The sequence below is a fragment of the Carassius auratus genome, chromosome 2 (genome assembly GCF_003368295.1).
Source record: "Carassius auratus strain Wakin chromosome 2, ASM336829v1, whole genome shotgun sequence".
Taxonomy (NCBI): domain Eukaryota; kingdom Metazoa; phylum Chordata; class Actinopteri; order Cypriniformes; family Cyprinidae; genus Carassius; species Carassius auratus.
The window spans coordinates 10,029,489-10,170,906 of NC_039244.1; the positions used below are offsets into that span (position 1 = coordinate 10,029,489).

Below are 141,418 nucleotides of genomic sequence, written 5' to 3' on the forward strand. Positions count from 1 at the left end.
CTTTTGTTAGTCTACTAAACCTTTTGTTAGTCTACTCTTCTACCAAGACACTTGCAAGTTCTTGAACACATCTGGGGGACCAGGTCCTTCCTGTCTCAAGTAGTACTATCTTGGGTTTCTTACATTAACAACAATGTAATTTATTGCTCTTGATTACTATTGTGTGATACATTATTATTATTAATCTCTGCAGTCTTTGGAATTTATAGAATTTGGAATTTATATATATTATTACAGTTACATATATTGTTACAGTTACTTTAAATGGCAATTTTAATAATTATTTATGATTTTTATTGTTAAAACCTTTTTAAAATATTGTGGAGATTAATCAAAGACTAATCAAATATCATAAAGTATATTAATCATAAATATTATCATCATCAGGCAAACACTTGACAAGCAATTTTTTGATGTTTTCATTTTCTGGGCAAATAGCCCGCCTTGTTGGCTGAAACTAACACTAACTCCACCCACCAACATGTGATTAGGCTAGTCAACACTACAAAAGACAGGAAACAATTGTCAGTTTCAGTGGCACAAATGGTAAAACTTGTGACATGCTCATTTTGACGCAATCAACCTGGGTACAAAACCGCCTATCTATCTATCTATCTATCTGTTGTTTGTCTGTCTATCTGTCTATCTATATATCTATCTATCTATCTTTTTATTTTTTAACAATCCACCTGCTGAGCTATCAAATTCAGGGACCTCTTTTGTAGTAATGAAATTACATCCAGCCTTTAAAGCAGAGAGTACTTTCATTTTCCAGTCAAAGTTTCCATGTATCTGCGGTGATTGTGAAATGAGATTATTAGTCAGTCATGGCTCATCCAAATGTCAATCAGTCAAGTCTTTTTTTTATGTAACTGATATATAATGACTAGAAAGAGGCCAGTGTAGAAAGAGAAATCTGGATGAAGAGACGGATACTGTATTTGTCTGGTTTTGTGTGGAGGAGCTGGATGAGTAGACAGCCCAGGCTTTGTGGCTTTATGAGAGGTCAGGTTCCTTCATGGGCTCACGTCATCACTATTAAAGGGCTATCTGAACAACGAGTTTAACCGAGTGTGATAAAAAGACCAGGATACTTCATAGGCACACATGCACACAATGAAACTGCCAACAAAAATATGGTGAGCCCAGTAGAGCTGCGGAGAACAGTTTAAAATAACTGATTGAGTTAAATTTTCTACCATAATTCTTGCTGAACAAGAGATTTGTGCTTTTCTGATTATCACAAAATACAGCAGCTGAAACGATTAAAGAACAATATTAATGAAACTACATAAAACAAAGCACACTTAATCCCTAATATCAAAATTCTCCTAAAATATTAGCCAGGCATTGGCCATCACTAAATTCAAGCCTGTCTCTCAGAAACAGAACAGCAATTTGTGGTCAGCAGTGAAATCAAGACAACTATACTCCATGTTTACAAAATCTAATCATGCATAAAGCTGTTTGATTTTGTTTCAAACATATTTTTTATGCACACAAAATCACAATGAGTGCTGAAATACAGAAGGCTAAAGAAGTGCACTCTAAACAGTCCCCAGAGGGCCATACCTTTCTCTGGACATGCAGCACAGACGTTGTACACCTTACTGCCAAACCTCAGATACTTAAAGGCTCTTCAACCGAAAACCTGTTTTATGAAGACTGTTTCATGTAAATCTTAGGATCTCACACTGAACAGAAAAAAAAGGTAGAAAAGCTGTCACTGGGGCGGGACAGTTTCAATCTATGTTGGCTCAATCCACGAATGGTTTCAGATGGATCAGTTCGATTTGAAAAAGAGCCAGTTCAAAGGAACAATTAGTTTGCAAAACAGACATCATTCCATTTGCCTATTAGGCTATCAAAGGTAATAATATTGTAATTAATGTTCGGTTTTTTGTAAAGACTTATTTCTCTTCAAAGACCTCACTATATGTTAGGAGACATGAGTATTAATTTTGTGTTGACTCTTTATGGTTTATTTTACTCACTAACTGAAAAAAGGCCTTTACTAGAATATATATATATATATATATATATATATATATATATATATATATATATATATATATATATATATATATATATATATATATATATATACAGTACAGACCAAAAGTTTGGACACACTTTCTCATTCAAAGAGTTTTCTTTATTTTTCATGACTATGAAAATTGTAGATTTACACTGAAGACATCAAAACTATCAATTAACACATGTGGAATTATATATGGAATTATATACATAACAAAAAAGTGTGAAACAACTGAAAATATGTCATATTCTAGGTTCTTAAAAGTAGCCACCTTTTGCTTTGATTACTGCTTTGCACACTCTTGGCATTCTCTTGATGAGCTTCAAGAGGTAGTCTTCCAAAATGGTCTTCCAACAGTCTTGAAGGAGTTCCCCGAGAGATGCTTAGCAATTGTTGGCCCTTTTGCCTTCTGTCTGTGGTCCAGCTCACCCCTAAACCATCTGGATTGGGTTCAGGTCCGGTGACTGTGGAGGCCAGGTCATCTTGCGCAGCACCCCATCGCTCTCCTTCTTGGTCAAATAGCCCTTGATGCCTTCAGTGTGAATCTACAATTTTCATAGTCATGAAAATAAAGAAAACTCTTTGAATGAGAAGGTGTGTCCAAACTTTTGTTCTGTACTGTATATATATATATATTTTAGGTCTACAAATCACACTTTTTGAATTAGGCTTCATTATCAAGATTGATTGATTGTTTGATTGTTTTGTTATTTTTTGTTAGTTTTTTGCGTCTCTAGCATGCCACATTATTCTCTGGACACGCATCACATACACCTTCCTGCCGAACCTCAAATACTTAGAGGCACAGTTGCTGAAACACTGTTTTATGAAGTCTGTTTCATGTAAATCTTGATCTGTCTTAATCTTATTAATTTCATCTTTTTTTAAATCCTGTTTTTTTTTTTGTCGTTTAGTTTCTCAAGAAAATTCTAAATTTAAATTGCTTCAGGTTTGGGGGGAAAAAAGATAAATATTTTCAGTTCAGCGAGTGCTTGTGTTCTGTGATATAACACACACAATTGGAATGTTTTTACCGTATGTTATTAAAACGATTACAGTAGTTTTTAAATGTTTTTATAGTACCAATAAATCTATAAAATAATAGAAAGCAAAAACCAAAAGGCTCCAGAAACAGGTCACTTTTTTACCAGCAAAATATTTTATTGAGTTTTTCATAAAGTTGTCCCACTGTGCCGCATCTGTGTTGGCTCAATGCAAAAATGGCTTTGCGATTTTGCATGCTAGTGCTAGCAGTCTTTTAGCAGCCTGTTCTCTCTTTCCAAGTATGGATTAGTAAAAAAACACCACTCTCTCCTATCTCAGAAATGTTTCAATATTTGTTTATCGAGGCAGGTAAAAGCGTCACTCTAGTGCACTACACAGGTGTACATCTATAGGTTTTCAGTAAGCTGGTCACCCTTTTTTTCCAGTGGCATGATTATGTTGGCTAGGAAAGGGAAGAATTCCCCACAAACCTGTACTGTTTAACCAAGCACGCATAGACTTCGGTCTCTTGCTGCCAAATGGCGAACTAAAGCGTGTAATCATTCTGACAGCTGGACAGTTTCAATTAAGTGTTATTTATGGAGACTTGGGAAACACAAGACACACTGGAGAGGCAAAGGGATTCTAAACATATTGAAAGCCAATCATAACAGATTCAGGCAAAACGGGTCATTCTTACAGCTGACTGGAGCACAGGAAATGGATTAGTTAATGAACCACCATACACTGGGTGAATCTGACTTCACCATCATGGTAAGCAAATCTATGATCAATATGGATCAAGATGGATAAAACAGGCCACCTCTTAGAACTAAATATCCTTGGGATGGTAATATGCCACAAATGTTTAAATTTTATGAGAACTTCACTTAAACTTGAATCACCAAATTCTGACAAACTGTGCTTGGGTCGGGACCATAACCGTCAAACCACCGTCCTGTGTGATTCATTGTGTGGATTCATTTAAAAACACAAATGCTCATTTTGGTATTTTGCCCCCTGCTAGTAAATGAAAGAGCTTGCGGTTGCTTTGTTGGGCTCCACCGTCATGAGCATGCGACCCTGAAACCAGCAAGAGTACATGTTCCTAGGGATGGGTACCGAAACCCGGTATTAAACTGGCCCCGGGGCTAAATTATGAAAGACTGTAGTATCAGTAAGATCTGACGGTATCGGTTCTGCTTTCGGTACTGGAGGGAAAAAAATAATGGACTATGTATTTATGCTTAATAATGTTGTCGTGCACATTTAATCTTGCAAAACATTTCTAATGTGCGATCATATTAAGACGTTTGTCTGTGAGATCTGCGTGAACTCTCATGCACGCCGCGAAGGCTGTCTGTCAGTCACACACACACACACACGCACGCACACCACAACGAGCGCACGCACATGCATTAAAGGGGGGGTGAGATGCTCGTTTTCACTCAATATCCTGTTAATCTTGAGTACCTATAGAGTAGTACTGCATCCTTCATAACTCCAAAAAGTATTTAGTTTTATTATATTCATAAGAGAAAGATAGTCTGTACCGATTTTTCCCGGAAAAACACGACCAGCTGGAGGCGTGACGTGTGGGCGGAGCTAAAGAATCACGAGCACCAGTATGCTTTTGCGTTGAGAGCATGTGGAAACTGTGACATTACCGTGAGGGAAAAACCATCATCCAAAACAAACCATGGCTTACAGATTCAATGCAGATTCAGCCATTTATTTACGAGGCTGAAACTGAACAGAAACTAAACGTTGCAGCAGCAGCAACGACTCGATGCTCAAACCTGGGTCTCCGGCATGGGAGGGGACGCACTAACAAGGAGGCAGAGATATTTGAAGCAGTTTTACTTACTGCATGCGGTTTCAACACACGATCGTGACCCTTTTTCGTTGGGATTGCATCATCCTTAAGAAATAAACGATACGCAAATCCGTCGTCAAACTGGGCCTTGTTTGTAAAACAAGCATCTTCGAAATGCAGGGAACAAACACTTGCACAACTCCATTGATGCTCTGTAAAAATAAACTCCATCCACTGGTTTTTTTTTTTTTTGGTAATCTGTGCAGGGTTGTCTTGTCCTGGCAACCAAAAACACACTTCTTTTGTGACTTTTCGCGACGCTCTCGCTCTGATCAGTGAATCGCTCTGATCAGTGAAATGTCTGTGCTCAGCCTCCCTATACGTGAGCACGCGCTCTTCCGGCAGAAGTGCGTCAGGACCCATATAAGGAAATTCCGCTCCATCTAACGTCACACAGAGCCATACTTGAAAAAAACTTTGCGAAACTTGTGACAAACCGGAAGGAGTATTTTTGTTCCTAAAATACTCCTTCCGGTTTGTCACAAGTTTCAGAAAGTTTTTTTCGGCTTCAAAAGTTTTTTTCGGCTTCAAACGTACAACTTAATTTTTGAAACTTTGTCCATGTTTAGCATGGGAATCCAACTCTTTAACAGTGTAAAAAACTCAGTATGCATGAAATAGCATTTCACCCCCCCCCCCCCCCCCCTTAACTGTATGTAAACTCCTGCTTAATAATAAAGAGTGACGATGGCGAAGAGAATTGCTTAATGTTATCGTGCACATTTTATCTTACCAAACATTTCTAATTTGCGATATTATTAAGACGTTTGTCTGTGAGATCTGCAAGAACTCGCATGCGCTCCACGGAGGCTGTCTGTCAGTCACACACACACACACAACAAGAACGAGCGCGGTACACACATAACAGTACGAAAACTCCCGCTTAATACAAAGAGTGACGATGGCGGAAAGAGCAAAATGTTCCAAAGTGTGGTTATACTTCACTAGAGTTAATGCTGACAACCATCGTTGTCAGAAGTGCAAAACCATATTTGCATGTAAGGGCGGAAACACAAGCAATCTGTCAAAGCATCTTTCCAACGTGCATTATGTGTATGGACTGCCTAGCTAGCTCGTCTCTAGTTGTTGCCCCATCTACGTCAGGTATGTAAGCTAAAATCATGTTGAATCAATGTTGTTCACGTCATTTAAAATAAATGTAAAATCTCCCTGGTTTGCTTACCTTACGTAGAAATTCTGTTGATTTCTTTTGGGAAAAATGAGAATGAAATCAACATATTTTCTACTTGTTTTTAAAATTCCAAATTAGGAAAATTCAGTAGGCTATGTAAACATTTATTTGGCTAACTTAAATGCACAGCACCTCAAGTTAGTTTACAAAATAGCCAATTGCCACATTTTGCAACCTTTTTATTATATATATATATAATTTTTTTTTTTAAGCTGCAGCTACTATGAACCAACCAACTCCTCCTAACACCTCTGGTCCAAGACAAGCCCATTATTAATTTTACATAAAAAAAAATAAAGAAATGTTCATTCTGTTCTCAACTTGTTCTTAAAACACACACACACACAACACAAAGTACCGATAAGAATACCGTTAAAGTACCGGACCGTTAAACAGTATCGGTAAGAATAGTAATACCGTTAAAACCTTAATGATACCCATCCCTACATGTTCCCACTGTGAAAGCTGTCTGTCTAACTGACAGCTCTCATGCATTCAAAGTAGAATCTTCCAGAGACAAAGGGTTTCCTTTAACAAAACTCCAGACTGATGCAAAACATTGAAATCCACCATGGATCTTTACTTTATGTAATAACTCACCTTTCCAGACAGTTGAGAAGACAGTGGAGGCTGGATCTGCTTCAAAACACCAAAGCAGTGTCCAAATCCTTGCATAATGTAGGTGCTGTAGAACTTACACTGACCAAAAGGCCACAACACAAAGTATAATTTGTAGGTAGTCACAAGGAGCAACTTCATACCTAGCAGAAGCTCAAGGTTGTCCACGTTTTTTCTCATTTTTAAAATTGGAAGTCTATTCAGCCTCTGTGCACTCATAGAATAGCAGAGTGTCCACTGGATTTACACTTTCCATCAGATGCAGTAGGTCATCTGGATATTGTTCCCCCACTCTACAGACATCGCTTTCATCATACATAACACTTCTTGCATACTGTATGGCAGGGAATAGGTACACATATTCAGATGAAGGGCTAGACTTACCTCTCGACCCTCCTGTTATTTCATAATACAATACTGAAACTCCTTTTACTCCAATATATGAAAACCAAAGCTCTTGTTTTTCCACAAATGTGATTTTCAGCAATGTCCGATTACTTCTTCTTAGTGTAGAACCTTTGGATAGCATTTGAGCAGAACTGAGAGCCTGTGGGTTTAATAGACTATGACCAGAGAGCACATAAAGAGCCAAAGAAACGTAGTGTTTAGCTCTAACCAAATCATTCACTTGGCCATTCAGGTTGGTTCTGGGATTACAAAAACGGTATTTCCTCAAAACATGCAAAAAAAACGTCTTTATTCTTTTTCATATATGAATTTCTGGGGCAAAATTCTATATGAGCAAGTTTAATGTCTTGAAAATGAAATCAATGAGAAAAGCATTAATCTTATTCCAATGCATGAACCAAAACACTCCCATGAGTCACTTCTCCATATTTGACATGGCAGAGACATGAAGGTAATGAATGTTTTTGTAAAATATCCACAAAGAGCTCTATTTACTGCAATTGTAACAAGCCTCTACATAAGGCCATCAATTCATATGGATTCATTTTTGAATAAAAAGCTTTGGGGTGCACCTATTTTCCAATAAAAACACTCCTTTATGTGGCTGTTGTAATACAGTGGCCAAGTGAGACAATACTCCAAACGCAGGAGGCTTCCTTTCTGCAGTGTTAGAACATGACTGAAGTAGTTTCTAAAGATACAAATAGACATTGTAAGCAGATATTCGAGCAGAGGTGTTGCTACCTTGTGGCCTTGGCAGAATCAAAGATTTCTGCCAAAAACATCAGTTCAGAAATGAATGTGAAACCACATCCGTCTCAAACAGCTACGTTATGTTGTGTCAGGCGATTACTTTTTACAGCATAGAGTATTCCGCAAAAAATCAGCAGGTCCTCTGAGAAGGTGTGATTCGGACCATGACTTCAGTGCTGTTGACTGTAGGAACTCCCATCGTGGTGATTTACGGATGTTTATTTTCTTCCACAATGAGAGGCTTTGAAAGAGGCAGCAGACATCTGGAGTGGTCCTCGAATGGGCATTAATTCAATCTGCCCTGTTAACAAAATGTTATGGCTTTAACTCATGCATCAGAGGCTCAGTCGTGCATGTTCCAGTGTTCTGACTGAGAGGCAAAATCATCTGTCCAATAAAGACTTACACAGAGGTATCTGCATCTTTCTTTTATACACCTTGTACATCTTCTTATGAATGCTTTCAGAAATTCACTATGTGTCTCAAGTCAAATGGCACAACATATTGAAGATTTTTTCACCATCTGTCTTATACTATTAATTGGTGTAGCTTTGGTTAAGAATTGGTTATATCAGGGAATATCAGTCTGAGCAAAAAGTCAAACAATTTCTCCATTTAATCATGTTATTGGCTCTGTTAAAAGTCTGTTAAATGCAGTTTATGAAAGCTGATCAGATTTGGCCTTTAAATACCCAAAGCCGGAAGAGTGGCATTTTGGAAGAATATGTGGGATTGCAAGTCGTTTTAACTAGAAAAATAACTTACAAGATTCCTATACATGCAGCCAAATTTTATGTTATTCCACAGTGATGGGAGATTCATTTTCCATTGCAAAATATCCTAATTTGTGTGTCTGGTCTTTCTTTTTGGATGGCGTTTTTGGCAGATTATGTGTTGGGTTGTTTGTCTTGGTTCATTTTAGAATATCGGGAGTTTTCTTAAGTCTTTCTAAACCTGAAAAATGCAGATGATATTTAACCCATTTAGACCAATGGGCAATTCAAGTTGCTAAAGGCTCTACTAGGCTGTTATTGGAAGTTAATACATAAAGCTTAATGTTGTTTGAAAACTATGCAGCATTCTAAAAAGCATTTTGGGGAAAATTGATAATAATGGATTAAATGTTTTGTAGGTTTATTAATATAATTGAACAAGCTCTAATATCTCACTTCTATGTCAATTTAACCAACAGAAAAAAAAGATTGTTAATACACCCTTCAATTACCGTATTTTAGATGATATGCACCACATGGCCCTCTACCATGCAATGAAGTGCCAGCTGCCCCACACATGAGCCAAAAGCAGTTCAACACCACAAGTCACTATAGCATTGGAGTATTAAGCCATCATCATCCTCAACATCTTCACAACGAACTTATCATCATCATCCCAACACCTCATTATGCTCCATTTGGTCTCAACCATACTCTCAACGGGGAGTCATAAATAAAGATGATTACAATAATGAGAGCCGTAATTGAGGGTGCAGTTTCCTCCATTTCATTAGCAAAGCTCCATGTTCAACACTGACCCATGATGAGTCTAATGAGAAACGTGCAATAACAAAAAATTTTGCAGGCTCATTCTCCCCTGGATCATATAGTCAATTGGCTGTGAAAGACATAAAATTGCCCATTGCTTGTCAACGGAAACCAGCATGATGCTAAGTAAGAAGAGGTTAATGTGCTACAAGGGGATTTCATCTCGAAGTTGAGAAAAGGAGTTACGAGTGAGCAAAAAAAACATAAAATTGTCAAAGAAAAAAGTTGGAATGGGGTAGCGAGTCAGTGGCTGTCAGGGTAGATTGCAGACCCTCGTAACAGAGACATATGAGGCTTTGCTTACAAAAACAAAGCGGTACCTTTGAAAAGCCCAGAAACGGAGGAAAGTCTTGACACATCCGCATGGCTCTCGAAAGAACACTTTCAAACTGAATTATCAATGACTGCTTAACTAGCAAACATGACCCAACTCATTAGGGATGTGAAAAAAGATGTAGCCTATGAGATGAAGAAACCATGTGGCGCATGGTACACTCACAACTCTGTGGAAAATCATGTGGCAGACACACAGTATTTGGACCAGAAGACTGGGGTTGGATGAACATATGGGAGTTATTTGTTGGGTTAATGATGCATTAGTATGAAAATGTGATTGATGGCAAAGTCCTAATTATATGATAGAATAACTACAGTGTCCAAACACCCAGGGACTTTATGTGGCATAGACCAACACATTCACAAAAGCAATTAATCAAGGGAAAGGCATGCTGGGCACTGGCTCTTCAACCGGGCTTATATTTACTAAAGACGGCTGAAGAATTGGATGTTTAATAAATTCATGGAAGCAGACTGAATAGGTGTGCATTTATGTTATGCAATATTTGTACTACAATAAATGCAATCAAAACAAGTATTCTCATCTCCTCCCTTGTTTCAGAAATCAAGTCCGAAAATGACAATTAGAAAATATAGCTTTTTACATCATTTTTTTCTTTTTTACATAACTTTTTACAACAGTTGTCCCTTAAGTAACTTAACCTTAGATAAATACACATCTTAAATATTAATTTTAAGAACATTTTAAATACATCCTTCAATGGACATCATTAATTATTGTATTCATTGTATCATTACATTGTTTGAGGAGTTACACTGTATGAAATTTTTCAACCTGAACAGATCGTGACTTTTCACAAAAAGGTCTGATACAGTAATTTAAGAAACACAAGTCATGAGGGTTTGTGAAAGTAATCGCTATGATATATTTTTTCTTTCTCCCTCTTGCATGTTTCAGCATGTTGGTTGCACCACATGACACATGACAAAGGTTTTTCATATATTTATAATACTTTAACAAAACTGCTGAATTTATACACCTGAAAAAAGAGCAAAGCAGACAATAAAATGGAAAAGCATCAGCAGGGGTTGAGTAGTCAGATTACTGTGTGTATACATAGCATCTCTAATAGATTTTCGATTAAATAAATAAGATTTGGACAAAATAGGAGCTGTGTTCCTTCTGTTTATACAGTATTATGTTTTAATAAGAGCATTTTTATTTATGTTTTAATAAGATCTAATGCTCTGTAGCTCTTGTGTGCTGTGTTTTTTTTTTTTTTTTTTTTTTGCGCAATGACCAAAACCTTAGTGGTCATGTAAGGTGCTAAAATAGGGTGAGCTCTTTAAGAGAGGCACCTGCAGAAAAGCAAGACACAATTATACCTGTCCTAGTTATTGCCCTTGCCCTCAATACATTTTAGGTGCTCTCAAATGAGTAAAAAGAACAACTTTGAACATAACTTCTGTGCAAGAGGATGCACCCCGTGGAGCTTCACATACAACTAGTTCCCTACATTTATCACCTCCAAGCCTTTTGAAGATCCACAGTTATACACTATTTAGCAGCACTTTGGGTGCATTAAATGAAAACTGTAAAAAATAAATAAATTAAAATTATACTATCTTCCTATTACCAAAAAAGAGCTTTCGTCGACTTGTAGAATATTAAACTACCTGGTGCGTCCATTCCCCAGCTAGCTAATGGGCAAAACAGCAAGTGAGAAGACGCTAACACTGGTATGTCATCATACTCAATTTACTGTACTCTGTGGATATAATTCCACCTAGGTAGATTTATTAGCAAATAAAAATGTATGATGCAAATAGACTGTACTGGGATTTAACATTTTGTTAGACACAGAGACATGTTGATTAGAGAATGTGTAAAGAATTATGAGAAGACAGTGTTAAGGTGACTGCATGCATATGGAAATGAAATTGCATCAAGTGCCCCGCAAAAAAAACAATGCATTTTTTAGTCTGGTTTAAATAAAGTGGTATTACAGCTTTTAGTTGCATGCAGCACACTATGAATATATATTTTAGCCGGCCAACAAAATATGTATTCAGCTTAAGGAGCTAAGGAGCTGATTCCATTCTACTTCTGGAAGGGTAGGATTGATTTTATTGATTGAATCTCGGAAGTGAACATTCCAAACCAGAATGAACATCTCAAACCATTATTTTCTATTTATTACAAACCTTTTTTGTCAGCTGAATCCCATTTTAAATATTTACATGAATTACTCCTTGAGAGGTTAATAATTCAATAATTTAATGACACATTTGCATGTTTATGGTTCTCTGATGTCAGTAAATAGCCACATGACATGCACATTTTAGATACAATATTTAATATGTGTGTGGTGGGGGGGGGGGCATCTTTTTGTGACATATCAGGACACAACTCTGTATAATGACATGGCTATTACAAGGAGAGGGTGACTAATGAGGACATAACCCATGTCCCCATTTTTCAGAACACTTATAAATCATTCAGAATGAGTTTTTTTGAGAAAGTAAAAATGCACAAAGTGTGAGGGTTAGGGTTAGGTGTAGGGTTGGTGTAGGGCCATAGAATATACAGTTTGTACAGTATAAAAACCATTACGCCTATGGGATGTCCCCACTTTTCACAAAAACAAACGTGTATGTTTGTGTGTGTGTTTACTTGGACTTTAAAGTGGATTTAAACCTCTTTTTTAGTTGTGATAGTGTCTCTGACCCAATCAACCCATGTTTTAACTTTAAATGTACAAATGAAGACTTTGAAAATAATAAAAAATACAAGTTACAATACTAATATCTGTCTTAAATTCATCACTTTCAAACATGCAAAATCTTCAGATTTTATCTTGGCAAAACAACTGGAGAAATGCTGATAAAAATGTTGGGAATAAGGAAACCACAGCCTTTGACTGATAATGACAAGCATCATTATCACATGATTCACATTTTTTTAATCTTTCCATTCAATATATTTAGTTATTGGCTTTTCATCAACCGATGAACTCCCAGGGTTTTGCGTTTGGGAAACATGCCTTACCAGGTCTACATTCATTGCAAGGCTGTATAACTGCAACTGTCATTTTTACAGAGATTGTGTGACAACAATACAGACATTTTTTTACGTAAACATATTTAAAATTAAAAAGTACATCTATAAAGCCCAAACTTACCTTTCTTAGGCTTTAATGTGGTGTCTAAATTTAGCATTGGATCATTTATATCACTGTTAACAAGAATGAATAATTCTTGTGGTAGGTGACTTCACCTGAAAGTCATTTTAGAGGCAAAGCAAGTTTTTACATTTTGCTGAAAGATTATGAAAAAAAGTAAATGTTCTCTTTTAGAATAAAGTTTTGGGTTAAGGGTCAGTTATGATATCATATTGACTCTATAAACCCAGTGCTTCATGCTTAATAGTGTCCAGTGTCTACAGTCTCTTCACCCACCAAAAATGATCCTGTTATTAATATGATCTTAAAATATGTTCCATATTCTGCCTTCTGTTCAGTTGTTCCAGCCTCTGCCATGACTGCACCTTGGCATTCGGGCTGCTTTTTGTCTGACTAACTGTGCTCACCCTGTGATTGTGGTATGAATTAAGATTTCATTTGACAGAAGTCATAGGGGGATTTCTTCAAAGGATTTATATGAGTGGAATGGCAAAGTTCTAATATTGTAGGGATTTCAATTACTTAACAGTTTATTCTGCATTAAATGTACCCAGGTGAGACAAAAAGTAATGTACAATAAGTACATGGTAAAAGGGGTGAAGAATCGCTTAATACACAGAAGTACAGTATATCTTTAACATGACTGGTACCTCAGCTTTATGTGCCAGTACCAATTTAATTCCCATTTTTATGTCGAACCCAGTGACAAGGTAATCTGTACGTCTGGCTAGCAGCAAAAGGAAATGTGATCTGTCTTGGCTTAGTGCTTATTTAGATAAGACATGTGGAGTTGGTTATAGAGTCTGAGACAGAGTAACATTGCAGTCATGCTCTTCTCTACAGACTGTCAGTGATAGCCGGCTCCGGCCGAGAGCTGCTGCACGGGATACTGGGAACTTACAGGTCCACAGTTGCCCCTTAGAACAACAGCTGCCCAATCAAAGAAATAAATGTGATTGCTAAAGCAACATTTAGCCAATTAAATCGAGCAGCTATAAAAGAGCCAAACACAAATCACATGGGAACATCAGCCAAATGTTTCAGTTATACCTGAGTTATACCTATAATAGCGAGCCCATTAAACAGCATTAGTTGCAATTAATAAAAGAACTGCTAGATATAACAGACCAAACTGAAAGAGTAGCGTCACTTTCAACGTTATTTTCTTTCTAGGTTTATAATCTAAAGCCTGTAACAGCAACTATGCACACATTTCATGGGACAGCATCTTGTACTGCAGTTGTCATATTTTTTTTTCAGCATATGCAGCGCTGTATCTGTGATCAAAGTCTAAGAGTCACAACAACAGATCAAGAGTGTGCTGAGACTATTAACTGAATGACTCAAAAGGCTCGTGGTACATGTGATACATTCACTGACACTGTTTCTATTTAGATCATTCCATGGGAACATAAAACCGATTTTGTCATTTACAGACGTACATCCCTCTGGGCCATGCTCATTTTATTGTGTGTTGCAGAGCATTTGTGGCTGTGCTGTTTATGGTTTCTGATTTTCTCTAATTGGTGCTATGTTGCAGTAATCTGAAGTTGCCCAGTACTTTTCATTGGGGCCTGTGAAGAAACTGCAGCTGTTTTTGCAATGAATTTTACAACTTCATAACTACATATCCTCATTACATTACATAATATTACTTATAGTATTAAGTGAACAAACACAGTTATTAGAGCAAAATGAAATGCACATATAATAGTACATATTAGTGCACAAAGTAAAGTACATTTTCTTGGAAAATTTTGTGTGAAACATATTTAAAGAAAAAAATAAGATGAGTGTAAGCATACTTCCATCATGTGAAAAAGAGCAGAACAACAAGTGGGAATCTTTTATCTGAAAAGTTTTGCACATTTGCAGCATTGTGCATGTTAAGTCAACAACTCGACCTTAACGTGTCCTTTCTTTTTGTTTTCCTAGGTGGAAAAAGTAGTTGCGTGTAACTAGTATTAACAAATGTGATAGCGAGGCTATCTCTGAGGGAAAGGAATTTATAATGTATGTTGCTGTGTTATATGGGCTACTGAAGAGGAAAGTGCTGTCTGCTTTAAAGTGTCATTATGAGGACGCTCTTTGTGATTACATCAGAGATTTCTGCATAACCACAATTATATGTAATTTTAAAACATATGTTTTGCCATAAGAATATTTTCACTTTCAATTTCAATTTGAGGTGTCACTAAAGGCTAATGTGTTAAATGTATCAAATCTAGCTGCAAATCATCATTACTATTTACTACAGTTGTCAGCAAGTTTTATATAGAACAATAAAGAATAGTGTTTGAGTACACACACCAACACATATTTAATCAATTTATTTGTTTGTTTGTAAAACTATAGATTGCATTTTTATATTTTTGTAAGACTGAACTCCCTGGAATAGGCTATATTTCACGCCCTATTTGATTATTTGGTAACCTCGGAAAAAAAAAAATTATAATCAGCTGATCATTAAATAAACCTGTAAAGATATCCTGATTTATTTTGCGACTGTGACCGACTAGCTGCACATTATGCCACATTTATTTTTTCAACAATTTTTACACCATGGGATCTGTTAAGATAGGTTTCATGACTTTATGTTTTCTTGAAGCTGTTGTTTTTATTTTAGTAAAGGTCACTGCATAAAGTCTTCATAAAGTCTTTTCGCCGTATTTTCTAACAAACAACATTAAGCAATACATTAAAAGCGCATGTTTTTGTTTGTATACTTTAAACCAGACAGTCCTAGTTAATTCCCGGTACTGAGCTAAGCCTCAATGCACCTATAAAATGTTATCCGTGAAATAGGCAGGTTACATTCGAGGACTCCACTGGAGATGATCCAGTCCCGCCTGCAGTCAGACGCACAGTAGCTGAATGGACACGAGCTCGCCAGACTCACTGGGAAAGACGAGATTCGCGCTGTATTCATGTTCCGGGGTGCGCGCGAAAGCCTTTAGTTTTGGGCTGATACAGTGGAGAGATGCAGCTGCTGAGCACAGTGCTGCTGAATATGAGCAGACGGGATGGAACACACTCAAATTATTAGTGTAGCTGTAGATTAACATCTAACAGGATTACTTTGTAAGTACTTTTACATTTTTATTTTCCAATTTTATAGTTGATATTGCTATGTCGTCAGTTAATATTTAAGCTAAATAGACCACTTAAATTTAATATTTAAATACTTTGCCCATTAGTCTTATTTATTTATTATCGGTGAATTATGTTGAATTAAAAGGTAATAGCCTAGTCTATGATTATTATTATTTTTCTTTTAATCAGGAAAATCATTTCAAATAACCCATTCGTTCACAGGGGAATTATAAAAGTATAAGGACATTTCCTGGACAGACTTTGGCACATGGCAGTTATTGAAAGCTGCGATGAACACGACAGTCTTCAGTAAGTTTGATCAGCTGAGCTTTGAGGATAGCGAACAGAATGTGGAGAGAACCAGCAGAAGCTATTTAGAGGTGATTGAAGGACAGCATTCAGATTTACTGACGAGCCATAAAGTGATGGGTGGCACCGAAGCTGTCAAACACAGGAGAAATGGGTATGTATGAGACAAAATGACCGTGCATGAAACGGTCAAATGTGACTGAATGTGATGAGTTAATGCAGCGTAGCTAATGGAGCCAGACTTTTTCCGTATTCTACCACCCCATATGTTTTATTTAATATTCGGGAACAGTGTTGATTTATAATTTTCATATCAGAAGTATTTAAAAAAATCCTTGTTGAGGAAAAATCCCGTATGTGCTGGTTTGAGTTTTTTTTTTTTTTTTTACTGGGTTATCTCTGCTGTACATGTAGTGTAACAAACCTGTTTTATTCAGACGGCTGCTAATGAGAAGCAGAATGAAGAGGAATATTAAATATTGGCTGTAAAGTGGTGTTTGAAAGTACATTGTTGTCAATCCTTTAATTAACAGGAAAGCAGTATAGTGTACTACATTAATACTGTACAAATGTATATTGCTTAAAGGATACTGGCATGTGGAAAAGACAGAGATGTGAACCTCAAACCCATACAGTATAAGTAAAGTCATCGGGTTATATATTTTGACCTACATCATACGTGGAAAAAAACAGCAGGGATGTTTCTTGGTCCACAGTGACATCTGCTGATTGTCTTGGTGCTGGATATCCACATCTTCTAATTGGACATCAACAAATTTCTTTCAACTGGTTTATTCATTTGAGTTGCAGTGGTCTGCACTTTGTTTACAGTATCATTGGCTTCTATTACCACTCATGTAAAATGTTTCGGTTATGCACTGACAGTACAATAATGTAGTGTGGTGAGTGGATGCTTTGTTAATGGTCTGTCAAAACTAAAGCAATGAAAAAGCAATTGTCTCTGCCATTAAAAGTCTTTTTTGTCAGCTAATTTTGCACAAAGAATTTCAAAGAATCCTTATAAAGTCAGCAAAGTAACAGAGGGAAGAGGGGATTTGTTAAGCGATAGCAGCTTGCAGTACATGACTAATGACATATATTCCATAAAAATTAACAATCATGCTTTAATTTATGCAACAGGCATTGCCATTCACAAATCTGGAATATAAAATCTAAATTTTGCCCCTGTGTGTTGTTTTACTTGATCAGTGTAGGGAAGGTGCGGCACAAACGCCAGGCGCTGCAGGACATGGCTCGACCTCTGAAGCAATGGCTCTATAAGCACAGAGACAACCCTTACCCCACCAAGACTGAGAAGATACTGCTGGCCCTGGGCTCCCACATGACCCTGGTTCAGGTGAGGTCAGAACAAACACTGACACTGAAGGAGACTCATACTTTGGCCTGATCTGGACATACACAGATTTAAGCATTTATATTTCCTTCAGCTTATTTAAGTATTATTAACTTGCAAGATCGCTTTATTTTTTATGATTGCTATCATTTAAAAAAAAAAAAACACTGACACTGAAGGAGACTCATACTTTGGTCAGATCTGGATGGGGTGGTTTTAAGGGAGTACTGGATTGGATTTGGCACATAAATAAAAACGGGGATTTACAGCATGTAGAAGTACAGATGTGAAAAAAAAATCAGATCCTATTAGTTCTGTTAAAATATTTTTTTAACATACAACATACACAGCAATGTACAGTACAATGGCATTTAAGCCACTGGTGTGTAACAACCCAAAAATGGGTAGCAGGTCTGTTCTTATATAAAACAATGCTGTCCATGTCCTGTAAAGATAATGTCATTATAATAATTGTGCACGTTGTTAGATCTATGCAGTTCATGCTTATTTCAAGGATATTTGTGTCTATTCTGTTTATGATAAACAATCGTAGTATTGGAGTTGCCTGGTTGAATTTTTGCATGTCTTACATGAAGGATTTGTTTAGATTGTTCCACTGAATTTTAACTGGATTTCAAAAACTCTGACTTGGCTAATATAAAAATACCAATCTCTTCCCTGTTGTTGTTTGCATCTGTGTTTTGGATCGTTGTGCTGCATGAACTATCATTTTTGTAGTTTTAGATAACAGACAGATGTACTGATGCTCTACTGTATAATGTCTTGGTACAACTTGAAATTTATTCATCCTTCTGATTGTAAACTGTCCAGGCCTAGAGACATCAAAACACCCTCCCACAATATCATATTCCCAGCATCATTTTTCACAACTGGGATGAGTTTATGATGTTGGCATGTAAAAACATTTGGCTGCGTAGAACTGGCCAAAAAATGTAACCTTTGATTTATATGTCCACAAACTATTGTTCCAGTGTGGGATATTCTTAAGGACAGTCACCATATACTTGGGAGATGGTTTAGTGGTTCCCACTGTTTTTTTCTGATGGTAAACTCGCATACATTACCAAGTACACTAGCAATCTGCTGATGCCCACTCATTGGAGTAACAATTGTGTCGAATTTCTTCCATTTGTAAACTATCGTCCTGATTATGGATGCACGGAGGGCCATGTCTGGAATTTCTTATGCAACCATTCCAGTCTTATGAACTTCTACAGGTGTCTTTCCGAGGTGTGCTGAAATCTCTTCTGATTGAGTTGTATTACACATAAACAGAATCCTTTTGTAAAGAGTGGGGCCCTACAGTGTTCTTGATACTACAGCAGGTCAGTCGAAATGCATTGAAATATTGGACTCTAGTATCCTTCAGGGTCACATACTTTTTCCATTGATGATCTTAAAAGTTTACATTTTTGGTCCAATAATTTTATGGCGCTGCAGCTGGTGCATGTGTTTGTGTTAACTTGCTCTGGTTTCTTTGTGCTACTGAATGTCTCTCATCTTTTTAACTTCACTTCTGTTGTCCACGAATGCTTTGAATTGACTTGACCTGTAAATAAGTCTGTATACAATATTGTGACATGGATGGCAAAATCATGTTATGGATGGAAAATCATATCATTTCGAAATCACTTAAGCAGAAATCCAGATCATTTTGATAAGATTCTTAAAAAAAATAATATAAAATATAATATAATATAAAAAAAGTAAATGAAATAAATCAACAAATATATGTATATATATATATATATATATATATATATATATATATATATATATATATATATATATATATATATATATATATATATATATATATATATAAATTACCCCCAGTCTATTATCAACAAACACAGATTTAAGCATTCATATTTCCTTCAGCTTATTTAAGTATTATTAACTTGCAAGATTGCTTTCTATCATTTAAAAAAAAAAGATTAAATAAATCCTGACAAAGCCAATGTCAGAATTGCCAAACACTGTTTTGCCAAGCACAAACATCTATATTTACTAGATTAACTAACTAGATTTATAGATGCTACATTGCTGGAGTGGAAGCAGTTCAGGCAGATTTCTTGTAATACATAAATCAGCAAGGTGTTATATGCATTATACATTTGTATGTCATTCATGTCATTTCTGCTGCAGACTCACTACTTCATCTGTAATTTACTGTATGAATGCATCACTGGTGTAACAGGTAAAAAGTTTGTGAACCCTTCTATTTGGTGTCGGGTCATATTGGTAGGGTAGAAATATTCCATTGTAAAACACATAGAATATGTTATCAAATATAAGATGTATGTATTTGTATGTGAGTACTTTAAATAAATAAATACAAATATATTTTATGTAATTACAAATGAGAATCTAAATATGGAAATATGCAGACAAAAATCAACCACATCAGCCGGACTCTGAAGAGGGATACAGTGATTAAAAACAGCTAGCTCAACTGAAAAAAAGATAGACCATGTATTGCATAATTTTTGAACTGTTCATTTAAACATTACACACGTCAATGTAAGCAAGATAGGCCAAAAGGTGTTCCTGATTGCGTTTGTATTTTTCAGGTCTCAAACTGGTTTGCGAATGCGAGACGTAGGCTCAAGAACACAGTTCGACAGCCTGACTTGAGCTGGGCCCTACGCATAAAACTGTACAACAAATATGTACAAGGCAATGCTGAGAGACTCAGCATTAGCAGTGATGACACAACATCAGACGGTACGGCTTTACATATTCTGTTACATTCAGATGTATTCTGGCCTTTAATGACAAAATGTGTTAAATGTGCCAACACTAAAACTGAAAAAAGTAAAAAAAAAAAAGATTTTCTATCTATTTGTGTTCCACAGATGGGGAGAATCCTTTACAGATTCAGGCCAGTGAACCAGACTATAGCAGGCCCATGCACAAGAGTGTTATTCAGGACAGCAGAGGCAAAGGGTTGGGGCGAAGTACAGACCCCTCAGTTTGTGATGATTATGTGTCTCCACCAAAATACAAGAACAGCTTGCTAAACCGCTATCTAAATGATTCCCTTCGGCATGTAATGGCCTCCGACAATGTTATGGACTCTCGGAAGAGGAACCACTCTGGATCATTTAGCTCCAATGAGTATGAGGATGATTTTCTCTCTCCATCATCAGAAGCTGAGGCAAACTTCACCTACCGTACTGGTAAGAGCTGCTACAAACTTTCAAGATTCAGAAATGTAATTTAAAGAGGATATTGTCAAGAGATGCTTGCCACTTTGTACTTCGTCAGAGGTCTTCAAAACAGTGATTTTTTCCCTTTTAGGAAAATATTAGATTGAAAGGAACAATTTTAGTATGTAAGAGGTGAAAGGGATAGTTCTCCCCAAATTTTGAATTGTTATTTTTAAATTCATTTCATGTCTTTGCAAAGCTGTATAACACTCAAAAGAAAATTTTGGCCAGCAGCATATTCTTTTAATGCACCATAAAGTAGGGCGATACAGCTGCTTTCTAGGCAATGCTATTTTATGATTTTAGGGGACTTGAGAATGCACTACAGATATATGACAACCTTCACAATACTTACATGGTGAATTTTTTTTTTTTGTTGTTGTTGTTTTTTGGAGCATATCAATCCCTGATCACCATTATTGTGATCATTGTATGGAAAAGTCCATCATCAACATTCAACTAAACTTCTTTTTATGTTCCATGAAAACAATAAAAGCACACAGCAACAATGTAGTTTGCTTTGACTGGCTTGTCAGATTTGGCAAACAATATCAAACTATCTCAACTTAACAGACAGACACACAGAGGGAAAAAAAACACAAATTGAGACAAACACAATGACAGATTTTGTGCATCCCATAAGAAATAATAATTATAGAAAGTAAAGCTGTGGTTTCATATGGTTTGATTAGTGAGTGGAACGTTCTTGGACTCGTAGGTTATAGGAACACCTGCTGATGCCTCATGAAAGAAAATGCATAAGTGTTGCCAAAGGAGTTGAGTCTAATTCATCATTAACATAATTCCACCTCAATATTTTATAAATGTTCTACTTCTCTGTTTATTTTGTCTCTGTGCCATTCTGGAATAGTCCCATTTTGGGAAAATTAAGGAATGCTCTGCCTTTTTGTTTTTTTCATTCATGATGAAGTATGACTCCATAAAACACGCAGGTGTTTGTAATGAAAATAAGCATTCTAATTATCCAATCTATAACAATATTATCTGCAGTTATGAGACACTACAGCAAACACATATTTTATCACAATGACTACGTTTTTGAAATGAAAATGTTTTTTTATTATTATTTTAGATCAAACTCTGTACAGTGGTGGATGTCTCAAATATGTTTAGCTGTTTACAAAAGTTGCCATTTTTCACAACATTAGAAACATTAGTTACATTTTCTTTTTGATGTTGCCTGTACTTTACTCAATGTGGCCTGTTCAGAAAAGGACATTAATAATGATAGCAAAATACAAAGAGCAACATCTCATTTAATGACTGTCCTATGTTGTACATAAAAAGAGATGGAGAATGTCCAAGTTGACCTTTTCCATACAATAAAAAAAACTCCAAAAATGTAAAAAAAAAAAATAATAATAATAATTTGGTAGTTATCAGAGTCTTGGTAGTTATTTGGGTGTTTTAACTAAGCTTGCGTCTAACTTGAGATAATAAATGTATAAGTAACAACAAAACTGTTCACTCAAAGTCAGTGTAAAAAGAGAGGCTGTCAGGAATGTTTCCTACATGTGCAGGGATCAGTTGCTAGTAGAATTGTTCCATTGTGATGCTGTCATTGCCATCAAAAAGTTGATGAGCTGTAAATATTTTCTTAATTGATTTTTCATGTTGTGGTTACAACAAATCAGTCAATGCTGAAATGTCATTGTTTCATGCCTGTGATTCGAGACCTTACCGTTTCCTTAGATGGAAAACCACGTTTTCCACAAAGATATCATGAAACAAAAGGTCCGTATTTTCACAGATTAATTTAATTCTGTAGTTCAGAATGAATCATATGCTCAGCTACTGATAGCTTTGAGAATGGTGCTCAAAAGCTTGTGAGAGAATTTGAAAGTAGATGAGGGAACATTTACAAGTCTTCTATGAGTCACAAAGAGTTATCCCCACATGGCAGAGATTTCAGCTTTAACAAAATAAAAATAAGAATAATAATAAGAAGAAGAAGAAGAAAAAGAAAAGAAAAGTTAATAAAATATGTTGAACATTTTAATTGTGTGAAAATTAGCAATATTAGGCTTGTTTTTGTCATTTTAGTTGGAGTTGCAATGAAATGAAATTTGTTTCAAATGTTAAAGTACTGACCCATTATTTCTTAATGCATGTTCCTGGTCTTATTGTGAATGGTTTGTGGTCTATTCGTCTCTTTAAAGGGATAGTTCACCCAAAATGGAAAATCTGATGTTTATCTGCTTACCTCCAGGGGCATCCAAGATGTTGGTGATTTTTTACTCAAACCGTAACTCAAACTGTCTGTCATATAATGTAAGTTAATAGGAATCACGGCTTTAATAGTAAAAAAACAACAACAAAGAAAAACATACACAAACAAAACCAAATTAAACCCTGCAGCTCGTGACGGTACATTGATTTATTGAGACTTCTAATTGAGATTGTAGGTAGAGTGTCAATGGTCCATTTGAGCGATAGGTGACGGTAATGCACTTATACAGTAAGTCTGCAATCTGCTGTAAACTAAAAAGAAGAAGACGCGGATGCGTTCAGGACAGGACAGTTTGGACATTGCGGTGAATTCGAGGTTAAAACAACTATATAATTACAGTTCAGTTTCTTGCACAGACCAAATTATTTAATGTCTTTACACATCAATGTATCAACACGAGCTGCAGGGTTTAATTTGGTTTTATGCATGTTTTTTGACTCTAAAAGCTGTGATTCCCGTCCACTTCCATTATATTACTGACAGACCACAACGGTCAAACGGTCAAATTTTCATTTTTGGGTGAACTATCCCTTTAAGACTTCTCTAGGCTATTGAATTGCATGTTTGTGTAGTGTTTCTTTACAAAATGACATCGCCAACTACTGACCTAGCATCCATAATACAGCTTATAGTCAAAAGTCTTTTTGTTGATCCAGTGGGGATTGTTTTAATAGCATTGTTGTCTGTACACAAAAAATGTCTTGTAAGACATTTTTTGTGTACAGACAACAATGCTATTAAAGACTTTTTTTATTTTTTATTATTGTATATCTAGTTTTACTTGAAAATATATCACATTACAGAAGTAAAATGGGTTTTGCACAGCTACTAATGTCAACTTTAAATGTTAGTTTGTGGAATTTTCCAGAATAAAACCACCATGTGGCACGTGCTAGTTGCAGATTACCTAGCCACAAATCCTAAATATTTTGGAATTTAAGAAGGTTGATTTTTCCAGTCAAAATTTGTTGAGAAAACAGTTTTATCTACCTTTTTCTATATTTGTTTTATATGATCTCAGTTTATAACTAATGGGGGGGGGGTGTAAGTGGTGTTAAAAAGATGAGAGGCATTCAGTAGCACAAAGAAACCAAAGCCAAATGATTTATTAATGGTTTATAGTAGTTCTTGGCACACATACTGTTTAAGAAATCCGAGTTGGAGATGTTTTAGGCAAAGAATATTGAAAATAGCATTTTGTGTGCTCATGCCTGTCATCCAATTTTCCCTCTCATAACTCCCATAAGAGAGATTTTTTTGTTACTGATCTCAGTGCTTTCAGCAGAAAAGAGAGGCAGCTTTACTATTACAAACCGATTTATATCTACAAAATAAAGGACAATATTTAAACCCATTTCAAAAGATGATGGATGGATCTCAATTTGTTGGAGCATCTAACCAAAAATTATGTTTCCTTTCATTCGTTTCACACTTTTGGCCATATCAAATAGTGTGAAAGTTTTTCTTGTGAATGGTTGTGTGAAGACAGAATATTCAATGATATGATTTAGTAACTGCAAATGAAACCGCACAAATGTTAAATGCTAGATATATATGCTTAGTCAATATTACAATATTGTCTTCATTTACTCACCTTGTTGCTCTAAACCCATATTTCTTTCTTTCATATTTCACAAAAGGAGACATTTTGAAGAATGCACTGATCATTCTGTTTCATTCACAAAGCATGAGAATGAAACTTTCAAGCTTTAAAAAGAACCCAAAATAGCTATTAAAGTGTGATAAAAGTAGTCCATGCTAATCATGCCCTATATTCTGTGTTTTTTGAAGCTTTATCTGAAAAACGTTATTTTAACATCCTTTGCGCTTTGAAAGCACATGAGAGAAATAGTGCTTTCTGAGTCATAAACAAATGGTTTGTCTGAGTCGGGTCTTTTTAATTAACCAGTTAATCTATCCATAAACCTAAATCTGACATCATATTCCTTAAGAAGACATAGAACATAGAGCACAAATTGTGTGAACTACTTTTATGCTGCTTTTGCATTCTTTTTGGAGCTTAAAATCTGTGACTGCATGGACAAAATGTCTCATTTTGTATTCCACAGAAGAAAGAAAGTCACATGGGATTAGAACGACATGAGGGTGAGTAAACGATGATAACGTTTAGGGTGAACTGTTTCTTTAACGCAACGTCACAACCATTTCAAAAGTCATTAGTCAAAAGAAAAGGTGTAATAATTTCACAAATGCAAATCAGTTGCAAAGTGGTGGAACAGCGTGTCTGTTCCTGACACAGAGCAGATATGCTTTTTCCATCTGGAGAGCGCAGGGGAAGCATAATTGCATTTGTTTTGGCTGGAGCGCATGAATGTGGCTGGAGGCACAGCCTGCAGAGCTCCACTTAAATCTCCCTGAGCTCGACCAACACCCACTTACTCAAGCATGTACACACATGCACATGTGAAAACATGTTTACTCATCAGTTCCATTGATACGGGGTATTTCATTAGCAGCATAAATGATGTGCCAGCTTTTGGCCAAGTAGCTTTTGTGGCTACTCTAAAATCTGGTTTGAATATCCAGTTTAACTCATTCCACCGAACTGTATTTTCAGTGACGTTGGACTGTGGCACAAACCAAAGAGAGAGGTAAGAATGCTGCTGCCTAATGAATCACAAGGATTTTAAGGACTGTTAAAAACTCCTCATTAACCATTACCCTCTCCATTTGGCAACAGCGGCGTTCATAAAGTTGGCGGAGGAGGAAATAACGAGACCTACTGGAAAGAGCTCCATGCCGCCATGGCCCTGACCAACCTGGCCCAAGGGAAGGAGAGCTCAACGCCAGGCACCACCAGCTGTATCATCCAGAAGTCTTCCCATATAGCAGAGATTAAGACTGTCAAAGTGCCCACACAACCCTGACATTAGTGGCTAAAAGACTGGATGGCGGTCTGTACTAGGTCATAATTGCTAAAAGACTACCTGAACACTTTAGTATGTACTACATGCAATAATTTTGTAGAAAATGATCCACAGCAGCTTTTTCTGGGAGGAAAAATACATGTTGATTGACCAACGTGCCTATTTGTTTTTTTATTATTTATTTATTTTTCCTCAAGTTTGACGTGTGGATGATCACTACCACAGAAGCTAAAAAAAATGCTCATTCGGGTTTATACCTTTCTGAAATGCAATTTTAATAATTTACAGGTTAAGATAAAAATAACTTTTTGTCAGTGGCTAAAATGTAATATATTCATATATGTATTAACTTTTCTAAGTTATGCCAATTTTATTAGATTTTTTATTGACACAGGATTGTTGTCATCCTATGGCAATGGCATATATATGTGCATTCTTGTGTTTAAGTATAGCATATAGAGGAAGTTTCTATTTCTTTTTTTATATTCTATCTATTTGTGAAGCAACCATATTTTGGAACAAACCTTGGTTTGTTATTGGATAGCTTTTAATTTCATTTGGGTCGTTGCCTGTGAAGATTATCATACATAATACAGTCAAATCAGAGCAAATAAAGTTGTTGTTTTTTTAAAGTTGTGCTTTGATCAAATTTGCTCCTCTCTTTCCCTCTAGATAAATATATATATATTAGTGGTGGGCCGTTATAGGCGTTAACGTGCTGCGTTAACGAAAGACTCTTATCGAGCGATAAAAAAAATATCACCGTTAATCTATTCTCAAAATTGGGTTGGTAGCTGGGTCTATACTAAGCAAGCTATTATGACTTTCACCTTGATATTTTATATAACCGACTGGCCGAGGCCAGCCTAATGGACAGCGACACTGAACCGAGCTCTCTTCTGCGATGTTCTGCGATGTCCACAATTCCTGCCGGCCCGGGACTCGAACTCACAACCTTTCTATTGGGAGTCCGACAACTTCCCCTTATTGCAAAACTGTAATAATGTGAGAATATTGAAGGTGTCTGAATAAATGTAGGTTTGATTGTATATTTCATTTTTACATTGAAGACTATCCAGTGCTTTTTTACATTTAATTATTTAGTTTCTGTACCTTGACACCTACAAACTTGAAAAAAAACTTAAACATTGTGTAAATAGCACAAATAAATAAAAATAAACGAACATACAAATTAAACAATTTCAAACAGGGCCCACTGGTACAACCTTCACCGGGTCCCCGCTGACCCCAGCTATGGCCCTGCTTACACCTGTTTCACACATACTCCATCTGCAGTGCGTTTGCAGTCCGTGTGCGTTATGTATGTGGTGCAGCACGGACTCAATGTGCTTTCACACAGGATGTGTTTGCAGTTCGCTACTCGTACGGTAACGCTCCTGGAACGAAACTGGAATCCGTTAACATGGGTGCGTAAAAAAATATGCAACGCATACGCATTGCAGACGGAGTATGTGTGAAACAGGTGTACGGTTGTTCGCACCTTGTGCAATGTGGAATTAGTTTACAGCTTTTTCAAGCAGTTTGTGATGCATTTTGGAAACAGGAGATGTACATTTCTAATGCACCATCTAGCTTGATAAACCGCTTCTCAAAGACTTACTGTTTGTCAGTTTTATTTGGGTAACACACATATTCTGAATGCCATCGGCAGTCATTTTAATCTAGATTAATTTCAAGATTACACTGAGATTAATCTAGATTAAAAAAATTAATCTGTGCCCACCTCTAATATATAAATATATATATATATAGAGAGAGAGAGAGAGAGAGAGAGAGAAAGTACTTGAGAATGTTTTTTTAAATAAGAAATACAGTCACATTGTGGGATGTGTAATCACACTGTGTTATATGAAGTTACAGTTCTCAGAAATAAACTTTTGATTGCATCATATAAAGTTGCAACTACAAGAAATAAAGTTGCACATGCAAGATATTCTTCAAAGTCACAGTTACAAGAAACAAAGCTTCAATTATGAGATATGATGTGAAAACAAAAACACAATTGCAAGATATAAAGTCACTCTTAGCAGATATGAAGCTTGTTATTTTAGTATTATTTATATAGTGTTATAGTCTCTGTTTTTATATTTTTATTTAGCTTTAATTCTTTTCTTTTTTTTAGATTGATATTTTATTTTTGATTTTTGGTAATTTTAGTACTTCAACCTAAGCAGTATTAAGCATGTCATATTTATGTTTTGTTTAATTTCAGCTTTTTTTAAAATCGACAAAAACTATATTAATATTTGTAGTTTTAGTTAAAAAATAACAACACTGAGTCATCATTAATAACAGTTACCTCTTAATTATTTTTTTATATTCTATTTGTATTTATTTATGTATATTTTTCTCTCTCTAAGGCAGAAATGGACCTCTATAATTTTCATATCATCCAGTCTGGAATATAAAGGGTTGGAGAGACATTTTGGTAAAGGCAACTAAAACTTAAAGCAATTACCCTTGACATCTGGACAGAGCTCAGCTGCTTGTACAAGGCCACATTGGACAAGCATTTGCATTTCAGTTATGTACCCGATAGGTCATCTAGATAAGCTGTTTGAACAGCCCGATATGTTTCAGTCTTGCTGGATGCTTTAAAACGGTTCAGCCCACAGTAAGAATTTGGAATTGAACATAAAGGACGCTCTACCCTACAGTATATCTCCTTATAGTCCCGAAGTTTTGCTCTCAAGTCTTCTTTCTCCCCACCCATGCTTCAAGGAAGACTAAAAACATATTCACCATTCTTCTGGCCTTGCCCTCATCTAGAATCATTCAGTGGTCAACTGCACCCGCTGTATCAACACAAAGAGCCCAATACAAATAGTAAAACACCTCTGAATGAAATGGAGAACTAGCAGGAAAAAGTGTAAGATTGGTGGAAATATGTTGGTTTTGATATAGTTTCAGTTCCATACTTCTGTAAAGTTGAATTCAGAGCTTATGCCACGTTAAAGAGTGGAATCTGATGACTTGCAGAGCTCCTTTGCTAGAGTATTGTACAGCTGCCTGGAAAGTGAACTTATCGGACAGATCTTATCAAATCAAAATCACAATTAGAAATGACTCATGTATGTATATGAAATGACTTAGAGACATTTCTGTGTAAAATTGAGGTTTTTCGAAAGTTTGCCGATTGTGGTGTGGCTGTATTGAAGGCATTATCAGACATGTAATTTTGACAATGATTTAGATCTCTCCAAAGTCTCTTTCCAGGCAGCTGTACAATCCAGTGGCCAAGGAGCTTTTCAAAGCAATCAGATTTCACTCTTTAATGTGTCATGAGAGCTTATTTCTAACCAATCATATCTGATTTACTTATAATTTCACACCTTCCAAAGAGTGTTCTGTACAAAATGTGTCTAGTGGATAAGAAAACAGCTAACAAAGAAAACCCTACTGTCAAGTTATCAAGTTAGTTTCATTCCACGAATTCAACTGGGCGAGCGTCATTCCTCCCCTTCATCAACCTGTCACTCACACGAGACTGCAACCAAAGCCAATCACAATCACAATGAACCAATGGCGCTATATGGCTGCCGTCGTATCATCCAGGTGGATGCTGCACATTGATGGTGGTTGAGGAGATTCCCCCCTTTCATGTAAAGCATTTGAGAACCAAGAAAAGCGCTATATAAATGTAACAAATTAAGTTCTATCAGCTATCAGTTCTATCAGATTAGTCAGACTCATCACTGTAAGTGCAGTCCAACCAAATTTATTGAATATTAAGGGTGTATTCACACCAGGAAAGTCCACTAGTTCACTTGCTTTGGTCCAGACCAAATACAATATTGATTTTATTTGTTTGCTTTCACACTGACCTTTTTGCAAGTGAACCAGAAATTGTAAATCCTAACTTAGTAAGCCAAAAGGCAGCAGTGGGAAGGAACCCAAACTACATCAGGTGACAATTTAGGTAGAAATGGTGTGGGGGGGGGGACCCAGGGAGAACCAGACTCAGTCAGGGACCAGTTCTCTTCTGGCCAAATGAGCTTAGCCTGTTGATTCCAGGCTGCATCACAAATCAGATGTTGATCAGGATGAGTCTTGCTGGTATTTGGTGGAGAGGAAGAGTTCTAGAAAGCAGGTTAATGCATCATGTCAGAGCTGTCGTTTAGCCAGCAGTAAAGACTGTCTGTGGCAAGGACGAGTCAGATTGTTGACGTCTTGGCTCAAACGATAAACTGACCTATTAAATTTCGAGTGGATCGGATGGTGTGTAGACCTGAAATAGTCCAACCAACAGAAAAGAAATTAAGCATGTAAATGCATGAATCAAAAATTATTATAAATGTACATTTATGTTATCTTATGCCTTACAAACTAGTAAGTAGATTTGACATATGACAGCTTAGTAACTGACAATTTCTCACTCGATCTTAACTTCTTTATTGCAATTTAAAGCAGCAGCACTGCATACTGTTTTTAAGACTTCTTGTTTTTATAGCCAGCAAGCAGAGAATCAGAGCTAATCTTTCAACGAAAGGAGGGAATGAGGTCTATTAGACCTAGTTTCAATGTGACAAGAGGTGCCACGCATCAGTTAGAAAACTCATGATATTTGTTGTGATTGAGGTTCATGAAAGTACTGCACAGTATAGAAACGTTTCACAGTGTATGGTCTGTTAAAACTAACACAGAGCTGTGGGTATTAACTTCAAAACATCTACATGCCCATCTGGAGTTCATTTACTACAAATGACATGCTAATAATTAAGACAGACTTTAACAAAAGACACTACACTGTGGCAGATCAAGGTATAAACACTTCCACGAGTTAGATATTTTAATGCAAAAAGAATAAGATATATAATTTCTCCTAATTTTCCACTCCAAAGCAGAAAACGGCATACAGACTAGAACATTGCTGTTGAAGGACAACAGCCAAAATGAAAGCAAGCATCTACAAAATGGAGTATGTGAATTTAACACCCATAAATTTTAAGGAATCCTAATTAGGGTGCTGGTTAGTGTATGGTTTTGCGGCTACAGGAAGTCATAAGCAATTCTTCCTAAGACTGAATAAATCTCTCTGCAGCAGAACAAACACATCAATTTAAGGGATTAACAGTCAAACATATTAATATGACCAAGATATGTTTATAATTCAAGTCAATGACCACTTTACCCATGTACCATTTAGACTGACTACAATAACACACACTCTCTCCAGATTCTCCAGATATTGCCTGTAACGGAGATCATGTTATATATGCAGATCTAATAAATATTAAGACATGACCACATTGTCCCTGTTTCAAGTCCCAATAAAGCTTTGTGATTAAAAATAAAAATGAGCACAAGTTTTTTGGTATCCATTCATTTTCAACTAGAAAAAAAAATAAAAAGAGTGAGAAATTAAAACACAATGAGGTAAACTATCATCTCTTGTTATATCAGACGATCATAGATTACATTATTTAAACATGCTTAATGTATCTCAACTGATAAGAGCTGCAGCTAAACACTTTTGTAGACAACTGTGCGAATTATGATTTAGAACAGCTACTGAAGACAATATTTACAAAATGATAGATCATATTTCATACTCCTCAAGGCAGAATCATGCAAAAAATATTGATAGGGCCAGATATAAAAATAAAATGGGAATACTAGATTTAAATAAAAAAGAAGGAGATTAAAATGAGAGCAGCAGAGAATATGTTAAGCACATTTGAAGGCATTCATGTTAAATGAGTTCATCTCTCCTGTAATCCTACTGGCCTACACACATCAGGTCCCACTGACTCGGTCACTGTCGCTGGGGGGGCATAATATCTGGCAGAATTCAACATGCTCAGGCTGTAAACTTCAAAAGGACTTGTTTTGCATAAGAACAGTTTACACAGGTAATATAGCACTGTGAGACATTAGTCAAGAATAACATGACAGAATACTGGGACAGAATAAAACAACATTGAGTGACAAAGAGTGTGCAAACGGCAAAGGTCCCTTTGACCAGCTCGAAGGGAGCAGACCATTCCCCCTCAGAGGAAGATCTCATTCAGGAGAAAGAAAACGCTGCTTTCCATCTCAGTTTGTGATTGCTGGGTTGAGGTGAGGATGTTAAACTAGTGAGCAGTAACCTCCACAGGCGCCCTGACGCTGCTGTTCATGATCAGACAGCTGGACGCCGTGGTTCTGCGCGCTGCTCTCCCAGAGCCCCGGCGTCTGCAGGATCTTCTCAACCAGTTCTTCAAAGGCACACTGAACTCCGTCCCGTGTCTTTGCGCTAGCCTCTGATAATGACACCAAACGGGTTAAGACAGGACAGGAGAGGAAAAAAAGAAAAAGATAAGAAAGTATATGACATGGTGTATTCATTGTTTATCAATTTCAACCAATAGTATGGTCTGAGTCGTTTCATTGAAACTCATTGTATTATGTATCACCTGAGCAAGTCTATTACCTGCATCTGATACCAGCATTCATTTTCAGGTTGATCTTATATAGTCAACTGTGTCCCTATGGTTGCATCTTATCAGGCTGTTTAAAGTAATAATAACGTCCTTGTTTCAGTCCCTTCCAAACTAAAAGTCCTTGCAACTAACTCCTAAAGACAGTCATAATAAATGTAACTTTATCTGAAGATTAAATCATAATCACTAACGGACCCTTTCTCAATACCAAATAGGGCATATTAGTTATAGAATTTTTTTTTTTTTAAGAGAAAAAATGAACAACAATAGCTATTATGAAATTATAAGAAGTTTGTACAATAAACACAAGCAAACAATTCAGTCAAAAATGACATGAGTGCTGAAAGGCTGCTGTTGGTCTGAAGCTCACATCTCAAAAACATCTAAACTAACTGTCAAATAGGAGCTATCCTTATATATAAATTGCATATTTCAGGTTTAAATCAACTACATTCTCACCTTAAAATCTCTTAAAGCTATATTCTGTGACACAATAACAGTAATAATATTGTAAAATTATAAGAGGTTCAGTCTTCTGCCATTGACGCTCACTGAGACAAATGCTGACAACCGATAGTTCGGATACTAGTGCTGGAAATATATATATAAATATAAATTCACAGAGTAGTAGTTATGACAGAAAAGACATTGTTTTGATGTTCCATGATCTCTCCAGGAACAAAGACAAATGTATTTGCCATTACACAAGCATATATTCAACACAAATTCACTTTTTATAACTGAAAACCATTCTGACATCTGTAACTTTATTTCAAAGAGTCTGGAAAATATAAAGAAAATCCTGGCTAGACAAGATTGTCTGGACAAAGGCAGTCTATCATGCTCATTCCTATCCTCTGATGGCAAACAGGAGACTTTAGTGTCAAAAAAAAAAAGCGAATTAACCTACGATTCAAGTAGTAAGGCTATCCAAAACATCCAATCTAACTGCGGACAAAATGAATGATAATAAAGAGGAAACATACCAATAAAAAGCATCGAGTGTTTTCGTGCAAACTTCAAGCCTTCATTCCGGTCTACTTCACGGTTGTCCTGAAACAGAAAGGTCTTTCTAATTATATTACGGACTGGAGTCACCCCGAAACTAAAAGGTTACAGGAATCTCTCAATGTCAGCACACATAACTTCTTCACTTGTCTTCAAAGTCACATTCCATTACTTTTTTGGGAACTTTCCTTACCAAAAATACAGGAGCTCATGTTTCTATTTAAATCATTTGTAAACCAATACGGTTAACTTTTTCGCGCCCATCTTTTTTAATAAACCAGAGAGAACTGTTTACTGAAATCTTAATGCATTTTATTCAGGAATATATATTTTTTTATTTACCCCTCCCCCTTTTTGGAACATTCTGAAATGCATTTTTTAAGAACTGTAAATTGAGTTTAGTTTTATTGTTTTTATATTACAAAGAAACACATCTAATGTTTATATTTTAAATATACCGAGTAAAATTTGAGACCAAGGCAACTTCACCGAGAAGAACTATCCATCATTTTAAACGGTCTACTTAAAGGGAGAGAAAATTCTGTCATCAAAAATGTTTCAAATGTTTTATCCATACTGTGAAAGCTAAAGATACAGTTTTTTATTTTATTTTTATGTTTTGTCTTCCATAAAAGAATGCCATTGATGAGGTTGAGTGAGTATGTTCATTTTGGAGGTTCATTTTTGGGTTACCAATCCATTCAAGACACTGTTAATCTAAAAAACCCTCGCAGCTTAACATTCAGAATAACAATAATCAAACAAACCTTGTCAATTTTGTTCCCCACTAGCATTTTAACCAGGTCGTTGCGTGTACAGTATGTCTCCAGCTCATTAAGCCAGTTCTCAAGCCTCGTGAACGTGTCCCGCTTTGAAACATCATACACTAAAAGAAGAGAACATTTTACATTCAACAACTGATTGGATTTGAGAATTAATATAATGTACAGTCTTGTCTTGTGATAACATTTGGCCAACTGTACACTATTCTACATTTCAGGCCTAATTACTAAATGAATAAAGAGAGAAAATAAATAGGCTAGACACACCTCAGAATGATCTGAGAGACATGGAACTAGCACAGCTATGTAGCTGTATCTGGGACAATTATAAAACAGATCTATCAACATATCTGCCTCCAGCACTCCAGAATTAGCAAATCAAATATTCCAAAGAGCTGTGTATTTAAAAAAAAAAAAATTGCAATCAATTATGCCAAAACACTTACCCAAAATGACACCCTGGGCTCCTCTGTAGTAGCTTGGTGTTAGAGTTCTGAACCTCTCCTGACCGGCTGTGTCCTAAAACAGAAGTTCATGAGGATTTGAGCAGCTTTCTAGACAGAACTACGTCACTTCATTCCGCAAAGAGCAATAGTGACATCTAGTGGATCAGGACGATATTAGTGGATGTAGTGGACGTGATCATAATCCAAAATATGCATTTAACCCAATATATCCTTTTATTAAACATTGTTGAGCATTTATAAAAGACTTGACTGCCCTATAGCACTTACCCATATGGCCAGCTTTGCTCTGTTGCCATCTATTGCAACAGTTTTCACTTTAAAGTCCACACCTAAATAGTCAACAACAAAATATAAAGTGAGGCACATCTTAAAATACACAAGATTTAAAGTATATTTGTTAAGAACGTAAAACTAAATATATCAACTTCAAGACTTCATTGCTCTGTAAGATTTAGTTTTGCTCATTAAATGCTTACAGACCTGTTAACAATGTCTGGTTATTAATATCCCCAAACACTTATTTGTGACTCACCAATAGTTGCAGCTAATTCTGGGTTGAAGGTGTCATCTGTGAAGCGCAGGAGCAAACTGAGGAAATAACGTGTATAAGAAAACCAACATTAAAAATATAAATCATTCTCACAATTAAGTCAGCTTTCCTCATATTATTGTTTATTTATACAATTAGACTTTCTTTTCTGGAAGCATGACAACACATTAAATTATGAAGAGCGCATTTAGTTTCCGGACTGGATGAGGAAGGGCTTTGAGAAATATTTTTTACACTAATTTAGCTAAACCACTAGGTCATCGTAAGTGGCCATGTTTTCAGTACTATCTGTTCATTACAGTAACTTAAGTATTTGATCCCTCTATAAACTCAATCTAAGGCCTGTGGATTTCACAGAGACGTGAACTGACACATAGCATGACTGCTACACGAACAGCTGCCAGCTAACACTGTTGCCCTGCTCTTATTAAATATTTAAATAGATGCGACAACAGTAACAGTATACAATGTATTCATTACCAGACTGTTTTAAAAAAGTATAACTACGTTAAATAGTATGTCCGCACTTCACAATTATTGAAACTAACCATCTAAGTTAGATGTAGCCCCATCTACAAATAGTACGAGGGGCAAAATATAGCGCATTTCGCTTTGTTCTGTCGAGGCCAAAACAGCATTTAAAATTGAAGTTTAATGGCTGAACAGTCAACATTAGTTTAGCGGAGCTTGTTGCTCGTTCAGACGAGGCTAACGCTATTTAACAACTCATCCTACTCTACGAGAAAGACTAACGAAACAAAATAGCAGATTCAAACCTTACCTTGATTTTCCCACACCACTCTCACCGATAATTAAAATCTTTAAAGTCGTCAACACGTCGTCGTCCATGTTCTAGCTGTTTAAAGCTTGGTTAAACTCAGCGTTCACTGCTGCGCTGGAACTTCCGACTGGAGCGTGACGTCACCGGTATCATGTTAGATGTTGTGCAAGAAATCCAAGCAAAACGGCTGAAATACCTATGTGAAATACACTGAGGACACTGGAGCTACTCTTAATCACGACTTCATTAATGGTTTTCATAAAGAGATGTGGAAGTGGAATAATTATTCATGATGAGGAATTTACTGACAAGATAAATACCAGGCAAACTTACAAAATCAGCAAGGGATCAAATAAATATTTTCCCCAGTGTACAGTGCATTCACCACTGCCTGACTTTCCTTAGCGGTGCCAGCCAGGTAATTCAGATGTTTGCCCTAAATGACGACACTGGTTGTCACTGCTGTGAAACTGTACTACCGTTAAAACATCTCAGAACAGCCAGCCTAACTTAACCCTCTATTAAGCTTCACAACAAACAAGCTAGTCTGTCATTGACGTACCTTAGCATCAGGCAATTACATCAAAATTTATGAACTGTCATGTGTATTTGCCCAAGTTTTTATTTGAGTTTTAACAGAATACAGTAAAGTAATATCATATGAGCAAATGTGCTTTTTTCCATGATTGCTAGAGTGACATTCATTTTACACAACAGTTAAAAGAATAATTTAATTATACTAATTGGAATTGGACTAGGAAGTATGCATCCTTACTAGGATGCAGCCTTCCATTTGAGAAGCAGCCTTTATGTCACTAAATCACTGCTCCACCTGATTTGTTTAAAAATTTGGAATTGTTCATTGCGAAACAACACTCTTGCTGGGAGTTTCAGTGAATGTGAGTGAGCTGCTCTTACTCTGATTTTAAAATACTCCTGAAATGGGTCTTACGATTGTCATTACCTGAGCATATAAATCAAACATGCTAGAAAACCCTGCTCTTTAAAGGTTGTGCATTAATTGCATGGATGGAATAAGAACAAAGCATGTCTAAAATGCATGTGCACAGTTCATCTGAATGATAAGGTTTAATCAAATCATGATACCCAATTATGTTAACTTTATATATGTTAATCACACAATCACTGTGACAATGATGAATGCTTATAGACTGCCTATAGGAAGGCCTACAAGTTCTGAGGGAAAAAGTAGCTCTTCTGTTTTGTTTTGGGTTTTTCTCACCAAAGAAGTCAAAGTGGTGGAAAACTTTTTGTGCAGAAATGGATGAGGGCACTGATGAAAGGTACTTTTTTTATTCTGCCATCACGTTCCAGAGTTACTAGAAATAGAAAAAATGGCAGAAATGTTTAGTGTATTATAGCAGTGACTTATGGTCAGTTTCCGCTTAGTAGTACTCAGCTTCATGTAGTTACCTATTACATATTTGCTAAATTCATAAGTCATTCACAATGCAGTTTATTAGCTGAACTCAGCATTATGAACTATAGCTCTACTTAGGGTCTGAAAAATGTGTGTGAGATTGGCTGACTAGAAGGGGAGGATTTTATCTCAGACGCCTGGACAGTTTTAGCTCAGAAAAGGACTAATTGGCAAATACAAAAGTGTTTCGACACCTTCGGTGCTTGGACATCTAACGAACAAGCATCAAAGTTGAGCCACAGGGAAGTGTATTAGTTGTCTACAGAAGAAAAACCAAAAGCTTACAGCACCTGGTATTCCCAGGCGGTCTCCTATCACCAGGCACAACCCTGCTTAGGCTTCTGAGATCAGACGAGCTCAGGCACGCTCAGAGTAGTGTGGCCCTAAATGAGAGTCTTGTTTTGCTACCTCTATTACATCACTTTCTTTGGAGCTTGTCTGGCTCTGAATGGAAGGGGACGAACATACACTGGTTAACTTGGATTAAGGTTTCAGAAAAGGTCCTACCTGGAAGTCTATACTCTATGCTGTGTTAGAGGATCTTACAACCATAACAGAGGAACTGAGGAAGAGCACCCAATGACACTGTTCTTCAGGAAGTATTATGGACCATTTTTGACAACATTTTGGAGTAAAGCATTAGTCATTTTTATTTGCATAACATACATTGCTGTTAGTACAGTACTTTTGATTGCTTGCAACTTATGAAAGGCATTGATCTCAAGAACTAGCAATTGATAAATCATATATCGTCCAATACCTCAAAGCTGAAAAGACACACTTTAATTATTATGGTCCAAATGTAATGTTATCAATCAACGGCACATTTCCATATTGGGAGGAAGAAAACACAATCACTCGAGTTTTGTAGTGGTTCCCAACCTTTTTCAACTCGCGGCCCACAGCAAAAAAAATTAACTGACACCGCTATTCTTGGGTTTAATAACGTAGTACTCAGAAGCTGTCCTTATTGAATGAACTGGCAATGAACAGAAAATAACTCTGGCATCATTCAGCAAACGGGAAAAACAGATCCAGGCAGAGCTCGGGAGCGCGTAGACAGTGGAGCAAGCGGTCACGTTGACAGCCATTTATGTTGAAAGCCGTTTATGCATGTTTGAATTTGTTGTGCTGTATCATATGCAGCAAAAACATCAAAGATAAATTGGCGGTTTATTCTTAAACCAATCAGCGAGCTCGAATAGTAAAAGCATAGCTACAGTTTAATATTTATTTTTTATTTAATTATATATATGAAAGGATATTATTATGTTATGACATTTTTACATATATTAACAATATTATTTAGTAATTGTAATAGTAATTGGCGGCGGCCCACAGGTTGAAAACCACTGGTGTATTGTATGGTTTCAGGAGCTGAAATTTGTCAACATCTTGGCTTCATTCCTTTGAAAAGTAAGCAGAGGAACACCGTAATAACATCAGCTCAGAAGGGCAATTTAAAACACATCTTAATCAGTTCCTGGACCACCAACCAAAGCTCAAACAGGATGTCACCATAACCAATAATGACATGTTGTTCAGAATTCAACAGAACAATGCATGTTGATATCATTATGGAAGACAGCAGAGAGCTGCCCATGTCCACCATCCAGCGTTTATATATCATGATCACTCTTCAGACCATCATTTTGGCAACCCTAGTAATGCTGGTTATCTCCATTGTGCTGATTCCATTGATTATCAACGGTGTAATTTTAACTGTGTGGCTTCTAGATGAACTCTAATTACTTTTTAAAGCAAAGAGACTTCACTGGGTAAAAATCCTAGACTTTTAATTTGGTCCAGTAAGCAACCATCTAGAACACCCATAGCAACCACATACCAACATGCTAAGGACCACTCCTTAGGGATCATGGCACCAACTTTGTTTAGTTAAGACTTGTTTAGTTGTGTAATATGATAATGTTCTTGCAATGCAGAGGTTTTCATAGTCCATGAAAATAATATTTTCGGACTATAAGTATAAACATTTTTTTCATAGTTTGGCTGGTCCTGTGACTTATAGTCAGGTGCGACTTATCAAAAATTAATTTGACATGAACCAATAGAAATGAACTAAGAGAAATGAAACAAGAGAAATCATTACCATCTACAGCCGTGAGAGTAATACCACTGAAGACATAGAGCGCCCTCTGGCGGCTGGAGACGGTAATGTTTTCTCTTGGTTCTTGGTTCTAAATAAATGCGACTTATAGTCCAGTGAGACTTATATATGTTTTTTTCCTTATCATGACATATTTTTGGACTGATGCGACTTATACTCAGGTGCGACTTATAGTCCAAAAAATACGGTATGCAGTTGTGTTTCCTTTATTAAGTTCAACTCCTATTTGTGTGCAACGGCATCAAAAGAAAAATAGTTTTAAATTACAAATCAATCGAATACACAATACAGTAATTTTTTATTTTATTGATTATAAATATATACTGTATATACACACAACTAAAACGAGCTTGGGTAAAAGGCAAACATACATGGAGACAAGGTAAACTCATAAATGGAGAGCTACTGTACATGAATAAATAATTTGTAGAATAAACCCAGCGTAGCCACTGGAACCAGAGAAATTAAGATCCAATATCAAATTTAAATGAATATTACATTTAGTCTTAATGATTCATGAAAGAGCAGGAATAGAGCTCAAACTACAGGAGTTCACTGATCACTGGGACACTTGGAATTTCTTGTTGGAAAGTTTATCTAACAACATATTGGGGTCCTGATATATTGACTTACTGTGACTAAAACTTTTTGAAGCAGCATTGTTCACAAGCTGATGTTATGATATGTATCACACAAACAAACATAAATGTCCCAGTACCAAAGTGCTTCGATACATTCCACAGTCACTCAGTGAAAAATATATTCCCTTACATTTCTCAAAGGTCACCATGAAATATATGCTCAGCATGGCTCAGAAAATCGTGTCAGAATCATTTAACAGCAATTTGTTCCTGACTTTATAGTAAACTGCACTGGTGCTTACAGCTCAATGATTTTTTCAAAATTAGCTTATGCTCCACTTCAAATGAGGCAGCACATAAGGTCAATGGTACAGAAAAAGACTTCAATAGATACTAAATGAGTTGAATTCTCATATGAACAATTTATTTGGAAGAAAATCCCAAGCATGTGAAACTGAAACTAATTTAAGAGATGTGGCTCAGGAAAAAATACATCTTTACCCATGGTGAGTGTTGGCCTACCGAGCTCTTGGTTGCATATGTACATTCATGTGTTTTAGAGTTTCATTGTCCTTTCCCTGTTGCCTGAAGGTCCTGGTGAGCCCTCATCTGCTGCCTATTGGCTTTCCCTCTAAGACCAGCTTGATCTCTTTGGCATCCAATGTTTCATACTGGAGTAAAGCCTCGGCAAGATTTTTGTGTTCCTTAGCACGAGACTTCAGGATCACTTTAGCACGCTCATAGGAATCCTAGGAGCATTCAAACACATTTGTGAGCCAAAATCTGGACAAATTTGTAACTGGTATCAAGTAATGTTAAAGGGTTAGTTCACCCAAAAATGAAAATTAGCCCTCAAGTCATCCTAGGTGTATATGACTGTGTTCTTTCAGACGAATCCAGTCGGAGTTATATAAAAAACTGTCTTTGATCAATCAAGCTGTTTAATGACACTCAATAGCCGCGTTTCCACTGTCGGGGCTAAAGCGGGTGTGCTAGTGCGTGCCAAGGCCAGTCGTGTTTCCACTGTCACTTCTTGTGCTTGATCGTGCCTTGTAGTGGCCTCCTCAGGACCAATGGCCCGGGTTTCCTGGCCCGATGAAAACCTTGGGCCAAAGCGGGCCAGCAGGGGCTAGAGGAGTCGTTATGAACAAAGGTGGTTTTTTCGTGTCTGGAGAGTGTCAGCCCCGCGGACCATTTCATAAAGCTATAACACCAGCATTAAAAACGGTTTAAAATAAGTTGAGCTCAAAACTCACTTTCAGTCAGCAGCGAATATTTGAAATAACTTCATCCGATGTGGATTATAAATCACCATACAAGGCAGAAATATTTATAAGCAATGCAAAAGACTATGCATGCTAAGCATTAACATTACCATAGTAAACATGGTAAATATGACCGCTTGAAGAAATCAGACGTCAGCTTCTTATGCTCGATCAGAATAATATTATTCATTTTATCAGTCACAAGTCTTTTGTCGAGAGTTTAGCTCCACGTAGCCTATGTGATGTATATAGGCCACTGTGACTACAAATAAACAGAAACAGTCTCGATGGAATAAGCAGGCTGTTCATAATGTTTATTTCTGTGTGACTAATTTTTAAACCTGATCAATTAATTAATTATGATGTATCACTTATTATAGTAAAACACTGATGGTTTTGGATTTAAATATTTAACAAAGCATGCAAACAAACGGCCGCTTTTATCGTGTTTGCTTTGTGATCGTGCTAGTTCCAAGGACTTAATTCTGATTAGTTTTCTGATAAACTTCTCTTTGTTGAAATGATGGGGTTGCATGACATTGTTCCTGAGAGACGTGTAAAGGGTGGATTTTAGTGAAGCGCAGCGGAGCTTCTGGCACGACGGTGGAAACACAGGACTATTCTGGCCTCGGAACGTTTTAAGCACTGGCCCGACAGAGGAAAGGCTGCTAGTGGGTGTTGTAGTGCAAAGTTTCTTTACTTTTGCAAAGGAAAACCAGTCTCCTCTTGGCTTGTATTGAAATCCTCTTATCTTCTTCTTTACAAATCCTCGTTTTGTACTTCTAATTAGTGACTGTTGTTCTGTTTTGATCTCTCCGCTGCGCTTCCCCCACTTCTGAGATGCGAATGCACAAAGCCGACCTCATACATCATCCGCCCCGGAACAGCTTATGTTTACAACAGTGAGCACAAGCTACATAAAATTGATTATTAAATTGGTTACTATTCTAACAAAAATGCATTCATTTGCTAAAAAAAGGCCTTTTTCACCCCCCAGAGCTGTGTGAGACACTTTTTATGTCACTTCTTTTGGACTGATGCACTGCAACACCCGCTGAGTGGCATTAAACAGCTTGAAAGATCAAAGACACTTTTTTAATATAACTCCGACTGAATTCATCTGAAAGAAGAAAGTCATATACACCTAGGATGACTTGAGGGTGAGTAATTTATGGGCTAATATTCATTTTTGTGCGAACTAACCCTTTAACAGCAGGCTGTTGAATGCTTAAAAATGCAATGTTTATAGTACTGATTTCAGGATAGAATTAGATCAGAACAAAGTTTACCCTCAGAAGTGTCCTGACTTCATTTTCAATGGCTGCCTGAGTTTCTGGGCTCTGCTTGGTGAGGTCAGCATATGTCATGACCCCCAACTAGGACAACAACAACAAAAAAAAGAGACAATAATTAAATAAAGAATCAAGAGCTCTGGGGCTGGGGGTCTTCTCAAAAGCTCTTATTCAAAACCCAGCAAGTTGCCTTGTTTTCCATCGAATCCTGACTGTCATGGAAACTCATGTGCCATATGAAATGTGAAATAGTTTAGTTAAGTACAGTGACAAATTAAGTAAATTATTTAAATTAGCAAATAACATGAAATTTATTTATTTCCTGCTTAATATTTTTCCTTCCACAACAGAAAACCAGTCTTTATGCATAAAAAATATGAGTTCATGATATTTGGCATTCAATAAGTTTGAATACAACCAACTTTTTTTAAATCTGAAAATAATATTCATATACACACACACACACGTATTTTCAGTGCACGAAGACAATCTGCTAAATATGACAAACCTTTTCACTCATGCCAAATCTGGTCACCATCATTTTGGCTATTTTTGTAGCGCTGTCAAAATCACTTGATGCTCCTATGTGAACAAAACAAAACAAAACATTACACAGATGAAAAACAGAAATAAGCGATAAGCATAATTTTGTTACACTTACTATTCATGCAGTGAACTATCACATTTTTGACAAATGCGATGTACAATAAACATTCATACTTACAGCCAGGTCACTCTATGATATAACCGTATAGTCTTTCATTTAACATAATACACAAACAATTTGAATGACACCACAACATACCAGTGGTGATATTCTCACTGCCAAAGATGAGCTCCTCAGCCACTCGGCCGCCCATGCTGATGTCCATCTGGGCCAGAAGTTGACCCCGAGTTTCACTCCAGCGGTCATTCTCTGGGAGCATGGACACCTAATAAAGAAGAGAACAAAAACACTTGCACTATTAAGCCTGACCGTCTCTCTCTTGAAAAATAAACATGCAGCTCACAACTCTAAAATATTCTGACTTTACAATTTCAACCCAAACTGAATAGATGAGCCCTTTCAAAGTAGACATACTCATAATGAATTAAAAATGTACTCACATGGCCTAAAGTTGGCCCTCTCGGCATGATAGTGGCTTTATTTATGGGCATGGCGTCTTTGGTGTAGTATGCAATAATAGCGTGGCCTGACTCGTGGTACGCTGTGATCTCTTTATTCCTCGTATCAATCTCTGCACTCCTGCGTTCTGGCCCTGCAGAGGGGGAAAGTGAACGGAAAACAAGTGATGCACCAACAATTCAGCAACTGACAAAATGAAAACATTCAATCGAACCAGCAAAAAATAAATAAAGATTTTTCAGTTCAAACAACACGAGCGCTGTCTTGCTCTCTGTGACCGGTGGGTCGAGCAGGTGTCGCTCATCTCCAATCACTCCAACGGCCTCGCTCTGTTCCCACGTCTCTCGGCCCCGCCCCACTCGTCACACTCTCTCCCTCGTGCATATTAATCAATTGACACGATGGTGTCGATGTTTAAATCATTTAAAATGCGAATGTAAATGCTCACCCCATTTTTGTTTGTAAGAAAAAATAAGATTAGATTTCATGTTGCAGAAAAATAAAATTTCGCAATGTCATTTTTTCCCAATACCGAGCAGCCCTAGGGAACACCACATACAGAGCTCAGTGACCCAGTTGCCCAAATTTAATAACTAAAACTTAATTTTTGATTGTGCCAAAAATTCATTTTGGTGCATCATTATGAAAATGTAGAGGTTGTATAGTCTAATATGAGGAACAAAGTTTTCTTTTAAGTTAGAAGTACCTACCCATCAGTATTTTGTCCTTAGCAAACTCCAGATCCTTCATGGTCACCATGTCTTTACCATCCACAGCTGCCTTCAGCGCAGCCTGATTAACAAGATTCTCCAGCTCGGCTCCAGAGAACCCCACCGTTCCTCTAGCAATGACCCCTGCCTCCACAGCTAGTGACCAGAAAAAACAATAAACCTTAAGAACAATTACTTTACTTGCTGTACAATTACTCTTATACCTTTCAAAATTAACAGTTCAGAATCTAATATGTACATTTGAAAATGAATTTATAAAAGAGCACTTACCAGAGTCGACTTTAATGTTTTTAAGGTACCACTTGATGATTTCAGTGCGGCCCTTCACATCTGGTATGGGGACAGTGACCTGCATATCAAAGCGGCCTGGCCGGATAAGAGCACTGGAGAACAAAATTCAGATTTCCTGACCAATCAGAAACATTATAGAAAAAAATGCGAAGAAACTTTAACTAATAACCTCAGTTGCACTCATTGTATTATAATTTGATGTTCTGTTAAACAAGCAGGCTTTCGTCTTTAGATGTTTGAAATGCAATCTACGTACTTATCCAAAGCTTCAGGGAAGTTTGTTGCTCCAATTATGATGACGCCTTCATTTGGCTTGAACCTGCATATGTTAAACACCAAAAGTTAGCCAAGGAAACTAACAAACCTTTTCACTCAAACAATGAGTGCAGTCAAAAGCTGCAATGGAGTCACTTTGAGTAGCATAGCTCACCCATCCATCTCTGCTAGAAGCTGATTGATTGTCTGTCTAGAATAGGGGTGCATAGGGGACTCGATCCTCTTTCCTCCAACACTATCCAGCTCATCAATGAAGATAACACAAGGAGCGTTACCTTTAGCTTCCCCTACAGGACAAATGCAGGAGAACTGCTTTAATACATTCACACTTTTGGCTACAGAATTAGGCAGATAGTATGGCATTATCTATAAACACTTGTCTTTGAATTATTATTTGGAATGGAACTGTGCAAGGGAGGTACTTACTAAAAAGGTTTCTGATTCGACTGGCACCGACGCCAACAAACATCTCATCAAACTCGGAGCCAGATGCGTAGTAGAATGGCACGTCTGCCTCACCTGCCACAGCACGGGCCAACAGGGTCTTTCCTGTACCTGGAGGCCCAACCAACAAGACTCCTGCAAATAATAATTAACATGAATATGTAAAAAAAAATTAATAAATCTAAAGCTAAATCTAAAATCTAAAGCTGCCAAATAGAATCTATGTGGAATTTTGTCAAAATTACAAACATGATTTTACTTTACTCTTCTACTCAAAGAAAAAAAAAAAAAAAAAATCACTCCTTATTTACTCATCCACATCTGTGCATGACTGTTGATATTAACATAATAAAAGATAAGAGCACTCATTTTCAATTTACTTCAACCCTGAAAATACAAATGTACCGAATCTGCATTAAGCATAAATTAATACTTTTTTTTTAAATGACAAATTAAAATGAAGTCATATATAATGAGCACATCTGTCAAACTCCAAAAATGCAAAAAATAAAATAAAAAAACCCTGCCCCGTTAAATAATGTGCATTATATTGCAAGTACTCACAAAGGCTTTGTATGAAAAGCAAACCAAAATAGAAATAAAAATGTATTCCACAAAAGAAAAAAGTCATAAAGGTTTGGTAGAATATGAGGGTGAGCAAACAGAATTTAGGTTTAACTATTCATTTAAATGGTTCTGGCTTGGAGCCTTTCAATAGATGTGTGTTCTTGCCTTTAGGCAGCTTTCCTCCCAAAACAGTGAACTTCTGTGGGTTCCGGAGGAACTCCACCACCTCCTGCAGCTCATTCTTGGCCTCCTCCGCACCCTTCACATGCTCAAAGGTGACATTCTTCATCTGGACAGGGTCCACTGCTGAGTCCAGGCCTGATGTGGTTCGGAATCGCACTGTCCGAATTATAGTTCACATTATACTTCACACACACACACACACACACACCCACACACAGAGCTTTCCCAAAGTCACAAAAAAGGCATAAAAGAGGCAAGCCAGCCAAGAGAGCATGATTGGTTTTCAAACCAAGCCAAACCTTTCGCTAATGAATCAGATTTTATATTTACACTGCTAGACATGACACAGAGCATAAGCTATACTGAATTTAGTGAGACAAATCACACATGCAGAAGACTGTATACAATATTTACCTGATAAGAAAGGAGTTTTTGAGAGTCCATATAAGCCCAACAGCAAAAGCACCAATAGTATCAGTCGCGTCCTCCTCAATGATTCTAATGGAAATAAAAAAAAAAAGAATAAAGAGAGAAAGAAAAAAATCATAATATGTTGCGAGACTTTCACCATTCAATTCACAATAGACCTTAACCAGTGTAGAAATAAGGCTGTGAAAACCTGCAGTAATTACAGTACTGTATAAAGGTATTATTATTTTCAAAACTCATTAAAAAAAAATGGTTTTATGGAGCTTTTGTCAACTGAAAGCCCATAGTTGACTTGCCTTGGGTTCTCTGTGTTAGGGCCTGAGCTTTTAGGAATCCTTCTGCAAAACCAGTCTTAAAAGCATCATGCTGACCATCAGGAATGTTTTTGTTTTGAAGGAGCTTGTCCAACGTTTCAACATCTGGCCCTTTGTCTCGAGTAAGGAAACCCTGATTAACAAAAAAACATAAATAACATTAAAGATAGTCTATATAATGTTTTCTGTGGGCTGCTGAACAATGCCCTTGCACAAAAAGAGTCTTATCTAGTTAAATAATTAAAATATCTTGTTTTGTGTTCCACAGAATATAAAGTCAAACAGGTTTGGAAGGACATGAGTTAGAGTAAATGATGTCAATTCTCATTTTTTGGTGAAACATCTCTTTGTTTTGTAAGTAAATAAATACTATATTAGGTTAACATCATTTAAAATAAAGTGCTGCATTACAGTACGGGCGACCTTCATAAATGACGGTGTATATCCCTCAGGCTCCACTCTACTGTCAATGCCTCCCTGTAGACGGCGCGTTCTAGACAGGGTTTTAAAGCCTCGATTTGGGACCGTCACTGAAAATAAAAGATCAATATTTGATGAATATCAGATGGAAAAAAAACACAGATCATGTCAAAAGAAGTTGCCTGTTTACTGAGTGACAACTGAATAAAAAACTTCACACTTTACATGGCAAATATTTGAGATCTGTACATAATGTTAGGAGAGGTGACTTGTTCTGCTTGCAGAACACCGGAGTAACACCTCCCATTCTTGAAAACCCTGAAAAGGAAAACAGATTAAGATAAAGAGTGAATACCTCTTACAACATGAGAAAGCTACACGATCAAGATTACAATGACAGCTGCAGCAGTAAACTATTGTGTGAACTGTTGAGTGCATGAATGCAACGGCACATAAAAGGTCTTAAAAATTCCTTTTAGGTCTATTGGTAACAAAAAACAGATTTAAGTAGTCTCATTCACAAATGTGCATTTTACATTGATTTCTTTTTGGAACAGGAAAACGCCTAGAAGTGCTAAAGGAACAGTACAGTTAACAACGGTTATGATTGCTGTCATTGGCTCAAGAATATCTTTGTGTCTCACCATGTTTGTTGTGAAAGAATGAATCTGAGGAAAGATGGGACGTCCTCCAGATATTTGGCACACTCCTCAGTTGTGAGAGCGACTCCTGTGGAGTAGCACAGGGCAGAAGCTTCTGCACCAGCTCATCAAGCTGGCTGACCCCGAGATCTGTCAAACCTAAATCCCTGAGGGTCAGTGATGGCTTCCCAGCACAACACCACAGATGCAGAATTTAAGAAAGAAAAACATTGTTAGGATTCAGAGCAGCATCATTTATTTGAAAGCTGCTAACATTCAACTGCTCAATTTTAGAACCACATTTCCATGGAAGTAAATGACTGAAGAGGACAAAGGGAAGGCTATGTACAGTATTTATCAGTGTACAGATGAATGCAAATACCTCTGTGCAGTTCAGATCTTGTTCTGGTATGTTCTCTCTGTGTTTGTGGTTGACTGAAGTATTGCTGCTCACTGAACCCTTCAGAGAGTGCAGGGCATTGATGAGGTGACTCAACTGGACTGTTACCTGAAAAGATGAACAGAAAAAACAAGTATTTCATAAGTGGAAAAAAAAAAAAAAGAGAAAAAAAATTCACAAATGAAAAATATTTTCATTACCAACTGGGTTTTTTTTAAATGATGTAAGTAGCATGAACATATTATTTGATGTCAGTCTGTATTTTGGGAAGTCGTGGCCTAATGGTTAGAGGGTTGGACTCCCAATCGAAGGGTTGTGGGTTCTAGTCTCGGGCTGGACGGAATTGTGGGTGGGGGGAGTGCATGAACAGCTCTCTCTCCACCTTCAATACCACGACTTAGGTGCCCTTGAGCAAGGCATCAAACCCCCAACTGCTCCCCGGGCGCTGCAGCATAAAATGGCTGCCCACTGCTCCGGGTGTGTGCTCACAGTGTGTGTGTGTGTGTTCACTGCTCTGTGTGTGTGCATTTCGGATGGGTTAAACGCAGAGCACAAATTCTGAGTATGGGTCACCATACTTGGCTGAATGTCACTTCACTTTCACTTTCACTTTAGGATATCATTATTTAGTATTTAGGATATCTTATCATTACTAAGTAATTAAAGATTAGCCGTTTGCTTTTAAGACTGAGAAGACGTGAGCATCAGCAGCACCTCAAATGGCTAAAACAATGTTACCAAAACACACACAAGTCTGACCCAAATGTTTAATGTCACAATTATTACCATCTATTTGTATTAGTTTATATCCAGCTGGTCACGTCAATGCTTTTTTTTCCAGATGTGTGACTGCCATATTTTGATTACATAATCATAAAGTGTTCTAGAATAGAACCATTTAAAGTGTGAGAGCATACATATAATATCCATAATATGTCATTTCAATGTTATGGCCTTTGTGTAGATATTTAAAGTTGGTCATCTAGTTAAGAGTGCAATTTCAACATCTGCTAATACATTTTTAAATTCTGAAGTTGCTTCTGTTAACATAAATCAATGAACGAGTATCCATTTAAAAACTATCCATTTTTTAACTGTTCGTTTATTAATCGGTATCGGTCAAATCCACCATCGGTCGACCTCTACTATGAACATCTTCTTAGCAAAATGTCAATGACATTTAAGTCAGCTATTAAAACTGAGGCTGTTAAATATAATAAAGAATTATGCACACTTGAAACACTGTGGTGGATTAAATAATCAAAAACCACTCTGTTGTGATTCATTACACACATTTACATTAACGTTACGCATTTCAATGTCTTCAAACTGCATTTTTACAAACACAAACCGTCAATATAACACTGCAATCAAGTGATTTATAACAACGACTAAACTAATAACATGACATCGACTTTTCCACATGACGTTCAAAAACAATTCGCTCAAAATGTAAGATTAAAGTGCTGCTTATTATATATGCTAGCTAACCAGCTAGCCTGCGTACATGTTAAATTATGAAACCCGATTTTAATACCTGTGGTTGAAGGGAAGTCGAAAGAGAAAACATTTCCGAACAGTTGATGACAAACTCTTGAAGACAGCGGGATTTTATTAACTTGGAGTTACATGTAATGCGCTCCAAAAGTCTCCTATTCTGCTAAACTAGTATTAACACCCCGAAGACTCATCAATATATCCATCTACAACATCCGGCATATAGAATGACAAAATAAAAGTCCTTAATAGTATGTAATAGCTGATTGTATGAAGGTAATTTAATGCCCAAAATATTTGCATACGCAGAGTAGGAGTTGTGAAAGTGTACATAAAGACTGTGAGCGTAAATTATATTTATATTTATATTATATTTATATATGTGCAAGAGATGATTTGTAAATGTGTAAATCGCGTTTCAAGCGTAAGAAAAAAATACTTGCAGCATTTTACTGTTACGTGTGAAACTTCATGTTAATGAAAAAAAAAAAAACATTTGTTTAAACTGTTGTTTCACTTGCCAATCACTGTTCATAGGCTTGCTGTACTTTTGACCATATTTTAACAAAAACAACGTGAGTGTAAGCAGGGAAAAATGGAAGCCAGAAGAATGCAGATCATATTTATTTAGGATTAGAATGAAGCTGCAGTTTCACAATACATGAATAACACTTACAAGTAACAGTAAAATGCTGCAAATATTTTTTTTCGCATGCTTGAAACGCAATTTTCACATTTACAAAGCTTCTCTTGCGCATGCAAATTTAATTAAAGCTTACAGTCTTATGTACACTTCCACAACTCTTACCCTGTGTATACAAATCTTTTAGGCATTAAATTACCTTCATAGAATCGCAAAACATTTCTATCAATCCAAGTCCTGGGGCCTTTACCATGAAGCAGAGTTATTTTATATGATTTATATAATCATTATATGATTCATATTATTATTAATCAATTAAACACAAGCAATTTTAGTTGAAGAATTATTATAAATCATTTATTTTAAATGAATATCAATGTATACAGATCATGTATTACCAAAGCGACTTACAAACAAGGACAATGGAAGCAATCAAAATCAATAAAAGAGCATTATTGTGTATGATTTTGAAATCCATCTGTTCACACTGAGGACAACTGATGGACTCATATACAGCTATTAAGGGTGCAAACATTCAGAGATGCTCAGACATAATGCATTAAGAGTTGGAGGGTGTGGACTGTGTGAAAATGATGATCAAAGTAAATTGTTATTATTTTGTTAGCATCTTCTGTAGATTCTGAAGGGCAGTACTAAATGAAAAAAAAAATCTGATTCACATTTCGTTGCTTTACAACCTGAAATGAAGATGGACACCGTTTTTGTTTTATCCGGCTGTATTTAATCAGTGCAACTTATAACATCCAAATGAAATATATAACAGCAACGTGTCAGGAAAAAAAAGGATGTTGGAAATCTAACGTTGGAAAAAGGATCACTCACTTGTGTCAGTACTTTGTTGAACCAAGTTTTGCTTTAGTCTGTTGGGATATGTCTCTCTAGACTTTGCAATATTTGCCCACTCTTCTTTTCAACTGCTGAAGTTCAGTTAAATCTGATGCTGACTGTTTGTGAACTGCAGTCTTAAAGTCATTCCACATTTCAATGTAGTTTAAGGGCTCTGACTAAGCCATGCAAGGACATTACTTTTTCTCCTTTAACCACTGTGTGGTCAGTTTTGCTGTGTGCTTTGGGTCATTTTCATGTTAGAAGGTAAAGCTGTGTTGTGTTGAGGCTACATAATACTTTTTTTTTTTTTTTTTTACATTGGGACTGACACTCATTCTATTGTAAAGATGAAAAGTGCCCTTTGGCTCTTGGACGTATTTTAAAAAGTCTATGCTGCAAACTTGACATATTTCACGTATGAAAAAACATTGCTTAGGTGATCCTGATAAGACCTCTTGTCAGACTGTGTTGAGGAAGGCTGGGATCAGAGGGGTGAACAGCCTAGGCTTTCCATTCCAGGCCCATGGGTGAGCAGAGATGCAATGGAGGTGGAGGCAGCAAAGGCAGAAAAATTCATGCAGACCAAATAAGGAGCACGCCACAACTTGGTAAGTTCTTCATGAATGGTTCAGTTCTCTTGGGGCTCGGTGGCGGTGCCCTGGCAGGAACCATTCATTGAGGTGGCTGTCGGCGGGTTCTTCTGGGGCTGACCACTTTAAGCTGAGCTCTTCAAAGGCCTTGGTGAGGATGCAGAAGATGAGCTTGAATTAGATTGCTGTCCACACTGGACCTGGCTTCACCTGATTTTCTGGGTGGAAGGGGTCGAGTGACTCCATGGAGTAAGACTATTCCTCTGCATCAGAAGCCGCTGATGACTTGGAGTCATTGACAACATCCTCTTTGGATCCTTTAAAAGAGACCAGACTACTTGTCCTAAAAGAGGATGTTGTCGGGCAATGATCTTCAGGAAATCCTCTCCTGCAGGTATGTGAGGTATGGAGTATCTATGCTGGCGTGAATTCAATTGAACCCTTCTGCAGAGCCCTCTGACTCTGTTTTGTTTCCTGGCAGGAAGGAAATGGGAGAGCGTAAGGGGTCTCTCACAACAAGAATAGTCCATCCCGAGGAGTACTGCTTCAGAAGCAGCCCAGATGAGTGTCACACTCACAGTGCTCATTCAAGGCATGCAGGGGTGCCCTGCAGGGGCTATGCTTGTGGCTTGACATTTTGCAACAAATTGCTCTTAAGCTTCACTAGATGGCCACAGGGTAGAAGCTCTGATCATCTGAAGCATCTTTCCGCTGTAGGGGTTCTTCTACAGTCAGTAGTAGGCTTCTTATTTCTTAGCTCAGAGTCTTCATGCTGAAAGAGAACATTTTTGATGAAATGGCATTAAGCAGACGGTTCCGATGACTGAAATGCCATTTGTTTGTGCAGCTACAAGAACATTATCCAATAAGGCTTCAGTATTTCGGAGAAACCAAGTTTGCCCAAGAGTCAGTAACTGACACAAAGTGAGTGAACCGAATCGATAAAAGAAACAAACCTTTCAAAAACCAAAACCTATAAAAAAAGCCAATCATTGTCTAGTATACCAATTGCTTCTACTAAGACTACATACACAGGATCTGCAGTGAACAACAACTGAAACATCCAAGACAATTGCAAAAACAATAATATTTGAACAAAACAATGGCAATTAATGGCAACCCTTATGGCAAAACAAACAAAAAACAACAACAACAAAAAAACATATACTGTAACACTGAGGTCTTAATAGTCATCTCAGTGCTGCAGAACCTGTTCACTACTTTTATTAGTTTGAGAAGAATGAAGGCCCAAACCTTCAGAAATTAAACATAAAACATAAATAAAAACGTAAGTAATGTATAAATATTGTATTTATAAAACAAAAATAAAAAATACAACTAATTAAATTTCAGTTTTATTAAATCTTTATTTATTATAAATAATTAATAATAACTTTGGTTTAATATGTATTAAAAACATTCCATAGGCTACAGAACATAAATGTCTTAACCTTATATATATATATATATATATATATTAATTATATATATATATATATATATATATATATATATATATATATATATATATATATATATATATATTAATTATATATATATATATATTAATTATATATATATATATTAATTATATATATATATATATATATTATATATATTATATATATATATATATATATATATATATATTAATTATATATATATATATATATATATATATATATATATATATATATATATATATATATATATTTATTAATTATATATATATATTAATTATATATATATATATATATATATATATATATATATATATATATATATATGAAGACAAATAATACACCCGGATTCCGCAAATTATTTTGTGTTTGGGCTCTGCTCACTTTAAACCCTGACGTGACGTAATTTTACGCCACGGGATCTGCTTGGATCCCAAACACAGTCCCACCTCCGCTGGCTCGAGCTCTGATTGACAATAATGGCGACGCGTTCGCCCTGAGTTGCACCTCAATGAAACATTTCTCAAGAAATACTCAAGCATTTGCCCCAATTCTTTGATAGTACTTGGGCTTAAAGGTTGGCTTTAAGGATATATATCAGAAATTATCTCCGAATCTTCTTTGGCAAGGATATAATTAGTTCTGCTGGTGGGATTCTTTGGAAAGCACTAACAAAGGTCTCCTCATCCGTGGCGATGTGGCTGCTGTTTACAGATCCAGATGCGTTTGTTTCGGGCATGAAGAACAGCGGTTACTTCATCTGCAGGCGTTCATTCAGACATTACGCTGTCACTTATTAAAAAACGGGGACGCTTTGATGAAAGTGGCTTAAATGCATTGGAAGCTGGAGCTGATTGTTGCAGAAGCTTTTCGCGTAACGTTACACAAGCTCACACAGACATTGTGAATCGCGTCGCGCGAAGTTGAACCATCTGTTGATCGCTTGTGAATCGCACGGCGAAGTTCGCAAACCATTTTTACATCTCAAGATTAAAACGAAGGTTGTTTTTTTTTAATTTAAATCTAAAGTTTGAAAGGAATTTTGCTTGCGTCAAGTAACAGCCTAGAACTTTAGGAAGGTTAGCTATGGCTGGTTAGCCTAGACCAGCTAACCGGCCTTTGCTAGAAACGTAAACACATTTACCATAACATTGTGTCCAGAATAAATGAAATTACAACGTAAATTTGCTAACTCGACTCCGTAAGAGCTATTTCAAGAAAACGACTTGCCCATTAAGTTACATTTATTTGTCGCCAACTTAAGCAATTCTGAAAACCCCACAGTTAAATGCTGTCGTTAGGATATCAATATACAGTTAATTGTATTAACTGCTAAATGACCCTCATTCACTTGCCATTGACCTAGATGTAAGACGGGACGAATCAGTTAATTTAGGACCTCACGTTTTCTGAGCTGGCTTAACGGCTAGCTAAAAGTGACTTATATTGCAACATTTGCTTGTAAATGACCACCGGTAGGAATAACAGAGTCATGATGGAAGGCGTGGGTGCTCGAGTTATCCGCGGGCCTGACTGGAAGTGGGGTAAACAGGACGGAGGAGAAGGGCACGTCGGCACTGTCAGGAGTTTTGAGAGCCCGGAGGAGGTGGTGGTTGTGTGGGACAACGGCACCGCCGCCAATTACCGCTGCTCCGGAGCTTATGACGTGAGGATTCTCGACAGTGCGCCCACAGGTGAGACTCCTTCACCAAGTGCTAGTTAGATTTTATTAATTAACATTTAGGTCTTGAGACTTTGATATATCTGTGTATGTGTGTGTCTCTATGTACATATATACACTTATATAATTGAGCAGATATATAATAGAGTTATCTGTAGTTGGCACACTGGGTGGAATCAACTTCTGTGTCTCATGCGTGTAATTACCATGTTACAGGAATCAAGCATGATGGCACAATGTGTGACACCTGTCGACAGCAGCCCATCATTGGGATCCGATGGAAGTGTGCAGAGTGCACCAACTATGATCTCTGCACCACCTGTTACCATGGCGATAAGCATCACCTGCGTCACAGGTTCTACCGCATCACCACTCCTGGAAGTGAGAGGTGAGTTTCTTCCCTGTGGTCTTGGCTCCTTGGCATTATTCCATCTGTGGATGAGGTAGCTTCTCTGGCCAGTTTCAGACCCAGCATGCAATATTTTCTTCAGTTACAGACTGTTGTTGCCCAGTGAAAGGTAGACCACTCTTCCACTGCCTGGAGTTTAGTGGGAATTCCAGCCTTTAATAGTACAGAGCAGTTTGCATCATTGGTAACCATGTCTATCAATGTGGGACATCAATCTAAAAACAAGCTACTTTAGGTTTGAATTACATAGTGCATGAAGGTGGCCCATTGGTCTTGTTTTTTTTTTTTTTGGGACATTGTACTCTATCTGTCATGTCTACCTGGTTTCACTAACCAGGTTCTTATTTCTTGTGTGTGTGTGTTTCTCTCACAGCAACATTCATTATGTATATGAGCATAAATATTTTTCTTTACTTAAAGTGTTAAAAGCCTATTTTATCTACGGTGTCTTATGACTTTAAATTGATAAATCAAGTGAAAAATATGAACGTGTATGATGCAAATTAAATCTGGTCAAATTTCTTTTGAACAAACTCGTACATTACATGTCACACACTGATGTCACGTGTCGTTATAAGACCTTTACTGGTCGTGTGTGAAAGCACGCTGAAAGGGGCTAATAATACACGGGTAGTGTGTCCCGGCATTTGTTCCCAGGTCGCTAGATTTTGCTCCTTCCACACTGCCAGTGATTACCTGGAATATTTGGGTGCGTTCTCACGTAACCCGTAAAGGTCCCGTAAAGACACGTGACATCAGAATGTTACATGTAATGTATGAGTCGAAAATGCTAGGCACGTTAACTTTCACTTAAGTTGCGAATGATCTCAGTTTCAGCGCGGGTAGTGAGGAGCTAACTGATCTCCGCTTCATTACACTTTGCACATATTTTTTTCGTCACGAATGTTGATCTGCTTTCAAAACACCCAGTAAGTCACACAATATCGTGCGTCATCACTATGACACACCCTTTACGGCATTAGTTCTGACTTTTGGGACTGAACCCGTCAATGTTACTAGGTCCCCAACCCGGGATTGATCCTGGATTCAATCTCAGGACGTGTTTGCGTTCACACGGCAATTTTCCGGGACCAGCATGCAGTGTGAAAGGGGCTAAAGTCAGTCTTTTTTTCTGGGTGTTTCTTTTGGCAGCTGCTGTCTCATGCTGTGGTTTCCAGCTGCTTTAGGATGCATATGATCATTCTGTGCACAAGATACTTATTATTTGTTTGTTTCTCTTTTGTATTTTAGAGTTTTTTTTTTACTGAAGTTTACAATGTCAAACACAGCATGCATAACCTAAAAATTATTTGCAATATGCAATGTGTTTTTTTGTATTGAGAGAACTTTTTGCAGTTAGTTAGGGGCACATAGAGAATAACAATGAACACATGTCAGCTAAGCTGGAGGATCAGAAACTGTCTGCTGTGGTTCAGCACGGGGCAGCTTCCAGATGGGAGACACGGTTCTCTTCTAGAAACAAACAATAATTGATTTAAAATTGATCCAGGATTGTCCTTTTTTTTTATTCTGAAGGTTTCAGGTTACACTTGAGATTCAAAGAAATTTGAGTTAAACATTATAAAATACAAACCTAATGAAATCTTGTTTGTTAGCTAGAGCATTGCAGGACGTTACCACTGCACCTCATAACATACTTTTATGTGTTTGCACAGAGTTCTTTTGGAATCTCGTCGCAAGTCAAAGAAGATCAGCGCCCGGGGCATCTTTGCAGGAGGACGGGTGGTGCGAGGAGTGGATTGGCAGTGGGAGGATCAGGATGGCGGGAATGGAAGAAGAGGGAAGGTAGTGCCTCGACATGTTTGGTTATTCTTGATTTTCTTTACTTATCATTTGGTAGATTAAAAGCATTCACAGTTACTTACTGGCAAATTTGGTTGCCAATAAGACTATAGATTTACCAAAGTACTGTAAATCAGTAATTACAATTGTACAGTAAATACAGCAAACTGTTAACTTGTAATGTTATCAATTTTACAGTAAATTAGATTTTTTTTGTGTTTAATTCAAATCAATAAATTAACTACAGTTGAGAATTTAGTCCACTGAGATGGAATGTTTCTTTTTTTCTATTTTTTTTTTTTTTTTTTTACTGGAAACACTTAATGTGTAATAGTAAAGAAACTCAAAACATGACTTCAACTCAAATCGTTGCAGTGCTTGAAGTACTTAACAAAGATCATCACTGTATCAGCAACTCAACAGTTCCTGCCTTTAAATAAAGCAGAAGAACATCAGTGTTTGTGGCACATCCTTAAAGAGCCAGTAAGATGAAAATTCTAAGCTTCCTATCAATGTTTATAAGTCCTGTACAACAGGTTTAAATCCATCCAAGGTTAAAAAACATTGTCATTTTGTCAAAATATCATTTTAAAATTGCCTCAATTCTCAGAGATCCCCAAACGGTTCGCGCGAAGCTGTTCAAAAGATTCATTTTCCTTAAACCCCACCTTTCGGTAGCATATTGTGTTATGATTGGTCAACTGACATAGTCACTTTTGATTGGTTGTTCCGCACACAACTTCACTGTAAACAATGTGTTAGCATTTTTTTGGGGGTGAATTATGTCTTATTCCTCTCATCGCGAAGAAAACAGTAAAATAAAAAACTTGAACAGTCTCGCTGCTTTTTCTTCTGTGTGGGCGTATTCAAGCCGTGCGCTTTAGTTTGAATCTGAATAGCGCGTTCAGCACTGGGGCGTGGCCACATTAGATATAATGAAGGAAAATAAATAACGGACATTGCGTTGTTTTCATATGGATTACTTTATCACAGAATATTTTCGGCAGCACTTGTTTGGTTTTAAAGTAGACATGTCAAGCTTTCTATAGATATCTCTCTCATGTATCTTCGTTGAGTATTCACGGCGTTACACTTCATTTTAATGACGTGTTTGTAAATGAAGATCAGCGCAGACAGGCTGCAGACAGGACACATACTGATAAGACGCTCGGGAGAAAACAAACACATAACTTCATAATCATACTTACAGGTTGTGATTCGGAGATGCTTGTTGGTCCAAATAAAGTTGGTAATGAACCCTCTTTTATGGCCAAACGCTTTGAAAATCCCGCCTTGAACTCACCGAGATTAGAAAAGTAGTCATCAGAGTTCCGTTTCTCCCAAGACGGTGGGCGGAGATTATTATGCAAAGTGTTCCTAGTGACGTACATAGAGATGGACAACGACTCGTTTCAGCAATTCAGAGTTGACTCCTTACTTTAGAAGCCAATAAGTTTATAAATCTTGTACTTTTTGGTTTAATTACTTTGCACCTTGTTTACACTGATAGACCGCTACATCATACACTGTAATACAGGTAATTTTTGAATTCCCATCTGTATGGCTCTTTAACTGAAGCACAGGCTCTACTCCAGCACAATGGTGACCCACAGAACTACATTAAACTAACCGATTTCTTTCGTGCAAAAATAAGAGATGCGAAACGCGTGAATTCATGATTAAAAAGTGCATGACAATAAAATACACCTGCAGTATTTAAGGGTTAGATTGTGAGTTTTTAGGAAAAGAAACAGTGCCTAAAAATGATTGAATATGTGGAAATTTGTGACCAACCAGCAAACCAGAACAAAGCTGCGTTAATGTGGGTTATATGGGCTCGAACGGCATCCAAAATCATGGTCGCAATGTAACATTTTCCAGCTAACTAATTATCCCTTTAATAATCAAAGCTTTTGTAGCACACTTGTCAAAATCAGAACTTAGAATTTGTAAACAAATAATTGTTGGATTCAAAACCGCAATTAAAAGGTGTTGTGACAAACTGACAAAACCTTTTCCCAGAGCATTCAATGAATGTCTCTAAACAGTGATGCAACAACTATGAGCATCCTAGGAAAAGCCCTAGGACAATACGGGATGCTTTAAGGAAAATTGATAGCCTATACAAGTAATAGGCATAAAATAAAAATATATCTGACTTAAGATACCAGATTTAAAACAGAAGTTAGGCATGGCACTCCATAAACAAGTTCACGGAAAGGAAAGGGTGACAACGCACATTCTGTTTATTTGCTTTGTTTTACAAAAGCACAGATCTTCTGTTTTTATTGTGTGTGCAAAAATTATATAATTTTTTTTTTCTTTTTTATGATTCATTTGTTTGATTGCGCCGGCACCTCGTGCGCACACACCCCACATATTTTAGCAATTCAAACTTACATAACAGTCTGTTCATTATCAAAATAAAATAGTCAATCAAACATAAATGGAATGCAAATTGAAGCGGTTCACTTACTGCGCAGCACATCCATACGCCCCACAGTTAACGTTTGGGATCTTTTTTTTTTAATGCCATAATGTAAATTGAGAACATTTGCAATTTTGTTTTAAAATACAACAACGAAAACCAAAAAAAACATTTAAAGAGGCGGGTTCAGCAGTCTCCATGCCGGGATAGGAAACAGTCAATGAAGTAAAATGTAGGGAAGGGCGTTTTCCGCAAATATCACATTCGAATATTTGAGCTCACAAAAAAAAGAATATTCGAATATTCGTTTATTTAAATTAAGTTTAATAAGACAGACGTTATTTTTCAGCAATATTTATTGCTTATTATACACAATAAGCTTGAAAATTACGCTACATTGTGTTTTGTAGCTGAAAACCTTTAACAATGTGTGCAAACAAACAAAAAAGATTAAAAAGCAAAAAAAAAAAAGTGATTGGGCTATTGAACAGAACTTAGCCTACATTAGTTTCACATTAGCTTTATTGGGATGTCCACGGTCCTTAAACTCTTTTAAATATTGTTTTTGTAAGTTGAAATAATCAGACTGTAGAGTGCTTTAGTTATGTGACTTAGTGAAGGATGTTCACCAAGTCTGTGAATTTCTTGTCTTGTCTGTATCAGTTCTTCTCTTTGCCCTCCCTCACCATCCTTATATGTTTCAGGTGACAGAGATCCAGGACTGGAGTGCTGCCAGCCCCCACAGCGCAGCCTACGTCCTCTGGGACAACGGAGCCAAGAACCTCTACAGAGTGGGATTCGAGGGCATGGTAAGCCCCCCCCCCCCCCCCCCCCCCCCCCCCATCACTATGCACATAAACAAAAGACTGCAGTTAACCGGCATTTGTGTTGCTACCCACACCCCTACACATGCACTTTATAAGAGGCATGTGCAGGGCAGCCATTGTGAGGGGCAGCTGGATGAGCTATCTGCATGATAAAATAAATTGTTTCCCTTTCTGTCTCTTTAAAAGAGAGCGAGATTCAAAATGAAGACCAAAGGCAAGGAAAGCAGGGGGTGTTGTCTGCAGAAAGCGTGCCTCAGTTATTGAAGTTGATTGGCTGTTTGACATTCTGCGATGTCTGTATTTCAGCCAATCATTTCATGGTTGGGCAATGGCTTTTGTCTGTGATTGCAATATATCTGGAGGGTGTGCGCAGCCATCTGCCACTGGAATTATTAATTAGATTTGGATAAAGAGAAGGAAATGCAGACAACTATCAGTTTTGCTGTTTAGATGCATTAAGTGATTATATATATATATATATATATATATATATTAGAGCCCGACCGATATGGATTTTTGGGGGCCGATGCCGATATTAACTTGAAAAGAGCCGATTTATAAGCCGATATTTTGATTTTGAAAATAAACTGGATATTAGACCCATTTGCTATAAGCTGCACTTACATAACATTCAATGGCAAAATATCTGCCTGTTCTATGTATGTGGGCTGTATAAACCATTTTCCAGAAGGGATTTATGTAAAAAAAAGCCTTAGATTACGGTCTCAATCACTAAACAATTGCACATCAAAAGTATATATTTTTTAACGATCAAAAAACAGTCTGATTTTAAACATTTAACACTTTTACTTTCTTCCAGTTGAAGCTGATTTTAACAGTCTGTGTGTGTACTGTAAATAAATTATAATACTAAAGTTAAAGTTAAAGTATTTGCAGAAGTAGTCCCACACTTTTGCTGCTACATCATTCACCCTTTTCAGCCATCTGTAGGGCAGAAAGAGAGACATAGAAAGAATAAGCATGTGTATTAATAATATCACCATGTATCATTACTCATGTCATCATTAGAATTATAATAATAATAAACAGGGATCTCCTACATAGGCAAAAATGAGAAATATATATATATATTTTTTATTTGTCAAGCAATAGGTATTAACCTCCTTATATTTAACAATATTATTTCAACATTTTCCTGTTATGTCTGTAAAGCTGCTTTGAAACAATATGTAAGAAAAAAAAAGAAAAGAAAAAAGCGCTTGTTCAGCTCAGATTTATTTACATGTCCCCTCTGATTTAATCATTTCTGACGCACCTACTGTAGTTACTGTAACTACACTATATTTGCTCTCACAGACACATTCACAACGGACCCGTATATCTTCTTCTCTTCTCTTTGTGCAGTCTGAATCAAAATGGTTAACGTTAGTGCCATGAACACACCGCTGTCAATTTTGAGAAGAACCACCTTCAAACAAGTTAATAGCAAGCATTTAAGGGGCCTGCTAAAAAGGAAGCTATATTAGCGTTAGAGTAACGTAACCAGCCTGAATTCACCAAATTGTTCCCTGGGCCTGAGGGTAGCCTCTTCTTCCTTGCTTCTCTCTTAATTCTCATCAGCAGGACTAGCGCTATCGCTCGCTTCTTACAACGGGACAGATACATGTTTGCTGCTGACCGAAAAGAGGAACAACAGACTATGAAAGAGCTCCCGCTAAAAGTTTTTAAAACTCCGCCTATGCCATAGCGCAGAGCAGGGCAAATCGCGTTGTATCTGAAAGGCAACGCTAAACCCAGCGGCCAAGCGCTGTGCATACCGCGTCCTGTGTGAAAGGCCCATTACGCGGTCATTATGTGGGAAACACACCGCAATAGAATAAGCACTAAACGCTAACTTTATAGTTCGACCTCTTATTAACGTTCGCGCTCTTCCACTGATAAACATGGTATTAGCTTTGTGGCTAATCTAATATAGCAATGCATTAACGGCTGTAAGTGATGTTACAGAATATTTAGAAGTGATAATGATAGGACCGTTAACTAGAACTACCACACCGTTTTTATATACAGTGTATGAACTAAATCTACAATCATTTCACATGACGAAGGACAGACTCACCTGGGTGGCTTGGCTGATCGCTTTCTTCTTTGTGGATTTCTGGCGCTGTTGCAACTCTGGAGCTGCAGACCGCCCTCTGGTGGGCAAACTATGCAACACTCATAACATGAGTGAAGAATATGAGACTGTTTCTCATGTTTCATCGGCCGTTATAAACGCCGATGCCGATTTAAATGCAATTAGCTCATATCGGCCGATAATATCGGCCGGCCGATATATCGGTCGGGCTCTAATATATATATATATATATATATATATATTTTTTACAAATCTGTTATAATTGTCTTTTTCTTTTTTAGTCTGATTTGAAGTGTGTGCAAGATGCCAAAGGTGGCACTTTTTACAGAGACCACTGTCCAGTTTTGGGTAAGTTTTCCATGCTATACTAGTAGACTAATAATATTTTACATGAACATATTTGATTTATAGAAGGTGAAGTCCTCGACTGCATTTTAACAGAGTGTATTGAATAATATGCCTCCACTAGGTGTCAGCACTAGATGGTATACTCAGGCTGATCTTTAGACATACATGGCTACAATGACACATTCCTGTTTAAAAGCTCTTTTGGCCCCAATTCATAACTTGCTCTTTGCAACCCAAACCATTACAATAAGGTTCTATTCAGGTCCTACACAGAGTTCACTGCCCCATACTCAATGAGCAAGGGCTATCAGTTGAAGTTCACTTTACTCTACAAAAATGCATTACAATGCAGAAAAATGCATATAAAACACTATTGTTTTTGCCCTTATTTTTTATGAGCTAAACTCAAAATATCTAAGACTTTTTCTATGTACACACAAGGCCTATTTCTCTCAAATATTGTTCACAAATCCATCTAAATCTGTGTAAGTGAGCACTTCTCCTTTGCTGAGATGATCCATCCACTTCTCAGGTGTGGCATATCAAGATGCTGGTTAGACAGCGTGGTTATTGCACAGGTGTGCCTTAGGCTGGCCACAATAAAAGACCACTCTAAAATGTGCAGTTTTACCACACAATGCCACAGATGTCGCAAGTTTTGAGTGAGTGTGCAATTGGCATGCTGACTGTAGGAATGTCCACCAGAGCTGTTGCCCGTGAATTGAATGTTCATTTCTCTACCGTAAGCCGTTTTCAAAAGCGTTTCAGAGAATTTGGCAGTACATCCAACCGGCCTCACAATCAAATGCCAACATGTAACCACACCAGCCCAGGACCTCCACATCCAGCATCTTCACCTCCAAGATCGTCTGAGATCAGCCACCCAGACAGATGCTGCACAAACTATAAGTAACCATATTTGGAAGCTCATCTGCTGCTCGTCGTACTCATCAGGGTCTCCACCTGACTTCAGTCCGTCATCGTAACTGACTTGAGTGGGCACATGCACAGTTTCGATGGCGTCCGGCACTTTGGAGAGTGTTCTCTTCACGGATGAATCCTGGTTTTCACTGTACAGTGCAGATGGCAGACCAGCTTGTAAAGCATATCGCTTTGCTGATGTCAGCGTTGTGGATCGAGTGGCCTGTGGTGGTGGGTTTATGGTATGGGCATGCGTATACTGTATGAGATACTGTGACAAGATCCTAAGACCCATGTGCCATTCATCAAGGGCTGCACAATTAATCCAATTTCTAATCGCGATTACAATTATGGATGCCACAATTACATAATTGTTCAAAGCAGCGATTACAAAAATAAATAAACAATTAAAAATGCCCACTTGCATTATTCTGTGTGATTAAGAGGTGTTTGGAGCGTAATGTTTAATAAACTCAAACACACTGGATAAATGACATTTTGTCATTCAGCACAGAGTTCTCCAGTACAAATCAGGTCTCTTTATGTAGTTTAAAGCCAAATAAATCTGAGGTGTTATTCTCATCAACACCGATGTAGAAAGCACCATAAACAGTGCTACAACGATCCAGTTAGAAGACGTTTCGATCAAAAAATCATGTGTGTGTCTGTGTGTTTTATATATATATTTATAATGCATGTTTGCGATTTCCAATTCAGAAGAGCTCACACACAGCCTGTGTCTCTGAATGATTCTCATACTCGCTCATCACTGTCGCGTCTCACGGAGGAGCCATTTAAACCTGCCGCACACACGCAGCTTGTCTTGTAATGTTCGGTTATACTCACGCGCGGCTCCGTGCCACACGTCTCCACGATCGCATCTGCCAATATGGATGAGACTTTATGCACGCGTGCAACCTGACTGGCTCCGCTTTTAAAACAATTGTAAATTCAGTCTAACTGCTTTGCTAATTTCTCTTGGATGAAATGAAACATTCAGCACATTTTCCTCTAGTTCTTAAAAATCCCAAATACTTAAAAAATTTATAAATCAGCCTATAGTCCCTTTCACACTGCCATTCCAGCAAATACACGGGTAAAGTGTTCTGGCAATTGTTCCCGGGTCGCTAGATTTTGCAATTTCACACTGCCAGTGATAACCCAGGATATGTGCGTGCTTTCACACACAACCCGTAAAGATCCCGTAACGACACGTGACATCAGAGTGTAATGTATGAGTCGACAACGCTAGGCACGTTATACTTTCACTGAAGCAAGCGAACGATCTCTGCGTCAGCGCGGAAAGTGAGGAACAAACTGATCTCTTCTTCGTTACAGTTTGCACATATTTTTTCGTTGCGAACGTTGACCTTCCTTCAAATCAGCCGATAAAAGAGTTGTGCGATAACGCGCATCATCACTTCGACACGGCGTTAGATCTGGCTTTTGTTCACACAGCGCTCGTCCCGGGTCGAACCCAGCAATGTTACTAGGTCCCCGTCCCGGGTTCAATGACGGAATCAATCCTGGGACGTGGTTGCTTTCACACAGAAGACGACCCGGCAATGTTCCGGCAATATGCCGGGTCCGACGTGCAGTGTGAAAGGGGCTTATGTAACCTATGTAATACTTCAATAATTGACTATTATAAAGTAATACAGTTCTTTATTTACACAAAGTAAACAAATCTTTCCTTTGAAATTCAATAATTAAGTAAATTCTATAAAAGTAGTACTACAATTATAATATATTCCCTGCTAAAAAAATAAAAATGGAACCCCTCCCAAAACATAATATAAATTGTCATGGATGTAAGGGGTTATAATGGGATATTAGGCTTTAATGTAAGCTATAATGGTGTCTACTGGTGTTTGATGGATTCTATTGGTGGGATGAAATCTGTCAGATGGGAAACAATAGAAAAACTATTCCTATTCCTATGGGAATAATGCCCAAAATACACTACAAAAAGTTATTTTGTAACTGTTTTAATGGAAACCATAATAATTTCTGTGATTGTTTCTGTTGTTTTTTTCAGCAGGGTAACGATGCCCATACTGTGCTGCACACTATTGACAATATTAAGCTGAAATTAAATATTAGCAAAATTAAAATCGCAAATCAAATCGCAATCGCAATATCTGTCAAAAAAGTCACAATTACATATTTTCCCCAAATCACACAGCCCTATCACTAACATCGATTTAGACAGATTTGTGAACAATATTTGAGAAAAATAGGTGATTTGTGTACATGAGTGAGTTCGCCTCATGAAAAATGGGGGCAAAAACAAAAGTGTTGTTTATTTTTGTTCGTGTATATTTACAAGGTGCTTAAAGCCTTGTCAGTTTAAACATTTCAAGCAGTGTTAAACCAAGTGCAAGAAGCAAAAGAAAATTAAAATCGGTACTCGCACACAGCCGCTTTGTTTGTTCTTATTTTATTACTGACTGTTTAAATGTCAGTGAAAATGTTAGCTGGGCAAGTGAAATTTTGAACCACTGGCCTGATTATGGTCCTTAAACTCCCCAAAATAATACATAAGTCATTGAAAGTCCTGGAATTTTTTTGTATAATATCTGTGCAAGCCCTGTATTTATTAGCACATTTACAGGTGCATCAAATTGTGAAACTTGTGTATTAAATAAATTCAATGCGCACAGACTGAAGTAGTTTAAGTCTTTTGGTTCTTTTAATTGTGATGATTTTGGCTTACATTTAACAAAAACCCAGCAATTAGATTTTAACAAATTAGAGCAACTTAAAATAAGTCATTCTATTGCTCATCTCAGTTTTTTACGTTGTGACTCTCTGTAGGTGAGCAGAATGGAAACAGGAACCCAGGAGGCCTGCAGATTGGAGATTTGGTCAACATTGATTTGGACCTGGAGATCGTTCAGTCGCTGCAGCATGGTCACGGAGGCTGGACTGATGGCATGTTTGAAACACTCACAACCACAGGCACTGTGTGCGGCATTGATGAAGACCATGACATTGTTGTGCAGTATCCTAGTGGAAACAGGTCAGTCGCATTATACCTCTGAAAAGACTGTGTAAACCCTTATATATTGTCATAAATGTTTTCTTTTTGCCTTTGTTTTAGCACACAACAGATGCAAACTTCATAAATATGACACATCTTAATAAATACTAATTATTAATGTTGATACTTAAAATAAATTCTAATTTTGGATGTCTAAAATCCAAAATAAGCTGTTTCTGAAATAGTAAATCAGTGTAACAAGACCTAAAGTGACTACATAAGACCATAACATTCCCATTAGCCCTCTTATTTGCATGAATCTGCTTAAATAAAATCACAAAGTAAGCAGTGTAACTATATTAACCCTGTAAAGCCTGAGATTTGAAATAATAATCAGTAAAAATACAATCTGTTGTTGAAGGTCCATGACTTAACCTTTGAAATGAACACAAAGCCCTTTTGTGTGTTCCAGGTGGACATTTAACCCAGCGGTTCTCACAAAGGCAAACGTTGTACGTAGTGGAGAGGTGGCAGCTGGTGCTGAGGGAGGCAGCTCTCAGTTCATGGTGGGAGACTTGGTCCAGATCTGCTATGACATTGATCGCATCAAACTACTTCAGAGAGGACATGGAGAGTGGGCTGAAGCTATGCTGCCAGTGAGCATCACTTTCCTCATCCTTAAAGGGATAGTTCACCCAAAAAAGAAAATTGTTATTATTCACTTGCCCTTATGTTGTTCAATATTTTTAAGAGAAGTGATGTAGTTACACTTTATATTGATAGTCCATTTTAGACCGTGTACTAAATATAAGTAACTTTGCAACTACATGTCATCTAAGACCACATCCACATAAAGCCAGAGCTTTCCCCATCTAATCTTTTTTTTTTCTTCGTTCTTCATAAACACGGTGTCATATCAGGAAACCACTGAAACGGTCTCAAAACAATGTAGTATACATGCCAGACCAGTATGTGGATAATTCTGCCACAACGATGCATTAAAAATAGAGAAGACTTGGATCATGCACATAAACATTGCATGCTGTATACCAACATTTTTTCTTTAGTAATTTTAGATTTTCTTTAGTAAAGCTAACAGCCTCAATAGCTTCTGCTGCACAAACACTAGCCTGTACTCTGCCCTTGTTGCTGATATGTGACGTAGTTGTGTCTGACTAGGGCTGAGACGTGGGGTGATGACATCATCCTTTCACTAGATACATGGATTGGCTATACACATGAAAACACAGGGGTGTCCTTTTCAGATTTATCAACTCTGGGACCTGGTTTCAAAAAATAGCAGAAATGCTGATATAATACAACATTTTTATGTATACATCTACACGCGTCTTATTGTGGACGGGCTCTAACTACATTAGAGTAGTGTTAGGGCGGCATCAGTAGACTGTCTGTTGGGGGAAATCATCTAAATAGAGTGTAGGCAGATATTAAGCAGACATTACTAATACAGTGCATGCATAATTAATATTGTGTTAATATAATTAATAACTACTATTAATTTTGTGTTTAATAATTTATAAATGATATAGAATTGTTCATGTTCACTGTTCAAGTGAAAAATGCTTTATACTTATGCCTTATATGTGCATAATTAAGCAGGTTTTCTTTTACAGGTAAAATGAGCCAAATAAGATTTAACTCAGCCTGAAAATCCTGGAAAGTAAAAAAATATTAAATGCCCATGAGAAGGATGCAATACTAATGCAATACTAGAAATTGCAAAGTTAAGGCAATTTTGACAGATTAATGCAGTTAAACAGTTTGAAAAGTAATTAAATTATTCATTTTTCCTATAATTTATAACAAATTTTAAAAAGGTTTGCTGAATGGTTAAAATGTGCTACAAGTATAAAAAATAAAAAAAATTAAGAGGAAAGTCACATTTTAGAATTTAATTCGGAAATAGGCCTAACGGCGATGCAAAAGGTTAACAAACATATAATAAACACTGTAAACATAGCTAGGCTATTTTAGTTTTCCTCACCCCACAACAAATCCTTTCAATTAACAGTATTTAGAAAATAACCAGAATTAAAAATATAATCAAATGTTTCCATATTCGAAATGTATTTGAATGAACTTCACTTGCGTTCCAATATCCACATAAAACAAAATGTTTTGCATAACGTCACAGCGGTACAGTGATAACACTTATTGCTTAACAGATTTTACTACATATTTTATTTAATTTTTACTGCATAGTTTTTTTTTCCATATGTTTGACTGACTGTATTTTATTATGATAATGAAGAGACTACATTGTCAAGGTAGCAATGCTTAACTCTGTGCACGCATGCGACTCCGGCAAAATAATTTTATATTTTTTTTCCATTGAAAGAATCTACTCCTTTTAGTCCTAAAAATTATTGGAATTGAAATAAGGTTTGCCTTTATTTGTGTACATTCACAATAAAAACAAATCTTTGTGCTTTTGTAAAATAAGCCTTAATAAAATGCAGCTTTCTGCCGTCTGTTTCCTTTCGCACGGCACAAAAATGAACTGAAACTCTGCATACTAGGCTACTTTTTCTTTCATTTTCTTTGTAAGTAAAAATGTTTATTGTATAGGCCTATATATATATATATATATATATATGTAAATATGTATAGAGTGAGAGAGAGAGAAAGCCTAGCTTTATTATAATTTTCTCCGCTCGCAGAAACGCTGCAGGTGCGTGATGTGATATGACCATGTTAATCCCCATGTTTTGTTGTTTGCTGCTTTTTCTCATGTAAAACTAATCCTGGGGATACAAATGTTAGCATTTTTAATGGGTCACAGATACTTATCCTTTGTAATTGAATTAAATTCTAATTTAAAAGAATCTTTTCGGTTAATTGTTACCAATCGGTTAACAATCGTCGGTTGTCGTTTAGAAAAAAATGACTGAAATGGACATACCGAAATTTTATATCACTTATAAATTATTAAATACAAAATTAATAGTAGTTATTAAAATGAATGTGCTTTGGAATTGGTGAAATGTGCTTGGGAAAAAAATATGACCAGAATATCAACTTGCATAATAATTATGCACACATTGTACTCTAATGATTGGTAATTGACGTGTAGTTGTAAATTTGCTTATTCTCTAAGTGTCTTAAATGGACTGTCCAAATAGTGTTACCACGTATGTTTAAGCAGACCGAAAAATTAAGAGAGCGAGAGAAAGAGAGGGTTGAACAGGATCAGAAAATGTTGCAGAAATAAAAGCTGTTTCGCTCATATGAATACAATTCTGACACCAAGCACTAAGCCAGAGCTCTGAAATGTTATTTTATAGTAATGTGAAATGTATTTATCTAATCTAATAATTGCTTTTTTTTCCCCATTCTAAGACATCTGACTCTAGTGTGCACAAGAAAATCTAGACTAATCAACAGTTGTTTCAATATGTAGGGACTTCCAGAGCTCCATAGTAAAATGACTTACTACTTCTAAACGTGTTAAATTTCTAAATGTTTTGGCTGCACATAAAATGACCAATAAAAGCAGGCATTGATGATACCTCATCTTTGTAATAAAGACCCATTGTGTTTGAGTTTAAGAGGATGATGAGGATTCACTTGCAGTCACTGGCATCCTACTACCAATAGCACCGTTGTTTTATTTTATCTACAGTCTGTTTCAATCCGCTCTGCCTCCTAAAGCAGTGGATGAGATGTTAAGAGTGGCGTTAAGCCTGTGTGATTGGTTTATATTTCTTGGATCTCCCTCTTTTTGTTGTCCTCACTGGACAAACTTAACAGAATTCCAGTAGCTTCAGTTATGGGCAATATAGATGAGATATGGTCCTCCAAGCCTTAGAGCCTTTGGGTATTCTCTTTTTAAATGTGCCAATCTCAATTTTAAAAGCCAGACCTTACACTTATTGATTTTGCTCCTCCGACCACCACATCTCTCTCTCTCTTTCTCTCCACAGTACTTAGGATGTTGCTCTCACAGGGGTGTTTGTACCTGTGTGTGTAATACACAGTTTGCACACAAACTTGTCTAACATTCCATCCGTTGCAGTGCTTGGAAGGAAAGGAAAGTGGGTTAAATGAAATAGAACTCATTTTAGACCAGTCACACACTTCTATGTTTTCTCTTGTGCAGACCCTTGGAAAGGTGGGAAGAGTGCAACAGATTTACTCTGACAGTGACCTCAAAGTGGAAGTGTGTGGGACATCCTGGACATACAATCCAGCCGCTGTCACTAAAGTGGCTCCTGCTGGATCTGCTGTTACTAATGCCTCTGGAGGTAATGTACACATACATACACAAACACTACTTATCAAAAGTCTTTGATTCTAAAAGCTTTTTGGTATAAAGGCTTATGCTTAAATGCTTTGTTAAAATAAATTAATTAGAGAGTATAGTAAAGGATCAGCTTACATGGAAATTCCTTCAGTACTGTTTAAAAAGCATCACAGAAAGCACATGGGTTATTATTTTGCCATGCACACCATTTGTGCTATTTTGCAGTTTGGTGACTTCTAAAATATGAAAAATTGTGATATTAAAGCTTGAGCAGGTGCGTCTAAACGGGTGCGTTTCTCAAAAGCAACTATGGTTGCAAGTTCTGTCCTTATCAGTAGAGTTGAATGGAATTGCGTCCATAGTTAGCTAACAATACTTTTCGGAAATGCGGCTTAAGAGTGTTAGTGTACTGTACATGGACATGTTACTCTCACACATCTTTCAATTATTCTATTTTAATTAGGGCTGCAAATTATTGAGAAAAAAAACAACATGGTGATTTTTTTTTTATATTTTCTGCCATATATTTTGCAATGTGAAAAAATGCAAGACTTGAAGCAGCAGACTTCTAAAAGAATTAAGTCTAATTTTAAAATGATTTAGGGTGATTTTGTAGAGGAGCGCCCCTGCTCTGCCTTTTATTCTATTTCTGTACATAATGCAACCACAGACATGCAGCAGTCCATTTCTCATCAGTCATTGTGTACTCTGTGTGACACTATAGCAGTGTTGACCGAGAGTTCTTCTATGCCTGCAGAGCGCCTGTCTCAGCTCCTCAAGAAGCTTTTTGAGACTCAGGAGTCTGGAGACATTAATGAAGAGCTGGTGAAGGCCGCAGCTAATGGCGACCTAGCCAAAGTAGAGGACATCCTGAAGAGGCCTGATGTGGACGTAAGAGTTCTCTCATTACACACACTGTACCAAATTAACACAATCACAAAAAGCTCAGCAGATTAATAGAATCTGAATACTAATTCTACTCAAGTTCTACACATCCCCTGCATGTTTGTTTAATAATCTGGTTAATGTTGATTTGCTGTTACTAAGAATTGAACTGTCACCATCAATGGATATTTGGGCTATTGTTCATTTGCTGTCAATATGAGTGAGATATTCTCCATTTAATACAATTTGCCAAATTAAAAAATGTGTGTTGCGTGGCAAGGAAACAATAATGTGAATGCTCTAAAATAACGGTCGCCTTAAAAAACAGACTCTGGGGGGACAAGTTAGAATATTTAAAACTTACTTGTGAAATGCTTAAGACAGTACAAGTCAGAATGAAGAAATCTGCAAGTAGTACTTTGATCAAGCAGCATACTTGTTCTAATTTGTAGCAAGATCACTTTGAACTGCTGCACCTTTTGGTTCCAACTGGAATCTCACAGATCAGATCAAATGCACAATCAAAGAATGATGGCTGCTTTTATATGTATGAGACTTCCTTTGCTCTTTTTTTTTTAAAACTCCTGTGAGCCTGAAACTCACAGTTAGGGGTGTCCAATATCACGATTTTTGATGGGGGATGATTAAAATGTCTCCACTATTTGCTCAATATACTGTACATGGCATACATTCTTTTCAAATGTTAACTCAGCAGTAGAGTTACACTCACGGGACACTGCACTTATTCGCGATCACAAAAGTACATTATTTGCATGTGCTTTTAATCCTTGCCGGTTAAACATTTCATTCAAACATTTCGTTCTGACGTGGGCTTTTTCTGAATATGTAAACCAGCAGTGTGTACATTAAAAAAAGGCCATTAAACAGCACCTGATTACTGGGCTAAGTTGTTTTTGCATCTGATTGAGCCAATACTGTCAAAAACACACGGTTTACATATAATTGCAGTTGATTGTCTAAATTGAAAGTAAAAGTTGGGAGATAAACGTAATTTCTTTCTTGTGCTGAACACAAAAGATGATATTTTGAAGAATGTGGGTAACCAAATATTTGCTGGTCCCCATTGCCTTTGATAGTAGGGAAAAAAATACTATTGAAGTCACTGGGGCCCCCACATTCTTTAAAATAACTTTTATGCTCAACGGAAGAAACACATTCAGGTTTAAAAACAACTTGAGAGTGAGTACCGGTAAATATGATATCAGATGTTTTAAATGAGACTGAACAAAGCAATCATGCAATTTTACTTGAAGGAAGTAGATGCCTTCTCCTGTCAGTCTTCTGCTAAAACAGTTGTTTTATGTGTATTGATCATAGACTGTTTAAAACATGGACGTTGTGAGGACCATAGGTTTCCGAAGAGCGATTTTAAAGCTAAAATGGTGTCTGAGGGGTCTCAAAGTATTATAAGTTAATAAATCAATTTGGAGAAAATTAAGGCCCTTAAAGTCTTAAATGCCGTTTTCCAAGGTATTCAATATTGTAACATCTTTTCATTATTTCTATTTGTCCAAAAAGTGGGGTTGTGTGTGGTTTATTTATAGATGTCATCTGTAACGGTGCTCACTGACTGATTGCACTGCTGCACGATAGCACGGGGCTTGTTACTTGATCCCGCTCTTGCTGAAAATCTGACCATTACCGCCCGTCCCCATTCACTCCTGCGGTTTTTGTGTCTGCTCCCGCTAATATTCAATATAATTTTTCATGCATCAGGGAGCCACTATCAGTATGTGGGGTATTTAAATCACTTTTGAAATGAGTGCTAGCAGTCGCTGTTCACTTTCGCGATCGCGCGAGCATCGTGTCAGGGAGCACATCTTACGATATAAGATTTTTTGCAATAGCTTTGTTGAGGAGCAAATCCTCCAACATCTTGTCAGTCATCTTCTTTTTATCTTTGTTGTTTTTCCACAGAATTGGGCTGCTTTTAAACCGTTTACATGGGTTGATTTTAATTTATTTTTCCCATGGGTTAAAGGTTTGAAATATTGCATAAATAACATTCGACTGAAATGCTTTTATTCAAACATTTTGCATTCTACCTGTAATAAAACTGTTAAACGTTTTGTGAAGGAAGGCCACTAGTAGGAAGCCTTTGAGCTGTGTTAATGCGCAATGTGCATAACAGTGACTGTAAAATATGTATTTTAGGGATGCAAATGTCATATTTTGGTAGTTAATTTTGATTAAGTTAGAGGGTCGCTAATTAAACCAGTTAAAACTTGGAGTGGCGATGAGGTCTTAATGTATTGTAAGAGTCTTAAAAAAGGTCTTAAAAGGTATTAAATTTAACACTGCCCATCACTCCCGGATAATCGAAAATGGGCAAAGAAAAATAACACTGGATCTCAAAGCTCTTGATGGTCTCACCACAAGAAAAAACAATCTTTATATATTATATAATGTTTTAGAAAAGTTTTATACATCTAAAAATGTCATCTCATGTAATCTAATTTTAAAAACTATTTTTTAAAGCCTAGTTATCATGCATGAATAGAGTCATGTATTACAGATTGCATACAGTATCTAATGTCTAATGATTTGCAATAGATTTGTGATAGACTTATTTCAATATATTTTCATCAATTTGAGTCTTTCCCCTCACTTTTTTGGTTCGTGTTGGTGCCAGGACTGGCCCTGTGCCCTGCCGGCCCTCGCTGAAGTAATTGCTTGTAGCACAGAGAGAGAGAGGAAGGGAAGTCAGATTGGCTTGGGTGACTGGCCAAATTATATGCTCGGCAAGACGAGACATGTCCTGCAAATACATCAGGGGCTCCAGCATTAATATTCATGCCTTTTGCACACTTTTCTAACTTACCGCAATGCTGCAGATCACAAAGTAAGACACTTATGTATAGACTCATACACATACTCACAAACACATTTTAAAGATGGCACAAAAAATATAATCAGAGATGCAAAGAGCATAATGTTATCAACCCTGTCTTTTTATTTCCAGGTGAACGGGCAGTGTGCAGGACATACTGCCATGCAGGCAGCCAGCCAGAATGGCCATGTGGATGTCCTCAAGCTGCTGCTGAAACACAATGTGGATCTGGAGGCTGAGGTGTGTCTTGTATCCTGTTCCTGAACCACCTATTGTCACTTTTGGCTGTTTTTCCCCCTAAAGTTTGTTGTGTTTGTAACCGGGCAAACCGCAACATGCTGTAGATTGACTGCTGACCTTAAAGGGTTAGTTCATCCTAAAATGAAAATTATGTCATTAATGACTCATCCTCATGTCGTTCCAAACCCACAAGACCTCCGTTCATCTTCGGAACACAGTTTAAGATATTTTAGATTTAGTCCTAGAGCTTTATATCCCTCCATTGAAAATGTATGTATGGTATACTGTCCACGTCCAGAAAGGTAAGAAAAACATCATCAAAGTAGTCCATGTGACATCAGAGGGTGGGTTAGAATTTTTTGAAGCATCAAAAATACATTTTGGTCCAAAAATAATAAAAACTATGACTTTATTCGGCATTGCATTGTCTGTTGTCAATCCGCGTTCATGACTCGCGTTCAGCAGTGATGCAGCTGACGTAAGCCACTGCAGTAGTGATGGGAAGTTTGGTTATCTTCCGTGAACCGGTTCTTTCGGACAGTTCGATTCAGTAAGCAGGTTGAAAAAACGGTTCACCGGTTCTTTTGCACTCGACGTTATGACCTCACTGGCGATGATTGCCCTTGATTCAAGCCTTTGCTCATAACATTAGCACAGAATCAGTTCAGAATCAATCACCAAAAGATCCAGTTCAGTTCAGACGCTCTGTGTGTCGGTCTGCTTCACGCTGAATCACGCATGCGTAGTATCATCAGCTCCTCTGTTATCAAATCGGACGCGTCTGACAGAAACTGTTCTCAGTTCAGTGTACTGGTGATCCGAAAACCGATGCAACCGGTTCTTGACTTGAGAACGAGTCAGTGTTTTGTTCATTATCTGGCTCGGCTCGGTGTTCATCTTCAGTTCTCTCTTCACAGTAGTTCAGTCAGTGTACTGTTTGAATAAATGAATTACTCCGGGATATTGGTTTGTTTTAACTCAGAGGGAGTGTCAGTCACATTAAAAAAGTTAACCGTTTAAGTAATTTGTGGATTAATACTTATTGGATACGTGAACCGTTCCAAATGATTCAGTTCGATTTGGTGAACTGGTTCAACTGGTTCAATAAGAAGAACCGGTTAAATCGAATGATTCGTTCGCGAACCGGACATCACTACACTGCAGTGCTTTGAACACGCTGACAACAGACCCAGAAGAGAAAAAAATGCTGAATAAAGTAATTATTTTTGTTATTTTTGGACCAAAATGTATTTTCGATGCTTCAACAAATTCTAACTGACCCTCTGATGTCACATGGACTACTTGGATGTTTTTATTACCTTTCTGGACATGGACAGTATACCGTACATACAGTTTCAAAGGAGGGACAGAAAGCTCTCGGACTAAATCTAAAATTAAACTGTGTTCCGAAGATGAACGGAGGGTGAGACATTAATGGCATAATTATAATTTTTGGGTGAACTAACCCTTTAAGCCATTTAAGGCTGGTTCACACGGCAGGATAATTAGGCCGATTTTAGCCCCGATTCACCCCTTCCGACAATCTTAGGATGCTCCGATTATCGTAAAATAATCTGATCAAATATTCCTGCCGTGTATGGTGTGTTAAGACCGCTCTCCTCTGCTCGGAAGAACGTCGGGACCGCTCCGATCTCAAATCGGGGATATCCAACATGTTGGATTTATTTGGCCCGATTTCTTCTCGTGTGTGGTGTCCCCCGAGGACAAACAATCACGCAGCCTGTGAACTGTGGCGTGGGGGGGGGGGGTTCCGTTCCGTTCCGTTCCGTTCCGTTCCGTTCGTTCCGTTCCGTTTCTCTCAATACGGTGGGCGGAGATTATTATGCAAAGTGTTCTAGTGACGTACATAGAGATGGGCAAAATATTTGAAATCTATAACGACTCGTTTCAGCGATTCAGAGTCGACTCCTTACTTTAGAAGCCAATAACTTTATAAATAGTGTACTTTTTGGTTTAATTACTTTGCACATTGTTAACACTGATGGACAGCTACATCATACACTGTAATACACGTAATTTTTGATTTCCCATCTGTGTGGCTCTTTAATGTTTGTATGTATGCAGTCAGCACGTCTACTGTTTGCTTAAAAAAAAACAATGCTGGAAAGCTACTGTAGCATTGTTATTCTTGTCACGAGAATGGTTCTCCACGCACAATCAAGCACAAATATTTATGTCCTGGTGTCTGGTGATGTTTCATGGGCAGAAAAGAGCTTGCTTTGGAAAAGATCATACTTTGATTGCAGACTTTCACAAATCACTTGTGTCCTGCTTTATCATATTTATTTGGTTGTCTGTTATAGTTTGTGAGTGATGGCTTAGTATTGTTAAAACTTCAGAGTACCAGAAAGGTGAAAATAGTCACCTGTGTAATGTCATTCTCATATGGCTAAATTTAAATTTCTTTAATTTTAAATATACAAATTTTAGATTAATAAACATGCCACATAAAGGCTCCCTATTAAAGATCTGTGAAGTCATATGACTGTTTCTCTCTCTCTCTCTCACCCCCCCCCTTTAGCTTTAGATTGAGCTTTTACAGGCTGAATGTGAAGAAATCTAGTCATTATATGATGTCTTATAGTTTAAAAGATGTTTGTTTCTCTTCTAGTGTCACATATTTGAATCTTTAATAAAATATTGTGTTCCAGTGGAGAAAAATCAGACTGGACTTCTTGCCACTGTTAGCAGGAGTAATGAATAGATTAGGCAGAGTCTAATTTATGGCTGTGAATCACTTTCAACCTCTGATTAATTAACCAGAAGATTTGCATCGTTATGAGGCAGTTGCTTCAGTAATAACTGTGTCCATAAAAATTATTCAGCATTTGATTTTTCTTGGCCAGTTAGAGTTATAAAAGCTTTAGAGTCAGTGGAATCAAACTGTGAAGTTTTAAATTGGGATGCTGAGAGTGATTGACATGCGACTCTTTTCAGGACAAGGATGGAGACCGAGCTGTCCATCATGCAGCCTTCGGGGACGAAGGTTCTGTCATCGAGGTGCTGCATCGAGGCGGGGCTGACCTGAATGCCAGAAACAAACGCAGACAGACGCCTCTGCACATCGCTGTCAACAAGGGCCACCTACAGGTGGTGAAGACTTTGCTTGACTTTGGCTGCCACCCCAGTCTGCAGGTGAACTATATCAGTACCTCTCAGTTTAGCACGGAAACTCTCTGCCTTACCTTTTCTTTACTGACACTTTCAGTCTGACAATCTGAGCTAAAGCTGATAGTTATATGTCATATAATATATATCACACGTTATATGTTTTTAAACTTAACTCATTTAAGCTTTGCCAGTTTAATCATTTAAGAGCCAAAGGACACGAGCTCGTGCATGCAGTGAGAAGATTTGTGCCTGCGCTCATCCGAAGCATGCAAACCCGTGCCTCAAAATGCTTGCAAATGTAGCTCTGTCTGAAGTATTGTGTTTAAATGGACAAATTCAGACAAAGAGTATGTCAAAATGCCTGTCTTGGTTAATATCCTACAGCAGACATAGCCAGCTGAACGTAGGTCTTCTGTATCAATGCATTGGATCAGTGCTTTCTCTTAATGTGACAGTCTTTATATTAATCGAACAGCAACAACAAGGAAATCACTCAGTGCCCTTGATTTAAAAAGCTTTTGTAACTTTAATAAAGAATAATCTTTAATTTATAGTCCAATATGCAATGCTGTTTTACATTTGATTACTTTATTCAATTTCTGTACCTAAAAACTAATGCTAGACATGCCTAAACCCCCCCCCCCCCCGAAAATCACTATTTATTTTTTGTATCTTTACTCTATTGTATTTAATTGTGCTGTTGATTGTAGTCGGATAGAATATTCTTTATTCTTCTTTTCATCTACTAGTGGTAATTTCATATCTTTTTTTTTCTTTAATAAGTGTTTTGCTTTCTTACATTTACATTTATTCATTTAGCTGATGCTTTTATCCAAAGCAACTTACAATTGCTATATATGTCAGAGGTCGCATGCCTCTGGAGCAACTAGGGGTTAAGTGTCTTGCTCAGGGACACACTGGTGTCTCACAGTGGATTCAAACCCGAGTCTCTCACAACAAAGGCATGTGTCTTATCCACTGCGCCAACACCACCCCATTATAAAACTTTTATACATGGTGGAAACCTATTAAGGATGAACAAATATCGTCACATTAAAAGTACATTTCAAATTCCGAAATACTTAAAACATAGAAGTGCTGGGAAAGGTTGTGGGAAGCATTTAAAATCACTCGAAAGCATTAGACCATTTCTGCCATAAGTTGTTCCTGTAGTTTACTGTTAAATCCATGGCCAATGGTGGAGATTTTGTGTTTATAAATTTCCACTTCAGTGGCGTTCTGAATCCAGCTTTAACAGAATTCTTCGCTGAATTTGAATACTTCTCATAAGATTTTACAGAGATGTCATTGATTCTGTGGTGAATTCGACTGCTTTCTTCACTGTATCTCCCAGCGCTGTGTATGGTGTTGTGATCGAGATCAGCGCGCGGCTCCGGCTCGAGCAGATAAACGGTCTGCGCAGCCCGAACTAGTAGCGCGGATTCGTTCTGGTTCGTCCGGCATTAAAAACTTTCAAATAGAGAAAATGAGTGCAATTCTGTTATCACTTTGCATGAAATAAGACTGTTCAAAAGTAAAAAATATTAATTCAATTGTGTTTGCATTTTGCCTCTGATAAAATATAATTCTGAAACTGAGAAAATAAATATGGACTAGTTGTGCTTTGCTTCAGTTTGTCACTTTTCAAACTGCATGCAAAAAGAACAAACAAAATTGTCACTATATATATAATATTATTCACTATTTTAGTGGCTGCAATGAGCCTGTTTTGTAGTACACATCTTTTTTTAAAGGAGGTTGTCACTCTGAAGTCATGCTCAGTGTTGATGAAGATTTGAGATGAGATTTGTATTTTGTTTTCAGAGAAGCTTATAGAGATGGGAACAAAAATGACCTAACGTGACCTGTGCTGGCAACCTTCAGAATGATGTATGATTTGTTGGAATCGGATGAAAAATGTCTGAGCTACACCCGTTTGATGCCGATAGAGTCAGCAAAGTCAATTTTGAGAAAAATCGAGTTATAGTTTTCTAAAGGTTCCAAAGCACAATCAAATTCTTTTCTTAATAATTACTATATTAGCAATCACAATTATTATCGTTGTTATTATAAATAAGAACAGATGCAAAACAACAACAACAGCAGTAGAACAAATAATTAATGCCTTTTTCATTTTTACATCTGTTCATTACAAATAAATTGATTATTAATACAAAAGCGGTTCAGTCAAGAGCAGCAAGTGATTCTCTCGTTTCTTTATCGTTAGATTAACATTAATGAGGTGGCTTATATTAAGACCTGCTGTAATGCACAAATCTAGACTGATCAGATTATTTTCCCCAACAGTTCCTTAAACATTTACTTAAGGTATAAACAAATATATTTGCGTCAATACTAAAATGCTGTAATTGTGTGTATATTTATCTGGATCACGCACATTATTATTTGGAGCATTGGGATTGCTAGACGAGGGCTTAATGAACATATTTTTGTGAAAACCCTAAATTCAGCCAAATTTGATAGTTTTTTTTTTTATGTATTTATTTATTTTTTATAAAATTTGTAATGTAATTCCCAATTATTTTACCAGCATGGGTCACAAATTTGTCATATCTCGATTCACACACTCTGTAAAGTCAAACTCGGCAATATTTTATTTGACATTTGCGAACAGATTTAAATAAAGCTGAGTTGCCTTTATTAGCAATGCACCACCTATACTAAAGAGTGTGTAACTTACTGCTGCCCCCTGCAGGACTCAGAGGGAGACACACCTCTGCATGATGCCATCAGCAAGAAGAGGGATGACATGCTCTCTGTGCTCCTGGAAGCAGGTGCAGATGTCACAATTACCAACAATAACGGCTTCAACGCTCTTCACCACGCAGCTCTGCGAGGGAACCCCAGGTATAGCTACACTGACTTTGTCATAACTTGGGCTGAAATAGGGCTTCTGATTAAAGAGCATTATGTGAGTTTTTCTAAATGGTTTCGGCTCATATTTTGGGCCTGTATACAAAAAATTTGAGGTTCCTGAAAGCGGAATAAATCATTTTATCTTTGCTGTGGGACATTTAGCATTGTGGCCACCATTTACAGTAAGCCCATTATATGGAGAAGGAATGTTTTCCTCAAAAACCTTAATTTCTTTGTGACAGAAGACAGAAAGACACATCTTGGATGACTTGGTAGTGAGTAAATTTTCAGGAAATCTTTATTCTGGAATTAAACTACAGTAGGCACATACTTCTGTTCAGTTTTCCTCTGCTTGTAGCTGTAGAGGATTTGGTGCAGATTGAACTGGCTTTAAAAAGGGGCCATGAATTAAATAAAATTTTTCCTTGATGTTTCGACATGTAAGAGGTCACTGTACTATAAAAGCATCTTGAGTTTCAGAGCTCAAAACTTCCTTGTTAGTCCAAAAACTGCTTTTATTGAAACAAAGATCAGAAAACGACTCGTTTCTGAGTTGTCACATTATGACATCATAGTGCAGCGAAAGCAGAATCAGATCATCGCCTACTTCTACATCATCGCCTTTTTGGAGCGTTAGTGAGAAGAGTAGGAGAGAAGAGCAGTACAGGATACAGATTTCCAAACAGACTTTTACTGTAAGATATGGGCCTGACAGTAATACCACAACATGTAAGTAACCACATGTATTCTAATGCCTAAATTAAATTATATACAAAAAAAGCGATCAAAGAAGGCTTTCTTTGTAATAGCAGGAGCTGTCAATCACACAGCATGAATTTATATTCAGTGACGCAGTCGACACTGCACCATGAATCTCTTAGTTACACTGTGTTTGCAATGTTATGAGGAGAGCATTTGTGGAAGTGCAAACCTCAAGTTGCAACAATGAGATCACTCATCACTGCATCTATGCTCTCTCAACAGTCTGTCATTGGCTACAATGCTCATTGCTGCAATCTTTCATGTGACCGGAGTAGATCTCAACATGATGTAATCATCAACACTTTTCATGATTAGGTTAATCTCAACAGCTGTAATAGTAAAAACGTAGTAAATGTTTTTGAGAGAGCTTCACATGTAATGCTTATTTCATTATGCAAAGATGTTAAAATCCGGGTAGAAAATGCCTCTATTTCTAAATTGTGACAATTTTGAGGTAAAGATGGTACTAACATTATAAATGCAACTCAGACAACATTATCAAATAATTCAAAAACGCATTTCATGACCACTTTAAGACTGTAGTTCATCCTCCCGCTCTCTAGCACATTTCTCTGGCTGCAGCCTAAATGGCCAGAACAAGCAGTCAAATTATGCCTCATGCTTGTCATTAGTCTCCGCTGGTCATTTCCTGGATCAGATCAACACCTTTAACACATATTTTTTAATAGAATGCCAGAAAGAAAGCACAGTACTTTATATAAAAAGTGTCCATTAATAAATAAATATTTCAAATAGGCTTTCCCACTGCGGCACTGACCCCAACCATCGTTTTTATTTTTTATATTAATAAAAATAATTTAGTCCGGTAAAAGATCAGACACTACAGTCAAAAAATGAACACAGCTGCTCAATGTTTTTTAACATTTGTTTATTTAATTGGATCAACATTGTTTGCTAATTTTTACTTTATTTTTTTTATTTGACATCAAGGTGTATGCCTTGCTTACAAGCTTTCTAACTAGTTTTGCTAATAAACGTTTATAATTTATTTGGTTATTTATTATACATGTTTACTTAGCCTATTTCCGATTTTGTATACCTATTTAAACTTTAAGTTATTTGTTATTTTATATTAGGTATAGCATGCTCTATAGCATGGTGTATTTTTTTTTTTTTTTTTTGTAAATAAAAGTTCAATGTTTTATTTATATAGGATAAAATGAGTTTGACATATTTTGTTGTTGCATCTAAGCTGACTCTGAACTGCCGCTTATTTGAATAATTAAGAATAATTAACATTTTAAGCTATTTAAAAGCGAAGAAAATAAGGAAAATTCAAACGAACTAAAAAGAACAATTGCTTTACGGTGAATTGCCGCTATTTGAAAGTGAAAATAAAACATGCATGCTGCTTTTAAAAGCTATTTAAAAACTAAGGAAAGTGAGGAAAAGAGGGAATGCCCCCGCCCCCACGGTGATACCGTTATTACCGGTGTTGTCACACGACGATTAACTGGTGGGAAAATATCCTCATCGTCACAACCCTAATTTCAAATTGTATAAATTAATGTCAGTTGTATCCATGCCAATTTGTTTATTCATTGCAAATAAAATGAGCATTGATTTTATTGTTATTAGTTGCAGCTTTACGCCATACAAATCTGCTATATACAGTTAAGTTCCAAATCCCTCAGTGAAATGATCAGTCTTTGCTTCAGTCTCCCAATGGCAACTTGGGGATCCTTTTTATTGACTGTGTGGATGAAGAACTGCCCCGAGTTATTATTTATGACTCGCTTACACACTAGAGCCTTGCTTCGGAGCAGAACTGTCTCTTCCCCATCAGAAAGTCCTAGAGATATATAGCTCTCCTCCAGCTCACCATTTACTTGTATTTCTCGCTTGAGCTCCCACCGCTGCAGTCTTCTCTGCTCTTTCCTCTGCCGAAGCCTTTTAGTCCAGTCCTGTAGCGTAGACTTGAGTATGCATGTACTAGGTCTGTAGGCTTTTGCTTCGCTTGTGTCCTTGTTGGTTTATTTTTCGGTATGTGGTTAGGTCATAAACTAACTTCATTGGTTAGTCAAGTGGAACTTTATGCTTAAGTTCTCTGCTTTAAGATATTCAATGTTCTGTTGAATCCACAAGCCACACATGTCAGGTGTCTTTTGTCAGGGTCAGTCACTGTGTCTGTGTCTTAAGAACTTGTTTGAGTGGCAATCAGTCTTACTTTTTGCTCTTAAAACCAGTAGGTAGTACTAACTAGCCTTACTTCACTTGCACCATTTTAACCAGCTGTTAGTTTTCATTACAGAAACATCACACAGCAAAAACGGTTTTGCTTTATTTCATCTTTGCATGTCTTTCTAAAGTCATCAACACACTGATGTGTCTCAACCGGTGTTCTTCAGTGATTGCTCTTGTAAGTACAGTTGTAACCTGAGACAGGAATTTGAAACAGCCAGACATATTAAACAAACCTGTTGACTCTTGGTATGCATATGCATTTTATTCATTTAAATGTTCTTTAAAACTTTGAAAGATGAAAAGACCTCTGCATTCTGACTTTTTCTCTCTATTTAGTTTTGAGATTTTATTACATTTTCCCCATGTTTATCTATACATTGTGAATTTGCACCCTGGTTATGTTTTCTTTTTTTTTTTCTTCCTGTGTGTTTATGACAGTCCCAGGCTGAGAGCAGGACTGGTTCCTCTCAGTGGCTCACTGGATGGCTGCTGGAAGGCAGTCATGCTCCAGAACTGTAAACAGTACGATTAATAGCCCATGACTCATAACAGGCCCTGCAGAGGCAGCTGCTGCACAGCCTCTATTACTACTGTACAAATGGGCCAACCTGTTTGTTAAGCACCATATGGACTTTCACCCTCGGATGCACTGCTGTGTGCTGCTCTACAGCGAAGCAGTTCAGGCCTTAGCCAGCAGTCACTTCCAATGCTAGTGGAAACTGTATTATAGGAATAGAGTTTGGCACTAATGAAAATGATTGGTCAATGATTAGTTTTATGTTTATAGAGAAATCCTTGAATATGAAAGCAAATGATCAGCACAGATTATTATGGGCTGTTTGGGCCTCCATTGCATTGCCAGGTGAATTGCAACTTGTCTGTTTTATTTTAAGCCCGGTTATTTGGTATTTCATGTATTTATAGTATGTGTGTATATGTGTGTGTATATATATATATATATATATATATATATATATATACACACACACACACACACACACACACATATATATATACACACACACACACACACACACACATATATATATATATATATATATATATGTGTGTGTGTGTGTGTGTGTGTGTGTGTGTGTGTGTGTGTGTGTATATATATATATATATATATATATATATATATATATATGCGCGCACACACACGCGCACGCACACACACACAGCGATTTTAAGTGTGACTGCAATAGTAATTAAAAGTTAATCTTAAAATATAATATTTCCTAATATTTGTATAATTATTAGCTATGCAGTGTTTGGGACTTTTTTATTTAATTTTTTAGATAGATAATTTTTTTCAAAATACATAAAAAAATGCCATACAATGACTTTAATACACATCAGTGAGCATGTCTTAATTCTGAAGTGTTTTTAATTTTGATGTTTTTAGGAGGTGAGTAAGGTCAAAAATGGCAGGATGATGTTTTGACTCTGTTATCAATGAGGGAGAAAAAAAACATAATTTAAAGAATTAGGAATGTGATTTTTCCATATTTATATAGTTTTCCATATATTCAAACTAGGGATGCACCAAAATGCATTTTCTTTTCTTTTTTTTCACCATTGCATAAATTAAATAGCCAAAATGTGCTTATGTTTTGTCTTGCTTTTCATATAAAAAATCTATTACAATCTATTATATATATATATATAATTTTAATTCACCTTTTCTTATTGTATACACTTATTTGTCATTGACCATTTAATGAGCTCATTTCACTTGTTACACTTATTTAATAGAAACTAAAAGATGATGATAAAAAAAAGCAAATCTTAATAGAAATAGTGACCAGTTATCATAAACATTTTAACCTAAATTTTTAATGTGAAAAGAAAAAAGTTCATGGATCTGTCCTCTGTATATGAACTGTTATATGATATGCACAGTGGTGCAGAACAGGTTCAGCGTGACATGGTGGCAGATCAGCGTAATTATGGGTGAAATTATGATGCAGCGTTGCGATCCATGTGACTGAAGGAAGGATGCTGCTCTGATGCAGAGGAGAGGGAGGTTCACACCGCATGCCTGCGCTGCGTCAGTGTGCCATCGGGCCATAATTGGTGGACTCTCTCTGTGTATGGTTTGTGTGTATAACCCCCCACACTTAGAAGCATCTGGCTTTCATCTCCACTCCCCTGTCTGCAGACGCAGGCTACCCGCATGTGTCGCAGTGAGCTTGTGCTGCAACTGCTGTCCTCCCCTCTCCCTGCTCTCTGTTTCCATGTGTACTGTTCAGTTATCTGGATGTCAGTCACCTGTCCTAGCCAAACTTTACATCCCCATTGCGTCACATTACCTTCTTTTCGGAACTTTGTTTCCCTGCTTGCTTTTTAATGATGCATTTATATTTTAACCCACTTTTTTTTTGTTAAAAATGTTTGGCTTGTAGAAAAGGCAATCACAGTACTTTGTAGTAACATTTATTGGAATAAACTTTGTCACTCTGTAATTAATGGAATATATAATTTCAGTTCCTGCGGAAGCAAAAGAGCAAGGTAAAAACCATTCATTCATGTTGTCATCAAAGCATAGCTACAGCTGGTTGAAGGGGACCAAATCCATTGAAAAGGTGATTTGGTTCCATTTTACCAGCTTTAGCAAAGCATTGTGGTTTGCTGTTAATGATACTAACAAGAACCAGCTTATGTGACCCTGTTTCATGACCTTAAGCAGTAAAACGTTGTGAAACATGACATGAGATGTCACATGGGCTCATTTCAGGCTTCATTCTCTACAGCTATGAAAAATACATTTCACTGCACTCCAAAGGTTTTCTTAGAGATATAATAATCTATCATTGTGCACTTGAGTCAAGTGTCCACAAGTCTTGTAGCAATTACAGCAGCTGATTGAGCCCGCTGAGGGCAGTGTCACATGGGCGATCAAGATGTCAGCATGTGCCGCAGTTCGTAGTTGTCACTTTCTAAATTTGGAAAAGATTCAGTCATACTCAGCTGAATTGTTGGGCTAATTTGCCCACTTAATGCAATAAGGGAGTGTGGTGGGAGCTCCTCTGAGACTGCTCAATGACTAATAAAGATATTTGTACTACATATCCGTCACAGTCCGGGACAGAAGCAACTCCACAAAACAATTTGGTGCTGCATAGTGAGCGCAACAAGCCAGAGTTTTGCTTTGTAAGATGCAGTCAACTGTCCATCAGCTTAGAGGCAGCCAAAAAGCCTCTTTAGCTCCTTAGCAGGTGGCCAGCTGAGAGTATGCAAGGGTTCATTGCAGCTCAATATGGCACTCATTAGAGAGAGGTCAGTAAAGTGCTATTTGCACCACAGATCCCCCTCCCTGCGTTACACAGACACTCGATTGCAGCACTCTGGACAAAGTTCGGCCCCCAAATACACTGGCCATAAGAGGGCAAAAGCCAGGGACAGCAGCTGAACATTTGATAATGTCAGCATCTGTTGTGGGTGTCACTCAGTCTGAGGGCGAGAAAGAGGAAACACAGCCACACGACTGACAGGAGCTAACCATAAAGCAAGCGCTGCACAAAAATGGAAAGAGCACAGCCCTACAGAGGACAGACAGGAGTGTCTGACATTCAGAAAAATGGGCCACAAGCTCTCCCAGGCTCAAGTCATGACCAAAAACTTTACTGTATCTTTGCACACAATGCATACTTTAAATAGTTCTTGATTGGTAACATGAGTTAGTGAGAGATTTAAATCGGAAGCTTTTATCAGATGCTATGAAAGAAATGCTTTGACCTTAGTCGTCATGATGTATGAAGTATTACCTCAGTAGATCGATGACGTGGTGTGCTACCAAACACCTGGAGTAGAGGAGCATTCAAACCCCTGAAAGTATAATAGTCCTCTGTTATCTTGTCCCCTCCCACAACTGTTTGATCACCTGTTGATCGGTTTAAAGGTTCAGCATTGTGTAATACATTTGTTCTACTTGTACAATCATGCTGCCGTTTTTACAATGATTTTCATTGTGACCTGCTGCACACCGGCAGTCCAAAAGTGAAAAAGAGGCCCCTGTTCTACCTTTTGCAGGACAATTGGAATCAGCTGACAGGCAGACCCAACTCTGATCCTGCATTGTCACTTTTCCATGCTCTAATCTGACTACTCTGTGCACCAGCAAAGCATTTGGCAAGCCTAGCAAACATGAACAATAGGGGCAGGAACGGGTGTCAGGGTGAAACAGACAACGGTCCTATCCCACAATGTGAGAGAAGCTTCCTTTTTTAATAGCCAAGCTCTGCTCACCTTTATGGAACGGTTACCTCAGCAGCTTCCGTGTAGTGAGATAAAACGTTTAAGGGAAATAAAAAGATGAAGGCATTAATGGTTCTGGCGCATGCCACTCCTGCAAAAACAGGATCTTGGTTGCAGCTGGCCACAATTCAAAGCTTAGAATGCAGCAAACCCTCCAATAATGAAAGGAGCTCCTGTTCCTATGGCGATGTCTCAAGCTGTTATTGGATATTTGAGGTAGCAGTGACTGAAGTCATTCTTTCACCAAGAAATTGGGCACTACAAATCAGTATCTACCAATAGTCTACCTGCAGAAATGAAACTATAGCATGACAATCACGCAGGTTAGTTGCTAAATTAGGGAGAGGTGGTGTGGACTGCTGGTGATGTCACTGAAAGAGCAGCAACTTCTCCCCGAATCCACTGCTGCAGTAACTTTCTGCACGACAGTTACAAAATCCATCATGCTGTTTCCATGTGCCCATATTCAGTGATGCAGAGAATTATGGTACATTTTCAAAACGGAGGATCAGCACCTGACCAAGAATACATACTTCTTTACATTCCATAGCTGTCATATGTTCATATGGGCACATAAAGAAGTATGTACACCAAGTAGGCAGCCCCAGACACAGCTGTTTTCTCTTACCTTCTCTGATATGACGTTTGGTTAGCGCGGCCCTTATTTAAACCAAACATGTTTAATCACATCAGTAGATAAGTGGCTTCTTTTTTCTTTTCTTTTTTTACCATCCTGCAGAATGCAGTGGATTATACATAAAGTGACTTTCACAGATTCTTTAGGTCACGCTTTTTTTCTTTTGCCTTATTCCAACAGTGTTCCCAGTGAGCATTACACATATTGGGGTTCACTCAGTTTTGTATCTTCTGTTGACCTTGGCTGTCCTCGAGAGAGTGTGGGGTATCCGTAGGGAATCTGGAAAAGAATGGTGCCATAGAGTTATTTGCTTTTTTGTTGGGGGTGGGGGGGGTGGTCTTTTTCTAAATTTAGTTAAAAAAAAATCCTGTTAAAAATTAGGGGAAAGTGGTCCTGTGCTGTCCTTGTTGCCTGCAGTTCTTGTCCATGAAAGTTCAAAGGACTCCTTGGAGGAAAAAAGACGCATTTCTAATGTAACCGTGTCCTGAACATGCTATGCATCTCCTTTTTACCCATTTCCATCTGTTTGTCCAGTGTTTTTCACCCATTTTCCATCTGGTTGTCCGTTGTTTAACCACATTCTCAGTTGTATGTCAGAATGGTTGCTGAGGTCCAAAAATGAGGTTGATCCAAGTGGAACAGGAAGCTATTGTGAGCAGGATTTGGGCTTTAGCCACACAGACCAGGCCAGAGGTCACATGCAAGAACTAATGCTCACTCAGCAAAAGTGATTGGTCACAAGTGTGCTGATTCTCCTCCCCTACTCCCCCTTTTTTTTTTACCTGCAACCCCCCATATTCCTTTTTTTTTTTTGACCTGGTTGTTTTTATTCTAGAAGCTACTCTAGAGCTCTAATGCTGTGTGCTAGAGATCAATAACTGTTTGCATGGCAGCATGAAATGTTCAGTAGCTCTCTAATGAATCTTTGCTCCAGCTCCACACATTCCACAAGTCAACACCGCCCTGTCTCATCCCCCTCCTCTGAGAAGCCTATCCAATACCAGGCCAAAAGGAGAGGTGCAGGGGTGGAAACATGACAGAAGGACACTTAGACAGGCTATTCTGGGCAGGGGTGGAAATCCTGGATGGGTTTGTGGTGCTTGACGGGGTTAGATATGATGGCGAGGTATGGCTGGACTCTTGTGGCGCCACAGTGTTAGTGAAGATTTAGGGATGAGTGTGTTGAGAAGGGGAGATGGCACTGCAGCATTACAGCTCTGCCCCTGCCTAGTGATTAGAAAGCATGCAGAGAGACGGAGAGAAACTAGGTTACTACCCTGAGTGTTGTGGGTTCACTCACTGACACACATATCCAGTAGCCACCGAACCGCTCTCCCTGGAGAATTTATATGCCAGCACATCTGTTTTTCCATCAGTCCAATTCACCCCCCACCTGGCCTGAAACTTGCGTCCCACTGTGACACCAAAGCCCCTCCATGGCTAGCGTTCACCTGTCCCCCTGCTATTACAAAAACGGTCTTGAAACGCCAAACATGGTTCCAGTAATAATGGCTGGCCAATGGAAAACCGAGTCTTGGCAAAGTGTGTAACCATCCCGATAGAGTTGTATTCCATCTGAAAGTGCCTCAGAGTGAAAAAGATCCAAGATAAAAGCTTCACGCTTCAGGGACAGTGAGTTTCTGAGTCCCTCTTTTAGATGTCTTTGGTGCTGCAGCCACGAGGAGGTAATGAGCCAGAGAGGGCTGTGCTGCAGCAGCCTGCTGCCTGACCAGCACTGGAAAATCAAGAGACATGGAGAGCATGAGGTAGGGCACAAGAGCGAGCGAGTGAGGTGGAAACGGTATTTTGGCAGATCCATACAGATGACGGCAACTTTCTCCCATTCCACCTACACCTGTCTATCCGACACACATCCCTGACGTTTTTTGGGGGGGAAGCACTTACATTTCCCGAGGTGTTCCCAGAGAAGTAGTTTTTTTTCGTCCTGCTGCTGCAGAGCTGTAAACTCCACTCCTTCTAACCGACCACACCGCGGCTGACCGGCCACGCGCTTAACCCCCAGTGCATCCAGAACAGAGAAGAAAAAGCAGAGACGTCAGTGCGGAGTAGTCGGCATTGGGGGCAAACTCCCGTCCGGAGGGAGGAAGGCACGGGGAGCATATATTACCTGTCATCTCAGTTTCCTCTGCTCTCTGCTCCTCCCTCTTTCTTCTCTCCTGTGTGTGAAGAGCCATAATGACCTCCGGAGTTCTCCAGCTGCTGCAGCCATCGCATGCTTGACTTGCTGATTCAGCTTCTCTGACGAAGAGGGGTGGGGGGGGGTAGTTGAACGAGTGCTGTGGAGAAGGAATGAGTGGTAAAGTGGAAGGGGTGGAGCCGGGTGAAGAAAGCATACTCACGGCTTACATTTAGGGAGAGACATCATGCTGACACGAGGAGCTGTCGCTGCTGCTCTAAAAACGAGCAGAAAAAACTGCAGCACTTTCACCCCCTCCTCCCTCCCCTCTCTAACATGTGCATGCTCAGTGAATTCTGTGAAGATGTGCATGACCGCTTGAGATTGCTCTAGCACTTTAGCGCTTGGCTTTTTGGCTAGTGTATTTCTGATCGACATCATTTTTACACCACAGTTTTATCCCTCAAGCCGCTATTTTGTATAATGCCATTTTTTTGCGTTTCCTTTTATAATAAATTTATAAAGAGGAAAGGTGAATAGTAGCTGTTTAAATTTGAAAACACAAGTGCATCAACAGCCCGCCAAGAATGCAGATTGTTGCTTCTCTGATGCTTCCATTTAACTTTTTAATGTAAACATTTTTAGCCTTTCTTGGTAAACCTTTTCTAAGGTGACTATTTTGCTTTTATCACCTTATCTGATTTGATGTGTACGAAAAGCCACTAGCCACATAAGGAGCCAGCTGTTGTACCTCAAAAAGCGAAATCATTACCACTTTTTTAGCAGGGGAAGCATTTTTAGAATCAACTCCTCTTCAGTATCTCGCGCTCACCTCCTGGTGACCATATTTAGTAAACCAGTGCAAAAAATAACCCCCCCTTCCCCCCTTTGCACCGAGGCAGCTGTCCCCCTACAAGCTCTGGGAAGTCTCCCATTCAGCGTTCCACCTATCGATTGTGAGTCCAGCAAGGCAAGTAGCTAGCCAGTGTTAGCACAGCATTGGCTTTACCGGGCTGCTATTCGCTGTGTTATTTTTAGTAGCGCCAAATAAAGTTGTCTCTCATGGTTCCACTTTTATTTCCCTCACTTGTTTCCCCTCCCATGCTTTTCTGACTCCCAACCTCCCCACCCCCTACTCTAACTCCCCTTCTGAACACCCCAGTCGTACTCTCAGTTCTCTTTTAAATAGTGCCGGAACATGCTGCATATGGTAGATCTTGCCTCTCCTTGTCACTATACTTAGCAACATACGCAGTTAGGTGTGAGAGAAGGGGGCGGGGGGTGTGAATAGTGCTTGAGGGTTTATGAAACATCTATAGAGTACAATATGAATCAAACCTGTTACGGCATTGCAAAGGACACTAGCATTACTATCTGGCTGCAGCTGTCAAACTTGTATTGAGCATATTATTTGTCTTGGTTCTGGGACATGCCTCTTGAGCTTTTCATTAATTTTCAAGAGTCACATTCAGGCTTCCTGAGGCACAACCACAGAAATGTTTAATTAGGTGGTCCCATCATTCAGTGCGGAGAGTTGGTTTAGCCGGCAATGTCATCTCACGGCTTTGTCCTCTGCTGCTGCACCTCTCTAGCTGCAGTAACAATGCTATTTCTGCAGTTCGCCCACCACCACGAGGAGATAATTACAGCACTCAAGGCACGATCTAATCTCTCAAAGTAATGTTTTCACATCGTTTCATTTAATGTCTCTGTTAAATAATGTAAATCTCTAGTTGGTAATATTCCTGAGGCTTCTCCTTTCCCATCCCATCATAGTTAGCAGCAGTGTTGGTCAAGCCTTTGAGGATAACAAAAATAGGTTTCTAACTTGCATTAGATTACTAAAAATATACAGTATATCTGGATAAGATGTAAAAATCCTTAAGATGCTGTAATGCTTTCAAAACCTTGTCTTTTTTTTTTTGGGAAGCACAATTCAATTCATGCATTCACAGTCTAACATATTGGCATTCAAATGCTCTCTGTTTTTATGGACGTTACAAGAATTGACTGTTTGCCAGGTGTGATGCACTATTGAGTAATGCATCAGCTTGAGGCCGAACCCTCAATGAAACGGACACATTTTACAGCAGATGGGGTTAAATTAGCAGTTAGTGTACCACTCATTCAAGAAAACTTAAAAACATCATCCCAAAACCTGGGAGCTCATAAAATGAGTCTTTAGAGGAATCATTGAAAAGAAAACATGGATCATTTTCAAATGTGTCATGTGAATGGAAGCACTCATCAGGATGAATATCTTGGCTTCATGTCTCCATCAGTGAGGGGGATCTATTTGTCTGGTAAGCCTTTTTTCATGTCAGTAGTCTCTTTAGTTAAATTCCACATACTCTGCTATAGAGGAAGTGTACCATGCGTGAACCATACAAATGCGCCATCTAATTTTCCTCCTTCAGGTCATAAATTGTGAATGTTTATTTTAGCCGGTCTGAGAAAGAAGGGCCAACAATGAATGACTTCATTGTATTTTACTTTAGTTTAACACAAGTTGTTCTACATTTGGACAGAGGAAAAAAAACGATTCTCGCGTTGTCCATCACAGAGGTCCTGGTTCAACCTCCTGGATTACTGTTCAAGTTGTGAAAATTTATTAACGATTGAACAAAGCTCACAAACTTTTCTAGCTCCAATTTTTATTTTATTTTATAAAGTCATACTGAAATGTGACGTTTTGCTACAGTTCACTGTAAATGTTGCACAGCTATGATCTCCGCTTCACTCTGACCGGAGGAACCATCGGTGGGTAATTTTCTGTTGTTTTGAACGCTGTCCCAGATCTGCTGAGTTCAAGTAGCCCTGTAAAAAGAGATCTCATCAATCACACCCGTACCTGACTGACTGAATGGTAATAAGTATTGAGTTAAGCAGGGGTTTTAATTACTATGGGCCTTAGTGTCTGCACAAAAAGACAAATGGCTTTTTTAATGTTATTTGTCTGATTAAATTTGGCACAGCTCTTTAGACTAGATGGGATTGATTACATACAACAGACCTGTCTAGGGAGCAAGATTTGATTTCTTATTTGGCATTGTACAGCGACTTTAAGGTATAAGGCGGATAAATCAAGACTTTTGGTTTTATTCTTTCAGGATGAGATTGTCTTGTGCAATGTGGAGTTTAGCCTAAACACACTCTCAATTTTCAATTTTCTTCATTATAACATTAGATCCTCCACCCTGTTTTTTTTTTCTTAGTCTATTTCTCTCTCCCCTGATCCTCAGCCCTTTTAGCATTCCATCATGGAGCAGGTAAAGCCACTGAGCGGCAAATGGCATAAAAGTGATTTATGGAGGGCCTACATGAGTGCTGCCGGGGGAAGCCTGTGGCAGCGGGTCTCTCAGCTCCTGGCCATTGTTCCACTCAGCCCTACTGCGGCTGTATCAAAGACTGCCATGCGTCTTTGGGTGCTAGCATCACATTTGTAAACAAAAAGAAGATCCAGTTTTTACAACAAAAGGAAAGATGTGCCTTGAACAATTGTTTTTCATGCATAGCCTTTCAATTACTTTACAATTGTCATGTAGTGAAGCTTGTGGTTAAAAGACAACGAACAATGACTTAATTGTTTAATCTTTTTATGTTAATAAGGCAGAAATTAGTGGATAGCTGTGCCATATGACTTAAAATGTCTGGATTTCAAAATGTCTAACTCTTTATATTTCACTTTTCCACAAATCACGTACTTGACGACATTGCAACCAAAAACAGAAAATTATTTGGACAATGCACATTTCAATCTTTCCCCCACATGCATATGTCTACCCACACTAGAGTAAAGGACTGTAATCAATCAAGCCAGGCTATCCAAGGACAAACTGACACAAGCCAAACTGCCTTTTGCCCAATCAAACCGCTTGCTCTTGTTCTGGGGGTTGGCCAAATCGTAATTCTGGGCCAATAGTTGATGTGGTCTGTGTCATTAAGACTGAATGATATCATGAGTAGCAGCAAGGGATGTGGGTATTTAAAGTGAGGCACTAGAAGAATAATCCTTTAAGTATCAAATGAAAGCATGAGATTTTATAGCATTTAAAACGCACGTAGTAGTCTGTTCAGTTAGGATTTATCTTTTTACGATGATCCTTTAATAGACCCGACTCAATGCTATAATTCAACAGATATTCGGTTGACTTCCAATCACTTCTAATTCCTCCCATTAATTAATCAAAATTTATTGGAGCACAAAGACTTCACCCCAACTGTTTCCGTGCATCAGTAGCATTTACAGTTTTCATTTGCATAGTGACCCAAGTTAATAACTGACCCATGCTCAAGAGTTGAATAATTCATACATGGTTGCTATAGAAATATATGGTCACTTGGAGGTCACTGTCATCTACTTAAGTTAAACTGGCAGGAAAGAGAATGATGGAGAAGTTGAGCATTGATGGCCTCATGATTCAGTTAGCATCTGCACTTTGAGTTAAAAAAATAAATAGTTTACATTGATGGTGTTTTTCCAGAATCCGTTTAGTTTATAGATGACTTACGTCTATATAACACTTTTCTGCATTTATATACAAAAATATATCATTGGAATTGTATTTAATTTTTTTTTTTTTAATGTTTGTTGAAAAGCAAAAGCAGGAAAAAAAAGATGCATTTAAGTGACAAAAATCAAATGACATGAATTTAAATTCATTTTAAAAATCATTGTCACCATCACATGGTAAATGCAAAAAATACAATTTAAGCTGTATTTCCATCAAAAATAACCATGCCATGCTAAATACAGTACTTGTGATAAAAAATAAATAATTGTAGCACTTTAGATTAGGGAACACATTCACTATTAAGAGTTTTCACTCAATAAATGCTCAACTCCTAATTTGCTTTTAGGTTTAAGTTTAGGTATTGGGTCGGGTTAAAGGATCTAGAACATGGTCATGTAGAATAAGTCATTAAAATGTGCCTAATTTGTACTAATAAACAGCCAAGATGCTAGTAACATGCATGCTAATAAGCAACTAGTGAATACTGAGAACTGGTCTTTAAAAAAAAGTGTTACCAAAATGATTTATAGCATGATATAAGATTTTGGTCAGACTAGATTACAAGACATTGTTCAGACTCCTAGACTACACTATTAATACTCTTTACTTGGCAAGACCTAAATGTATTATAAATGCATTTTGTGACCGTAATGCTTGAGCAGGCTGTAAATAGAACCCCAATGCAGATCATTAAATCAACCTGTCAGCAATGCATCATACTGCTGTTAATGGGCATCTAACTTCAAGTGCACCCAGTTGTATCCTTAATACATGCTTATTAGACATCTGTCTGCCGGCTTGTTAGTTTAGTGTTTCTTTGCTGCTTGTTTTTGAAGAGTTTGGACACCAGCTGAGCTACTCTGGTGGATAAAATTTACCCACCTCCAGCAAACCGTTTGGGGTTGGAGTCATTTAAAGCCTAAGATTTATAGCAGTGATGTCTACCATTCCCCTAAGTGAGTCAGCTACACTACACAAAGAAACTTCTCAGTGTTAATTCACTGTCAAATGTCATCTTTCCTCCAATCTGGAAATTTTTTAGAAAACGTTTAAATCAATCATGCATCAATGAGTTTGTAATTAATATGCTTTTTGGAGGCATTTTGAATGCATTTTCATTTAAGTTTTTTATTTTTTATAAATAACACCTGTATATCATGCATAGTCTAAGTGAAATATGGATTTATATTTCGTGTTCGAAATCCCATAGGCCCCATCTCTTTTGTTTTGTTGTTCTTGTAGCATGCAAATCATAATTTGTTGCCATGTGAGTTCAGCAATGTTTTGGATTTGGAAGGTTTTTTTTTTATCAGTATGCCTCTAGAAACAGAATACATAATTAGGTCACAGATATTACTGTGCCATTGGGTCCCTCGTTGATTTGGATAATTTGTGTGAGACAGACATATCTGTAAAATTAAGCAAATTAAAGTTTGTAATGTTCTGCAATAACTTCCTCACATTTTCACAAAATATTTTACTTTATCAGACTGTTCAGTTACAACCATTGTAGAAATTCAGTGATTATTCACACTTTTTATTCTAATGGATTTTATGACAAATTCATTACCATGTGTCCTATAAAGACAAAGTTGGTAGAAAGTCACTTTAAAGTAGAGGTCGACCGATGTATCGGTTTTGCCGATTAATCGGGACCGATAGTTGATTGCTGGAACAATTGGTTATCGGCAAAAATTCATGCCGATCCGGGTTGGGTCCATTGCTGGAGTGGCTGAGAAGGGTCTGTTTTCATTATACAGTGTGAGAGCTGCCTCTAGTGGTTGAAATCACTGACAGCATGTGCTGTTTGTTTAGATATGTGATGCTGCATGCTGAACAGAGCGAGAACCAAAAACACACTTCTTTGGAGACATTTTTCCCGAGCAAGTCCTGTGCAGCAATGCCACCAGATGTAGCTCGTCGATGGGCTCGTGATCTCGCTCTTGCTCTTGTCAATGCAGGTGCATTTTTCCGGGAGAAATGGCTGTATAAGGAGTTCCACCCTTGTCTACATAATGAAGAGCCTCAGTCGAAAAAACTATCCGAAACCCAGAAGTACGATTTTTGGTGCAGAAATTTTATAATCGTGTTTGGTATACATAAAGATAAGGAAAAAAAGGTACAACTCCAGATAAACCATTTTTATCTGTGTGGAGTGTTCATTTGTATGAATTTAGTTACTATGCTGCCCGCAGTTGGAATCAGCTTCCAGAAGAGATCAGATGTGCTAAAACACTAGACACATTCAAATCTAGACTCAAAACCTATCTTTTTAGCTGTGCATTTATTGAATGAGCACTGTGCAATGTCCGAACAGATTGCACTATATTTTCACTGTTTTATTTTATTTTATATTATTTTTTTTATGTAAAATCATTTTCTAACTGTTTTTAAATGTTTTAATCATTTTAAAAGTTATTATTTTTCTTCATGATTTTTACTTTCTTTTATGTAAAGCACTTTGAAATACCACTGTGTACGAAATGTGCTATAAAAATAAATTTGCCTTGCCTAGCCTTAAAGGATTGTCCGCACCAGGTCGATTATCACCGATTATCGTTTAACGCCTCATGACTAAACAAAGGGCATCAATGTAAGTGTGCACACCGACGTGCAAAATGGCACACGTAAAAGTGCATTAAAAAAAACCCTTGGGCTTGTTTTTTTGGTTTGATGCACCGCATAAAAGAATTGGCCAACCAATGAGATTGGTGCTTTTGTTCACATGTCTGGAGCTGCTGAAGTTACAGTAAAACATGACTTGGTGGTGCTCAAGCACAGAGTTGTCTCGCCAAGCACACATTGATACCTAATGAGGAAGTAAGGAAGTAAGAAAATGTTCTTGAAGTCTTCATACAAGGTGGTGCTTATTCCAGTGTTCCCAGAGTTGACTGGTTCATCTTATATAGTTGTTTCACACTTTGCTGCATTGAAAAGATTGGAGCATTCAGCTCTGCTGCTAACAAACTGCTTGTGCTATACTGTAAGGAAGTGTTCACCTTTTCCTTCCTAGTAACAGTGAGCTTCAGGCCTATGACAAATTACCATGTGGCTACCTGAGACAACAGGCCTCGTCTGCATGCTCCTGAGGGATCTTGGTTTCTCACAGGATGACCCAGTTTCATCGTGCTTTTCCTTCACCTTACCTCACCCCTCCTGCCTTTTCCTCCCTTTTCAGATTTACATCTGCCCCCATATTCATTTGGGTGTTCATAAGGCTACTTCAGCCTCATTGCTGCTTCTAAGCTGCTGCTTCTTCACCTTTTATGTGGAGACTGTAACCTATGTCAAGTCGATTATCAAGACCCTATAAAGGTTTGCCACCAATAACAAACCATTCATCATTGCCCTTTCCCTTTGCTCACAGTAGAACAAATCACTTTCAGGAAGGAATTACAAGGGGTTCTTGCCACAGGCTGCATAGTTTGTGTTCTTTAAACTCCTCAACCTAAAAAGTTGACTGCAATGCTGTAGTGCCAGGAGCTGCATTAATATTAATGCTTGCCCATTTCCATCACTGTGTCAGGCAGCCTGTCAATCTCAGCCACATCTAGAAGGGCATGCCACTCACAATGTCAGCGACAAATACAAGAATGCACCAGTGCCAGGCTGTTTTCTGTATTGACTACTACTTTCCTGTGTGGGATGTCTCTGCCAGTGCAGTCTTAAACTATTTCTTGCCCCAAGATGCATCAATTGTTTTAGAACTTTACATACACTCAAAAGAGTTTCATAGGTCTTGCCAGATGTTTCGAAATCATGGTTATCTTTCTGTGATCATTTTGAACTTCTTCACTCCATTAACGATCACATTTTCTTAAACTTAAGCATCATTTGATCAGTAGTACATAATTTAAGTGGTATCCACAAACTCCATGAGCATTGCAGGTGTAAAGATGTAACTGGGTTGTGCGTGTGTGCATGCCGTCTGCACTGCAGTACAGCTGCTTTGCTGCACAGCTCTCCAAATGTGTACTGAGCTGATGCTTTCTCTCCGCATTACCTAAGAAACTAGAAACAGGCTTTGGGTTTACCAGAATCCACCCTGCAGCAAAGAGCAGTACTTCAGAGGTTTCCACAAACAGGGCTCCAGACAAAAAAATCGAGTAAAGAGCCATTGGCTCCTATAAAATAAAATAAAAATAATTATTTTAATTTTTTTGTATTTTGTTTTACATTTAAACATTTCAATCATACTGTCATGTGTTTGACATTTATCAGCATTTTAATCCATCTTGTAGATGACCTGGGAACTAACATTTAAGTTGTACTTTGTAGGCTCTCTTATAAAATAACCTACCTTTTAATGTTAATTCATGTTCATTATGTACTATAGTATAAAAAAAAAGATTAAATGAACTGAGATGCTAAAGCGATCATGCTTGCTACATTAAAGAGCACTAAAACTGTATTTATTGTTTGTATTTCATTATGAATTTTGAATAACTTTAAAGCTGATTCTTTGTTTATTAAAACCCCTTTACGTGCAAACATCGCCGACGGCCCCAGTTTATTATTGTTTCACTTTCACAGCACATTAAACATCACTGTCTTACTTCATCTGGACAAACTGTGCATCAATTGAAAGTTTAAAGACTCCAGTTTCGATATTTGACCAATATTTTGATAAAACATTGTTGCAGTGACAGATATTTAGTGATTTATGTCAGAGGTGCAAAATAATAAATCCGTATAATGCCACATTTTGAATAGAAATTCACCACTCACTCATATTCAGTCACGTCAGCAGCGGTTTATTTGTGTTCACATAGACTCACTGAACAGCGTCAATAAGGATTTACAGACCAAAGATGCATATCTGCGGAGATATATGGATATATTTACTGATGTTTACTTCATATTTCTTCAGACAGAATCGTCATTTCTATTCATTTTCCACGGATTTACGCAATCTGATGATAAACAACCTCTCCCAGCGATCTGTGTGTGTGTGTGCGCAGTGGTGTCAGCTCGTGCGGTGTGTCACTCAGACTCTGATTGGGCCTTCCCAATGTCAATCTTAGAGTTTCATATCTGGACACCGCCACATCGTGTCACATGCTTCCTGCACACTTCCTGGTAGTTATCTGGCCAAAACAACACTGAAACACCTCTGTACACTAGTGGTGGAAATTATGATTCTTTCTAGTGATTCGTTCATTTTCAGTTCGTTCACCAAAATGATTCGTTCAGAATCGTTCACTGATTCATTCAGTGACCATTTCTTCGTATTACACAAAATAAACCAGCAGATGGCAAAAAAAAAGTGTATTATGTTGTTATGTCTTAAGTCAACGAACGTATTCACTTGTTACAAAAACTGATCTGGCTTTATTAAAATGTGTGTATAATCGCATTCAATATATAAAGTCTAATTAAGTTGTTCAGATGAACAAAGCACAAGGTTTTCTTGCCTAAATAGCATTTTAATTGTTTGGTCAGACAGTTTGTATATTATATATTCACATTCATCAATCGTGGATTAAACGTGGAGTTGCTAAACAAGCGTATGTGCACAGTACAGTACCTATAACTGCGCTTTGCATTTTTGCGAGATTGACATGCTAAATGGCAGACTGACCCGGTTTATTCTCATTCATTTTGTTCACGAACGAGATAAGCTATGTACCAGTTCATTTCATTCACAAACGACATGTATCCGTTCTTTAAGCTCGTTCACGAATGACATGTGTGCCAGTTCAGTCATTTCATTCACGAACGAGATTTACTAAATCATTCAACACGTGCACGAACGACATGTGCTTTGCCGATTGACAAACGTGATTGGTAAACAGTTTGCCAGAATATACCCTGATCATCAGGTCAGTCATTTCATTCACGAACGAGATGTATCATTCAACTCGTGCACGAACGACATGTGTGCCAGTTCAGTCATTTCGTTCATGAACGATAAGATCTCTAGATCTAGTTCAGACTCATATGAAACTCGTTCATTGAAGGGCGTATTCGTTCACTACATTCAACAAATCAAATACTCTGTCACATCTTATTCTCGAGGCTATTGGCTCGAGGTTGAGTAATTCTTTGACAGGATGAAACAGTTGTTACCCGGTTCACTGAGCTGCGCATGCGCTGCTTATAGCGTCGCGCTGCTGTGGAGGGAGGAACTTCACTGAACGAGAAATATGAGTCAGTGGATTACGTGAACGAGAACGATTCGTTCACCTAAAAGATTCGTTCAAAAAGAACGATTCGTTCACGAACGACACATCACTACTGTACACACGAAATATCCAAATAATAAACCCGTGATTATGATAGTAAAGCTTGGTATGAGATTTTCTTGAGATCTGGGGCGTTTTTATAAAAAAAATCGAAAATGTACATGGGAAATGCTAACTTGTGCAGCGATGAAAAAGGCTACAAATAATATATTTTTACAACAGTAAACGACCAAATTCCACCCCTGATTGCTAAAGGAACTTATTATAAACACTCGATCGGGGTTTAAAGTGAGTTTTGAGTAAAAGTGTACTAATAATTTCATAAATTGTCCGATGTAGCTTGATGTTAACGTTAGCTACAATGCTACTAATAGCAGGTGCTTTTCTTCTTCATAATGCATTTTTGTCTCAATAATTCACGTAAGGTCGTAAGAAAATGTTTTGTTGCATTTTTAAAGTAAGACTTTTGATAAATAAGGGCTAAATGCAAAGAGAGACTGAAGTGAGATCGCTGCTTTGTTGCTTTGTAAAGCCTGAAAAACCACAATCAATGCTAATAAAGGTGGAATAAAAACAAAAGAATAATGATAAAAGAATAATGCGGATAATGTGTCATACCTGGCGGAGGTGTGAAAGACTCGTTTGGTGAGAACAATAGAATCATGAATGGGGAGTTTTGCAAAGCCAACACACACACAAAATACACAGAAGAGTTTACATGTGAGATCTTACAGGGATGACAAGGGCCATAAATCAATCTGATTAGCCTTCTCTAAAAACACACATGACATGGCCTTAGAAAATATTTCATAAAATTCACAGTTTTACAGATTCAATTATGACATTTTTTATGAAGTTTTGGAAGACTTGTGGCCTTAGCTACACTGTGTTTTCAAACTCATTTCCTACATCAACAATTTTTAAAATACATTTAAAACATATGTTTTTAATATTTTTATTTTTGTTTTTATGTTTGAGCTTATATATCTCTATTATCATAACAGTCTGAGTGATTCTGATTCCTGAACAGTAAACTTTAAAGTGTCAGCTTTGTGAACAAAGGTTGATTATGTATCTAGTCAGAAAGAATCATGAGCAGAAACCTTTTTATTTTGGGAATGTAATTTCGGTCTCCATGCCAAAAAAGGGGGGTTACTAGTAAGGGGTTAAAAGTAACAAAGCACAAAGCTTTTTGCTATTACTGGACGGCAATGCGCTTCAAATAATGAAGTTCACACATTAACAGAACACTGCATAGACCTAAGATCTTGTTAAGAAGAAACTATATTATTAATGATTATAAAAGAGAATTGTTAAAGATATTACTAATATCCAAACAGCTGACAGCTTTACCTGTTGTAGTTTGTTCAAGCTGTGCACGAAATAGATGCTGGTTTTCTTTTCGTGCACTTCACATCTCTATTATTTCTCTCGCACGCGTGCTGCACAGCTGAGCTGTCTTTATCAGGTGTGTGTCAGCACTGCTGTGCGGCAGAGATGAGGACTGTTTGAAACACTTTTTTCCACTAAAACTTTGAAGTGCATCGTCTTTAATACGTGTTTAATACGCAAAGGTAGACAGAGTACACAGCTTCATTACTTGAGTAAAAGTACAGATACCCCTTGCTAAATTTTACTCAAGTACAAGTAAAAGTATTACAGTCAGATGTCTACTTAAGTAAAAGTACTGAAGTACTTGTTCATAAAAGTACTTGCGTATCAAGAGTAAATTTTATAAATATTGCATTATTACTGCCACAGTGCTTACATTTATGTACAGAAACGTCCTACATGGAGTTATGAAAAATGTTAATACACTGGAGAATGTAAAAGGAATTGAAAGTAAAATCGTCATTTTCATCTTTTTACCATGTTGCTTTATTTAACATTTCAAACTTGCCCACAAGGCAATAGCACAATGGCAACGCTCTGACAAACCTCTGCTAGAGTTTTAATGGATTTTTGCACCCATATTTGCCTGCGTTAAACACACCACATACTCAAAAACATCAAACCAAATGCTCAGCTTACATTAATGTGGAATATCAGAAAATAAAATTCAGCTAACAATTGTGTGTACATGTGAGTTTCTCTGTTTTTCATCAATCAAATCAATAAACCTAAACCAGCAAAGAGGGCAATATAGCAATGTTCTGACACACCTCTGAAACTGACCCATTACTTAAGAGGATAGGTACAACCCATTCCAAAAATGCGCCCTGGCGCACAGACCATTTTTTCCGTCGTTAAAATAGCAAAAGTGGATTTGGACACGCCCTGAGTGCACCTGCGCCGTGCGCATTACACTTTGCGTTTAGTTCATTAAAATAAGGCCCTCTGTGTGACAGCTCTCTCTCTCTCTCTCTCTGTGTGTGTGTGTGTACTGTACTTCAAATCAATCACTTATGGATATGGATAGAAATGTAGCGGAGTAAAGAGTACAATATTTGCCTCTCAAATGTACTTGAGTAAAGTCATGAGTACTCCCCAAAAATGATACTCGAGTTAAGTACAGATCCCTCAAAATTGTACTGTCCGGCTCTGTTAAAACGTGAACATAGCAAATGATGCCATCGCAAAGCAATCAGGAAAAAGGGCATCACATGCTATTTCTTAAGTTATAACATGTAAATATACATGCTTAGTCAACAGTGGCGACCTCAGCAACTCCACTCGCAATTTTATATTTTTGATTGAAGATGCGACCATTTTAGTCACAGTTTGGAGCCCTGACAGATCCACATTCATCAGTTTCTTTTTTTTCTGTACTCTTCCTTTTAGATGCATCCTCATTTATTTCCACCCATCCCACCAATGATACTTTAACACCCTTAACACTCAAAAGCAGTTGAGAATACTAGCCCTGTGCTGCATAAAGTGATGTTTCCTTGATTTGGCAAGACCTGATGAGATGGCTTGGGTATGTCAGTTTTCCGGGGATTGAATGGGTGACATGGCCTCTCTAATGCCCCCTTCCTCAAATCTTACCTTGGAGGTCCAATGCCCCGCAGAGTTTGGCTCCAACCCTGATTAAAGTCACCTGTCTGCCATTTTCGAATGATCCCAAAGACATTGATTGACACTGATTAGCATGCTCAGGTGTGTTTGATTAGGGTTAGCGCTAAACTCTGCAGGAAAGTGGATCTCGAGGTCCAGATTTGAGGATCCCTGCTCTATTGGCTGTTCCAAAGACGCGACCTCTGCATCGCCCAACTCATAAGCACTTCCATTTCTGCGCTATTTGAGAAACATTAAACGGCAAACAATACGAAAGCGAAACTAGTTTTGCTTTCGTTTTGTTTGCCGTTTAATGTCTCTCAAATAAAACCGCTCATTCGTGGTAGAAATAGTCAAATGTATTGCATAATTCTTAAAATAAACCTTTTGAGTGAGAAATTCAAGCACTTTTCAGTGACTTTCAAGCAGTTTACACCGCTATTTCCAGCACCTTAAAGCTCTTAAATGATGCATTTTGAATGTTATTTTAATGGGATGAACAAAACATACTTTTTAGTAAACAAACACTTATGTATAATAAAAGAAAAATACATAAAATCACAATAAGAACAGTAGACAGCAGCAGAAGAGCACTTATTGGCTTATGAGTAATTAATTTATGCTTTTTCTTTATTTTGAAATTATAAAATCACTATTATAAAATATCAAATCATCAAGAAATTGGATTGTCAGAATTTTACTCTCTTTTTTGTATGAAGTAAGAAAAGTCACAAACTTGTCTTCAGTTTGCTACTAAATCACTCATAATCACTGAACTTGGTCAGTTCCATATGCTAAAAGAATAATGGTACATTTATTAAGAGTGGAATATATAATTTTTTTGTATATAAAAAGTAGATTTTGCACCTGTTACTGCCATTTATAAAAGTAATGTGACACTTTGCTGCACTGAAAAGATTGTATGCATCTTAACTCTTAACTTAACTGTCAAATCTGTATAAACACTAATGTTATTGGTAACTGCACTTATTAATGCAAAACAATAATCATTTTATAATTAAATGATCTTTATTTTGAATACACCCACAAACCACCCCCAGCACAACCAAATCTGCTCCTGGCGCCACCATCTGTAGAACTTAGTGACGCTGGTGCCACTGCTCTTAAATGTTAGTCTGGAGCCCTGTCTTAAAGTATCACCCGAGACGATTCTCATGATACGCTTCCTCCTAATAATGTTTTGTCATTGTTTAAGTGCTCTGTTCTTCTTTATTGCTCTATTACCTCTGGTTCCCCTCACATAGTACTCTGTTTATTCTGTTGCTTCCTTGATTCCCAGAGTTCAGTGCCCTTCATGTGACCTTCACAGCCTCACCAAATTTATAAAAGCCTGCTAACTGAAATGTGTATTTTGTATTTGTTTTGCAGTGCCATGCGTGTGCTGCTATCCAAACTGCCACGGCCATGGATAGTGGATGAGAAAAAGGATGATGGTTATACCGCGCTTCACCTGGCTGCCCTCAACAACCACGTGGAGGTGGCAGAGCTCCTAGTCCACCAGGTCAGCAGTTCTAACACGCTCTCTGTCCTCCAGCAGGTTATTCAGTCCACCAGAAGGGTTAAAGCATCAAGCACCTGTGCAGATGATGATTCCGGTGGATAATTGATGCAGTTAATGTCATTAGGGGCCTAGGAGAGCTGAGAAAGTACCCCAGCTCGCAGTGTACAGTCACAGTGACTCTTAAGGTAGAGAATAGAATATTCCTGTGGATATTTCATTTAGAAAACCCTGTAAAACAAAATATTATGTACAGCATTGATAGCAGAGCTTTGCATCATTCAAAATTGGATTAACAATGATTATTGAATTCTTATTGAATATTGAAGGACAATTTAAATTTGTATGAGGTAGAATAAAAATAAATAAATTGACAGTATTTTCCGCACTATAAGGCTCACCTTCAATGAATGGCCTATTTTAGAACTGTTTTCATATATAGGGCGCACCGGGATTATAAGGCGCATAGAATAGAAGATACTGCAGTCAAACGTTTGACTGAGTTTGCGTTAGGCATCCACTAGATGGAGCCAGATTATAAGGCGCACTTAAAAACCTTTAATTTTCTTAAAAAAGGATTTATACGCCTTATAATCCGGAGCGCCTTATATATGGATCAAGGTTTTGTTGACATTCCCTTTAGCACAGCTCCATCTAGTGGATGCATAACGCAAACTCAGTCAAACATTTGACTTTTATAGTGCGGAAAATACGGTAACCGAAATAAGTGTCATTTTCTGTCATTCAACTTCCTGTTGAGTGGGGCTAATTGAATTCAGTGCAAATAGAATTCAATTAGGGTGGGTATCTGACAATTTTATATCATGATCGATCTTGAAGATGTCTATGATCTACTTCTCAGGCGAATCGTAGAGATTGTGTTCATTATGTCCTCATAATAATGTTAAAACTGCATTAATGCCTAAATGACTGTGGCTGGTCTTATTATATCACCCGTCTCTATCATGCGTCTTTCGAACATAAATGATTGGAAAAGAAATCAGATGCGTGTCAGTGTTATGGATCCGTGTATTCCATCTTAAAGCATAATGCAAATACGTACTGCTCTCTGTGTCATTGTTGATAAAAAAGAAAAGAAAATCGGTAACAACGTTATTGCAACATTCCAGCAATGTTATGAGAATGCTGCACTGGCTGTGCAGCCCTTTGTCAACTACCTGCCATGACAGAAGAGAGGGAGAGACAAAGAAAAGGTTCACACCAGCGACTTAAGCCTCAGCCGCCGAACCACAGTAGAGCTGCACTGCAGTAGTGCAGAGAGATGTTGCTATGTGGTTTCACTCAGGGAATATCTGAATACAAATCACCATTAGCTCCCATTTCCTAACAAAACCTATGGGACTAGAAGGCGTGCTCATGGGGAGCGATTCATTTTCATTAGTTGAGGAGCAATATCGACAACGACTTGCTGAACCACTCTGAAAACATTGTTTTTTATTGTGAATGATAATACATTTTTTGCGTTCCTTTGTAAGGCAGTGTATAAGGCATCTATATAAATGTAAATATCACAGTGGTTAAAGTTTAAAGCATTGATCTAACAACAGAATGATTTGTTATTTCTCGGTGTTGCTCTTTCCGTAGGGAAATGCCAATTTGGACATACAGAATGTTAACCAGCAGACGGCACTGCATCTTGCTGTAGAACGCCAGCACACCCAGATAGTGCGAGTAAGTGCTTCTGTCTTCCTCTGTTCTGTTCTCTAAATTTCCTTTCAGTGTTTGACATCTACAGCCCTCGCCCCGTGTTCTGGCTTCCTGCTCAACACGAACGCATTGATAAAGCAATGTAGCTAAGTGCTCCAACTTAAGAGTTCTGCTGCAGATTTATCACCTCCAATTGAATTCATTTAGTCCTGAGCAATCTGGATTTAGGAGAGGTGTGGAGAGGGGGGTGGAATGGGGACTCAGTGGAAGCTAAAGCGCCATCTAGTGGGCATATGAGAGCAGTGCAACTCTCCTATCATAAGCATCAGTATTGGCATGGTCTATTGAAAAAAAAAAAACTCAAGTAATAACCAAACAGAACATTCTTATTGTGTCTTATCATTTGGTCATTTACATACATGATGAAATTTGACAAATGCTTGTCATATTTAGCTTGTTCATCTGATTAAATCCACCACTGTTAAGAACACACTGGTTAAATTCAGTCCTCTGTTTTTGTGTCCAGCTCTTGGTGCGAGCTGAGGCAAAGTTAGATGTGCAAGACAAGGATGGAGATACACCTCTTCACGAAGCCCTGCGTCACCACACTCTGTCCCAGCTGCGCCAGCTTCAGGACATGCAGGACGTCAGCAAAGTGGAGCCCTGGGAGCCCTCCAAAAACACAGTGTGTACAGAGAAGTATAGAAGTATATAACACAGTGTGTTCCTGTAGCTCAACTGGTAGAGCGTTGCGTTAGCAAGCAAGCTAGCGCAAGGTTGGGGGTTCGATTCCCCGGGAACACATGATAGGTAAAAATTGATAGCCTGAATTTGGATAAAAGCGTCTCCTAAATGTATTGTATTAATTTAATTTAATTTAATTTATAAACAGTACAAGTGTTCTCAATAAAAGCTTTAAGTTAACAATGTCATGTAGTTAACACTTTCAGTGCTGTGTAGTTGATCAAATACTCTATTGATCCACAATTAATAGTTTAAATCAATTATTATTTAAAAAAAAAACAAAAAAAAAAAACAAGACAACATATTACTGATATAGGGCCCTATGAATTGTTTTATTTTTTTTCCCCCAAAATTTTATTTTTCTCCAATTTATTTTCCAGAAAAATAATGAAATAATATTTTATATTCCAAAACCCCTTTTCAAGTGAACTTGATTGCGATTTCCTGAATTAGCAAAACTGCTTTCACATCTCTCAAACAACTGAACTTTTACGTCAAACAATGACACAGATCCCACAAAAAGAGCTCTGGGTAATAAGTAACAAAACACTGAGGCAGTTCCTCTGCAGTCCAGCGTCCTGTATACCGCTCAATCCTTCAGGTGAGACATTCTCCCCTGATTATTCAATCGCTTTTCTTGGGGTTGCATATATTAGTGTAATATTGAGTGGGAAGAGAGAAAGCAGAGAGACAGCTTTGGCAGACATAAGCCTAATCAAGACATTTACTATATTAGTCACGCACAGCCAGACCTTCAGGCGGACTGCAGAAGGTCTTGGAACCTTAGCCGCTTTGAATAGCCAAGGACTGCCCAAGAGGCCATATGACTGACCGGTAAAGCAACCGATCATGTTTTGTTTTGTGCCATGTCATGTTAAGTGGTATGGAAATGTCCTCACAATAACAGACCGGTGTGTAAAACTGTAGGACCTATTTTATAGAGTCTGTGCCATGAATTTTACATACTTCACATACTCTTGAAAATCCAGCGTTTAGTTGATCCTGATAAGCGCTCGCGGCAGCTTTCTTCTTCCATGAAGGGTTTAGCATCACCGCATCTTTGTTTCCAGGCAGAACCTTAAAGAACGCGACACGCACAATGATGACTTTGAAAGTGTGCCATATGCATCAGCTGTTCGGCCAACGGTCTGTGGGCATGGTGTCTGAGGCTGAAACTATTAGTCAATGCTCGCTTTGCATAATTTATTGGCACGATGATGGCAGTCAAATTAGCAAGCCTGTGAAATTAAAAAATTGCAACACATGCCATGTTCTAAGGCAGGGTTATTCAACTCTTGCCCTGGAGAGCCAGTGCACTCCAGAGTTTGGCTCCAACCCTAATCAAACACACCAGAGCCTGTTAATCAGTGTCTTTGGGAATATTAGAAAATGATCAGGGTTGGAGCTAAACTCTGCAGTGCACTGGCCCTCCAGGGCAAGATTTGAATAACCCTGTTCTAAGGTAAATGATCCCCCAAATGTGACGTGATATAGAGAGTGAACACTTTGTACAAAACATCAACGAGCGAAGCTAGTCACGATGAGGCTAAACTGGATGTAATCAGTCTCTCACTGTCAACCACCAGCTTCTTATAGCTTTTCAGCTCATATCAATTTAATAGTTTACTCTCTGTAGATTTGAGCCCATAAAGAGGCAATTCATCTGGAAATGTAAATTATAATTTACTTGGTACTCATTTCACTAGAACACAAACTGTACCAGTTGCACTTCTCCATCACATACAATAGAATGTGACCTGAAGTTTTGAATCGTCCAGCCCCCATTATCACTTTTGTGGTCCAAGGAAGATATTTTCGTTTTTAAGTAGTTTATTGTATTTGAGATGTGTTTTTGCACATCTAAAAAGGTCACAAACATGCATGAAAACAGCTAATAGACTACATCAGAACAGCAGATCTGCAGGTTTTTCTCTGCGCTGCTGCTGTTATACTTGAGTTCATCCATCAGTGCCATTGTTTCTTAGGTGTCCCGCAGCACTTACAACCCCCCCATCCCCACAGCCTTATCTTTATTCACACTTTATGCTATCAATTCACTCTGGATCAACTGTCAGAAAATCTCACCATAGCATCTGACACCAGACAGACTGACGATGCCGGTCCCATGCACCCTATCTTTTACAGCTTTTGTAGCTCCTCTTACGCCTGACCCCAGCCTTGCCAGTTCACCTCATCGCCTCTCCACGACTGTGGTAAATCAAGCATTGTGTGACAGGGGGCTACTTCCAGGCCAGCAGTCAGCAATTTATTAACACAAACAGTGTGACAAATCTCTCTCTATCAAGCCATCACACTTCCCACACGCAGCAGAGTCGGGCCATCCATTTAAAACACTCCACTGAAGTCCTCAGTATGCGGAGATCTGCCCACTTTTATTAGCTCAATATGGTCTATAGCATTTCATCATTCCAGGTTCATCTACAACATTACATCATGAGCATGTACTGTATGGCCTTTTGTGTTTCTTTATACAGAAGTCAATTAAGGATTATTTTAGTGGTGTTTATTAAGACATGCATCACTGTTAATGTTGCTTATATTGCTTAAGAGTGATTTCAGTTCAATTATTTGACTTTTTTTTTTTTTTTACCTGGTGAATTATAAAATGGGCATCGAAATCCTATATCCTTGCACTGCCGATGCAAGCAATTTCTAAAGAGCTAGAGACTTGACACTCTTGATTTGGCCAGTAAGCAGCATTCAGAATACCATCAAAAAACTATAACTGTAATATACTGATAGACAGATCGAGATTCCAGTCGAAAGCAAGTATGAAAACAGGAAATCAAACCAAAACCTGGATTTTAGGGAATATAGAGATCCTGGCAAGGACATGTCAAAGAAAAGAGCGCATATGGTCACCCTAACTGTGTCTTTATCTTTTTTAAGCATCAACATTTTGGTTGCATGGGCTTTCAATGTAGGGACATAAAAAAAATGAAAAAAAAAAATCACTCAGTGATTAATTGAAAACGGTGTCCGTGCTTTCATTAGAAAGTGTAGTGCCTTCATTAGAAACATTAGCTCTATATATAATTAGGTTAGTTTGATTTATCCTTGGACTTAGAAATGGATATTTAGAAAATAGAATTCTAATTCGTCAAAAAATGTGCATTTATTTTTTTTATATAGGCTCTGCACCGTGCTTATTTTAATTGCATAGTGTAATTAATTAAACTTCAGCATGGTTAATTGTGACTTTAATAGATCATCTATATTAATCTGCTATATTTGACTCTATGTTTGTGGCAAATCTTCACAGTTAATTATGGGACTGGGCACTCAGGGGGCTGAGAAGAAGAGTGCAGCCTCTATTGCTTGCTTCCTGGCGGCCAATGGAGCTGACCTCACCATCCGTAACAAGAAGGGCCAGTCGCCTCTGGACCTGTGCCCCGACCCCAGCCTCTGCAAGGCTCTAGCTAAATGCCACAAGGAGAAGACTAGGTATGCACATCTGCCCAACCAGTAGGGGATCTATAATGAAGCTTGCACTACGGATATTTAAAAATTGACTTCATGATGTGTTTCCTGCTATTCATTAATTATTCATTTTGCTGTTCATCCCTTTAATCCATTTGCACTTTATATCTCTGTATTTCTCAATTGATGTATTTATTCTCTGTCTTGTCCTCAGTGGGCAGGTTGGCTCCCGTAGTCCATCTTTAAACAGTAATAATGAGACTCTTGAGGAATGCATGGTGTGCTCGGATATGAAAAGGGACACGCTTTTTGGCCCCTGCGGTCATATTGCTACCTGCTCTCTCTGCTCGCCTCGCGTCAAGAAGTGTCTCATTTGCAAGGAACAGGTCCAGTCCAGAACCAAGGTCGAGAAACCCACCTCAGTAGTTTCTTTTGTGCATGCACATACTCTCACGTGCCGTAGTGGAATCATCTTTTTTCGCCTACAGATTGAGGAGTGTGTGGTTTGCTCTGATAAAAAGGCAGCTGTGCTTTTCCAACCCTGTGGTCACATGTGCGCCTGTGAGAGTAAGTCAGCTTGCTTTCTCCTCCCACTCTCATCACCCCGTGTGACTGTCTCTCATCCAGACACAAAAGCACATTCTGTCATCTAGATTGTCAGAATATCTCACATCACATGACTATGATACAGACATTTAGCATATAAAATAATATGGATGAATTGCACAACACTTGTCTAGAACATGCTCTGCTCATAGTTCACTCCGGACTATTTTTCAAAGTTTTGATCTCGTTAATCATCTGGAGGCTTTCGAAATTTGTCAAATATGAAATAGGAGACTAACCCTGTGCTTTGTGTGTGTTTGCATTTGTGTGTACTCCTGCAGACTGTGCCAGCCTGATGAAAAAGTGTGTACAGTGTCGGGCCGTGGTGGAGCACCGCACTCCCTTCGTTTTGTGCTGTGGAGGGAAAGGTATGGAGGATACCACTGATGATGAGGACCTTAGTGAGTGAACTTCCACACGTTCCCGGTTTTAATTTCTCTTTCCCCTCTCTGCCTTGGTTTTCATGTTTAATATTTATGTTGGCTTTGGTTGGTGCTTCTCTGTTTCTATTGCCCGCACACATTTTTTTCTCCCCATTGTCACGACTAATCTGTTATTTCCCAAATGTGTTTTCATGACTCCTCATGAGGAGTTTTCATAGCCCCTCCTCTTAATGCATAATATCAACACCCTGGAATGAGCTTTGTAACCTATCTGCAAAGTCTTCATAACATGCCCCAACACCCCCCCCCCCCCCATTAATTTTTTAGAGAACACATTTAATCTTTTTATAATTGGACATGTCAAAGGGGGCTATCCAAAATTTATTTTAGTCCCCATCTTATTTTGAGTTGTGAATTCCCCACTATTTGTTACAACATCGTTCCTTTTGTATGTGATCACGACACTGCCCATGTTCTTTATGTTGGTTTAGTTTGAGTTCAAAGGGATACTGGTGTAAGTTCACTTTTTTACTGTGTTTATTTATAGAGAGGAGGATCTGTTTCTTTTTAGCTTCGCTTAGATGTCCAACACATCCATCCACACTGACATCTCTGCTGACCTACAGACATGCTGATCCACACACACACACAGTCCAGTCAACAGAGGAATGTAGCCTTTAGCTCTTATCTTGGTCTGTCTTTAGTGCCTGAGCTCTGTTTGTTGTAAGGCGCCACTTTACCACACACACAAAACCAAAGCAGCTTCGACCTATGCATTATAGACCTAACACACTGCCCCCTTTTCTCCATGTAGACGGATCAATGAGAGAGAAATGCCACCATGGATGAGATTCTCTTCTGCTTCAGTCACTTTAAAGATTAGAGCAGTTTAGTCACTACATTTTATAGAGGCTCCTCACTTTAAAAAAGGACTTGATAAACTGGCATGTGAAAGCTGTGGCCAATCATGTGGGCATAGAACTTTTCATTTCCACTAAAGAGAACTTGAATATGAACACGGGAAACATCCACTAATGATGCTGTCATATGACACATTCTACATCATTTTTGGAAAATAAGATTTGGGGACTGTTAGATGACCTTGTGGAAATGATCCAGTCTTGTTAACCGACCCCTGAAGCCTAGAAATGTCTCTCACTATGCCGCAATAAATTTCCCCTTTAGTGAGTATCCATCAAATTTTTTTCCAACATGTCGGGCTAAAAATTATCTAATCTGTCATCTTATTTCACACTAATCCATCATAAATATCTTCATGTCAGGCTTCTTAACACTTAAGGCCTTTGAAACCTTATTGTAAATGTGTTTTGCTTTGTTTTTCCCACTGAATGAAAACCATAAAATTAGGGATGCACAACATAATGAAACTATATTGCTTATTGGCTGTTATTAGAGTTGTTTACATTTCAAAATTGGACATATATATACAAAAAGTTCACATCAGTGCATCCCTACTTAAATTCTTTCTTTTAGAATAGTGACTGTCGTCACGTCCGCAGGTGGATAGTCCTGCAGCCTTAAAGGATGGATAGCTTGACAAACAAGGTCAAAACAGGTGTCAAAAACTTGCTCTTCCTTATACTCCCTCTAAGAATTAGAATATGCCAAAGGCCAGGCTGGATGGCCCCGAGCCAACAGCAGGGGTGCATGCTTTACATAACACTGTGACTGGTTGCTTCTCAGCAGGGGGCTCTAACTCAATGGCAGGGGGGTCGCAGGATCTTCTCCAGCCCAACAATCTGGCACTAAGTTGGTGTAAGTATTCTATTCCTCACCCCAAGTTCTTCCTGCCTCAGCTCCTTCCTGCTTCTTTGGGCTCAAAGTCCATATCTTCACCCCAGCATACGTCATTCTCTCTGGCCTGCATTACACAAATAGTAGCAGCTGTCAAGCGGGAACATAGGCCTGCTGCGATTCAGTGCTGCGGGTTGATCCTCCACCAGGGTGGCTCTTATAAGCCATGCAAAGTATCAGAACAGGCACAAAACTTCTAGAATCAAGTCATCCCTTATTAAATAGGTTAGAAGGCTCTGGGATTTGCAAATGCAGAGGCCCAGAAATCAACTTTAACCAACTGCATGATTGGCTATTGAACTGGTGATGCATTTCTCAGTGGTTTCTGCTTTGCCTTTCAGCCAGCGGAAATATCCCAGCCCTGCAGAGGGACAAAGACAACACTAATGTCAATGCAGATGTACAGAAGTTACAACAGCAACTGCAGGATATCAAAGAGCAGGTAAGCATCGCAGCTTACACTCGTTTTCTCCATGCTTCGGTTACAAATCCTGCCGATGCATATGTGCATTGCAGTGTTAATTTTGACAGCAAATTTTGATTTAGTCTTATTCATAGTCTTCTGACTAAAATGGCATTTTGTTTTAGTCATATTTTAGCCATCTGAATTGTTTTAGTTTGTCTAGTTTTAGTCAACTAAAGTCGAATGGGTTTATTTACAGTGTAATGCATTTATTAAGCATTTCTCAAAAATTTCCAAACTTATTATATAGGTTTGATATTAAGGTTTTATCATGATAGACACAGATTTAACTGCTGTGACACACACCATGCCTTTGTATTAAAATGATATAAAACCAGTTCTCAGAAGCCACTTTCACACTGCACGTCGGACCCGGCATATTGCCGGAACATTGCTGGGTCGCCTTCTGTGTGAAAGCAACCACGTCCCGGGATTGATTCCGGCATTGAACATGGGTCGGGGACCTAGAAACATTGCCGGGTTCAACCCGGGACGAGCGCTGTGTGAACAAAAGCCAGATCTAATGCCGTGTCGAAGTGATGACGCACGTTATCGCGCGACTCTTTTACCGGCTGATTTGAAGGAAGATCAACATTCACGACGAAAAAATATGTGCAAACTGTAATGAAGCAGAGATCCGTTAGTTCCTCTCTTTCCGCACTGACACCGAGACCGATCGCTTGCTTCAGTGAAAGTATAACGTGCCTAACGTTTTCGACTCGTACATTACACGTCACGCCCTGATGTCACGTGTCATTACGGGATCTTTACGGATTGTGTGTGAAAGCATGCATATATCCCGGGTAATCACTGGCAGTGTGAAAGTGCAAAATCTAGCGACCCGGAAACAATTGCTGGAACAGTTTACCCGTGTATTTGCTGGAATGGCAGTGTTAAAGGGGCTACAAAGAAACAAGAACATGGTCCTGCTTTCAATGAAATACCAATGGTTCATTATAACAACTTGCTAACCACATTCTTTCAAGAAGATATTAGGGCTACTAAAGTGATTCAGTCAAGAGCAGTATTGAGTATTCTTCTGTCTTTCTACTGTTGCTTGATTAACATTTAATGACAAAAGCAACTATACTATACTGCTCTCCCTTTAAAACCAAATGCACTTGAATGCAGTGTACTGATACATAGTTTCAATTAAGCATAACAGATTGTGTTTACATGAATACTCCTCAAAACTGACAATTCGGTATCATTTTGTGGGTATTTCTCCATTCATGCGACACGAAACAGAACTGAATTGTGTTTTCTTTTACATTGTCATCCTTTTCAAATTTATCCACATGTCTGCTCATCTCCTAATCCCAGATATTGTCCTTTTTGAATGTTGTATGAGATGCGCAGTAAATTTATTCTATCTTATGTCCCGCCGGAGAGATCGATAGGCTGTTACAGTTCAAATGTCTTCCTAACCACACAGAGATCTGACTGGATCTCTTCCCAAATCATCCCTGCCTAACATTTTCATCTCACTTTTATTAGTTGAAAGTGAAAGTGACGTGACATACAGCCAAGTATGGTGACCCATACTAGGAATTCGTGCTCTGCTTTTAACCCATCCAAAGTGCACACACACATCAGTGAACACAAACACACACTGTGAACACACACCCGGAGCAGTGGGCAGCCATTTATGCTGCGGCGCCTGGGGAGCAGTTGGGGGTTCAGGGTCTTGCTCCAGGGCGCCTCAGTCGTGGTATTAAGGGTGGAGAGAGCACTGTACATTCACTCCCCCCACCCACAATTCCTGCCGGCCCGAGATTCGAACTCACAACCCTTCGATTGCGAGTCCGACTCTCTAACCATTAGGTCACAACTTCCCCAAAATTAGAATATTTTAGTTGACGAAAATATCAATAGATTTTTGTTATTCAAAACTAGTTTTATTTCGTTATCGCCTTGTTTTCACCGGTGAGAAAAAAAGTTGTTGACGAAAATTGAGACATGATTTGTCAACGTAATTAGCACTGGAGAATTTAGGGTAAAACATGGGTTTTTGATCGAATTTCTTTTTTGGTCTATTAAGATATAGAATGCAAAAATGTGATATAAAAATCGAATGAATCCTGTAACGTATTATCTAATATTTACAAATATATGAACATTACATTAGTTACATGCGAAAAAAAAGGAGATGAGTGGTGCGTCATTCGCATAACACAAAATTATGTTATAATGCCTGTCTTGACAAGTATTCATGTTAACGTTTCTTATGACTTCAGTGAATATAAATTTGCGTTAGGTCTTAAAGTAACAGCAGTCTAATATACCTCCTGCTGCCTTTGTTCTTAAAGTTAATCAAACAAAAGGAGGCAATCATGCGCTCTTAACTTTTGTAGCTTTAATAAGAATCCATTCAAATTTAATTGACTCAGTGAAGACTATGTAGTTTTTTTTTTCTTTTTTTCTGTTAGACTGAATTATTGAATTCAAATGTTCCAAATTTGCTAAAATTTGAATTGCAAACCTTGTCGAATAATGGATCAAATCGATATGATCTCTACCCGAAGATTCACACCCCTCATATATATTCTTATGCATTTGCAACTGTATGCAGTAATTGCTCATTTAACATGTTTTCCTTCCACTCAGACCATGTGCCCTGTGTGTCTGGATCGCCTAAAGAATATGATCTTCATGTGCGGTCATGGCACTTGTCAGCTCTGTGGAGACAGAATGAGCGAGTGCCCCATCTGCCGCAAGGCCATCGAACGTCGCATCCTGCTTTACTAGAGCACCGGGCCACAAGCACCTTTGCTACAAGCACCTTTCCTGTATCCACACTAAGCTACGAGTCATCAGTGTTACATCTTCCATTTTTATTTGATCTTTTAGGCTCGATATTGGTCCAGTTAACTTCAGTTTTCTGTTTGCTTGGATTATGTTCAGCACTAGGAAGAAGAATCTAGCTTAACTACTTCACCTTGCCGTTTCGTTCCTTCAAGCGCCTATTTTTTTCTGCCAAGAGCAGCAACACGTACACGGCATGAACTGATTCTGTCGGGTTCTGCTAATGTTTCCTCTTTTATTATGTCAGTGTATTATGCTCGTATATCCTGATGCGAACAGTTGCATCTACAGTATCTGTGTTGGTCGTGATACAGCATGGTGAAACTGAACTCTGTCCTGTCACTGATTCTTTGGAAATTCATTTTAAAGGCTCATTGTTTGTGACATAGCGTTCAGTTCTAAATTGTGTAAATGTAAAGCGTCTGCATTTACTGACAGAAGAAAGTATGTCCTGTTCAAACAGTGAAATCAAACTTTCACCTTTTAGCAGTACTGTTAGTCTAACATTGCATGTTCCTCTCTTCAGTTGCTGCTGTACTACAGTATATACAGAGTATTATTATTATTATCAATCATTTTGATGATTGGCTCGTCACCTGATCAATGCAGGAAAATGCATACTTTCCATGCAACTGATCCCTGTTGTCTTTAAAAGGATATTAGTTTGCCTAATAACCCTCATTATTGGATTGTTCTCCAGCAGTTCTACTTTATGCACCATATATTGTGTTGCCAGATATTTAATACTAAAAGGATTTGGATAGAAACTCCCGGTCTTGTTCCATTGTTCCAAAAACAGGAACACAATTCATTACCTTTTGGGAATAAGGTGCCGTTTATCTTTACCTTACTTGTTAATTTATGTATTATGTATCTTTTTTCTTCTAAATCTGAAAGACTTGGAATATACTATAGAATATCCCCTGTAAGCTGTAATGTGTAAATGGGGCCTTACTTTAATTCGTCCGCAAGACGCCCGACCAAAAAGAATTTGTTGTTGAGGACCATTCCTCAAAGCCTTTCATGAACAATTTGGAATCTTTCTGTGCTTGCCGAAATATATTTTGAAGGTTTATTTTCATTAATTTTTTCCCCTGTGGCCTGTTCCCTTCATCGAAGAGGTCTAAAGTTGCGTCTGCAGTTGTCTGAAGTCATGTTTCACTTCGGTGTGACTCACACTGCCAAGCAGACATTTTTACTGGAAGCAAAAGTAGTTTCATACTTTACCTTTTAAAGATTTGTATCATTTTCACAGTATTAGTCTTTTTTGATCATTGTAACATTAAAAACTAGATGCACTAATATACCTTATGTCATGGTTACCCTAACAGCCTTTTTTGTACCTTGTTTTCAGTACACACACACACAAGAAATAAAACTGCCCTGAAACACAAAAAAGTATCAAAAAACACATTGATACTGTTGGTTTTTTGTTTTTGTTTTTATTTTGTCGAATTGAATGAATGTTTGATGTATGATGTACAACATTTATCATAGGAGAAATTATTTTTGCCTTATATTGCAATTTTGCTTTGAAAATGCATTGCCGAATAAAGATCTAACAATGGAGCAGAATACTTCACAAAAGATATCGCGTTTTCTCCTTGTGTTTCAAGACTCAGTCACCTGAGATGATCAGAATGAACAAACCAGAACTTAATGTTGGGTTTTCTCGATATTTGATTGGTATTCCCGAGATCATCCTTCACAGCAGAATATAATAAGGGCAGGTATTCTGTCACACGGATGGGCCAACTGGGGTCTTGTGCATTTGAAAGAATCCAATTAGACGAAACGATCCACGTAGGACCAGAGTGCTCATGCTTGAAAACATTAGAAGATTAAACTTAACTCATCCATAGAGAAAAATGTAATGAAAAAAGGCATTCTACATTTTTGAGCGTCAAATCAACTTCCCAGAATGAAGGATCATGTGACACTGAAGACAAGTACAATTCAGCATTGCCATCACAGGAATAAATCCCATTCATTTATCAAAATATAAAATGGTTCTTTGAAATATTTCACAATATTACTTTTACTGTATTTTGATCAAATGAATGCAGCTTTAGTGATCATAAGTGACTTCTTTCAAAAACATTCATAAAATACTTATTTTTGCTAACTTTTGGCCAGTAGAGTACATCAATCCATCCTGTATATGACTTTCAATAAAAAGTAAAATATAAAAATCATGAGCATCTCACTGTAAACATGAGTGTTCTGTGCAGTTTCCAAGATTAAGGAGGACTCACTCTGCTAGTGCTGTGTGTTCACAGAGACGAGACAGTGCTGTAGATTAGAAGCAATTATCTTCTCAGCGGTTCCCAGGCCTTGGGTTTGTGACTGAGGGAGACAGAGTGAATGCTGGGGCCCGTCACTCTCTCCTTGGGTATCAGACACAGACGGAGTCTCCCGCTGAGAGTGACTGACACCAGACTGTGGGGTATGAGAGCCAGATAACAGCTTCTGGGGGGATCCGGGCCCCTCACTTGATCTTTCCAGAGACCACACCTCTGCTTGGCTGCCTGTTACTGAGAGAGAGAGGTGTCCGAGTGAGTGATTGTGATCCTGAAGTCAAAGTACCAGAAGCCACCACAAGGTGTCAGTGCCCGCTCTCGAGCCACTGTTGGTCTGATTCAGCTTTTAGAGATTCAACGCTTTGTCGTAGCTATATACCTAATATGGATTTGGATTTCTTTTTCTGGATTCTTTGATGAATAGAAAGAGAAGCTTTTATTTGAAATTAATTATTGTAATATTATAAATGTCTTTACTGAAACGTTCGATAAATTGTATGCATCTTTACTGAGTGAAAATATAAATTTCTTTATTAATAATAATAATAATTCTAGCTCACCCCGAAATTTGATTGGTAGTGTATATATTATAATCGCTATCTATTGAAAATATAGCAGTTAATAAAATTGGTACATAGCAATATGAATGATTCATGTAATGTGACTGAAATATTTAGTATTTAGAATAAAATATTTATTTTAAAATTCTTGATAATAATAATAATAAATAGAATATCCTTGTTTGGACTGAATTAATCAATTCGTCATAAACGAATTTCTTTTTTTTTTTTTACTTTTTTTTCTATCTCTCTTAAAGACATACAAATTATCCAAGACTAGATTTGATCTTTAGGATATCTTTTTTATTTTTATTTATTTATTTTACTTTTGGGGGCTTAGAAGCATTGGATTCTTTACAGACAAACAAAATACAAAAACATTTCTACAAAGATCCTTATTTCGACTGAACGAACTAATACATCAGCTACCAATAAAAGAATGAGATGATGTCAAACACAGGTTTCAGAGGCCACACCCACTTTAGCTTTCTGTGCCTTTGTTTGTTTGTTTGCTTGGAAGACATTGATTCCTGTGTCTGAAGGTCCTCACACGTCACCTCGCTCATGGCAGCAGGGGATATTTATGGCCTGGCGTTAATGACAGGCACGGGCAAAGGCCGTTAGGTCTGGACAAACTCTTCTGGGTGTGCTGCTGAGAGCGTGTAGGCCACAGGGCTCTGGAGTTTGGACTCTACCCTTCACTGTTGAGTCATAAAGAGGCCATGGTTTCTCCTCCCCGGGTCTCTGATTCTGCCATTTGTGTCTGCCTCACCTCTGCTCAAGACACGCAGCACAGAAAGATTAAATAGTCAAAAAGATAGCTGAATAAACAAGATGTACAGCAGTACCGCTGACCTGTTCTCCATTCACAGTTTGATCGCTGGATTTCGCAAGCACCTCGCTGCACAAACACCTTCAACAGATTCACTCGTGCCAAAGTTTTAAGAAGAACGTTTCTCTTGAATTTGTCAAACATTCCTTTAAAAGCGTACATCTTGCCAACGCAAAGTTAACACACTGCATTGTGTTTTTGACTTGATCTTATATGTTTTTGTCAACACAGATTACCGATTTAAATTTTTTTTCCCCAACAAACGAATGTCGACAAGACCAATGTATTTTATTTTATTTTATTTTATTGCTATAATTCCCAAGAAATGTACACAATGTTACCAAATATAAATATTATGACCAAATATTATTACCAAATATTATCACCAAATATGGTAATATAAATATAATATTTATCTTACTTTCAAAATCTAAATTAATTATTTCTGCCAAAATAATATAGAAAAGGACCACATAATCTCAGATTGATTAAATGCAGATCTGAAGGAAGACAGTTTTATTTCTTTATCTTTTAAAAGAGTTTTCTAAAAGTCTTTTGATCAGGCTGATTATTTTACCTTAGTATATTGATCTGGAATGTAAAAATACTTGGCATTATTAATGTAAAAGCTAAAGCTTTTTATGTTCACCTCATTTTATTACTATTTCATCTAAAGATTGAATTTTTGCTGTCAAAGATTCAATAGCAGTGAGTTGTTGAGGTGAAGTAATGTACACTCACTCGACACATTCATAAATTCTGCCCACTTCTGAGTTCAGCCGGAGTATGATACGTGCTTTTTTGTTGTTTTCTGTGGAATTTGACTCGCCCCAAAACAAACCAGAATGGTTATAAATCAACACTTCTCAATTAACACTATGCAATATTTTTCATCTGAATAAAACATTAATGTTTAAATGTTAACATCCCTGGACAAAGAGATGTGGTATCTCAATAGAATATTTTCCTTGAAAAATAAGGGAAATAATAATGATAGCACTACCAATTCTCACCGCTTTGATTCATTCATTCAAAAAATAGTGACATTAGATAAAATAGTTTTTATGGCAATAATTGTAACTTACCCTTTTAAAATAAAAAAGGTTTTGCATCCCTCTATAGACACACACACACACACACACACACACACACACACATATATATATATATATATATATATATATATATATATATATATATATATATATATGCATTTCAGTGTTTTTACCATGGAAATCCCCTTGCACAATGAGCAGAATAAGCTCGGGTGGAGGTTTGGGTATTGTTGTCTCCGGGGATGCCGTGAGGAATCGAGCCAGTGTTCTTATCAGTGGGCCTCGACTGGAGCTGGAGCCTCCGGGGCCGCATTTACAGTGCAAATGTTATCATTCCAATGACACTTTAAACAGTCTTTATCAATATATATAGTCATTCAAGGTTTATGAGCATTGACAAAAATACCACTAGCTTAGCTGGGTCATGCTAACCCTCCTTCAGTTCCACTGTGGTCCACGTGAGCTTCTGACGTTCGCCACAAATGAAGACAAATTTGCCCAGCAGACATAACATTAGTTGATTTGATCGAAGTAAAAAAAAGCAAAACAAGAACAACATATTGACTTGTGACGCGAGGAGGGTGAGTGATAATGCGCCTCCAGCAGAATCTTATCATTCTATTATCTTTAAAATGCCAGGTTATCATAATTGCTTACTTAATAATTCTATAAAACCTCCTTGAGCTCAACCTTTGCCTGGGTAGTAAAAAGTACTTTTTCTAGATTGTTTTTTTTTTTTTTTTTTGCATCACACAGCATGTTGTTCATCAAAACTTCCTCTCAATTCTCCTTCATTTTCTCGACTCGGTGTACATACTGTAATCACGTGGACTATATTTTAGACAGTGATAAACTGTGATAGTAGTGACATCCCACAGACTATTTATGGATTTGGGCGTAGAATAGTCAATTAGGTTTAATTTGCAAAGACAATTTAGGAGAGGAAAAAAAAATGCATAAAAAAAGTTCCCAGATTGCAAAATGTTTTTCTTTATTAAATTAATGTAAGAAAATAAACCATTTATGAAGTAAACGTGAAATGTTAATGTAAGCGTTAGTATTTCAGAGTTTCTTTAACTTAGCAGCATTTTACAATCTAAAATGTGGTGAGAGCACGGACAATGCTGAGTGCTGGAATATTTGTGCATCGTCTATTGATTTGGGGTTCAACCCCGGGCTGTAAAAGAAAGATAACACAGTTAGCCATTAACTTCAGTCAGGGGTCACCCTGCAGGTTTCACAAAATGAAGAAGAAGAAGAAAAAAAAAATAGTTGGACTGTGGAATATTGATTTCTACTCTACCCATTCTCTCACCCTAAGAGAAAAGAAAATAAAAAAACTTGGCTTTAAGTTCTACTTCTGCGGTGAGATAGTGCCCCTGCATTCCGGTCTACTCCCTTCAAGGTTGCTGGCATTTGGCTAGAAACACCTGACAGATGCAGTCTTGTTTTGGTTCTTGTCTGAAGGGTCTTTGTATTCCGCTTGAACCCTCTTTTGTGTAAAGAGACCTTGCACAGAGTATCTTCTAAAAGTTTAACAAGTGAGTGTTTCAATTTTATGTGGAGCTGAGCTTAGCACATTTAGAGTCTATCACTTCAGTCAATAAATCTAAGGAATAATCATTTTAAATAATTAGATTACAGTATATAGTTAAAATGGTTAAGTATAAATAATAAGTAACCTTTTAACTTTACTGAAGTATTAAATATGTGAAAAGACATTAATATTTAATAAACTGCAGTGACATTATCACAAAAGAACAAAATTTGAGTGGGATAATGAATCTAAGTAACTAATAATGAACTCATTCTTCTGCTCAAGTCAGTTCTTTAAGAGCTGCTGATGGCTGAAATGAGCTTGTTTCATAATCGACAAAATTTGACACTGTTGTTGAACTAAACCGAATCAACACTGACACTGTTTACCATTTTTAGGGATCTAAACATTAAAAAAAAGAATCAAATGAAATGGTCCCAATGCATTTCCAGTTTTACATTTAAATTTCATAACTTCTGAGAATCCTAAAACATCCTTGATGACAGCTGTGCTCATGTTATTCACAACTGAAACACCTCCTGTTACCATTTTGAAATAGTTTGATGACGAGCAGAAAATTTTCATTGGTTGGTGACATCACCACATTGAAATGGTCTGTTATCTTCTGTAGAGCCGCTATACAGCTTACATTGAATTTGTTTCATAATTGATGAACATTAGCATGGTTATTTTCCTGTTATTATTGTGAAGCTGGTTTGGCACAGTCTGTATTGTATAAAATGCTGTATAAATAAATCTGACTTCAATTTCTAAAATCACATAGTAATTCCGAATGTCTCATTTCACATAATTCAAAATGTACATTTATATTAAAATCAAGCTATTGATTTATTTTCCTGTTATTGCATTCTTTCTATGCAAGTGTGCAGTGGTGAATGTAGTTCACTGGTGATTCATGAGAAGTTTAGGCAACTCGGTGCTAATGTCAAGGTTATTGCACTGCGTGGGAATGAAACGCCTGGTTTCAGTGCTGTCCGACTGGAAAATGGCTGAGAATCGAGCTGTCACCAACGGCTGCTGCTCTCGAGGCCTTTCTGTAACTTCTAAAATCCTGTCCTTCAAAAACACTGCATTTTTACATACAAGAAATCAACCCATATTTAAGATGATTCAGCCTTGTAGTGCATTATGCTAGTTTGCATTGACACAGTAGCATTTTAATACAGAACAACGATTATATTAGCTAGACAGCAGATATATGTCATTTGAATGAACCGCTGAAACTGTAACTGTAATTCCTGACCTTACTGTGTTTGTGCTCATGGTAGCTGATAAGGAAATGAAGCTACTGCATTGACTGTGTATATGTGTGTGTGTTTCAGGTCAGGAGACAACGAAGCTGCTGCTCAGATAATGCGATTATATGTGACCTAATCGGGAACTAATGTGACATAAAAGGACAAAGACAACTTCTGTAGGCTAAGGAAAACCACTAGGTGAGCTATCCCTAGACCGTGACAAATTGAAATGATACATAGTTCTAAGTCAAGCCCACAAATCATCTGCTAGTAAAAGTCATTTTCCACCAATTAACACACTGAGGTAGTTTCAAGAAAAGTGCTCCACTGTTGCATTCCGAACATTAATGAGGACAGTGAAGTGGCTCGTCGAGGTGACCTGGTCAGTGGTGTGTGTGTGTGTGTGTGTCACAACAGGAGATGGAGACTTTAGTTCATCAGGAGGTTATCCTGACCCATGTTTGAGCCCCACTGGCAGTGTTTATCAAAGCAGCGAGGCAGGAGTCATGCAGGCAGGCAAGCAGGGGAGCACAGGGCTGTGTGTGTGTGTGTGTGTGTGTGTGTGTTGGGGGGTGGGGGGGTGAAAGAGCTTACTGAAGGTGTCTGTCAAGGATGGCGCTGCTCACCCTCTGCCTGGAGCCACAAGGCCATTATGGGGGAGCAGGGGAGATAGATAGTCCTTAATCATGTTCCCCTGACCCTGGCAAGAGAGGCGTGTTAGTGTTTGTGACTGAGTTTTGAATGAGCGTATGTTCTTAGGAGTTGCAGGAGTGCAGTAACTCCTTAACTTTTGGCTAAACGAGCAAAAGTCGCAGCTATATGCTCATAAAAGCCTTATTTATACCACTGAAATCTCCACTCCCCGTATGAAAATTCCTGTTGTCAACGAAACATCCCACCCCTCGACAGACTTAAATTCACTTGACTTTTATGTGCTTTGTGCTGTTTTGGTGTCTCATGGACCACTCTGCCATCACCAGCAGCAGGCCCGTGTCAGTTCAACTCTGTTAGGGAGACACAAATCTGGGGTCCAGTTAAACATTAACAAGCCCATATATCACCACGTTTCTGATTGACACCTCATGTTCTTGAAAGATGCACGGCGACCCAGGCCTTGTCCTCAACAGGTGTTTTCTTATCCGCAGACAATGTTTCAAATGTCTTTAGAACCCCTTACGGTGCAGCCTCTTCACAGCTCTCAAGTTTTTCCACTACAAGTGTAAAGTACCATTAGATTCCTTTTTGATATTCGATTTTCAAGGGATATAATTTTTTAAAACCCATTTTATCATATACATACATTTGATATTGACTAGGGGTGCTCCGATCACGATCGGCCGATCGTTAATGCGCATCTCGTCAGTAAAGCCGGTTCTCTAATCAGCGGTTAATTCCATCAGGTGCGTGATTTCACATAGAGCAGCTGTTACTACACAGAGCCGTTGTTAACTGAGAAGATGCGCCAAAAAACGCTGAAAATGTAGTGGATTTGCGCATCTTCTCTATTAACAACGGCTCTGTGTAGTAACAGCCAACGCTATCTCACGGCCAATTCGTACGTATTTTACGAGGTGGCTTATTCGTACGAATTTGTACGACCTCACTCGTACGATTTTATACGATTTGTCTAAACCCCAGTGACGGTTAGGTTTAGGGGCGGGGTTAGGTATAGGTCATTCGTACAAATTCATACGAATTGTGCAACTCGTAAAATACGTACGTTTTGGCAACAATCGTATGAATTTGTACGAGTGAGATCGTACGAATTCATACGAATAAGCCACCTTGTGAAAAATGTACGAATTGCCGTGAGATCGGGCTGTAACAGCTGCTCTATGTGAAATCACGCACATGATGGAATTAACCGCTGATTAGAGAACGGGCTTTACTGATGAGATGCGCATAACGATCGGCCGACAACAGGGGGAAAACATAAATACGTAAATAAACATAACATTTTGTATTTATTTACTGACCCTTGCAAATACAGTTCATGAACATTTATTATATAAATACACATTTTTTGGACTATATAATACAATATATCAAGCTAAAAAAGATTTCTTTATTTTTATTCAGCATATTTCAATGGAAATAGGATTTATTAAGGTTGACAGTCAACTGTTACTCAGCCACAGATCTAGGAACTATCGATGCAACCAAATTAGAGTTCATTACAAACAAACTCATTGTAAAAAAAAAATTACAAATACCGGCTGTATTTGTCAAAAATTCATTGTGAAAATATATGCTGATAATGTTTCAGGTATTACAGAATGGCATATTGATGCCTGTATATTTTATAACTTATAAAATTGATATAATGTTAATAAATAAAATATCTGCTTTTTACCTTAAACTATAATCACCATAAAAATACAGGTGATAAAATAGAAAGTCACATGATACATTATAAATAATAAACATTAACTAAGTAACTTCAAACACAACAACTTAAAGTTCATTACTGATAACAAAACTGAGGAAAGGTTTTATTAACTTATATCAAATATAGTCATATGTGATGTCACACAAGGATTTCTGGGTATGCCATTTTTCTGCTCATCAGCATTATATGTTAATTGGGTAAATTTTAATTTGACAGTATATTAGCAAAAGGACATTTAACATTATTATTAAATGCAGTCCATTTACTTGCCAATTTAATAAATCTATTTGAGTGATGGTCTTTCAGACATGACTGGTTTCAACATATTGACTGAAAGGCTATAGCAGCTTCACATAATGTTTTCTCGGTTTGCTTGGGATTAGCATTACATTTGCTTATCTGGTGAGCCCTTTGTCTTTTAAAGGGTGGGGTGGGGGGGGCATTACACAATGGTAACAGGGAGAGTGAGCACTCTACAGCTTGTGCCCTTTGAATTCCACTGTTGGCTTGGCTTGCAGACCAAAGGTAAACAGGTACACGGAATTACTGCTTGCTACAAGCAGGCCAATTGTTCCTAGAGATGGTGTTTGAAGTGAGCAAGGTGAGAATGGTCAATGCTGTTATTGTGAACAGCTCAGACCGTGTTTCTTCAGTCTCTCTCTGTCAACTACTAATGATAAAGGGAGAACAGGATAATGTAATCCATCTTATAAAGAGTTATTGTGAAATGGCAGAAATGAAATATCATTAGAGATCCAATTCATGTTCCGTTTTGCTTCAGATGACATGCCTTTGAAAGTAAACTTAACTAATGGTTCGTACCGAACATTGTGCGTGCATGCAAATTCAGAACTGTTAAATACGTTGGAGCTGTGGCTTATCACACTGCCTTTCCCCCCCGTGTGCCCTAAATGCTTTCTCCACCCCAAAATGTAAATGTTGTCATTGATCACTTACTCCCATATCGTTCCAAATACAGAAAAGCTCTGTTCGTCTTCGGAACACAATTTAAGATATTTTGGATGAAAACTGGGAGGCTTGAGACTGTCTCATAGACTGCCAAGTAAATAACAGTGTCAAGGTCCATAAAAGGTATGAAAAGTCATCGTCAGAATACTCCATCTGCCATCAGACGTGCAATATGGGTTATATGAAGTGACAGGAACCCTTTTTGTAAGCGAATACAACAAAAATAACAATTTTATTCAATAATTCTTTGTCAACGGTCTCATCTGTGTCACTCCATATCACCGTGCTGCGTGTGCTCTTCTGTGTCATCCGCACCACAAGGTTGCGCTGTTTCTACATGTATTTATTCTGACGACGACTTTTCCTACCTTTCCGGACCATGACACTGTTATTTACTTGGCAGTCTATGGGACAGTCTCAAGCCTCCAGGTTTTCATCCAAAATATCTTAAATTGTGTTCCGAAGACGAACAGAGCTTTTATGGTTTTGAAACGACACGGGAGTAATTGATTAATGACAAAATGTTAATTTTAGGGTGGAGTATCCCTTTAACGTAGCTTATCCAATTTTAAAAAGTCTAAATCATATCAGAGCATTTCCAACTATGATTAGATAGTGTGAAAGATGACGTATAAGAACATCAAATCTAATACATCATACACCATCATAGCATCTCAATTTGAATGATCAAGGCCAGAGCAGCTCACAACAAAGATAAGACTGGTCTAGCTGTTTCCTATATTCTTGTTTTTGAAATCTCTTTATCAAAGGTTTAGAGAACCTCTGCTTCTCTCCTCAGACTTTTTATTCTGTCTGCATCTTGTTGTGCTCTTGTTCTTCCCAAACATGAATCTCCAATGGGACCAGGCCTTGAGGCTAGGCATCAACCTATCAAAACAAACAGGCCTCAAATCTGACAAGGGGGAGTAATGGGGAGAGTTTAAAGGCTAGAGAGGAAGGTTTAGGGCACTAGGGGGTCATTGATGGGGTGGGTGGAGCAGATCATGCTGGTTCCTCGTTAACGCTTTCATCACTCAGGGGCCTTTGATTGACAGCTATCATGATGGAGATCACACGGGAAAGACACCACTCATGTCGAAGTCTTTCCCTTTTTTAATACTTTTCCCTCAAACATTTAAATTGGAATTTAACATACTATATATTGTTCATATAATATAATTTAATATTTGTACTACTATATGAAAATGAGTCAAGACCTCAATATACCCTCGACAGTTCTTTGTTCAGCGGTAAAGAGATGAGAATGGTTTTCTGTATGTGAACATTCCGAGGCTGCATGCGCTTCAGAGAGCGGCGTTTAGATGAGTTTAGGAATGAACCCCGAAACATTTTCACATAAAAAATGAGAGCACCCAACAATAAGATCTACATGAACCAATGGAATTTCAAAGGGTTTTAACAGCTGGTGCAAAGATTTGCACCGACATGACATTTTTTTAACAACCATGAACTCCAAAACATCTTAATTTGAGCCAAATTTCTTTCTGAAATGATGTAATACCCATACTTAGATTTTGTGAGTATATCATGCTTTGCTTGACTTGAAATTGAAAAAAAAAAATTACTTCTTTAATGGTGTGTCGGTTAAAGTAAAAAAATATAATTACTGTAAAAGAGTAGCCTACTTATCCTCTTTATTAAAAAGAATATCCTGAGAGAAGTGAAACGTTATTTTTTTTGATAGTGTTACATCTTTCAATCTCTTTCTTTTTTTTTCCAAAGCAGCTAGGGAGCAGATCCAGACTCACTCAATTCCCACCATGAGTAAACAGTGAGTCCTTCTCTTACAGTGCCTGGTACAGCACTGGTTCTGAAAGAATTAGCACCATTTGACTGTTTGATGACCTGATAAAAGCATAATTGAGATTGTAGAATGCTTATGTATTTTCTGCCTAACAAACCGTGGTCATGCTACAGAAAATAGGCTCACCCTTCTATTGTGTATATGTTTTCAAACATGTGGAGCATGTTTAAGATCATGGCTCTTACAGTAAGACCAACACCATGATTGTGTGCTGTGTGTGTGTGTGTACGTGGAGGTCAAGAGTACAAGATGAATTTGTACAGGAGAAATATCATTGTGAAATATCATGGTGGTCATGTTTCTTCAGACCTCACTCCATTGGAGCCGAATGATTTCTTATCTTAACAAAAGTGCACAGTTTTGTTTGTCAGACCAAAAAAAAATGGAAAGAAAACTGTCTGAGACAAGATTTTTCCATGTACACTGAAAATGGTAACATGAAAATAATAATAATATTAATGAATTAACTGGTTTTATTCAAGCATAAAATATTATTAACATTGTTGAATAAACCCAAATAAAAATCAGTTTATGGGTTAAATCAGCACTCTACAGCTTGTGTCCTTTGAATTCCACTGTTGGCTTGGCTTGTAGACAAAAGGTAAACATGCGCAGAACTTCTGCTTGCTACAAGCAGGCCAATTTTTCCAAGAGATGGTGTTTGAAGTGAGCAAGGTGAGAATTGTCAATACTGTTATTGTCAACAGCTCAGACCATGTTTCATCTGTCTCTCTTTATCAACTACTAAAGGTAAAGGGAGAACAGTATAATGTAATCCATCTTATTAAGAGTCAGAAACATGGAGACGTGGGAACATTGTGAAATGGCAGAAATGAAATATCATAAGAGATCCAATTCATGTTCAATTTTGGAACACGATTGTTTTATATTATTTAGCATTGCTGAATCAACCAAAATACGTTCATACCAACAAAAATCATTTTTATGGGTTAATTCAGGTAGAAATAGCCTTTTATTAGCAGGTTACAGTGTAGATGTGAAGGGTGCAATCATAACAAAAAGTGAAAGGTCTTAAAACAATTCTCTTTAAAAACACATTAAAGGGTTAGTTCCTATTCGGTTATCATTTATTAATTATCATGCCATTCCAAACCTATGATTTGCTTTCTTCAGTGAAACTCAACATTTTGCATAAAAAACAACAACAACAAAATATATGCTATATTCAAATTCTTCTAGTAACATGATAGCCCTAGGTGCAGGGCTGTGCAGAGACCTTTGGAGGGGCAGGTGCTCAAAGTATAAAAGGGGCACATGGAACAAGGTTTAAATAGCGCGGTTCAAAATATCAAAACAGCAATATATTGTGATGCATTCCTTGTCGATTCACGTGTCGATATGGATGATTATGTATTGATACGGCAGCAAATACTGTGATGCAGTTTTGAAAAAGAAACAGATTAGAAGAGACAATTTTAAGTTTAAAAGTAAAAAAAAAATAGTATTTCCACCTAATAATAACTCTGGGATTAGAAACTGAAATGTCTTAAATTGTCCCAACCTGATGCGTTTTTCATCTCTGTTCCACAGAATAATTAAGAACAGCTGTTATAGTAAAAACTATAAAAAACACTTGTGCCTCTACATTTTCCTCTTTCTCACCAGCCTCTGTCTCCTAGCTTGCTGTTCCCTGCTCTCTTTCTGTTACTTGTGCCTCTACATTTTCCTCTTTCTCACCAGCCTCTGTCTCCTAGCTTGCTGTTCCCTGCTCTCTTTCTGTCACTTGTGCCTCTACATTTCCCTCTTTTTCTTCCTCCAACTCCATATCCTCATCTGATCTATTACTTTCCACTCTCCGTCCATCTAGGAACAAGGCTCAATTTACTATTTCATCATTAATTATTATTTTAACCATCACTACTACTCTTGCACCTAATCAATAAGTCCACCTTAAATATTGATACAAAACATTAAAAAACTGATACACTGGAATATAGTGATTAATATTATCATTACTATTGTAGTTCTTGTTGTCTAAAATTTAACACCTTTGCAATGTTAACAAATGACAGGCTACATGTGTTATTCATCTCCTTGACACTGCACTTTGATGGCAGGTCAGGTATATTATTCATTTTATACTGACATTGATATTTGTTCATTTATTTCCAGAGAGATATTATTGAGTTTACAGGGTAAAGTGGTCTTGCTGTCATAAACACTGTTGCTATTGTAGAAAAAATATAAATTTGTGTCACATTTAAAATATAATTATATTTTAATTCCTTTCTGAATTGTTTTTATTTTCATAATGATAATTCAGAGAATGAGAAAATCTGAATAAACCTTACCAGTGTTGTGATAATTATTTTTAAGGCACTCTGCATGTTAAAAAATAAATACTGTAATATAATAAAAGTTTAGTCAAATAACATAAAAAGACCAGACCCCTCGATCAGGGGCGTCATGCATTCATGATTTTTGAGGGGGCACATTGGGGGGTATAAGTCATGCTACGAAAGCACTGTATAACTGAAATAGGATTATGTTTTATTTATTTTTCCTTTTTATTCAAAACAATTCTAAACATGCTTAATATATCAGGAAATTGTTTGATTCTCAAACGTGTAAGTAAACCCGTTTTGCACCTTTATAGATTGTTATTTGATCAATATATGGAAAAGTATTGTAATCTATTAACTACACATAATACCCCGACTTTTTACTTAAGTGCCATATAATATTTTATCCCTGTCAGCCTCAGGACTTCCAGTCTCCAGCTCCGCCTTGGTGTAAGGATTCCCTGTCTCCGCCTCCAGCTTCCGAGTCCTGAACTCCACCTCGGTCCTTTGACCCAGCGGCTCCGCCTTAGCTCTTAGCTCCCTCGTCTCCACCGTGGCCCGGCATCCCACCAGCTCGACTGAGTTCCCTCGTCCCTTCGGCTCCACATTAGTCAGTCGTCGACCATCCGCTGCCTCGGGACTCCATTCCTCCAGCTCTCCATCCCTCCGGTTCCGCCTCCTTCCTCAGTCACACCGGTCTTCCGGGGCCCCGCCTCCACCTTAGTGACCTGAGCCTTCTGCTCCACCTTGGCCCTCCAGATCCTCAGCTAAACCCTGGCTCTCTGTCTGCTCGGCTCCAACCTGGGCTCCTGATCCACCATTGCAGTCTTGGTTTTGTGCATACGCACAGGGGTTGGTTTTGTGCATACGCAATGTTTATAAATGAGGCCCCAAGAACCAAGATATGGAGGAACCAGGATACAAGGCTTAGAATTGCACATACTGTACAAGACTTAGCAAAGAATGACAGTGAGAACCTGGTTATATAGGAGCAAACCATGCTAATGAGACACAGGTGCAAATTATGAGTGCTGATGAGACTGGGCAGAGGATTATGGGGAACGAAGTACCTGATAGAGTGCAAAAGGCGTGAAGCAGAAGACTACCACGGCAGAGCAGATGGGACTGAAAATCCCCATTATGGAGCAGAAGACAACAAGCGTGGAGCTGATGGAGCTGAGGACCACTTTAGCTGTGCTGATGGTGCAGGGGACCAACAATATGGCTCAGATTGATCGGATGTCCACCAAAGTGGAGCTGACAAAGCAGATGACCACCAAGGTGGATCAAGCGGGACTGCAATAGAAAGTACAAAGAGGTTAACAACTGCCTCTGCAGCCATAACAGGACAGACATACAGTTCAGAGATAACATTATTGGCCGTGACTGTACAGGCAGAGAGTTCAGGGAAGGCCTTCTTAGCAGTGACAGTATGGGCAGGGAGCTCAAGTGCATCTTCTGTGGTTTAGACAGGACAGCCAGGGAACTCACAGGCTGGCCCCAACACAGCTCTGGGGCTTGAGTGGATACTGGTGCTGATTCAAGGACTGGAGCGGGATGTGGAATGGCCTCGTGGATTGGAGCATCACCACAGCATCAGAACTGTGTCTAGCCCAGACACACGAAATCGCGACCACCATTACTGGAGGGGCAGAGGAGGGTGGCAGAACCTTTGAGATCACTGGGCTTGATAGTGCTGAAACCACTGGGATGCCTGCTGCTTGCACCAACATCAGTGGTGGATCCCCCACAATGGACATCAGTCTCGTTTCCTGGGCACTGCCTTATTAGCTTTAGGTGGAATGTTCTTGACAGTCTGGAAAACTGGCGTAGCGTCAGTGACAGCTGGAGACTCTGGCATGGTGTGGAGAGGCTCTGGACAATGGAGTATGGAGTGCCCTCATTAGGCTATCAAGAGCGCTCCAGCTGGTGATCTTGCAGCTCTTGAGCTTCAGTGTCCATTTTTGGACTGCATGGAAAAGACAAGAAGGTACATTATTAAAAATGTCTCTTTTTGTTTTCTACAAATAAAACATGGATTTGGAAATGTCCTTCTTATGTGAACCGTTTCTTTAATGATAATAAAATTAAAGTGAAGTGTGTGAGAAGTGAGGTTATGAAGTTAAATCTCATTGCCTTTAACATACCATACAAAACTGCACTGAGCTGAAAAAAAAGTTGTAGGATTAACTTCGAAACAATTGTCATTCTGAAATTGTTAGTAAATTTCACAAAAAATAAGCAAGTAACAAACTGAATTAAATGTGAGATTAGTAAAGTAGATAGTTTACTAATACTTTCTTTAAAAAAAATACTCCAATAATCTTGAAAAAGATGACCACAGCAAACATGCTTGACTGCCCAAATCTGAGGCCTGAGTGATGTACTGTAGAACGAAAGAACAGACAGCAGATAGAGTCCACTGCCACTAAAACAGCTGATTCAGGGAAAACCACAGGCTGTACTACAAAGCTGACCTTCCCAGCTAGACAAAACACAGGCACAGCCCAACAGGATGGAGGCTGATTGGATGGTGTATGGAAAAAACAACATGGCCCAAAGAGCGTTAACTTCAACTCTTTTTATTTTTGGAGGGCAGCAGTATTAGTGGATACAGACACACAGTGGCTAAACAATATTGATTTCACTCTGAGATCTTGATGAAGAGTTCAAAGGTCAAGAACACACTGAAATGTAGCACAGTGTAGTGTATAGTGTGAGCACATCTTGCTCATCCTGTTCATACAAAGGTGCAAGATACTTCAGAACCCGTCAGTCTGGTTTCATGTGAATCCAAATAATATGTTTTAAATGCTAGAAATCATATAAAATACATCAAATAAACTTTAAAAAAGTGTCAGATTTCATAATATACTAAGCCTGTATATTTATGTATATAACTGATATTGTACCAGTATAAAAATCTGTTTTTGTCATTATTTTGATATTCATGTATTCAACAACAACAAAAATTATGTTGTTGTATGTTATATTATGTTATGTTATATATTATGTTTTATAGTATTGTGTAATAATGTTTGTTGCTGTTCCTAATAATATTTTAAACAATATTTGGTTAACCTTTTTTTATTGGATTTATTATTATTATTATTATTATTATTATTGTTGTTGTTTTCTTAGAAATGATTTTTAAACTTTAAACAATAGACCTCTAAACAGTCATCATTAAATCTGGTGGATATAATAGACAATCCTTAACAATTATCATGTGCAGCTCTATCCATCCATCCATTCTCCAAATGGCTTTTCCTATAGGGAGGATGATAGGGATGCTATTATTAACAATATTAACAATATGTAATAATATCGAATGATTATTATATTATTCTATTTTGTGTTGCAGTGTTTTTTTTTTTGCTATTCCTAATAAAATATTTATGCCCTTAGTAATATTTAATGATGTTATATTCTAGAAATAGTAGTAGTAGATTTAACTTTGATTAATAAACAAACCTCATTCTGAAAACAGTCATCATTAAATCTGGAGTATTTAGAGAATGGACCTTATCAACTATCATGTGCAGCTCTAATAGTTTCTTAAACACTTGAATCAAATGACTAATGACTGGGACTCTTATCTCTAATCCTAGCTCATCTTTCATAGGTCATCTATTGTGCTTGACTGCTCTTGGCTCTTCACTGCCTAACAACCCATGGAAAACTGTTTAGATTCTCTCTCTGTGTTTCTCTCTGTGTTTCCCTCTCTCTCTCTCTCTCTCTCTCTCTCTCTCTGTCTCTCTCTCAATGAGTGTGTGTGTGTGTGTGTGTGTGTGTGTGTGTGTGTGTGTGTGTTATGTTAATTGTTTACTGTAACTGTGCTCTTACCTCTTTTTTTTCAAATAGTGAGGCATCTAACACAAAACGTGACAATCTTTATTTTAATAACATTGTATGTAACAATTTTATTTAAAAATCATGCAATCCTCACAAAATGTCAATATATATATATATATATATATATATATATATATATATATATATATATATATATATATATATATATATATATATATATATATATATAAATATAGTAACAATTTACAATAAGGTTCTATTAGTTAATGTTAGTTAATGTATTAGCTAACATGAACAAACACACAATGAACAATACATTTATTACACAATTTATTCAACATTGTCCATGTTGAAATGAAAATACAATCCTTCGTTGTTAGTTTATGTTAATTCACAGCTCTTTAACTAATGCTAACAAAGACACAACTTTTGATTTTAATAATGCGTTAGTAAATGCTGAAATTAACATGAACTAAGATTGATAAATGCTGTAGAAGTTTTGTTCATGCTTAGTCCATGTTAACTAAGGTAGTTAAATAATGTTAACTAATAATGAACCTTATTGTAAAGTGTTACTACACACACACACACACACACACACACACACATATATACTACAATCATTCAAAATTATTTACATATCCACTATTATTACATATTATACACCAACAATACTGACAAAGGACTCAAAAGACATAGAACATTGTTCTTTTGAACTTCCTCTACAGTGCTTCTGTATTTCTACTGAATTACTCTCACAGTTGAGAGTGAGAACAAGAGAAATGCAATTGTCACTGTAGTGAATCACATGACTCCAACAGGGTGTGACAGAAGATCTGTGAGAAGGCTGTTAACATTTACAGTCAAGGCCTCTCCCACTCACCCCCATATATAAACTATTACACACACACACACAAAGGTGGCTTTTACACCTTCGCGTTTAATCATCTACTATTGCAAACAGCAACATACTGTGTGCCTCTGACTGTCTCTCTCAACAGATGACAGTCTCTGACTTTTAGTTCAACTTGAGAAGGCAGCGCCAGGCATAAAACCTTAACATTTGTTGGTAAACAGGCCCAATGTATGTAATGGGAAGGAGAGTGTAGGCTATTAATCAAATTCAAGAAGTAACACAAGTGTTCTATTTTGTAGGCAAAAAAAAAAAAAAAAAAAAAAAAAAAAGATCTTAAAGCCTTTAATATTTAGTTCATAGCCTACATCAGACATAAATCGGGAGATTAATATTTAAAAGGGTTGTTTTTATAGCAATTTTTTTTTTTTTTTTTTTTTTTTTACATTTTGGACACTAATAAGCACTGAGGTGGCTTAATGTCTGCAATGACTGGTCTTCCAGGGAAAGGCCCACACCCTGTCTTACAATAAGGTAATGAGAATTTGATCACTTTATCATCATAGTTATGTACAACACAAAGGGAACGAATCTAGCAATGATTGTTCTAGAAGAAACATTTGAAGCAACCTAATGAGCCATGAGAAAATGACTAATATAATATGAGCTGACCAGTCGCAAATATTCTTCCTTTTCTCTGCTGAAGCTGTCTAATAAAGTAGCGATTATCTGATGGCACCGTTGAATTATGAGCTTTTTTTTTTTTTAATATAGAAAGCAAACTTAAATTACTCTGTAGTTGTAATTATCAACTAATGTATGTACATGCCAACTCTAGTGTTTTACCTAATGTGTAGATGATTGCCTTGTCCAAGAAAACAGTTTAAAGGGAATTCCAACAACAAAACATAAACGAATAATAATAATGTAGAGTTAAAATGATAATGCTGTCGCTAAAATCATTGACCAGTGCTAATAACAGACACAGACATTGTGTCCCTATTGTGTTCGTTGAATTTATTTTACATTGTGGGGTCAAAGTCCATGCAGGCGGCCTGATAGAGACTCTCTTTTTAGTGGCCTAGCATGTAATAAATACGATAGTTTAAAATATATAATATATAGCCTACAGTCAGAAAAGAAAGAAAGCTTTCGATACCAGTGTTCAGGGTCTTTTTTTTTCTTTCTTTCTTTTTCTTTTTTTGACGTTTATTTTGATCGACGGTGACGTTAAATTAGCTCTCCTTCTTTCAGTGAGAAGCAGTGATAACCGATATGTCTGATGTGTGTGACAGCAGCTCACTACTCTGAAATGCGTTTCTCACATACTCGCAATATCCCATAGCCTATATATGTAAACGTCAAAGAGAAGCTTTACATTGCAGTTCTCGCTTTTTTTCTCACTTTAGCATGGTTCGGTAAGGTAAACAGGCCTTATTTAATGTGAGATGTGTCTTACTAAAAAAGTTGTTGTTTTTACTGTTGTTGTTGATGATGATGATGATGATGATGATATTTGTTTGTAAACAACAATGTGACTTGTTTATTGTATTTGTTTTAACAGTTTTAATTCGTTTAAATACTAAGGTTAGTTCTTAATAAGTTGCATCTTTCTTTAATTCTAAAGCAGAAGTTCCGTTTTTTTATGTTATTTATTTATTATTTATTTTGCGGGTTTCTCCAAATAAAAGAAAGGAAACGATTTTATTTCTCTACGCCTTTGATTATTATTATGAGACGAACACAGATCATGGCAGAGCAGCTCATCTGTCAGATAACTAACGCATGCATCATGTTTTCACACGTGCTCTTAAACTGTCTGGACATAGCGGCTGTACTCATTTATGGACAAATACTCCAGTTGCAACTGACTACGAAAAATATATCATTTTATATTGCATAGTCACATTTTTCTCATATAGTGACAAGAACGATATTTATTTTAATAACAATCCTTTATAAGGAATTCACTGTCTAAAACACATCATATAAAACACCGGCTAATACACAACTTTTCTTGTCTTTTTTTCTTGTATAGCATTTTTAAAACGGCTTCAGATACCCGTGACACAGATTGTTAGGGAAATTATGTAGCTATTATTAGGCTAGAACTGCCGTTATAATAGACTATAAATAAATATACCCTAGCCTATATTTTTATTCATAACATACATGAGTATTTAACTCAATTGCGTAATAACAACTCATAACTCAAGTAATAAAATAGTTCATTGTTGGTTATCGATTAAAATGAAGAACAAAAGAGTCACCACCACGACTTTAAATTGATTAATCTATTTGGCATCCTCCCATACTTGATCAGGTCACAATACATTGTATATTCTGCGCGAATAAATTATCAGCTGTTCAAAGCGAAGCATTCAGTAATAGCCCAGCTATTGCCCGCTGTGTGTTTATGTAGGATCTCTTACAATCCTAAACGATGCCCCATCGTCTTAGATAAACTAATTAGCAACGACCCTAATTTGCATAGCAAAGATGAAGTTCAACATCAAAACAAATAGAAGAATAAGTTATTTCATCAATATGTTTTTTTTTCATCTTTCTTTTTTTTTGGGTGGGGGGGGGGGGGGGTTACTCCTACATTACACAAACATTTCAACAGAACACAATTAAAAAATATAAAATATTACTCCTATAAAAGCTTGCTACCATTCAGATTTGGAAACGGATTTAGTAATCGAAAAGGCAGTTTGCTCACTTATATGTTCAAACTGTAATAGGCTATAGGACTAACATATATTTCTGGCAGTTAATAAAAAAAAAAAAAAAAAATAAAAAAGAACAAAGAAATACCTTCAATTATCCGACATTTTGTGCCGACATATTACTGAATGAAGTATGAACTGCTTATAGATTATTGCTTTAAATTACAATTTCGACCCACTTGTAGGCTACTTGTCTTTCAGGAAACAAATATAGCCTAGGCTATTTTGTTTTTCCGAGAAAAAAAAAATGATCTGAAGCAATTAAATATGTTCCGTCCATTTTGGGAAAATGTAGTTAGATTTGTAAGACTCGCATTTTCCGTTCGAAATCAAGGACATCAAAACTAAGTAAGGTGGAAAGTGAAGAGCAGCACCCCTATCGAGCAGATGTGTTTGCTCAAGCTGGAATCCAATCAGAGCCTCTGAGCACAGCAGGCACCTCCTCTCTTAAACATCGTCACGAGTGAACAGAGAACTTTCATTCCTAATA

General features: G+C 37.6%; 4 protein-coding genes across 13 annotated transcripts; 2 read left to right on the plus strand and 2 right to left on the minus strand.

The window, feature by feature from the left end:
* The first annotated feature begins 15,641 nt into the window (after nucleotides 1-15,641).
* Nucleotides 15,642-26,511, plus strand: LOC113110653 (homeobox protein Mohawk-like). Its single transcript, XM_026274784.1, has 7 exons — nucleotides 15,642-15,970; nucleotides 16,205-16,445; nucleotides 17,501-17,648; nucleotides 20,240-20,393; nucleotides 20,525-20,848; nucleotides 25,708-25,741; nucleotides 25,831-26,511. The coding sequence occupies exons 2-7, from the start codon at nucleotides 16,273-16,275 to the stop codon at nucleotides 26,015-26,017; spliced, it is 1,020 nt and encodes a 339-aa protein (XP_026130569.1). The 5' UTR covers nucleotides 15,642-15,970; nucleotides 16,205-16,272; the 3' UTR covers nucleotides 26,018-26,511.
* A 4,283-nt stretch (nucleotides 26,512-30,794) lies between these two features.
* LOC113115214 (ras-related protein Rab-18-B-like) lies at nucleotides 30,795-36,212 on the minus strand. The gene is made up of 7 exons (XM_026282637.1): nucleotides 36,049-36,212; nucleotides 35,250-35,305; nucleotides 34,985-35,046; nucleotides 34,697-34,769; nucleotides 34,236-34,354; nucleotides 33,447-33,513; nucleotides 30,795-32,280 (listed from the first exon to the last, which is right to left on the minus strand). The coding sequence occupies exons 1-7, from the start codon at nucleotides 36,114-36,116 to the stop codon at nucleotides 32,108-32,110; spliced, it is 618 nt and encodes a 205-aa protein (XP_026138422.1). The 5' UTR covers nucleotides 36,117-36,212; the 3' UTR covers nucleotides 30,795-32,107.
* A 3,686-nt stretch (nucleotides 36,213-39,898) lies between these two features.
* LOC113115221 (ATP-dependent zinc metalloprotease YME1L1-like) lies at nucleotides 39,899-50,303 on the minus strand. 3 transcript variants are annotated; one of them, XM_026282658.1, is made up of 18 exons: nucleotides 50,115-50,303; nucleotides 48,560-48,685; nucleotides 48,181-48,361; nucleotides 47,762-47,854; nucleotides 47,540-47,646; nucleotides 47,099-47,249; nucleotides 46,788-46,871; nucleotides 46,356-46,508; nucleotides 45,606-45,758; nucleotides 45,334-45,466; nucleotides 45,160-45,222; nucleotides 44,883-44,995; nucleotides 44,592-44,747; nucleotides 43,863-44,014; nucleotides 43,561-43,687; nucleotides 43,264-43,337; nucleotides 42,753-42,839; nucleotides 39,899-40,947 (listed from the first exon to the last, which is right to left on the minus strand). In XM_026282658.1, exons 1-18 carry the CDS (start codon nucleotides 50,145-50,147, stop codon nucleotides 40,804-40,806), a joined length of 2,130 nt encoding a protein of 709 aa, XP_026138443.1. In that variant the 5' UTR covers nucleotides 50,148-50,303; the 3' UTR covers nucleotides 39,899-40,803. The 3 variants fall into 3 exon arrangements, with proteins under 3 accessions (XP_026138443.1, XP_026138451.1, XP_026138435.1); XM_026282666.1 differs by having other exon boundaries at nucleotides 46,356-46,529; nucleotides 47,786-47,854; nucleotides 50,115-50,302; XM_026282650.1 differs by having other exon boundaries at nucleotides 46,356-46,529; nucleotides 50,115-50,302.
* Nucleotides 50,304-54,080: 3,777 nt separating this feature from the next.
* On the plus strand, nucleotides 54,081-120,088 carry LOC113115238 (E3 ubiquitin-protein ligase mib1). 8 transcript variants are annotated; one of them, XM_026282675.1, is made up of 22 exons: nucleotides 54,081-55,310; nucleotides 55,514-55,685; nucleotides 57,383-57,512; nucleotides 60,642-60,746; nucleotides 63,144-63,210; nucleotides 66,949-67,153; nucleotides 67,587-67,770; nucleotides 71,235-71,379; nucleotides 72,136-72,269; nucleotides 75,247-75,354; nucleotides 78,313-78,510; nucleotides 81,203-81,354; nucleotides 106,447-106,579; nucleotides 108,182-108,268; nucleotides 108,771-108,929; nucleotides 112,272-112,453; nucleotides 112,644-112,833; nucleotides 112,918-112,996; nucleotides 113,317-113,436; nucleotides 115,123-115,194; nucleotides 115,575-115,675; nucleotides 118,304-120,088. In XM_026282675.1, exons 1-22 carry the CDS (start codon nucleotides 55,082-55,084, stop codon nucleotides 118,442-118,444), a joined length of 3,093 nt encoding a protein of 1,030 aa, XP_026138460.1. In that variant the 5' UTR covers nucleotides 54,081-55,081; the 3' UTR covers nucleotides 118,445-120,088. The 8 variants fall into 8 exon arrangements, 6 of the variants coding, with proteins under 6 accessions (XP_026138460.1, XP_026138464.1, XP_026138469.1 ...); XM_026282679.1 differs by having other exon boundaries at nucleotides 115,126-115,194; XM_026282684.1 differs by having other exon boundaries at nucleotides 113,317-113,403.
* Nucleotides 120,089-141,418: the final 21,330 nt, after the last annotated feature.

Excerpts from the sequence above, each read along its gene's own strand:
- LOC113110653 (XM_026274784.1), top strand. The coding sequence starts at position 16,273 with ATGAACACGACAGTCTTCAGTAAGTTTGATCAGCTGAGCTTTGAGGAT. Across the intron at positions 17,649-20,239 it reads CCCACATGACCCTGGTTCAG|GTCTCAAACTGGTTTGCGAA; the intron begins GTGAGGTCAGAA and ends TGTATTTTTCAG. Across the intron at positions 20,394-20,524 it reads TGATGACACAACATCAGACG|ATGGGGAGAATCCTTTACAG; the intron begins GTACGGCTTTAC and ends TGTGTTCCACAG.
- LOC113115214 (XM_026282637.1), bottom strand. The coding sequence starts at position 36,116 with ATGGACGACGACGTGTTGACGACTTTAAAGATTTTAATTATCGGTGAG. Across the intron at positions 33,514-34,235 it reads TGGGGAACAAAATTGACAAG|GACAACCGTGAAGTAGACCG; the intron begins GTTTGTTTGATT and ends TTTCTGTTTCAG. Across the intron at positions 32,281-33,446 it reads ACACTCGATGCTTTTTATTG|AGGCTAGCGCAAAGACACGG; the intron begins GTATGTTTCCTC and ends TGTCATTATCAG.
- LOC113115221 (XM_026282650.1), bottom strand. The coding sequence starts at position 50,147 with ATGTTTTCTCTTTCGACTTCCCTTCAACCACAG. Across the intron at positions 47,855-48,180 it reads ATTCTTTCACAACAAACATG|GGTTTTCAAGAATGGGAGGT; the intron begins GTGAGACACAAA and ends TTTCCTTTTCAG. Across the intron at positions 45,467-45,605 it reads TCGAATCAGAAACCTTTTTA|GGGAAGCTAAAGGTAACGCT; the intron begins GTAAGTACCTCC and ends TTTGTCCTGTAG.
- LOC113115238 (XM_026282675.1), top strand. The coding sequence starts at position 55,082 with ATGACCACCGGTAGGAATAACAGAGTCATGATGGAAGGCGTGGGTGCT. Across the intron at positions 112,454-112,643 it reads TGCCACAAGGAGAAGACTAG|TGGGCAGGTTGGCTCCCGTA; the intron begins GTATGCACATCT and ends TCTTGTCCTCAG. Across the intron at positions 115,676-118,303 it reads TGCAGGATATCAAAGAGCAG|ACCATGTGCCCTGTGTGTCT; the intron begins GTAAGCATCGCA and ends CCTTCCACTCAG.